Genomic DNA, 144,179 nt, shown 5'->3' with positions numbered 1-144,179 from the left:
ATGAATGGCAATACATACATTTAACTTAAGCTCCTGGAGTGTGTCAGTTATTTGTTTCGGAGAAGGATTGATATGGGAGGCTCGGTCAACCTTCCGTGTCGCACCAGCTGATGAAGGAGGGTCTCTTCAACGATCACCAAAGATAGGAAATAAGGGTGTAACAGCCAACCTATGGTATTGATATGCGAGGCTATCATATACAGCACCAAATAATTAACCAATGTTGGTTGGAAAGCATTCTGACTGGCTCCTTGTCGAAATGGTTTCCACCAGCTCGGGTTCGGGGAGTCCGACAGACTGATTACGATGTATCCAAACACCGTTCGGTCAGACTCCCATTGACTTCAATGGGAGCCTGTGTTCCGACCGACTGCACAAGCTCCCATGACAGAAAGTGGTGATTCCCGAAAACCTTGCACCCTGTTGCGGGCCCCCCTTGTTGCCTGCCACACTGTGCATGGTTGGGAAGAGGGGACCCATGGGCATACCCAGGGGCCTTATCCAGAGGCTTCCGGGTGAAGGAGGGGCCTGCGAAGGGCCCCCAAAGTTAGATTCGCCAGCTGAGCTGTGTTGGACAGACTGACTCAGAAAGGCTGTCTGAATCTGATATCGCAATCGCTCAGTCGAAACGCAGTCTGTTGAGATGTACGAGTTGGCTTCGACTGACTCGGAGTCTTCAAATGTCATTCTTATGCAAGTCGGAACCGAGTCAGACAGTCCAAACGGTTTCCAACCATCGTAATCGGTTGGTCGAAATGTTCCCTAGTCGGTTGGAAAAAAAGCTTCTGACACGAATTTCTACGACCTGAATGCCGTTCGGAGCCTTTCTGAGCGACATCATAATCGGCCCCTTAGTCTTTTCTCGCTTTCTATCTATTTTCACATTCAAAAACAAACTGACCACTTTGCATGTCATTATATATATATATATATATTCACTTAAAAAACCATAGGTTTCACACATGTTATAGTTAGGTGGACATTTCACTCGTAAAAAACCAATGAAATTCCCCCGTTATGGTTAGTTGAGATAACTATAACTCACGCGCCCGCAATCCTCTGCTCATGACGTCGCATATTACATCACTCATGACATGGTCAGTGGCATCACTCATGACATCACTGATGACATCATCCTTGTGATAGAGTGGCGGTCGCGTGAGTTATAGATATCTCAACTAACTATAACGGGGGAATTTCATTGGTTTTTTACGAGTGAAATGTCCAACTAACTATAACATGTGTGAAACCTATGGTTTTTTAAGTGAATTTGCAAGGTTTTTTAAATGCTAATTCCTAACTATAACGTGTGTGAAACCTATGGTTTTTTAAGTGAATTTGTACGGTTTTTTAAATGCTAAGTTATGTATGTATTATCATATATATTTTTTTAAAGGTTTTTCACCGTGCACCCCACGATTTAAAAAAAATAAATGTTTTTTTCACCCTTCGGGGTCCTTTAGGGACCCCCTGACAAAGGCAAGGGGGTCAGGAACTCTCTACCCTGCCCCCTTTTCACGTTCGCCGCCTCTCTTTTTCACTGTCGCACCCAAAACAAACAAAATGGCGGACGACACTTCCTGATTTCGACCGATTCGAACGTTGACTGACATGTAACCACCAATCAGAATTACGCTCACGCACGTTAGGGTGCGCGCACGGTGCGCGCACGGTGCGCGGCTATAGATATTTATGTACTTTTAACTGCAATTTTCTCAGGAAATACTGAAAAGATTGACTCCATATATGCAGAAGGCACATGCCTGACCTGAGGACTACCTCTTTGCCAAATTTCAAGTAATTCTGTTCAGCCGTTCGGGTTGTACCTTCGACTAAAGGTCCTATGGGAAAATGCATGGGGAAAACGTGTTTTGGGACCCCCTTTTTTTTCAGCCCCCGCTTGACGAATCACCCCGAGACTTTCAGGGTAGGAGCTGAGCAGAGCGCCCCATTAGTTTTGAAAATTTCGTGAGGATTCGTCAACCAGCGCCAAAGTTATTCAAAATAGAATTTTCAGATTTCCTATGGAAACATTGTCCTAACTATAACTATCTACTGGCGACCACCAGTAGATAATATATATATATATATATATATTCACAGAAAAAGCCATAGGTTTCAGGGGTGTTATAGTTAGCTGCCCATTTCACTCGTACAAAACCATATAAATTCATCCGTTATAGTTAGTTCTGCTAACTATATCTCGCGCGCCCGCAATGCACTGCTGATGATGTCACATATTGCATCATTCATGACATGGTCAGTGACATCACTGATGCCATCACTGATGCCATCTTAAATGACATCACTGATGACATCATCCAGTGAATGTAGTTTAGTTTGACATTTAAATATGTATTATATATATATACCAATCTGTATTGAATATTGAGTGGATATATAACTGTCTGGATGGAGGATTTAGTAGCTGTCTGACTGTCTGTTTACACCCTTATGCATCAAGCCAAAATCCAGTCGGTAAAATACCGATTCCTTATTAGCTCCCGGTATTAAGTAAAAAATACCCAATCCCAATGCATCAACCCAAAAGCAGAAATCGGTATTTAAGGAATCCTTAAATAGCGATTCTTTAAATAGGGATTCCTTAAATACCGATTCCTTAAATAGCTCTTGCATTTAAGGAATCCCAAAGTGAGATTCCTTAAATGCAATGCATCAAAGTTAAAAAATTAGCGATTTCGCTAATAAGGGGAGCAAATTACCATGAAGATGAACTGCATGGTAATTTGCAAAAACTTTGAAAAATGCACTTTTGTGCATTTTTCAAAGTGTCATGTTGCGCACACACATGCCCTTAGAGCATGTGTGTGTGCAACATATGTGCACATATCATTTTCAGGGGTGCAACAGGGTGTCCTTTTGACACCCTGGCACCCTTGAAAGTGCTCCAGCTATTAGCGATTCGGTAATACCGAATCGCTAATACAGAATGGCTTTACATTCATTCCTATGGGCCTCCAAGCCCATAGGAATGAATGGGTAGGTATTCCTTATTACCGATTCGGTATTACCGATTCGGTAATAAGGAATGTTAAGGAATCGCTATTTGAATAGCGATTCCTACATGCATAGCCTTTTGCTATTCCTTATTAGCGATTCCTTATTTTTCGCTAATAAGGAATCGCAAATGCTAATGTTGATGCATATGCCCCAATGCCTTTTATTTTTTTACTTTGTTGAAGATGTACAACTAAAACATATATTCACTCACCAACACACAAATAAATACACTCAGTCACCCAAACAACTGTTTCAACATGCACTCTTAAACCAATACACCTAGTCAATCAACCATTCACACATCTATGCATAGAGTTACACACACCCCATCCAACCACACACAAATGCAGTGTCCCATACAAATACTCACCCAACTAATCAATAACTAATATACACACTCATGTAGTTAGTGACCAACTGATGCAGCATGTTATACAACAACAGAGACAGTGATGCACACATTAGCATAGTTTAGTTACTAATCCATGTATTAAGTGAGACACTTTTAATTACTCACTATTGTATGTGAGAGTTGGTGTATATAAATAAGTATGTGTAAGAGTCAGTGATTGTGAGAGTAACTATATGAATGAGTGTTTAATTGTAATGGTGATTTTTTAACATATTAACTATGAGTTACTATGTGTTTGAATAAATGAGGTGTTATTGGATAATTGTGTAAGTGAGTAAATGTAAGTGTGATTCATTTTTTTCATGAGTGAGTAGGATGACTGCATAACCGACTAAGATGACTGCTGATGTGTCAATGTCTATATATGTCTATAAGTGCATTTGATAGTGTTCTATTAATTAGTGACTGCATGTATAAATTATTCTGTTGTTGAATGGGTAGTTGTGTGTGTAGACTTAGGAATCAGTGAGTGGGTATGTAGTAACTGGTATTGGTGTGTCAATGGTTTCAAATATGGTACTCTGTATTTTACAGTGAGTGATGAAAGGTTATACTATTGTATGATGAGGTGTATCAGATTGTCACGTGGATTATGTCATCAGTGATGTCATCAGTGATGTCATTTGAGATGTCATCAGTGACGTCATCAGTGATGTCACTTACCATGTCATGAATGATGCAATATGTGACATTATCAGCAGTGCATTGCGGACACGCGAGTTATAGTTAGCAGAACTAACTATAACGGAGGAATTTATATGGTTCTGTACGAGTGAAATGGCCAGCTAACTATAACACCCCTGAAACCTATGGTTTTTTCTGTGAATTTCTAAGGTTTTTTAAATGCGAATTTCTAACTATAACGTCTCTGAAACCTATGGTTTTTTCAGTGAATTTCAAAGGTTTTTTAAATGCTAATTTTTAAGTGTGATAGTAGTTATACCTATTTTTTGTACTGATTTTCTACAGTTTTTTAAGTGTTCATTTATAAATATTTTATTCATTAAATAACATTATATATTTTTCTGAAAATTGCAAAAAAAACATTTTAAAAAATTCAAAGTGAAATATTGATAACATTTTTGTTTTCATTTTTTATTTTAATATATTTATAATATCTTCTTTAAAATAAATGTTTTTTCCCCAAAAAATTCGGAGTCGCGCACTCAAAGCCTACACATCATGGTGGGTGCGCGGATTCTAGCCGCTATTTTAGAAAAGTCGTGAAGGATCCGCGTATGGTGTGCGACGGCTGCGTGTTTTTCAGTTACATCATATACATTTAATATTACGTGATGTGCGCGATTGGTATGCGACCAATCCGCAACTCCTGCTCCCGCGCATTCGCGACACATGTGCATTACGGTACGAGATGCTTCCGCGGTTGCGGGTCCCGCGTGATGTCATATACGTGCTGGGGCGCGCTGGGTGCTCAACTCCCGCAAAAAAAATGTTATGTTCCAAAGTGATATGTATGTGTCTTTAATATACATATTAGGGCAAGAGATTATCTAAGATAGTCATAAAAATAACATATTTGTACTTATAATAAACTTATATTATTTTTAAATATATTTTCACAAAGTCGGGTGCGTGCATCGTGAGTGCAGAGAACCAGGTCAGCAGAGGTGCTGTAGAGCCAGAGAAACCAGGTCAGCAGAGCCGTTGTAGAGCCAGTGAACCAGGTCAGCAGAGCTGCTCTAGAGCCTAAGAAGCAGGTCAGCAGAGCTGCTCTAGAACCAGAGACCCAGGTCAGCAAAGCTGCTCTAGAGGCCGAGAACCAGGTCAGCAGAGCTGCTGTAGAGCCAGAGAACCAGGTCAGCAGAATGCTTTAGAGCCATAGAACCGGGTCAGCAGAGCTGCTTTAGAGACAGAGAACCAGGTCAGCAGAGCTGTTGTAGAGCCAGAGAACCAGGTCAGCAGAGCTGCTCTAGAGCCTAAGAACGAGGTCACCAAAGTTGCTCTAGAGCCAGAGAACCGGGTCAGCAGAGCTGCTGTAGAGCCAGAGAAACCAGGTCAGCAGAGCTGCTTTAGAGGGAGAGAACCAGGTCAGCAGAGCTGCTTTAGAGCTAGAGAACTAGGCCAGCAGAGCTGCTTTAGAGCCAGAGAACCAGGTCAGCAGAGCTGCTTTGGAGCCAAAGAACCAGGTCAGCGTAGCTGCTCTAGAGCCAAAGAACCCAACAAGTCAGCAGAGCTGCTTTAGAGCCACAGAACCAGGTCAGCAGAGCTGCTCTTAAGCCTAAGAACCAGGTCAGCAGAGATGCTCTAGAGCCAGAGAACCAGGTCAGCAGAGCTGCTGTAGAGCCAGAGAAAACAGGTCAGTAGAGCTGCTTTAGAGGGAGAGAACCAGGTCAGCAGAGCTGCTCCAGAGAGAGAGAACAGGTCAGCAGAGCTGCTCTAGAGCCAGAGAACCATGTCAGCAGAACTGCTTTAGACCCATAGAACCGGGTCAGCAGAGCTGCTTTAGAGCCAGAGAACCAGGTCAGCAGAGCTGTTGTAGAGCCAGAGAACCAGGTCAGCAGACCTGATGTAGAGCCAGAAAAACCAGGTCAGCAGAGCTGCTTTAGAGGGAGAGAACAAGGTCAGCAGAGCTGCTTTAGAGCCAGAGAACCAGGTCAGCAGAGCTGCTCTAGCTGACACTTACTGATTAACACTGACTGACTGACACTGACAGATTTACACTGACTGACACTGATTGACTGACACTGACACACACTGATTGACTGACACTGACTGACTGACAATGACTGACACTGATTGACTGACACTGACTGACTGACACAGACTGACACTGACTGACTGACTGACTGACTCTGACTGACACTGACTGACTACTCTCTACTACTCTACCACTCACTCTCTACTACTCTCTCTCTACTACTCTCTACTACTCACTCGCTACTACTCTCTACTACTCACTCTCTACTACTCTACTACTCTCTACTACTCACTTTCTACTACTCTCTACTACTCTCTACTACTCACTCTCTCCTACTCACTCTCTATTACTCTCTACTCTTCACTCTCTACTACTCACTCTCTACTACTCTCTACTACTCTCTCTCTACTACTCACTCTCTACTACTCACTCGCTACTACTCTCTACTACTCATTCTCTACTACTCAATCTCTACTACTCTCTACTACTCACTACTACTCTCTACTATTACTCTCTACCACTCACTCTCTACTACTCACTATCATATACTCTCTACTACTCACTCTACTTCTCTCTACTACTCTCTACCACTCACTCTCTACTACTCTACTACTCACTCTCTCCAACTCTCTACTACTCTCTCTACTACTCACATTCTACTACTCACTCTACTACTCACTCTCTACTACTCACTCTCTACTATTCACTCTCTACTACTCACTCTCTACTACTCACTCTCTACTACTCGCTCTCTACTACTCTCTACTACTCTCTCTCTACTACTCACTCTACTACTCTCTATTACTCACTCTCTACTACTCACTCTCTACTATTCACTCTCTACTACTCACTCTCTACTACTCGCTCTCTTCTAATCACTACTCTCTACTACTCTCTCTACTACTCACTCTCTACTACTCTCTACTACTCACTCTAATTCTCTCTATTACTCTTTACCACTCACTCTCTACTACTCTACTACTCTCTCTCTACTACTCACTCTCTACTACTCACTCTACTACTCTCTACTACTCACTAATACTCACTCTCTACTACTCACTCTCTACTACTCTCTACTACTCACTCTCTACTACTCGCTCTCTACTACTCTCCACTACTCACTCTCTACTACTCGCTTTCAACTATTCTCTACTACTCACTCTATTACTCACTCTCTACTACTCTCTACTACTCTCTCTACTTCTCACTCTCTACTACTCTCTCTACTACCAACTCCCTACTACTATCTACTACTCACTATCTACTACTCACTCTCTACTACTCTCTACTTCTCACTCTCTACTACTCACTCTCTACTACTCTACTACTCTCTACTACTCTCTCTACTACTCACTCTCTACTACTCTCTACTACTCACTCTAATACTCTCTATTACTCTTTACCACTCACTCTCTACTACTCTACTACTCTCTCTCTACTACTCACTCTCTACTACTCACTCTACTACTCTCTACTACTCACTCTCTAATACTCACTCTCTACTACTCACTCTCTACTACTCTCTACTAATCACTCTCTACTACTCGCTCTCTACTACTCGCTCTCTACTACTCTCCACTACTCACTCTCTACTACTCGCTCTCAACTATTCTCTACTACTCACTCTATTACTCACTCTCTACTACTCGCTACTACTCTCTCTACTTCTCACTCTCTACTACTCTCTCTACTACCAACTCTCTACTACTATCTACTACTCACTTTCTACTACACACTCTCTACTACTTGCTCTCTACTACTCGATCTCTACTACTCTCTACTACTCACTCTACTACTCTCTAATACTCTCTCTACTACTCACATTCTACTACTCACTCTACTACTCTCTAATACTCACTCTCTACTACTCACTCTCTACTATTCACTCTCTACTACTCACTCTCTACTACTCACTCTCTACTACTCGCTCTCTACTACTCTCTACTACTCTCTCTCTACTACTCACTCTACTTCTCTCTATTACTCACTCTCTACTACTCACTCTCTACTATTCACTCTCTACTACTCACTCTCTACTACTCGCTCTCTTCTACTCACTACTATTTGCTCTCTATTACTCTCTACTACTCACTCTCTACTACTCTCTACTACTCACTCTCTACTACTCACTCTCTACTACTCTACTACTCTCTACTACTCTCTCTACTACTCACTCTCTAGTACTCTCTAATACTCACCCTTATACTCTCTATTACTCTTTACCACTCACTCTCTACTACTCTACTACTCTCTCTCTACTACTCACTCTCTACTACTCACTCTACTACTCTCTACTACTCACTCTCTAATACTCACTCTCTACTACTCACTCTCTACTACTCACTCTCTACTACTCACTCTCTACTACTCGCTCTCTACTACTCGCTCTCTACTACTCTCCACTACTCACTCTCTACTACTCTCTACTACTCTCGCCACTTCTCACTCTCTACTACTCTCTCTACTACCAACTCTCTACTACTATCTACTACTCACTATCTACTACACACTCTCTACTACTTGCTCTCTACTACTCGATCTCTACTACTCTCTACTACTCACTCTACTACTCTCTAATACTCTCTCTACTACTCACTCTCTAATACTCCACTACTCTCTACTACTCACTCTCTACTACTTACTCTCTACTACTCTACTACTCTCCACTACTCTCTCTCTACTATTCACTCTCTACTACTCACTCTCTACTACTCTCTACTACTCACTCTCTACTACTCTCTCTCTACTACTCACTCTCTACTACTCACTCTCTACTACTCACTCTCTACTACTCTCTCTTCTACTACTCTCTACTAATCTCTACTACTCCCTCTATACTACTCACTCTACTACTCACTCTACTACTCACTCTCTACTACTCCCTCTCAACTACTCTCTACTACTCACTCTCTACTACTCTCTCTCTACTACTCTCTACTACTCACTGTACTACTCACTCTCTACTACTCTCTACTACTCTCTCTCTCTGCTACTCACTCTCTACTATTCACTCTCTCCTACTCTCTACTACTCACTCTCTACTACTCACTCTCAACTACTCTCTACTACTCACTCTCTACTACTCTCTCTCTACTACTCTCTACTACTCACTGTACTACTCACTCTCTACTACTCTCTACTACTCTCTCTCTCTGCTACTCACTCTCTACTATTCACTCTCTACTACTCTCTACTACTCACTCTACTACTCACTCTCTACTACTCTCTACTAACTCTCTACTACTCACTCTCTACTACTCACTCTACCACTCTCTACTACTCACTCTCTGCTACTCTCTCTACTACTCTCTACTACTCTCTACTACTCACTCTCTACTCTCTATTACTCACTCTCCACTCTATACCTTACTCTACCTCTCTCTCTATTACTCTCTACCTCTACTACTCTACCTCTACACCTCTACCTCTCTCTATCTCTCTCTACACGCACACATATGCACATATATATATATGCATATATATGCATATGCATTTATATATATGTCTGTGTATACATATATACATACATATATAAACATATATATAATCTGCATATCTATATCAATACAAATATAAATGCATGCATACATATACATATATGCATACATATGCATGTTATATACATGAAAGTTTGAAAAACAACAATACAAGCAAAGGTAAAAAGCCACCTAATTACAAACAGAATTGCTTTAACTTAAATGAGGGCGAGACCTATTGCATTTTCAATGCTTGTTTACTTGGTTCCATCAAGAAGGCATTCAGATGTATCACACATTTGCCATAAATTCTGAATGGTAGCACTTCTAGTTGCTCATTAGATCACTGTAGTAAAGCTACTGCTCACCAGGGATGTCTGCTGCTGGTATTCAAAGTGCATGTTTCAGTCTACATGTCAAGAATATTTTAATGAAATAGAAGAGGATTTGAGAAGTCACTCAAAATGTGCCCTAATTTATCTTTCTGCAGCACTAATCATACTTTCTATGGCAAAATGAACCCCCTCATTTTGTTCCTTTTTAAATTAAATGATTTTTAGAGTTACCACTTTATTCCAATCAAGATGGCTTCAGGTGTGCCATACGTTTGTCATAAGTAGGACTGTTAGCATTCTAGTTGTTCTTTAGAACACTCTGGGAAGCTGCAGTAGAACACAAAGGAATCAACTGACAGTCTCCGCCCTTGTTGGATGTACATGTTTTATTGAGAATGGCAGACTTCATTCTCACATGACTGAGAAAGATAATGTGAATTTACAGAAAATATGCTCTCAGGTTAGCTTATAGATCACCTTCCAAACCTCTGTGGGAAAAGCACCAGAATTCCTAAAATGAGTATGATACCATCAACAAATGATTTATATGTAACTAAAGTCTTAAAACCTTCTATTAACTGCAATGCTTTTTAACAAGGTGCTATCATGTATATTGGTCCCAAGATGGCTGCCAACGCTTCTTGGATGAAGTGCTGACAGCCAATCAGACCTCACGATGAGATGTGTGGTTAGGCTCCGCCCAGATATATATGTGATTTTGATTTTCTCAGGATCTACTGAACAGATTGACACCATGTAAGCAAAAGACACAAGTCTGAACTGAGGACTACCTCTTTGCCAAATTTGGTGTAATTCCATTCAGCAGTTCGGACTGTAGCTGCGGCTAAATGTCCCATGGGAAATTGCATGGGGAAAACACATTTTGGGACCCCCCTTTTTTCTCGGCCCCCGCTACACGAATCATCCCGAGAGTTTCAGGATAGGGGCGGACCGGAGCTGGCCAAAAGTTTTGAAAATTTCGCGAAGATTGGTCAATTGGCGCCAAAGTTATTGGGAATAGAATGTTGCGGATTTCCTATGGAAAATAGGTCCTAACTATAACTACCTACTGGCGACCGCCAGTAGGTCATATATATATATATATATATATATATATATATATATATATATGACCCACTCACGCGCCCAGCCTATTTAGGAATGCCATTTATGCAAAAATCTGAGCGCGTGTAGGAAGGGATTCGGGATGGAGTACATCCATTGCTGATCGTGCTGGTGTAATGAGACTTTGTTAAGATCATTGAAACAATATAATAAATCTGCGAGTGATACCAACTCACCTGGCTGTCTCTAACAAAGGATTCCACACCAACATCAGTGCCACTGCCACGAAGGTAATAACTTTTAAGTTTAAAATTCGAAAATAACGAGGACTTCTAGATCGTATTTTCTGAGACATTTGGCAGTGCACTATGGGATTTGTATTTTAACATGCAGCCATGTGACCCAAGAACTTTCTAAAAGCATGCACAAGCGCACCTGGCGAGTTAATTATTCAACCTTACACCTGTGAGCAAGGCCAGTGAGGCTGAAACGTTAGGTAACAGGAAGGATGTCGTACTGCTGACACTGAATAAAAGCATCATTGCCAGTAATGGGCCTCATCTCTTTTTCACACTTGCTGGTATTTGGATGGACTGCTCCGTGTCCATCATTTAATGAGGCCGCCCTGAAGGGTCGGGGGCTCTGGAACAGGAGAATGCTTTGTTTGGATTTTATGGAGGAGCATGACCCACTCACGCACCCAGCCTATTTAGGAATGCCATTTATGCAAAAATCTGAGCGCGTGTTGGAAGGAATTCGGGATGGAGTACATCCACTGCTGATCGTGCTGGTGTAATGAGACTTTGTTCAGATCATTGAAAAAATATAATAAATCTGCGAGTGATACCAACTCACCTGGCTTGTTCAGATCATTGAAAAAATATAATAAATCTGCGAGTGATACCAACTCACCTGGCTGTCTCTAACAAAGGATTCCACACCAACATCAGTGCCACTGCCACGAAGGTAATAACTTTTAAGTTTAAAATTCGAAAATAACGAGGACTTCTAGATCGTATTTTCTGAGACACTTGGCAGTGCACTATGGGATTTGTATTTTAACATGCAGCTATGTGACCCAAGAACTTTCTAAAAGCATGCACAAGCGCACCTGGCGAGTTAATTATTCAACCTTCCACCTGTGACCAAGGCCAGTGAGGCTGAAACGTTAGGTAACAGGAAGGATGTCGTGCTGCTGACACTGAATAAAAGCGTAATTGCCAGTAATGGGCCTCATCTCTTTTTCACACTTGCTGGTGTTTGGATGGACTGCTCCGTGTCCACCATTTAATGAGGCCGCCCTGAAGGGTCAGGGGCTCCGGAACAGGAGAATGCTTTGTTTGGATTTTATGGAGGAGCATGACCCACTCACGTGCCCAGCCTATTTAGGAATGCCATTTATGCAAAAATCTGAGCGCGTGTTGGAAGGGATTCGGGATGGAGTACATCCATTGCTGATCGTGATGGTGTAATGAGACTTTGTTCAGATCATTGAAAAAACATTATAAATCTGCGAGTGATACCAACTCACCTGGCTGTCTCTAACAAAGGATTCCACACCAACATCAGTGCCACTGCCACGAAGGTAATAACTTTTAAGTTTAAAATTTGAAAATAACGAGGACTTCCAGATCGTATTTTCTGAGACATTTGGCAGTGCACTATGGGATTTGTATTTTAACATGCAGCCATGTGACCCAAGAACTTTCTAAAAGCATGCACAAGCGCACCTGGTGAGTTAATTATTTAACCTTCCACCTGTGAGCTAAGCCAGTGAGGCTGAAACGTTAGGTAACAGGAAGGATGTTGTGCTGCCGACACTGAATAAAAGCGACATTGCCAGTAATGGGCCTCATCTCTTTTTCACACTTGCTGGTGTTTGGATGGACTGCTCCGTATATATATATATATATATATATATATATATATATTAATTATCTACTGGCGGTCGCCAGTAGATAGTTATAGTTAGGACCGGGTTTCCATAGGAAATCTGAAAATTCTATTTTGAATAACTTTGGCGCCGGTTGACGAATCCTCGCGAAATTTTCAAAACTAATGGGGCTCTCCGCTCAGCTCCTACTCTGAAAGTCTCGGAGTGATTCGTCAAGCAGGGGCTGAGAAAAAAGGGGGGTCCCAAAAAGCGTTTTCCCCATGCATTTTCCAATAGGACCTTTAGTCGAAGGTACAGCCCGAACGGCTGAACAGAATTACTTGAAATTTGGCAAAGAGGTAGTCCTCAGGTCAGGCATGTGCCTTTTGCATATATGGTGTCAATCTGTTCAGTAGTTCCTGAGAAAATTGCAGTTAAAAGTACATAAATATTTATAAGCGCGCACCGTGTGCGCACCGTGCGCGCACCATAACGTGCGCGAGCGTAATTCCGATTGGTGGTTACATGTCAGTCAACATTCGAATCGGTCGAAATCAGGAAGTGTTGGCCGCCATTTTATGTGTTTTGTGTGTGACAGTGAAAAAGAAAGGTGGAGAATGTGAAAAGGGGGCAGGGTAGAGAGTTCCTGACCCCCTAGCCTTTGTCAGGGGGTCCCTGAAGGACCCCGAAGGGTGAAATAAACATTTTATTTTTTTTCACAAAAAAACGCGGGGTGCACGCGGTGAAAAACCTTAAAAAAAAAAAAAACATTTTAAACAAGCCTTTCCATATTACAGGATACAGTCAATCTATAACTATATACATAGGTAGGTTATTGTAAAATAAATATATAAAAAATATAATAATACATACATAATTTAGCATTTAAAAAACCTTACAAATTCACTTAAAAAACCATAGGTTTCACACACGTTATAGTTAGGAATTAGCATTTAAAAAACCTTGCAAATTCACTTAAAAAACCATAGGTTTCACACATGTTATAGTTAGCTGGACATTTCACTCGTAAAAAACCATTGAAATTCCCCCGTTCTAGTTAGTTCAGATAACTATAACTCGCGCGACCGCCACTCTATCACAAGGATGATGTCATCAGTGATGTCATGAGTGATGCCACTGACCATGTCATGAGTGATGTAATATGTGACGTCATGAGCAGTGGATTGCGGGCGCGCGAATTATAGTTATCTGAACTAACTATAACGGGGGAATTTCAATGGTTTTTTACGAGTGAAATGTCCAGCTAACTATAACATGTGTGAAACCTATGGTTTAAGATTTGTACATTCTATACCCCCCCCTCTTTCCCCTCCCCCTCCCCTCCCCTCCCCCCCGTTCCTCTCCCCCTTTTTAGGTCATTTCCTCTCCTCTTCCATTAACAACATGTACTAGGATTATTATTTTTTGCGATAACATGTAATTCATATATGAAATGTGAGTATGTTGAGTATTGCAAACATCAAGGGATTTGATTGTGATTTTTTAATCTCTCTTTTTTCTTTTAATTTTGTTTCAGGAGGAAAGGAAGGGGCCCCAACACCGGCACTCACTCTTCACGGGCATCCTACCCTTTTCCCCTCATCTTCACTTTTCACTGGTAGTACTGTGAGATTGGGCATATGAGAACTGTGGACCACCACCTACCTTTTTTCCAACACGGTCAGCCTGTATATCTGGTCATTACAGTCTTTCTATTCTCTTTTTATCATTTTGCAATGTGTATTGAGAGTGGTCAACTCCCTGGATGGTGACAAGAGGAGGTTATGCAATATAGGGGCACTTGCCCGGTTATCTAATAAGGCTCTGAGCACACATGAAGAGTTTATGCCATGTCGATCTTAATTGATGTTCAGATCGTTTTCTTTTGGGCATTTATGTCTCCATTGGTATCGCACTAGACACAGCTACTTTTAAACATATAGATCAGGACATTTGTCCAATGCAAATTACCTTCATGAACAATTTCTGTGTGTATTTACATTTGCAGATGTGATAATGCTACCGTGATTTATGTCTCACTTGATGTTATGGTACACTATGGTGGCATTTACACCACTACTAGAAGATTAGGATGGCACTTTTTTCTACCAGTTCTGCAGCAAAGCATTAGCAATGCATGTGTTACATAACAATGTTAATACAGGTTTAGACCTTTTCAAGATGTCCGCCACAGCTACTCGGCACATTTTTTGGTTGTCCTATGTTCATTTTCATAGCCCATCAGTACTTAGTAAGCCAGCAGTATGAGCACCATTATTCACGTGATCAAGACTCTTGTAGTTGAAAAGCGTTGTGAATAAACACCCCTTTGCCGCATCATCTGCATTGTGGAATCTTTTGGTACTGAGAGCGTAAGTTATTGGACATTTACTGAATATTGGAATTCCGGCGCGCTCCGCCGGCGTGTGCGCCAACTCCCACGGGTCCGTGAGCAATCAGAAGATCAGAAGGAGCATCCTGGAAGTCTCTCTCTCTCTCTCTCTCTCTATATATATATATATATATATATATATATATATATATATATATATATATATATATAATATATTGAAGAAAACAAACGTTAAAGTAGTGTTATAACTAGGTGTGGAAAAAATATCTGCTTTGCTGAAAAAAAAATTAAATCACTGAAAAAACCAAAGGTCGAAGTAACTTTAGGTGAATATCAGACACAACATAAAAATTTTTACCTAAAAAACCACAGAAATTCACCAGTTGTAGTTAAAGGATCTAACTATAACTTGCGCCCCAATTATGCACTGCTTATGACCTCACATATTACATCACTCATGACTTTTCTATGACGCCATTCATGCGATCAATGATGACATCTCAAATTACATTGTTGATGGTCTCACTGATAATATCATCCAATGAGCGCATTAGTTTGTTTTAAACTTTACATAGTGACATGTAGCTACCATGTTTTATTTTTCAACCTAATTTGTACCGCCTGTGTCCAGCTAATGGGTGTACGTTTTTACAAAATGCATGTTCTCCTAATGCATCATAGGTGTGTAAAGATATTAAACATGTTATAAATCTTTGTATTGAAGAGAAGCTCTGTGTGCAGATGACAGTTGATGACTTGTGTTCCACATATGTTTTTGGGTTCTGCAGATAAAGCTTCCTAGAAGGCAAAGATTCTCTGTAGTAGATAGTCGTCAAAGCATGACAATTACCACATAACATAGAAGACTGTGTGCACCAAATACTAACCTATGTGCCAGTGCTTCTTTTGCTTGAGAAGATGGGCTGTCTGTAAAGTTTTCACCACAGTATGAAGGCTTCAGGTTGTATGATCTTTAGCACCTTCAGACCTTGGACATTTTACACTAACAGTGTCTTTTTTGACAAATGTTGCATAGAGTGTACACTATGCTTGGTAGATAATAGAAATAGTCTATGGTGTATTCCTCTTATGACCAAGGAAGTTTCAATCATATATGTAGTGTATTCATGCATATATATGAAGATCTGAAAGTGAATTAATAGTGAAGATGACGCAGTGTGCATAAAGTGGTTCAACAGCCAACAAACATTAAAACATAAATATACTGTGTAATCCCCTAGGTTGTATGTAAATATATTTTATTTGTTTATTTTGAGAGTTTTATATAGCACTAGCTAGACCCGGAGGTATCAGAGCACTTTACATAAGAAAACAGTGTGTTACCACTTACAGAAAAATTCACATTAATTACAGAAAAATCACAAATTCAATACAGGAGTTATTGGCAGGATGAGTGTCAGGATTCAAAAAGAACAGGGGGAGCTGGGAGTCCATTGGAAGGAGACAGCGGCGGAGAGAAAGGCGAGACATATGTCCAAAGTACGGCTGGGTAGGTGACGGCCAAAGCGGTGTGCCAGGGCCAATCTCCCCAATAGCTGTGGGTGCACTCCACCGGGAATCGGCCATGCGGTTGTGTACAGTGAGTACAGGAATTGCATGAAAGCGATCATTTAGTTTACATTTTGGTTCAAGAAGACAACATCACAAGTAAAACATGGTAATACATTTGAAATGGAGCCTTTATGGTCAATGAAATTTTGCCGTTCTCAGCGGGAAGCACATCTAAACGACAGTGTACGCTCTTTTCTCCCTGGCGCCACCCCCCTATTCAGTCCCCTTGAAATTTGTGCTAGCTATCCCACACTTTTTCCCACTTCTTTGGGCAGCTCCTGCTTTGGAAGACCACTTGCTCCCCCCTCTGGAACCAGTCTAAATCAGACTCCCAGTATTCTATTCGTGGGGGAGTCGCTGTGACCCAGGCTCGCGTAATATTGTGTTTACAAACCTCGCTGCAACCAACAGCCAGATCCACTGATATTTTGGCAAGGGCACCTCCCCTGTTAAAGTCAAAATTAGCCATTTGCTGTCAAGGAGAACCTTCAGGGTCAACACCTGAGATATTGTCTGAGCCCCTTCTCTCCAATCGATTTGTATGTTTAGGCATTCCCACAGAATTTGGAAGAATGTGCCTTTCTGTCCACAACCTTGCAGGTTGAGTGCAGAGTGCAGAGTCCCTCCTACCTACCTTCTAAAGTAGGATTCTGGAGTAGTATGATCTGTGTAGAATTCTCAGTTGCAATAGTCTACAATGGGTGTGAATCGCTATCTCTCGTGGGCTTTGAAGGGCCTCTATGCAGTTGTCATCATCCAGATCTTGCAAGTCTCATACCCAGACTTCTCTCACTGTCACCATAGTGTCAGGGGAATTATGAATCAGCTTTTTGTAGACTATAGAGATGGCCTTATCAGTTATAGGGTCCGTGAGTAGGAGGTCCGTAAGTGGCGTCGCCTTCTAAAGTTGTTCCCCCTCCATTATATGCCTTCAAAGGGCGTGCCAAGCTGTAGCTATCTATACCGCTCAGACTCTTGGTGCAGGACCTCAAATTTTACTAGTGCTTGCCCCCTACAGACATCTTCCAGGCATTCTCTGCTAATAATATCCCACTTTGAAAAGCCTTTCAGGTTACCCACCTCTTGTACTAAGTCGCTGTTCCATAGTGGGGTTTGATTAGTGAGCTTACCTCCCCATCCCAAGTAGTTAGTGGCTTACCTCCATACTCTGACCACTGTCTGAATATGCATCTGCAAGTCTTGTTACATCTGTCATCTATAAAGAATTGCCACATAGCCTCTGCTATCCATGGCCTCTCTATCAACCCAGTAAACCAGTGTGCCATGATCAGCAAACACCCAGTTGTTGACTGCCACCAGTTGTGCGTCCCAGTAATATTTAAGTATGCCGGGGAAAGCCAGCCCCCGTCATATGCTCCTCTCTGGAGCTTGCACAGTGCAATGTGCAAGCTACTTCCATTCCATAACAATAGAAGGGCTTTATGATCGATATTCCATAAGAGCTCTGGGGATCCTATAGGGTGTATTTTGAAGTACATAGAGGAGGTATGGTAGGGTCATCATTTTATACTGTGAAGCTCTGCCCATTAATGATAGTAGCAGTGTAATCCAATGGTCTACATTGCTATGGAGTCTATCAAGATGTTGGAACAGATGTCTACACAGGAATTCATCATCATCACGAGTAACATTGATTTCATGATACTGGAAACCATCCAGCGCCAACAGCACCTTACAGTAGGGGGGGAACCTTGGAGCAGCTCCTATCATGGGTAAGAATAGGGACTTTGTCCAATTAATGCTATAACCGGAGTGGTTCCCAAAGGTGTCGAAGATTTGCAATATTCTAGCAAAAGAAAGTGTTGGCTGAGTAATATAGAGCAATACATCGTTCCATATAAGGGATGTGTTCTTCCCCTACCCGTCGCCACACGCTCCCTGTATTAGTGGTCTTCACAGACCCAAGCTGTGAGCGGCTCAAGCACCAGTGCAAATATCATTGCTGACAGGGGACACACTTGCCTTGTGCCGTTCTACTGGGCAAAGGCCAGGGATATCGCGCCACTGACCTTCACCCTCGCAAGTGGGCCCTGATGTAAGAGTTTAAGCCATCCACAAACTTTTGGCCCAATGCCCATCCTAGTCAGAGTTGGAAAGATGTAGTTCCACCCAATGCTCTAAAAATGCCATTTTTTAATCTAAGGCCATGAGCGCCACCTGCTCAGCTCATGGTAGCCTGGTCATATGTAGCACTCTGTAAAGCTGCAAGTTAAGGCATGTGCTTCCATGCAGCTTGAAGCCTGATTGATCACGGTGAATCACAAAGTCAATGACCCTGCGCAACCTAGTTACCAGGGCCTTTGCCAGCATCTTCGCTGCCACAAGAGCTAAATACAATTGAACAGAGGAGGAGAGTGTGGAGCCCCACTCCCAGAGCCTTAATAGCCCCCGGGGATCCCATCCCATGGGGCCAAATATTATGAAAAAGGGGAGGGGACAGTACACTCTCCCTTCCCAGACCTTTTCAGGCCCCAGGGTCCCCATCCCCTGTTGTCAAATACAAAAATAAAGATGAGGATGCTGGGTTGCCCCCTCCCTGAGCCTCATCAGGCTCCGGGGACCCCATTCACTAGGGCCAAACCAAATAACTACTTTACCTTCTCGGAGCATCTTTCCTCAAGACTTTTTCTAAGTCTGAATGTAAGCGCTGACTGGACTCAATCCATTTCTTGCATCTGAACTGCACTCCATCATGGTCGGCCATATTTTTCGACTTTGACCCGGTCTCGTGAGACTAGATGTTCGCGGCTGGTACTATGATCTTGTCGGGAATAGGTTTAGCTAAAAACTTGAAACATTCATAACTCTGGTTCCACTGATTGGATTTTTGTTATTTTAATGTCAAATAATTCATTAAACTTTACTCTATTCTTCTAAATTGGTTATGGATTTTTCTTGAGCCATGCTTTCATGTTTCTGTTTGTGTGCTGCATAAATGCTTTACACATTGCCTCTAAGTTAAGCTAGACTGCTTTTTGTGCCCAGCTACCCAGGGTTAAGCACAGGCTAATCTAGTGACTTTTGTGGTTCACCCTAAAAGTAATTGTGGCTGTTGCTTGACCAGGGCTCAGACCCCATTCAACCAACAACCCAATTTCTAGCACACTGGAAATTGTGGCATCCCTAGCATGTACGATTGCCAACGCCCTTGACTTTCATGGAAACATTTCACAGCATATGTGGGATATTTTAAATGTTGGTACAATTGTAATGGCAGTTCCACCATGCTTACATCTCAAGCAGTTGCACTGTTTATTTTTAAAAACCCATGACAAGCCTACACAAAAAGAATAAAATGTTCCTGTTGATAGATCTCATTTACTAAATAAAATACCAAGCTGAGGTTTATTTAATTCCACTTCACTTGAACTTTAATTACTTTAACATAGAGATGTTTCTCTCAAATTGTTATAAGTTTATTTGTCGGAGGACTATTTAAATTCTTGCATTCCTAAAACAATCATTAGAAATTCTTACTTCTAATTTACATTTCAGCATTCCCTGGTTTCAATAGCCTTTCTCTACTGCAGAAAAAAGGAGTTCCTGCACCACAAGTGAATTGTCAATCATGCAGTTGACTTCATTGTGCAAAACACACTAATTCCAATCAATTATTCTTCTGAGTTTTTTTGGCGTACTTGTTTCTCCACGATTAATCAGCGAACGGATCATGTTATAAATGGCACACTATCTTAAAATTGAAAAGGTATCTCTTTGACTGGGCTTCATGACTTGTATGTTGGTTATCTTTGTTACTTTTTGCCATTTCCTTTTTTGTTACAGCTCTTGACAAAGAGGTAGATTTCAGTTCCTTAACAATAATTTCTGCAGATATGTAATGGAAATGCCAGCCATATCCATCTGGCATGAGTGCTTTAATGACCAGTGATCATAGGTTTGATACTGTCATGGGTGTTGTGGATTTATTGACTATAATTGGCCATTTCATGTTGACAGCAGGGTTTCCTTCTGCATGCCATATCAAGTGAGTTGATTTACAGCACATGGTGTGAATAATAGATTACATCTGGGATCATTTCTGATTACATTTACTTCTTTTGAACAGACCTTTACTTTGCACTAAGCATTGGCATGGAAGTAAAACTGGCCATAACCCGCAGACCAACAGATAAATGGCAAGAACCAACCTATAACTGTACCAATATATCAAGGCCCTGGTTTAATATTCTTTCACGTAATGCAGAAAGGGAACTTGCTGCACTGGACCGATTGAAAGGGAGAAAGTTGGTGCACTTTATAGCAGCCTAGCACCAACACAGGGACCTTTGCCCCACAGTGCATGGGTGCCTGCGTTGTTGTGGGCAGGGTTGCTTTGTGCAGGAAGAGCAACCTTTCTCCACAAAAACAATCCTTAGAGGTGAATTCCTCATTGTATGTGTGCAAAGTGGAAGTAACAAAGAGAAATAACGATATTTCTCCTCAATATGTCTGTCTTGGGGAGGTGCAACATTTTGGCCCACACTAGGGAGCCGATTCACAGAACTAATCTTAGATAAAATCCTAAACTTACTACTTGAGGTATTCACAGAAGGTATTTAGTAGTAGTAAAGTTAGGACTCCTAACATTACTACTATTAAACTGAGATAAAATCCTAAACTTACTACTTTTGGTATTCACAGAAGGCATTTAGTAGTAGTAAAGTTAGGACTCCTAATTTTACTGCTACTAAATGCCTTTTGTGAATACCTTAAGTCGTAATGTTATGGTGCATGCTGAGGGGAAAATATGCATTTCGTTGAGTCATATAGCCAAGGAAAGGGCTTTTTCATCCCCCTTGCTTTACACATTAAAAAAAAACTATGTTGATTTTTCATAGGTCCCTTCTCCATGTCCAAATCGGTCTGACATGGGCCTCCCTGTCACATTATGAGTACAAGTTTTCCATTTCTCATTAGTTAAGCCAGAGCTTCAGGGAACACTGCTGTGGATTCTCCCATGTAAGTGGAATTGGAGTTTGAATAGTAAAAACCAACCACCCAAATATATGTACTTTCTTAAATGTATGTTGGATTGGGTTTAGATAGTAACTCTGACAACCCTCATCCAAAATATAATAATTTTTCCCAATGTAAGTGGTATTGGATTTTGAATGGTAAATCTAATATATGCAATTTCCAAATATATGCACTTTCCACAATATAAGTGATTGCTGAGTTAGAATACGAAATCCGACCCTAAAAAAATATATGCACTATCCCCAATATAAGCTGGATATGAGTTAAAATAATACAACTGGCACCCTCCAAAACATATGCATCTTCCACAATGTAAGTGGGATTGCAATGTAATTTTATGTGGATTTGTAGAGCCTTGCTTGTCACCCATGTGGGCATCCAGAAGCTGATTGGAATTAGAATTGTTAATATGGTGCCCAGAAATATATACCCTCCCAGCATTTAAAAAAGCAAAAAGAACAGATGATGAATGGAATGCTGAACAAATCAAACATTCACCTCCAGTGACAGATCTGGATTTAATGAATCACTTTTTTGCTCACCATGCCACCCCAGTTTGGACCCAGCAATATGCAAAGCAGTCTTGACCCTGCTCCCCATAGGAACAGTCCAGCCCGAACTGCCGGGCCAGGTCCACCCCAGACCGGAAAGAAGCATCCCGGGACCGGTTTTGGGGTATCACTCCTCATCAGCCAGGCTAGCTTGAATCCAGTGGCACAGTGAGCACGGGACCCACATCTTGGCATACCCTTCCCCCTTAGGGTGACAAGAGCAAAAAGAACAGATAATGTACGAAATGATAAATGAATCAAACATTCACCCTAAGACACAGATCTGGGTTTAATCCACCATATTTTTGCCCACCACAAAACCCCAGTTTGCACCCAGCCATATGCAAATCATTCTTGACCCTGCTCCCCATCCTCTGCTTCATGTGGGCACATTGCCAAAAGAGACGCCAGGAGTTGAGTTCCCTGGAGCCAGGTGGCAGAACCCAGAAGGTGGAAGGGGGCAGAGTAATGCCAGGGTTAGCCCGCACTTGAATTCATGATACCTCGTCAGTCATTGTTTTTGCATTATATAAAAAAGAAGGCTGAGTTTGGATCACTACCAACTGTAAGCTACCTTATTTGCTAGTCTTTGCTGAGGAATACATTTACTAAAACTGTTTCTTAGCTATATATTATTTGGCAGTAAGCTATTGCGCATATTGGTGATTTTCCATTGAATCAATTCAGGGATACTTTATTTGCCAAAATTCTGGAACCATTATCCTTTCAAAAATTATAATGATAAATTTTCCTGCTATTTGAAGGACATACATGACACGTATTTTGCATGTCCCCCGACCTATATCCGTAGATATCCTTTTTTTCAAGGCCCTGAGCAGTGGGGTTGTCCTAGACATGCCTGCCCATCATTGCCTGTCCTTGCACCATACCTTTTCCCCTTTCCATGAAAGCACCTCTCTACACTTAGTGCAACAGGGCTGCACATGACACAGAAATAGAAGTCACAGTGGTAATGCATGTGGACTTTCTTATATTACAGACCTCCTGATTTTGGACTTTCCATCTGTGGGTTTTTTAGGCTCCATTTGGTTTTTGTTGCCAGTGGATTTTCAAAGCTCATGTGACTTCTTTGCAAGTGTACTCCGTGTCATATTTCACTGCGCATGGTGAATAGTTTTCTATATAAATTATACCCATCAATAGAGCCAGTATACTTATGAGCTGCTCTTTAATAGCATCTGTTACCATGCATGCTAAAACCATGCATGGCTTAACAACACAATACCACAACTGTGTCTCTGCCACGAGTTCCATTATTACGTAAGTCATCACAATTTCTTGCTTTAAGGAAGTGCTGAACTTTGGAATAGTTTAAATTACTAGCCCAACTATAGTCGATGTATTAGTAGGGAAGGTGTTGGACTTAAAATCCAACACCAGTCCAACACCACATTCCCTAAAGCAAGTCAATGGAAATTGTGGTAACGTTGCAGTCATGGTACTGAGGGCCATATTGTCAAGGAGCTATCGCCGGGTTATCGGCACCTTAATGCAGCCAAATTTGCGATAAACTCAACAACCCATTCAGAAACAAGTACAAACAGCCCATATCACCAGTTTTCCGGCAATAGCAGCCGCAAAAAACATCGCCAAGGATGACACCGGCAACTATCGCTAATGAGATGCAGAGTAGGTGTTCCCGAGCAAAAAGCTGCGACAACACCACACCTCAACATTCTCAACGACCAGCCTGATCTGCGATTAGAACACAAAACATGCGATAAGGCGCGTTAGCACCAGGAAACTAACACCTGCTCCGATCCACAGTTTGAGGAATTATACCTGCTATGCAAGGTCTAATCTCTCTATTGGTAATAGGAAACGTACACCTCACTCACTCTTGTAGGGGTTTGACATAAAGCTCCTTAGAAAATGCATCCTTTTTTCCCAACCCCTAATCCTGAGATGTGACCATCTGGATTAATGAATGACTGTAGGAAGGTAGGATCTAACTGCATGATTGCCCCCACTTTTTGCCTGGTGTTTTGCTGGTTTTTGACTAGTCTGACTGGGATCCTGCTAATCAGGACCCCAATCTATCTGCTTTCTCCCTAACATTTATGTGATGTACCTAGGTACACCCCAGATTGGATACTGGGGTACCCTTGTCAGTCCCTAGTATATGGTACCTATGTACCCAGGGCATAGGTACCCCAGAGGCCTCCCATGAGCTGAAGAATGTATTTTGCCACCCATGAGAGGCCAAGCAAAATGGAACTACAGGCCTGCCATTGCAGCCTGTGTAAGATGGTGCATGCACCACTTACTTTAGATAAAGGTTTACTATATCTACAGGTCACTACACTGTCACCCCTCTAGCAGGCCTTGACAATCCTGAAGGCAGAGTGCTGGGTTTTACGTGAGAGAGTGCCCCTACATGTGCAGAGCCCCCCCCTGCAGCCTTCTGAGACCATTCTCCCGGGTTGTCTGAGACGCAGCCAGACATATAGGTAGAGGTGCATTATATGCTCACATAAAATGCTATCTCGAAACCGGCTGCAACAAAACATGTCATGTTTGGTATCAAACACCTTGGAATGATTCCTCCACACCAGTAACCAGTGTGATAGGTATGATTCCTCCCTTCTGAAGTGAGCCTCATGGGGTCCCTGGTCTTCCTGGTACCAGCCTTCTTGACCCAGGCAGCACAAAATGGTTGCTGCCGACCAGAGACACATTTCTGCCCTCCTGCTGCTGAGCCAAGCTCAAGCAGGGGAAGGCAGCACAATAGGCATCCTATCACAAGGAGGTGTGACCACCTCCCAGACAGGATTTAGTGTATTGGGGCTGGTTGGGTGCACTTCCAAAGTGACTGAAAGTCTGCACAAGGGGAACATTTGGTGTCCCTGTGCATAGTCCAGTTCAAACCAGTCCTGGGAGCCGTTGGCTCCTGGTGTGGCGCAAAACTGGACAATGGACATGGGAGTAACCTCCCCACTGTCCTGACCCTCCCCTGGGAGGGTCCCCTGAATCTGTCCAACCCTCTTCCCAGGGTGCAAAAGGGATTACCTGGCTGTAGGTCCCTAGATTCGAAGTGGACAAGATTCTGATCAAGAAATCACTGACCTTCGACCCCCTAGACACTCTGGACTTTGCTGGACTTCGACTGCGCCCAAATTAATCTCGCTCTCTGTCCAAAGCATTGTCTGTGCCCGTGCACCATACAGGGTCTGTGCAGGACCTGTGGAGCATCAAGGACAACTGAAGATATCTCCCTTGGGCAACTGACAGGTCTGCTGATCCTGAGCTCCTGCAGACTCCGTAGGTTCCAGCAACACAGGAGGTGGTGTCCTATGTTCCTTGAGGTTGAGCTGCCCTCTCACCAAGTCTGAGGCCAGTATACCTCGTGGGGACCGCATAACCTGAGCCTCTGTGAACCGCGTACTTTTGCAAGTGCATATGCTTGTTGGCATTGCCCAACTAAGTGCATTGGGCTATCAATAGCCCCAACCTCTGCGCATATTTTGTACAAAGGGCTTTGGCCTTCTTGCACTCTGTGCCCTGTAAGCTGTCACTTTGTGAAACTGCTAGAGGTCTCCTCGCGACCCCTGTGCCTTCGGCCTGTGGGTCCATTTGAGGGACAACACTGCTTTTCTCGGGCTCCTCTGGTTACTCTAGGCCCGCCCTTGCTGCAGTGATTCTCCTGGTCCTTGCTGGGCCAGACTTTACCCTTACTCGACCTTCTTGGTGGTTTGCCATTGCCAAGGCTTGTTGGTGCTCCTGCTGGACACCGAACCCTCAGCACTCAACATCCTTCGCGGGGCAGCACGTATCCAGCTCCTGGTCATCCTCGACGTCTCCTGGTCCCTGCAGCTGTAGAGACAAGGTCTCCATCATCACACCTGAAGCACCCAACACTGTCCGCTCTGCTTTCAGGTACTCTTTGACAAGAATCCACCTTTGGATTCCAACGAACACTTTCCCTCTTTCCCGCTGTGGCATTTCCTTGAAGTCCTCCATTGAGATCAGCAGTGGTTTCTGACAACACTTCAGCCCTATGCACCCGGCTTCCCTGGGATAGGTAACTCTGGTATTACGGTATCCATGGGTGGGGTGGCTCTCAAACCTCCTATTATCCAAAGGTTTTCTTCGTAATCCACTGGGAAGGGTCCTTAAACTTTAGAAACTGCAACTGCGACTCTTCCATAGAATTGAACGTAGCACGCGGTCGTGTTCTCACACTGCACCTGTCCTCCGTGCGTGCCCTCCTTACTCACCTTGGGTGGTTCCTTGGGGTCCCAGCGATTCTACAACCCCTAGACACTGTCTTGACTCGAGTTGTGGTTCCTATACCACTATTTTAGTATATGGGTTGGTCTCCCCTGGGAGCCCACTGTGTATTAGTGCTACTTACGATTGTTTCTGTGCTACAGTATTGTGTGCTTTGTGTTTATCTGCATGTAGCAGATACTGTGAGGTATTTAAGGTGCGTTATAATAATAAATACATATTTTTATAATTACTGCGTGGTTCTCCTTTCATTTAACCAATACAATAAGGTTGCTTTCTGGTAAAACAAGCTGCTTAACATTCCTTAAAGACTAAGCCTGAAGGCTGCTCTCCACAGCTACCACTTGGATAGCTTTCTAAGGTTATCATTGACCTCTCTACCATAAGGGTTGTTTGGACTGGTGCAAGGTGCCCACTTTAAATAGTGGACATTATATACCAGGCCAACTTCTCACAATGACCATCTGGATTAATGAGATGTGGATTCTGAGTGATAAACAGATAAATCCATTATGCATTAGAATCTTTAATGGAGAATGAGGATTTCAGACTAATTAACTCCCCTACATAGAGGAGGTATTTCGGTGCACAGGGCAAGCGGAGGGCCTATAATCGTGTTAATTCAGAGATCATATATGGGCCCATATGTACTAGTGCATTTTCCCATAGACACAGAAAGGGGGAAAAAAAACTTTCGTACATCAGCGCCATGGTGCTTCTTTTCCTGACATGACACCCTCATGTTGCTGGTAATATTGGGGCTTACTAATATGCTTCTCAACAATATTTATTGAATTAACTTCAGGTATCGTTTCTTCTTAGTGAAATATAAGTTTGTGTTTTTCTAGTTAAAGCATTTATTGAAGCTTTTCACCAACTGAAGTGTCCTCTGTTAAAACAAAAACCTGACAAATACAATTTGCAGTAAAAAACTAAATGCTAATGTTCACATTTGTTGGCTTAAGGTAGCTGGAAACGCTCACCAACGCCTGCGTGTTATATGGGAAAAGGCATGTTCCATTTGTGTATTTGTGCAGCAGACATGTTTGTCTTATTAGAGGTTTCTCTCAAGAATAAACACAATTCTGGGCTTAACTGTCCCTAACTGATCTTGAATGCTCTTTCGACATTGTTTAAGTGTTACGTTTCCAAATGAGTTGAGTTGGTAAATGAATCCAAATGTGAATGAAAGTCATTGATGTCCCCAAATCATATTATACCTCACTTTCAACAGGAGGACACTGTAGCTAGTGAACAGCATTGCCGGCAATAAGAAGTAATATGTGAGCTAGGTCTGGAGTAAAAACTTTGTTTCAGCTGGTATATTGTCATTGCCAGCATTTGGCATTATGGCAGTTATGCAAAATGCCTTCGATTATGCCAATTTGCCATATCGCATAATTGAGGTTAAATCTGGTAGAAATCCGTTTGAAATTTAAGTTTATGAAGAACAGCAAAACAGCAATACAATAAATATTATGAGTCATATTAACAAAATATAGAAAACAGAGTAGTGAGCATAAAGTACAATACTTGAAGGAAATGTTGCTAAAAATATATATGAATGAAATAAACTATCCATGCTACACTGTACAAAATGAGTATAGATACGGAATATGAGGAGGAAGAAAACAGTACGTAAATGCATTTTATAAATTAGTAATTACAAAAAACTGTAGACATGATGAAAAGAAGAAAACATAAACATCATACAAATGAGTTTATGAAAACATACACATCGTCTAATAGTATAATAAAGGCAAATGTGTGAAATTCAATGTGGCTTCTTTACATCATCTGATGCAGTAATAATTCTATTAACAAGTGAGGCGGAATGTGATAAATGCGTAGTTAGTTGGTGCCATTAGATATCCCTCTTAATAGCTAGAGATATAGCAGAGACATTATTTGTATCTGTTGTATGATGAAAGCAAATGGCGCTCCACCAGGACCTCAAAGTAACATTCTAAGTTTGTTTCTAATTTGAAGTTATTAAGTGAAAAGCAACAGCCTACAATAAATTTATCAACTGGTAATTTGGATTAGCATGAGGCCACTGAGGTGCCAAACTACCTAAAAAATAATAATTAAGGAAAAAGGAATAGCGATGTTAAAAAATGTATCCATTTGAGTCCAAACAAGTTTCCAAAATTGATGAATTGGAGGGCAATCAAATAACGTGCTTTAAATCGGCACTTGAGCATGAACAGGACCAACAAGCAGAGGTTACACTTGGAAAAAATTATTTTAGGATCACAAAGGTAAATAAAAGACAATGGCAGACAAAGTAAAGGGTCTGCGTGGTGTTTGCAGCCCTCGTAGTTTTGTGAAACTTAAACCTTAACTTATCCCATAATGCAGTAGGCCAACAATCCAGTAAATCTTATTCCTAAATTGGCTCATCCTTTGACTTAGCTCTATCTGGGGTCATTTAGAATGAAGGATGTAGATGGCAATGTGGAAATATATTGATTAAGGGGGGTGCATAAAGTTCATACTGTGTTCTGGAAGCAGATGGCAAAGAGAATTTTGTTTGAAGATAAGAGAAGGACACAGTTGACCGTCAGTAAGAAGTTGCAATATCCAACACATACCTTTTGCTAGTCAAGTCTCCCACTATATATAAAGGAGTAAGCTGGTGGTAGTAGAGGTATCAGAAGTTTACAGGAGTGTGAAATAAATGGAGAGCATGACAGGGAAATGTTTGTTGTGAAGGCCAGAATTTCCTTAAAATCAAAAGGGGTGATAAGAGATTTCTCTAACTGTAGCCATAAAGGAGGGTGCTGAAGAGGTCGGAGGAGAGCCATCGGGCAGCTTGCTTCAAAGAGAAAATGGAATGGTATTTTTTAAAATCCGGAAATTTATGGCCTTCGCAGTGTTTATCTTTCTTTAACAAGGATAAAGCTATTCTAGGAGACACATTTTTTCAGAGAAAATCTATTTTCTTAAAATAATAACCAGGGACGCAAATAGGAATCATAGCAATAACATATAATACCAAGGGATTAAGCATCATTCTAATAGAGTCAATTCTGCTCCACAAGAAAAGAAAGAGTGGGTGCCATCGAGCGATATTATCATTTAGCGTTTTGGTAATGTGATCAAAATTAAATTTGAAAGTTTCCTTAATCATCTGAGAAAACCACAAGCCCAAATTGTTTATTTATCTAGAAGTAATGAATAGTTAAAACACTGTCTACCTGCGTGTGGTGTAAAGGATGTAAGGTCAAGGTCTCTGTATACTGGAGCATGGTCAGATATCAAAATTGATCCTACACCCAACTGCAGGACATGTTAGGCCAGAGATTTACTAAAAAAAAGATAGTCTATGTGGGATTGTGAGTGGTGTGGGATGAACATATAGTATATTCCCAGAGATCCAGGTGGCATAGCCTACAAATATCAACTATTGGCTTATGCTGGATAGTGAATTGATTTGTGAATGCATTTTAGCGTGGATGAACTGAATCATTGAATTTCTATCTAGTATAGGATCAGACGCTTGGTTAACAACAGTGACATGAAACTTTTTTGTGGCAAAGAATCAATACGCCATTCTCCTTTCCCAAAGCAAACATATTACCTACCCAGCATCTTTTTTAACTTGCCAACCTCTAATTCAGAAAGGTGTGATTCTTGAAGTAGTGCAACATGAGCTTTTAGTTTAGCCTGATGGGATAACACCCTCTGCCATTTAATATGGTTACCTAACCCTTTAATATTCCAAATGATATGTCTACTGTAGCAAGATTAACAAAGGAATTAACAAAATATTGGAGAGAATAAAAGATTTATTTAAGGAGAAAAGGAAAAAAGAGTGATGGAAAGGGAAAGAGGAATAGAGTAAGGACAGAATTAAAGCATGGAAAGAAACATCAGTAAGAAAGTATTGAAACAGAAGACACAAAAACAGTGCTAGTGATACAAATGACAACTGAAAAACATACCTACAAACACAAAATGAAAGGGAGAGTTGCAACACCGGAGGAAGATGGCTGCAACACTCGAACCCCACAGGAATGAGTTGAATGAATTTCTCCCAGGTCTAGCATAAATGCAATGCATACACATGCTGGTATGGCATGAATATGAAACATTCAATTATTGTAAGAAAATATCTAGATTAAATGCTGGTGCCACCTTCCATGCTACAATATTCCGTCAATTTGTTATCTGCTCATTTCACATTTAGCCTAGAATTTGGTTTCGACGAATCATAGAGCCATATGACAATATGGCAATTAGACAGACTTTCAGAACTGCTGAGGTGGCATAGTGGGTAAAAGAATAATGGGTTGAAATGCAACCCGAATGATTGCCAGTGGTTAGACCATTTGCAAGCATTTCTCTCATCCCCTTTTCTGTGTTTGATGTACCGCCTTAAGTGGCAGGGGCATGCCCAGACTTATGTCCTATGCTCACTGTGTCTCTGGAACCAAGCTACAGCCAACTGAATAGCCTCAATCAGGGAAAAACTGGTATTGGATTGCTTGTCTTCTGATTCTGATTAAGGGAGGACCTGACCTGGAAGTTCAGCCTGGACTCTTCCTATTGGAGCAAGGGCTTTACTGATTTGGATTTGGCTGGATCCAAACTGAGGTTGCATGATGGGCAAAAGAATGATGGTTTAGAATGCTACCCGACTGATCAGATTTATTGCAAGCACTCCTCCCATCACCTTTTGTGTGCTTGATATCTGAATGATGATACAGATAAACAATGGTCCGACCTGAAAAAGCAACAAGAGGCATAGGAGCACTGAATATATCAAAATATCTTCTACCACTATATGGAAAAGAAAAAAAAAGCCTCGTAAATTGAATCCATAGTTACGAGGTTAGGGCAGCAGACAAGATTTCAGATTAAGACACGTTATTGCATTTCTGAAAGTTTAGTTACATATAAGTCAGTCTCAAACAACATTCTTATTTACACATTATATCCAAAACTCGTAGCTCCACAAATGGATAAAGGGATAACGATGAGTGCTCAGAGAAGGGGCTCGTGTGGATAAGGAAAAGGAGAAGAAAAAAAGGGGGGTCCTTTAGACCTTTTCATAAATTATATTATTGTACATGGAAGCCTGTCCGTTACACAATTTCTAATAACATATATAGCATCTAGAAGTGGTACAATTGTTAAGTTACTATTGCCACTCTGCACAGATATCCAAACGATCCAGGCTTAATGAAAGAGCATCAACTTTTCGATCTGACACCTGGGGAGGGAAAGGGGCCACTGAATGCCTCAAACGTGGGTCTTCATCAGGCCTAGGAAGGTGAAGGAGTGACCTGGATGCCAAAGTCATCCAACTGAGAAAATAGACCTGGATAATTCCATGAAGCAGAAGGGCCTAAAGGCTCCACTCTGATGGGAGAACAATCTCCACTTTAATATATGGTCATAACAGTGACCACAATGGCCTTCAACAAGGCCGACTCCGTTATCGCACCCCATCCCCGGGACATCATCAACTGCTCCTTCAACACCGCCACCTTCCCGGAAAGCTGGAAGCATGCCGAACTCAGCGCCCTCTTGAAGAAACCTTCAGCAGACCCCACCGACCTCAAGAACTACCGCCCCATCTCGCTCCTCCCGTTTCCTACCAAAGTCATCGAGAAGACCGTCAACAGACAGCTTGCCGCCTTCCTCGAGACGAACGGATCCCTCGACCACTCACAGTCCGGATTCCGAGCCAACCACAGCACCGAGACCGCCCTCATCGCAGCCACTGACGACATCCGAACCCTGCTCGACAACGGGGAAACAGCGGCCCTCATCCTCCTGGACCTCTCCGCAGCATTCGATACTGTCTGCCACCGCACCCTAGTACAACGCCTCAGCAACGTCGGTATCCAAGAGAAGGCACTGGAGTGGATCATCTCGTTCCTCGCCGGAAGAACCCAGAGGGTCCGCCTCCCCCGTTCAGATCCGAGGCCACCGAAGTCATCTGCGGCGTACCACAAGGATCATCACTCAGCCCCACCCTCTTCAACGTCTACATGAGCCCCCTCACAGCCATCGCACGCCAACACAACCTCAACATCATCTCCTACGCCGACGACACCCAGCTAATCCTCTCCCTCGCCAACGACCCTGCCACCGCCAGAACCAACCTACACGAAGGGATGAAAGAAGTAGCCGAGTGGATGAAGAACAGCTGCCTGAAACTGAACTCAGACAAGACGGAAGTCCTCATCCTTGGATCATCACCCTCTGCCTGGGACGACTCCTGGTGGCCCCCGGCCCTAGGCAGTGCACCCAAACCAACGGACCATGCACGCAACCTGGGCTTCATCCTGGACTCCTCCCTCTCGATGACCAGACAAGTCAACGCCGTCTCATCATCGTGTTTCAACATCCTACGCATGCTCCGAAACCCCACCGAAACCAGGAAGACGGTCACCCAAGCACTCATCGCCAGCCGACTGGACTACGGTAACACCCTCTATACCGGTAACACAGCCAAACTACAGAAAAGACTCCAACGCATCCAGAACGCCTCCGCACAACTCATCCTGGACATCCCCCGACACAGCCACATCTCCGGACACCTGAGAGACCTGCACTGGCTCCCCGTCAGCCAGAGAATCACGTTCCATCTCCTCACCCACGCACACAAGGCCCTTCACGACCTGGGCCCCAGGTACCTCAACAACCACCAGACCTTCTACACTCCCACCCGCCAACTGCGATCGACCAGTCACGCCCTCGCCGCGGTTCCACGCATTCGAAGAGCCACAATGGGAGGAAGATCCTTCTCCTACCTGGCAGCCAAGACTTGGAACTCCCTCCCCATCCACCTCCGTCGTACCCAAGACCACCTCTCCTTCAGGAAGCAACTCAAGACCTGGCTGTTCGAGCAGTAGCGGACCCACCCCCCCCAAGCGCCTTGAGACCCTCCGGGTGAGTAGCGTGCTCTACAAATTTCTTGATTGATTGTTTGATTGACCACAATGGGGAGAACACAAGCCTTCAAATTCAGCTTAGCTGTGTGGTCCATCCTCGTTTCCACTCAACTGGCCATGGCTAGGAAAAGATCCACAATTGGAGTTTGGGGCACACAAAATGAAGTTAATCACGCAGGCCCTGCAGCCACTACAGCTTAGGCATTCTCTCTCAAACAAAGTCCTGAATTAGCCATTGAGGAATTCATGTTGAAGCTCTCAGATCTCATAGTCTTGTTTAAGTGTTTTCAAATCAAAGTGCTGAATAGTATTTTAATAATTGGATGATTGTGTCCATTATTTATGAAACTCCAAAGTGATCCATAGTCTCATGAGCTGCTCATGCATGATGAATAAGTCAGATGCAGCACCAGGGACAGTGGTTCTCCACTGGAAAGCAATATATATTATACTTTAAATAAATGCTGGATGATAATGTGTGAAATAGATTTCTGTTCCAGGCGTCATATGTTTCGTACAAACATGGAGCAGCAGGCCATTGCATCAATGCCAAACTGTCCACATGAAATATGCATTTGCATTGCAATTGTTAGAAGTACATACATACTTGCTAACATATGGGGACAGATAGAAAAGGTGCAACAAAAACAAATTGGTCCCATTTAACTTCTATATTAGTGGAGGTACTTTTAAAGTGGGAGTAGACTAAATTACAATATTTTTGGCTTAACAAAATCATGGCATGTATGCCTGTACCAAGGGTACTGGTGTGCATATGGTATGCTATAGAGCTCTGCCTCTTCTGGCTCATATTCTCATGTATGGGGCAACCATGACATCAAGGGCCGACAGTAACCTATTGAGATGTCACATGTAGACAATGGAAATGTGCATAAGAGTCTGTTGACTTTTAAGTTTGTAAAAAAACATATTCAGAATTTGAGTTTTTAATTAATCCTGGGGGTAGTTCGCATAGCAGCGCTACGCGTAGCTACGCGAAGTGCACTGTGAGATACGCGTAGCACTACATGAACTGCGTAGTACGCTGTTCGCGATGATTGCACAGTGCCGGATGCTTGTCCGCACTGTGCAATCATTGCAAACGGCATCTTGCACAGTGCAAGCAGTCGTTTTCTGCCGCTCGAGTAGATTCTGGTAGTTTCTCATCACAAGCGGTCGCGAGCATACGCAACCACTCGCAATGAGAAACCTGACCTCCCCGTGCCGGGAGGTTTATTTTCAGCGCTCGCGATCAGCAACTTGATGTTGCCGATTGATTAAAAAGTCTCGCCGGGATGTCATTTTGCTCCCTCACGGTCGCCAACTTGACGTTGAGGACCACGAGCGAGCAAAAAATGGCAACTACGCTACGCTATGCGATTTTGCACTGTGCTACGTGCAATTCGCATAGTGCGAAGTAGCACAAACTACGCAAACTTCACAAGCGTAGCGTAGTTGTCCGCCCAGGGTTATTTTTAATTGGGGGAAGTGTCTAAGAAGCCTGCACTGATAACCCTGCTGTGAGGTCAGTCAGTAGAGACAGGGGGAGAGCATGATCATGAAATGAAAACCGTGACTTTGAAGAACAAGAAAAAATGTCCGATGAAAAAGTGAAGTTTCAAATCTTGAATGCATACAATTTGAACAATGTCATGTCTGGCACCTTTAATATGTGGTAGCTTTTTGAATAGTGAAACTATAGCGCCACTATCGTCTTGTCATGCACTGGTGCTTGAAAAGATTTAGTAATGTGTTATATGCATATGCTGAGCCTAGTCATGGCAATGCTGCCCACATGAGGTCCAGTCAGGATCCCATTTGGTCATTTTAGGTGTACATTATTTAAGTTCAACTCTGCTACTCTATGCCAGCTGATCATTTCATGTTCACATCAATGGCTTATTGAATACTACTTACTCCAGGCTTCATTGAGCTAATCATGCATGTGTATTTAATCCACAGTGCTTAGCCTGGTGGACTGCAAGGTAAGATACAAATGTACAGACAGTGAACTCGAAATATTGATTGCTAAATTATTTTTCAATGAGCTACAGCTATTCGGGTCATACACACATCCATACCCATTTCGGTTAAACATGCCATTTTGACGAAAACATTCAATAGTATCAATGCCATGGCAGTGGCAAAATGAAGTTGTGAGAAATTGAAATATAGTATGACGTCAAAAGCTATAGTAAAGAAAAAAATTACAGATGTAAACATAGCAGAGGAACTGAAGGTAGCCACCTGATAGAACTGGAGGGGACTCCAATTCAGGAGACAATCCTTACAACCTTGGATGTGGGATCAATAGAACAAATTGGTGGTGTGGGCTTGCTTAAGGAATGTGGAAATATGTTCCATTCTCACAGTGGCCACAAAGTACACTATGTATGCACAAACCTTGTTATGTGAATTGTGACTCATGTGTCCATCCATTTTCTCTGCTGATTTGTTGAAGCAGTGCCCCAACAAAATATTAATGAAAAAATAAAATGAGAGACAAATATTGTTAAGTATATTTATAGTAAATCACTGATAGCTATATATAATGTTGGTTTTATTACAAATAAATGTTGTCAAGTTGTGTTCTAAATATTATTTCTGTAATGTATTATTTTTAGTGTAATGTATATTAAAAGATTGTGGTGTACTCTTTAAATATAAAACTATGGTATTGTCCTTAATGTCTTTATGTTGAGAGTAGGAATAGTACACTGTACCCCTATCGACAGTCCAACAGTTTCCTCAATGTGGTTAGGATTAGAGTGGAATTAGCAAATCTGAATACCCCCACAAACTCCAAACTTTTCCCAATGTGCTTAAGCTTGGGGTTAGAATAGTAAATTATATCCAAATTCCAGTACTGTCTCCAATATAATTAGGTTTTTAATGGGAATAATACATCTGAACCCATCAAAATCCAATTGTATCCCGATGTGCTTCACTTTGGATTTGCAATAGTAAATCGGAACACCCCAATGTTCAACAAGTTAGGAATGGGACTAGTAAATCTGATCCCATTGAAGTCCAATACTTTCCCCAAAGGGGTTACCTTTGGAGTTAAAAAAGTAGATCTGAACCCCCTCTTCCAAAGTCTAACATTTGCCTCAATATTGTTACACGTGGAGTGGGAATTGTAAGTCTGAATCCATCTATGACAACACTTTCCCAAAGGGGTTAAATTTGCAGTGGGAATGGTAAATGTGAAGCCCTCAACGTCACTTTCCCCAGTTTGATTACATTTGGAATATGAATAGTAAATCTGAACCCACACCCCCTACTTCCAACATTTTTCACAGTGTTGAGAACTGAGTAAAAATAGAAAATATGAACACATTAAAAAAGGTCGCCCAATGTGTGTAAATATGCAGTGTTTCATACATTTTTAAACTTCTGTTTTACTATATATAATTTTTTACTGTACATTATTTTTTCAACTAGGGGTCGGCTAACTCATGCAATTTTCTGTAGTGTAATTTCATGACGTTATAGCAAAGTTATGTGGAATTATGAAAGAAGCATAAGCCAGCATTTTGCACAATTTTCTTATCGCAAAATGCACCCTTGCGGGCAAAACGGACCCAAGGATGCATTTTGATTATAAGAAAATTGTGTTAAATGCAATAGATCACAAACAGCTGCAGTCAGCAGCTGCTCACATGTGCTAAGTTCATTGTACCTGTGCTCCTGCGGTAGAATTTATCGTGCAAAATTATTCATGATTAGGTGAACCAGTTTGTTTGATTTTGTAGTCTTCCTGCAGCTTGTGAAGGAATTTCCTGTTTTGCTCTCCAAGTCAAGACTATTTTTAACTATTTTATAAGAGTTTAGTGGTAGGGGGAGGTATTTATACTAAAGCTAGAATTTTTAATTTGATGTTGTTCTAGTGTATTTATATTCTGTGTAGTATGTGTTAGTTAATGCATGGTATGATATCAGGCCTTATTGATAAATCCATTGGTAGATTGCTAGCAGGTGTTAAAAAGATAGATTCAGTCAAAAACACATGTTTAGGACCTACATTGTGTTTGTGAATGGGTTCCAAGATTACAAAATGCAAATTCCAACCTGTTCAAATAATAACAATAAACCTTCTTTAAAACAAAGTTTTCTTCCCTTCTTGCTGCATAAAATTAATGCCCCATGTGTGGAATGAAATGTGACTGAATTTACAAAGAAGGGTGTGAATAATTGTTCATACTATGATAGAACTGATGGATGTGTGAATGTGATGACAGGTGAGAGAACTTTTAAAAGTGGGTGTGAATAACAGTTTACAGAACTGTCTGACAGTGGATAGTAGTACATGTTGATATACAGGTTCAAAACGTATGGTTAAGTATTTTCTTGCGCTATGCACACAATTTATGTCTGAAACATTGTGCCACTAAGTCTCTCTAAACTTAGTTCTCAGGATGTTGCTGTTTCTCATTATCATCCTCACTTTGAGGTGTCTCATCTAACTCTAACATGGGCGTTTTTTATTCAGTTAAAATGCTGTTGAAGATGCAATGCTTTACCATGATAGAGAGCACTTTCTGAATGTCATAAATGATGTCTCGAGAGATGGGTGGAAAGTGAAAAATGTCTTTTCAGTAAACTAAATGTTCTCTAGATTTTGTTGTGAGTTTTGGTGTGTGCAACCTTCTAGTTCTCATCAGCCTTGGTATGAAGGATGAAGAATTGAAGTTTTAACTAGGGCCAGGAGGTGGAGGTTATCTCCACATGAATGAAGAATAATGCAAGTGGCCCGCTTTAGGTGTAAAAATGTCTTACAGTTATTTTTGTAAATTTGATAATGGAAGTTCCTGGCCAACAACCACAGTATAACTGGCATAGCAGTGTATGTTGAGCAGATCAGCACCACATGTCCTCTGAAAGGTCATCTTTCAATTCATGAATGTGTCTTCCCTGCCTCATTTAAATATTATGATTCATACATAAGGAAAATACTCGCATTCAGTAATGGTTGAAAAAGATACCCTAGCTGAGAAATTTATTTTTACAGAAATCATCTCCAATTCGGTTTATGGAAACGGGATGAATTTCACAGCACACGTCTTTGCATCTAACTCTTGTTTAAGTATCCTTGGGAAGGTAAGCTGGGAGATTCAAGCAGCCAAAGCAACACTACACTGTTTATCTAGCTCATACTGGGCTTTGAGCGAGGAATCAATAACAGCAGAAACATGGCAATCCACGAGCTGACAACTCAGGAGGTTTTATTGTTCAATAAACACTTCTTTGACACTTCGATCATTAGGAATGGGTTTCCTTTATATATTTTTTCTGTATTTGTGTAGTGCTAAAACCACCTTAGATAAACAGCAAGTTGGAACTGGATGGGATAGAGCAAGACTTCTTCAAACTTCTCCAAACTTCTCTCATGTGTTTCATGTCTTTCTTGAGACAACACATGCATTGGGTCTCCTTTCAGTCTCCTGACCAGTTGATTCTGGAGACTATATATGATGTTCAAGAACAATTTCATTCCTTTGTGCTCTGTGCCTTTGTTTCAATGACTAAAAAAGAACCCCACAGTAGGTGCTGGTGTTAATGAAGGGTAATTAGAGGCAATTGCCATGGTGATATGCACAAAGAATTGTTAGATACAGTGAAAGAAATACATTTTAATTCAATGGATGCAATGATTAAAAAAACGAATTTTGTTCCCAAAAAGGTGATCACACTGTAAACACACATCGTAAAGATGTCAAGGAAAGCGTCCAATGTATCTTCCTAATTTGGCACTGGGGTAACTATGTACACTGGTTTTGTATCCCCTTTGATGTGTTGATTCCACAGTTATGCTGTCTGCAATGCTCATATGCCACATTTTACTAGTGGTTAGTGTCAAATTAAGAAGATACTTTTGATGCTTCCTTTGCGGTCTGTTTTGAGCTACAAAGTTCTGATGGATGGGAATTGTAAATAATGCTTTTTATTAAACATTAAATACTAGAAGGGCTCTGAGTGATTCCCTCCAACATGTAGGAAACTTCTCTGTCCTGACTCAAATAACACAAATCTTTCAAGAAAATGATATCTTAAAACCACTGGCATAGCGCAACCATTAACTTTTTGTTTTAAATATATTATTATTTTCATATATCTAAACATGTATATGTATATCTCTTTTCATATTTCTCTTTTCAATGGCTGTCCAAAAAACATAAAGACCAATACAATACAACACATTAACATATACATATTGAAAATTTAAAATCTCCTAGTGATCACATATACAAACATGAGACCATGGAATCACATATAATCAAAATGTCCAAAACCTTTTTTCTTCAGTGTATCCTTATATCTTCATTACATATTCTAAGGAGAGCTCACATAGGACATAGCGTAATGTCATCGATGTTCTGACCCTGTGTTCAAGTGTTCATCATGTCGGGTCTTCCTCAGGACTAAAACAGACCAAAGGGCAGCTTTAAATGCATTCAAAGAAAGACACATGTGTTGTGTCCAGAATGGTATCCATTAGTTATGTACCATGACATCTCAGACCCCACCCTTCTTTAATTGTGGACCTCTTGGCCCAATCGTGGCTTCATTTGTTTCCGATTTAACATATGAACAGCAGCAGCACTTGTCTTACCTGCTGTCCTCCTGCGGTTTGAACAATGTCTGCCTCCACTACCTGGTGACCCCTTTTTTATTCAGGAAGATTAATTTTGGTGCTTCCCTTGTTAGCAGCCTACGTGGTACCAGTTTGGCAAGCTGTTTTACGGCCATGATGGCGACACCTGACACCACACCACTACTCAAGCAGCCTCCTTTTAGGAGATACTTAAAATGCACGTATTGTATGGAGAAATCCTAAATGACTCCATGACATATGCCGAGGCTTCCTATACCCAAATTCTGAATCATCCTTAGGACCTCTTGGCCCCTATACACCTGCGTTCACATTCTCCTTGTCCTGATGTGGACTTTTTAACCAACCATGATGTTGAATACAGCCAGACTCTAGTATCATTACCCTGGGTGCTTTTATTTTCTTGTAGGACTCCCTCATTTTTGATTTGGCTCTCCTTTTTGTTCTTTCAAGCCCTGAATCAGCTGCTCTTATTTTTATATATACAGTTTTCTCACTTTTTTACACCATTCAATCACCCTTTTGAGTGTGAAATTCAGGTTTTAATCCATTGCATCCAGTGAAAGAAAGAATCTGCCCATTTTTCTTGCACTATGCATATTAAATATTTTTGCATATTTTGGCTAAATATATACAGAATTCATTGTATTACTGGCTGTGGATTGATTATCCAGGTACTTGCTAAAGAATTACAAGATGAGTCGACTGTGAATCACTGTTCTGTTATTGCCGCAATTGTCCAAAGTATCTTGATGGCATTTTGGGCAGCCCTCCTGAAATTGTGGTGCTTTCAGTTAGAGGAGCAAGCTGATCTCTCAGCCCTGTAAAGTCACTGCTGGGGGGGAGGGGGCGGTGGCTAATATGGGTTATCGGGCACTTCCTGAGCAGAATCAAAGCAGCACGTCAGGCCAGATAGTACCCCTGAGCATGCAGCCTTCTATTGGCATTTTAGTGTGGCTGGCTGGCTGGCCAATTTAGCCACGGATCATTGTTTGTTAGGTCTTAGAAGAGGAAATAGCAATAGAATGTTTGAGGTGTTCAAGTTGAAAGTACATCACAATTCTTTTTTTCCAAGACAGCACACCAACTGAAAATGCGTATGGGTTAAACGGGGAGTTCTAAAATCTCTTCCCATAAGGTTTAATGAGAAACATGGACACAATAACCATAAACCAAGGCCTACTATTGAGATGCTATGACATATTTTGCAGTCATTCCCACTTACCGGTCATGCCAGTTGTTGGTCTTGGCCCTTTCTGTACAGTCAGCCCCAGACATTTTGCCTTCCTCTTCCTAGTTTTTGCTTAAATTCATTTCTGTTGGACTCTGTGCACTTTACCACTGCAAACCACTGCTAAAGTGATTCTGCTCTCTCCTTAAAGCAAGTTATATTGGCTTATACACAATTGGCATATTTAATTTACTTGTACGTCCCTAGTAAAGTGGAACTACCTGTGGCCAGGGCCTGTACATTAAATGCTACTAGTGGGCCACCTACTTAAGTAACACTTTAAACATGTCTCAGGCATGCCATTGCAGAGCCTGTGTGTGTAGTTTTAAACTGCTATGTAGACCTGGCAAAAACCCAACTTTTTCCAAGCCCAAATCTTCTTTTTTAATACATATAAATCATCACTAGGGTGGACTCTGGACAGCCCAGAGGGCAGGGTGCAGTGTATTTAAAACGTAGCGCCTGTAATTTAAGTTTAGTTTTTCCTGGGGCAAGACCACTGACTCATTGTCAGTAAAATTGCTCTCTCTCCCTCTGTTAAAGATTGCAGGAATTGCTGTTAGCACGAGCTAAAAGCCATTTTGTTCCTGGCAACCATTTTAGTTAGCCATGTGCTTTCTCCCTCTTCCAGAGCCTTGCACATGCTCAGAAAGGCCTAGCTGTTAGAATGCACCTGCTGCTAGTATAGAACAGTCAGGCTATTCTTACTGATGTAAGCAGTTTAGTCTCCCCTCCCACTTTGCTGAGCAAGCAAATTTTGTATACCCATATTAGTCAATAAGCAAGCTTGTATGTGCCAGGACCTCCCCTTGGTTTTATGCTGACTATGTAACCTATGCATATATAAGGCTCCTGTTCTCTGTACTCCATAGAATGCCTCCTACAGTGGCCTGGGGGTACTGTGTGACGCAATCTCCCTCATGTGAGGTTAATAAATATGTTTTCTTGATATTACAGCTTCCGTGCCAATCTCTTCTTTGTTGGTTTAAAGGATCAGGTGTATCAGTGAACCCCTTAGAAGGTTTGTATTTCTTCACCTCGAGGTCCACCATGAAGTGAGGCCTTCCCCGAGCCCCTGCTCTCTAGAGTGTTGGTGTTCGAGGCCATCCTCCACCTGCAGGTCTCACCTGCGCCGTATCCCTGGTGGTCCAGTGGAACTCTGTCTCCATTCTCTCGCTGTGCTTTTTCTCTCCTTTTCACTCCTTTTTTTCCCTCACTTCTATCTCCCCCCTTCACTCTCCTTCTGGGTCTTTCCTCCATTTTCTGTCATTATCCCCTCATTTCAAGCGCCCCCTTAACTCTCCTTCTCTGTATTTCCTCCGTTTTTAACTCTTTTTTCCCCATCTCAATCTCCCCCTTTCACTCTCCTTCTGTGTCCTCTGTGTCTTTCCTCCACTTTTTCTTGCAGTTTTCCCGCCTTATTTGCACTTTTCTCTCTCTTTTTGCCTTTCTCCTTTTGCCTTTTTCAGCCTGTTTTTCACCGCAGCTGCTGCCCCCGCAGCCCCTACCCCTCAGCACGACCAGTACGACCGGCCCAATCCAGCTCCCCTCCCTGCCTCCCAGCTGTCCAGCCCTTCCCGACCCCTACTTAATGGCGGCCGCTGCGGGGACAGGCGAGCAAGACCACTGACTCATTGTCAGTGAAATTGCTCTCCCTCCCTCGCAGCTCCACCATTAAGTGAGGCCTTCCCCCGAGCCCCTGCACTCTCGAGTGTTGGTGTTCGAGGCCCTCCTCCACCCGCAGGTTTCACCTGCGCCTCATCCCTGGTGGTTCAGTGGACCTCTGTGTCCATTCTCTTGCTCCGCTTTTTCTATCCTTTTTCACTCATTTTTTCCCCTCACTTTTATCTCCCCCCTTCATTCTCCTTCTGGGTCTTTCCTCCATTTTCTGTCATTTCCCCTCATCTCAATCTCCCCCTTTCACTCTCCTTCTGTGTCCTCTGTGTCTTTCCTCCACTCTTTCTCGCACTTTACTGCCTTATTTGCACTTTTCTCTCTCTTTTTGCCTTTCTCCTTTTGCCTATACCTTCCCATGTTGAATTTTATGCTCACACTTCGCACTGTGATAATTATTGTAACATTATTTTCGTGTGCTGAGGATTTTCTTTTACCTTAGTACTCATAAACCCTGCCAACTTTGGCCTCTGTTTACATGCAGATGTCCTTTCAGGTGAGTCGAGAGGGCGAAAGGGAGGAGGCTTACAGTGACAAATTCCGGGGCCTGATCATCTGGACACCTGGGGTTTCTGGGTAGCGGCCCAGGAGAAAGAGAAAAGGAGTGAAATCCATGGATAGCATTAAAGAGATGGCTCAGAGGAGGCAGCTCTATGCATAATTTAATTTTTATGTTTATAAATGAGACAGCTCCCCCCCTTTCTCACATAGATACCCTGAAGGCCATCAATACCATTAGTGCAGGAGGTGCACTAGCACAGGGACAATGGTGTGAGGGCCAATGCACCCCAATAATTGATTGGTACTACCACAAGGGGGTGGGAAACCATTTTCCTTGTTAGCATTGAGGGCCAAATTACAAGCAAGTGGGGCTGTTTTCCACTTTTCTTCTAAACAAGTGTTGTAATGGAAGAATGGTCCGTATTCAGGATGGTATGTTCATGTAGTTTATTAGGTAACCAATAAATGAAGTAAGGTACAATGAACGAAACCCCAACAGGAGCAGCCTGCTTGCTGCTCAGCCCTACTCTCAACTGACATTCATGCACGCATACAGCACTCTATGACATCATACACTCATGCTAACATTCTACACCATACACTGGCTGAGCAGCAAGCTGGAAGCAGACACCACACTTCTCCCCCCTTTAATAAAACACCAAAAATGCAAATGCAAAGAATAAGCATAATAGCGACATTAAAGGGAAGAAGCAAACAGTCTGAATGTCAATAAAGGAAAGTAACTAAAAGAGAACATATTGCAAATATTATGATAGAGGAATCTGCCATAAAACAATGGAATTAATAAGCAGACTAACGCTGAGAAGATAAACACTAAATAAGGAAGCAAAAAGGGAATGCAAACCTCGACAAGGAATAACAGGAATAATCCACATAACACACACCCATCTTCCCCCTTTAATAGAACGACAAAGAAAACATGAATAGGAAGCGCAAAAGAAGAGGAAAAGTAGGAAATATCAACAAGCTAAAAAGAACTAACAAATACGGAAGGACAACAAAACCGTAGCAATAGAAATGAAACACACATAACAAAAGGAATTGAAGCTCCAAATCACCACCTAACATACTAGTTGGCCATACCCGAATGAAGATGGCAAGAAGAAACAGCAAAAGAAAACAGACAGTGCAAGCCAAAGACAAGAAAAACACACTCAAATGAATAAGAGATGTGTAAGGAAAACTCATTTGGAATTAGAAAATACACATGAGAATAGTAAAATAGTAAAGCGTTACAATGTAAAATCAACGTACAGGTACCATGTAAGATGAAAATACAGAGTGACATAGATCCAAAGAACAAGAATATGTAGATAAGATACCAGAATTAACAAACATAAGCTATTACAACACAATTACATAACCAACATATGCCCTAAAGAAAGGCACAGTAAGGCAAAGCAACGAAAAGTAATGTAACCACTAATGTATGAAGAAACATTGTGAATGACAATCACGAAAGATAAGGAACATGAAAAATAAGGTAACTTCTTGGATAACCTAGTAAGTGACCTGTCGAATCACGAAACAGGAGTCACGAAGGATAAGGCACATGTAAGATAAAGTAACACCTTAGATAACATAGTAAGTGACCTGACGAGTCACGAAACATGGCAAGGTAACATACCATAAATGATAGCAGTGTTGGTGACCTGGCAAGTCACGTAACATAGAAATGTAACATATTATGATACCAAAAACTGGTGACCTGACAAGTCACGTAACATAAGAGCAAAATCACTCTTAGATCACAATAAGAAATTCCCTATGGAATTTTTTAAACCTATAAACGTTGCAATAAAACCGGTGATAAAACACTCTAAATTCTCCCTAAGAATTGAGAAGTATACAGCCAGAAGGCATTAAAACAAAAACGCTAAACCCAGGAAATACTGGTCCAAAGAATGACTGTAAAGTAAGGATATACCGCCATTAAGTTATTAAACAGATGCTCTAAACCCTGCAAATACTGGCCCTCTCAAGTACTGTAACATAATGTAAAATAAATATTAACAATATGTGACACTAAATGTCAGCGTAAAAATGCGAGAACACAAGGAAATGCATGTTGGCAAAATTGTTCATAAGAGAAATGATAATCATTTTAAACTTTAAACTACGTTCCAATAAAATAATGAGATAAAACAAATAAAGTGGTCACCGTAGTCATTGTAGAGTGGAGCTGCTGCATTATACGGAATGGAGCAGTACCATGCGTCGTGTAAAGAACAACGGATTTAGAAGGAAATGCCCACACATGAAGTACACTGCAATTAACATGCTAAAACATGGACTTTTCATTTTCCAAAAAGGCGCAGTGGTGCTAGATGACCGCTAGATGGAACTGCTACGTGGCCAATGAAACTACAATGCTCTGCCCACGATGCCATGCGATGGAAAAAAAAAATATGTTTTCCTTTCATTCCTTCTTCTTCTCTTTGGGTCCAACCCACTGGAAAGAAAGTACATCAAAATGCCGATTACCAGCTGGAAACACCTCATCATTGTCATCCAGCAAGGAATGGGTAGTGCTTGATGTGGAGGTGAAGACGAGTGACGAGTTTGCCAATTGCTTGAAATAAAAACGTGGTTGGCAATGGTTGGCAGCACAATTGAAGGTACAAGGAGCTCCGGTGGTGCCAGGCAAGATGGAGGCACGCAGCGCGACGGCGCGCCGGGTGGCTCCAGGCACGTCGATGCATGCTGGAACATAGAGGAAGGAATGCAGCTCTGATTCGAATGCAGGAGATGTCACGAGAAAACGGGGGCAGCAGAAATGACGGTGAGAGCGCGAGAGGCTGTTTGTGCGCTCGAGCAGAATTTGAAAAATATGACTGAAGCGGCTCAACTGCCATTGTAGAGTGCACAACCAGAGCAAAGTATAATATTAATTGTAAAATGGCTCGTAGATCTCTTCCTTTCACTTCTGCCATAGGAATCAGAAGTAAAACACAAATTAAGTTACAGGCGGCAGTAAATTAGGAAGTGGAGATGAACGTAGCAAAATATTTAAGTGAAACACTCGTACACTGGTTACAGCAGGCAGCCAAAAAGCGCAATGAAGGTAGTAAGAGAAACAGAACCTTCTCCACAAACGCAGCAGTCTCTAATGATGAAAACACAGTGGGAAGGCATCGCACTACGGAACGCAAAAAACTGGGGACAACTATGCAGCAAAGCACAACAAGTAGAAAGCACAGTAGTACTTGACGCTCTTCCTCACACCAAAGGTGATAGTATTTCAAAGCAGATTACAGCAGGCAGGCAGTAAACCGGTACGCTCGAACTGTAGGCAGATGCCGCATAAATAGGAACAGTAGAGTTATAAGCAGAAGGGGCGTGGCTTGGACGCCGGCTGAGATGGCCGCTTAGATCCGGAGCTCCGTCGTACCGGGGCGAATCTACATGCTTACGGAGGTTTTTTCTACTCCGCTACCGACTTCCATGGCAGTATTCGGAGTCGGAGTGTGAGGCGCATCTGGTGAGGTCTGGGAGCACATTTATTTTTTGAAGAATGCTTCATTTTCGGCGTATTTTCTAATCGCCTCAGCGCGTCCGCCATTTTGTTTCTCTCGCGACGCTCTCAAGATGCCAGCGCGCTTGAGGGAAACACTTCTGCTGCTGCTCCTTGCTTTCTCCCTGAGTCCTCTCCATCTGCGCTGATGTTCCTGAGAAGTTAATAATCTGTTTTTTGGACACTGCGATAGATTTGACTGTGTGGATTCTTTTGCTGTGGCGCTTATGTAAATCTCCTGAGGCACCACAGAGCTTACTTTACCTGTCAAGCGAACCTCCAACGGAGCCATGCTTGCTATTGGGCAATGTTGTTGTGACACCACCTTGGAATGAGTTACTACTGGTAAATATGATAGGGGAACATGTCATTAGACACCATACGATGCCTTTCCTGGTATCAGCTCCTTTGGAGCCCCTTGTTTTTTACTGAAGCACTGGGAGTCCTTATGGATTTGGTTGGAGATCAGTAAGAGCCTCATAGTATTACCACTATTTTGTATGTCATCGAGGCGCAGTGCAGTTAGACCGGTGTGGAGGGTACCAGCTACATCACCTGTCGATTAAGACGGCCACCTGGTCCCTGTGCTCCATTCTGCCCAGGTGCACAGGTGTTTTTGTCCAGTTTCACACTTTCTACACGCTCAGGTCTCTATGGGCAAGCTACGTAACCCAAAGTTCGTCTTTGTACCATCGAAGACCTCTTCTATGCCCTCATCCTCTTCTTCCCCAACAGCAGAACAATCTTCATCCTCAGATCAAATGGCGACAGCGGCTTCCAATCGCTCCTCTCCGCCACAATCAGCCTCAAATAAGCCGTCTCCTTCTGTTACATCGTCTAAGCGCTTGAAACAAGACTCTCCTCCTCCTGATAAGCCGCCGTCTCCTATCTCTATGGAGCTACTGCTGGAGGAAATTCGCGCTCTACATCCATTTGTGGAGGAGACCAATACAAAGATGCAGCTTTTTGAGGCGAAATGGGCGACTATGGACAGCCGGGTATCCTCCATGGAACAGCAGGTTACGGATATTCACACTAACTCTCAACGTATTTCCTCACTGGAAAAGTCTGTCCTCGCACTTCAACAACATACCGAGGACTTGGAAAATAGAAATCGGAGGAATAACCTACGTATTTATGGTCTGCCGGAATCTTTGGAAGGAGATGACCCTGTTGCGTTTTTCTCCTCTTTTCTTTTGAAACTTTTGGACATCCCTACTACTACTTCTCTAAGTATCCAAAGAGCCCACAGACTTGGCCCTCGTTCCTCATCTTCAACTAAGCCACGAGGTGTCATCATTCTATTTTTGAAGTTCACTGGCCTCCTTCTGGTCCTTTCTGCAGCTCGTTCCAAGCGCCAGGTCTCTTGGATGGGCCAGAGGGTGTTCTTCTCTCAGGATGTCTCTAATGTCACTGCCGCAAGAAGGAAAGAATTTTTGAATCTTCGGCCTCCTCTTCGTTCTCTTGGTGCTAGATATGGTTTATTCCATCCCTGTCTCTTCAAGGTGACCCATCAAAATCAGACCTGGACCTTTCATGATCCTGCCGAACTCAAAAATGTTATTCATATCCAAACTAATGCTGGCATGGATACCTCCAATTCTGCTAATGGTTGATTATTTTCTTTTTTTTTTCTCTTTCCCCCTTTTCTTGCAGGTCTTCCGGTTAATGTTCTTGTATTGGCATCCGTTTGTCCCTCTTGTCGTTGTTCTTCATTAGTTGCTGAAATGTATTCTTTCTTGCATGTATTTTTTGCTTTTATATTGATGCTTTTAGTATAATTGTTTGCATTATCTTCTTTCTTATCTAGACTGGCTACTGTACTTCCCTCCATCCCATGTGGTTCGTTTTGTTCGTTTCCCGCCCTGGTGCGGCTGGCTCTCCTGGTTTTGGGTGGTCATTCATGTCAAATCCTTCCATAACCCCATCATCTTCCTTTTCTCCCCCTCAGGTATGTTTCGTTCAGTCGTCCTTTTTGGATATGTACTGTCTTTTCTCGTATTTCTTTTTTCCTGCCCTTCCTCTTCTTCCCTTTCTCTTTTGCTTCCCTTATTATCTATTTCTACTTTTTCTCTACTTGTACTATTACTGTATCTTTTTTCCTATTCCCTTTTAAATGTACCTTTTGCTTTTCTTTTTTTTCATCCTTTCCTCTCGCGCATTTATTGGCACGTCTTTCTTAATTCTTGTTGTTATGGCTTGTTTTCTGTGTTCATGATTTTACTGTTTTTGCCTTCAAAGTTATTTCATGGAATGTAAAAGGTTTTATTAACCCGATTAAGAGACAGAGAATCCTTTCCCACCTAGCTTCTTATAACCCAGATTTAGTCCTTTTACAGGAAACCCATCTTACTGAGGCGGAATCGCTTAAGTTGAAGAGAGGCTGGGTGGGTACGGTTTTGTTCTCTCCCTCTTCTAATAAAAAAAATGGTGTTGCTATTTTATGTCACAAAAAACTAAAATGTAAGGTTGTTTCCCAAGAGACTGACACTGAAGGTCGATGGGTATTAGTTAAGTTATTAATCAATTCTGTATCTTTAACTGTTCTTAATGTTTATGGCCCTACTCACCCTGACTGTAATTTTTGGCCTTTAATTACCTCGAAATGTTTTCAGCATAGAGATACCATGTTTATTTTAGGAGATGATTGTAATCAGATTGTTGATCCGTTTCTTGATCGCAAATCTTCTGTCCGTTTTACTCCTCACAAATCACACAAACAATTTCTCGACACCATTTCACAGTCACATCTCATTGACTCATGGAGACTTTCACACCCTGCTACTCTTGATTACTCCTTTTTCTCACCCCCTCATGCCTCTCTCTCCCGCCTTGATTATATCTTTCTTTCTCAACCCCTTTCTCAAAACCTCTTATCCTCTTCTATCGAACCCATAGTTATTTCTGACCATGCCCCTATAGTCACGACCCTCGATCTTCTTCCTGCACCTCCTAAGTCCTCTCGCTGGCGATTTAATAATTCTCTTCTTACGGACCCTCTTTTCTCTTCTTCTTTTCTCTCCTTTGCTAAGGAATTCTTCTTACTTAACTCTGACCCCTCTTTGGCTCCTCATGTTATTTGGGACTCTTTTAAAGCAACCGCACGTGGTTTTGTTATTGATTTTGTTTCTAAAAAAAAGAAGCACTTTCTTAATAAACGGAAAGGCTTGTTGGCTCATATTAAATCTTTGGAGCATAAATTCTATACTTCCTCTAACAATTCTGTTTTGCCAGATCTTATACGTGCTAAACTTGATTTTAATAAAACCACTACTGATAATGCCTCTTCAGTTTTGCTTCGGAGTAGTGCTCGTTACTATGGGGGTCGCAATAAGTCGGGTAAGCTTTTAGCTAACTATCTTAAAACTCGTAAGGAGCGCACCTCTATAGACTCCATTTACTCTTCAGATGGCCTACTTCTTCATAAAGAACAGGACATTCTTACCCAATTCCAACTTTTCTATCAGTCTCTCTATACCCCTGAATCTCCTCCTTCCGCTTCACTTCTTCAATCCTATTTTGAAAGGCTCCCTGCCCCCTCCACCCCTCACCTTAATTTTCCCGATCTTGAGCATGACCTTTCTATTACTGAACTTGATAGTGCCTTAAGGACTCTTACTAAGGGTAAAGCACCGGGTCCTGACGGCTTCTCTGTGGAATTTTACATGCATTTCTCTGACCTTTTGCTCCCTAAACTTCTATCTCTTTTTCAATCTTTCTTTCTTTCCGGTTCTGCGGCTGGCACTTTTCATGAAGCTACAATTTGCCTTATCCCCAAGGAAGGTCGTGACCCTCAATTCTGTAAAAACTACCGTCCGATATCTTTAGTCAACGTGGACTATAAATTATTTGCCAAACTCCTTGCTCTACGATTGGACCCTCTTATGCCCCACCTTATTGGTAAGGAGCAATGCGGTTTCGTTAAGGGTAGACTCACTTCGGACAATTCTCATCTTTTCCTCAATGTTTTAAATAAAGTCACATCTCTTCCCATCCCTCTTGCTGCTATTTCTGTTGATGCTGAGAAAGCGTTTGATAAAGTGGATTGGTCCTTTCTATTTGCTGCTTTGCGATGGCATGGTTTTGGTTCTAAATTTATCTCCCTTCTCTCTTTACTTTATTCGGCCCCCAAAGCATCAGTTCTAGTCAACGGTCATGTATCCTCATATTTTCCTCTCCAGCGTGGTGTCCGTCAGGGTTGTCCTTTATCTCCACTTCTTTTTGTTCTCGCCCTTGAACCATTTCTGACGTCTATTCGAAACAATGCATCTATTTCCGGTTTTCTGTATGGCAAAACACATTTGAAACTTTCTGCGTATGCCGATGACATTCTTTTATTTATTTCTGCCCCTGAGCAATCTGTTCCGGCTCTATTAATTGAGTTTGATTCCTTCTCGCAGGTCTCTGGATATAAGATTAACTCTGACAAAACTGAGATTCTTCCTCTTACAAAATTCTCTTTCCCCCATCAGTTCTCCTCCACTGGCTTTGCATGGAATTCCTCTAAAATTAAATATCTCGGTATATGGTTCTCTAACTCTATCTCCTCATCCATTCAATTGAATATGTCTATAGCTCTTTCCCGTATTGATAAATTATTATCCTCTTGGAATCCTCTTTATCTTTCGTGGTGGGGTCGGCTTGATTCGATCAAGATGATGATATCCCCTATCCTCATATACATTCTTTCCATGCTTCCCGTACACATTCCGGATATTCACTTTAAACGCATTGACTCCTGTCTTTCTAAATTTCTATGGAAGAATAAAAAGTCTAGGGTAGCTTTATCCATTCTTCGAAAACCGAAATCGAATGGTGGAGTCAATTTCCCAGATTTTCGTCTCTATCATAAGGCTTTCTCTTTACGCCAGGCCTCTAGATGGCTTGTCTCACAACCTTCTCCTTTTGATCCTCTTTGGCTTGTTATTGAACGCTTGCTACTCTCCCCGTTTTCTCTCCTTGAAACCACACATTTCTCTGCCAAGAGTTTGTCTACTTCTCTTCCTTTATTCAGGTATACCTCCTCCCTTCTAAATTCTTTGGTCCGTTCTACCCCTATTACTCGTGAATCCTTTTTAGAATCCCCTATATGGTATAATTCGCTCATCCTCCTAAACAATAGACCTATTTATTGGTCTTCTTGGAGAACAAAGGGTCTCATATGGGTTAAACAGCTCTTTGATGGGTTTCTTCCATGCTCATTTCCTAGGTTCCGTCTCTTATTTCACTGCCCTCAATCTTTCTTGCATAAGTTCACTATTCTTATGACTCTTATTCTTGACGTTTATTATTCCCTACCTTCGCCGTCATCTACCATCTCCCAACCTCCTCTCCTTCAAATTTTGCTCACCCTTCCCAAAGCCTCTCTTATTTATACATTTTTCTCGTCCCCTTCTCCGAACCGCTCTAAATCTAAATTGGAATGTGCTTGGGAGTTAGATCTAGGATGTGACTGGTCGGTTGCTCTTTGGGATAAGATTTGGTCCAGATCTTTAAAAACTTCCCGCTCTGCCTCCCTGACTCAATCTTTGTTTTTTCTATACCACAGGTTATATCTTTCCCCAGTTTCTATTTCTCGTTTTTCCCTTACTCATGACACTAATTGTTGGACATGTGGATCCTCTGATGCTGATCTCCTTCACCTTTTCTTTCTCTGCCCTCCTGTTGTTAAGCTATGGTGTGAGGTCTGGTCTTATGTTTCTCGCCTATTCTCCATCTCTATTCCCTACTCTATTCCTCTTCTTTTCTTAGGCAGCCTTTCTGATTCTTTAGATATCCCTTCAGACTGTTCTGGTCTATTAGACCTTATGCTTGCTCTGGCATTTCAACACATAGCTTTTAACTGGAAATCTCTCAATAACCTACCCATAAACTGCTGGTGGAACTCTCTTTGTCACCACCATAGGCTTGATGTGCATTTTGCTGCCTCCTCCACTCCCTCCCTTAATAGAGATTTGTTTTGGTTACCCCTCACAACATACCTTGGTCGCATGGCTTCAATGCGCACTTTACATTTATCCTCTGAGAATTTCAAACCTCCATGAGTGATTTTTTGCTCTGTCCTCCTTCTCATATCTCTTATATTGCTTATCTCTTCCCACACGCATCTGATAATCCATTTCTGATTTTCTTATCTGTTTGTTCTATTTGCCATATTTGCTTCCTACCTCTCTTATAATGTCTCCTTTTCTTCCTTTCCTATGTTCTCTTTCTTCCCCCTTCTTTTTCTTTTTCTTCTTTCATTCCCTCCCGTCTTCCCTATAAAATCTTAAAAAATGCTTTATGGTCTATCTATCAAATGATTTTTGGTCTATCTACTAGATAGTATTGGCCTATTGTACCTTTAACTCAGCATTGTTTAATCTCATTTGTATTGGTCGATGTCTCTTTGTTTGGCTTTTTCATAATTCTCTCAATAAAGCATTTCAAACTGAAAAAGAGTTATAAGCAGAATGAGCAGATAGACAGACACACTTGATTCATCAGAGCAATCACAAGGTGGCAGAATGGTGCTCCAAGGCAGAAGTAAAGGCAGTAGTTACAGGTTCCAAGAGCGTAAATAAGAGAAACACTCTCACGCAGGTTACATTAATCAGATACCAAGCGGATTGAAGCAGAGACTGGCACGTAGGTATTAAGGGCGACCGGTGGGAGGTCACTGTTGGGGTTCGTAAGATGATGCCAGTAAGCTTTAAAGTTCATATGTAGTTGCAAGATCATACCTTGGAGTTGCTTCGTTTTTCAAAATTCAGAAGTCCTTAAGGAAACACATGTAGGTTCTTCAGATCGTCGCCAGTGTTGTAATGGAAGAATGGTCCATATTCAGGATGGTATGTTCATGTTGTTTATTAGGTAACCAATACATGAAGTAAGGTACAATGAACGAAACCCCAACAGGAGCAGCCTGCTTGCTGCTCAGCCCTACTCTCAACTGACATTCATGAACGCATACAGCACTCTATGACATCATACACTCATGCTAACATTCTACACCATACACTGGCTGAGCAGCAAGCTGGAAGCAGACACCACACAAAGGGCTTGCTTTGGGTCTCACGCCTAGAAATAATGGGCAGTAGAATGAGCATAAAAGTAGCCGTCAGTGGTGCTGCAGGTGCAGTAGCACCAGGACCGAGGTGTGTGACGGTCCAACTAAACCCCTAATATGTCTATTTTACTCATTCCTTTCTTGCATTAGGGCTCAGTGCACCCTTGCTGTGCCAGTGTTGTTTTGGGCATCAGACCAATAGCCTAAGAGAGGAGATAATTGGAGCAGCGGAGTCACCTTAGCATTAGGCTTCAGGGAAACGGCAAAAGGGAGGATGGGAGGAGGACTTTAAAAAGTGTCAGAGGAGACTTCCCGCTTTGCAAGAGAAGGTCTCATTAATGAAGCAAGTACAGTGGCACTGGGGACCAGCAGTGCGAAGGGCCCGCTGCATCACACGTAAGACTGTCTTATTTTACAACGAGACATGGGGAGAGCATTAGGGATGAGGTGGGCCACACTTGGGTGCTCGTTTTTGATGAAAGCAACAGACAATCTGTTTCAAGGATGGATTGATGGGCAGATGTGGTGGGGAAGTGAGGAAAGAGGCAGAGGGGATAGCCCACTATTCAGGGCCGCAGCTTTCATTAGTGCAGAAGGTGCAGTTGCATTGGGACCCAAGAGCATGAGGAACTCAAATAATTGGAGGAGTGATTTTTTCTAGTTCAGTTTTTTATGTGTTTGCTCTTTTATATGCCTTGCATTTAGTGTTGAGTATGAGCTACTGAAAAAATGCCTCATATTCTGTCTCAGCCCAACCCCCTGCACTCAGCCCACTCCCACTACCCACAAGACTTTCCTCAACGTTTTTGAGGGGGGTCTGACTTCCCAAATTTTTTTTTTTGGGGGGGTGGGGAGGCACAGAGCAAAAAAGTTTGAAAAGCTTTGCCCTAGATACAATTATCTATAGAAAATTGTGTCATCCAGATAATTAATTACGATCATGAAAAAGGGATTGTAATACATAGTCATTCTTTTTAAGCATTAAAACATTTTGAGATACTACATATGAAAGCCGTCAAGTGCTGATTACCTAGTCATGGAAACGTGTGCAGAGCATTAGTTCCAGTGTTATTTCATTTACTGTAAAAGTCAGATACTAAGACAATGTGTTCCTGGTTCGTAGCTGCCGAGCAGCTGACACAATGAACACTGGCTGGATTTTATGAGGCTACCACAGCTGCGTGATCCCAGCGCTAAACTAGACGTGCTCGCGTTTTCTCTAGTTATATATATAATAGGCCTGCCATTGTGTAAAGCATCCATGAAAATAGATGGCTTGTGTGGAGCAACTATGTCTAGCTGTCAATTTCACCCATATTTAATAAAGTTTAAGAATGCCCAGAAACTGTAAAATTCAGACTTGTATAACAGGAGTCTGTTTGTAAATTACGGGAATATACACAAGCAGGTGGTCTAACTTCCTGGCAAAAACGTGTTTAATATGCCTCGGATGTCGAGGCAGTTAAGCCACGTATTTTAAGAACTAAGCAAACCTGGCGGTGTTCCGTAGCAGACATGCAGGTGTCATTGTTTAACGTTTCAGTCCCAGTATTATCGATTTGCGGGTGATTAATAGGATGTTTTGGTCTTTAAAACATGTAGTTACCTGCTGATCTACATAAACGAGATTCTTGTTTCTACCGACTGCAGCTTGACGCACAGGATGCATTAAGCAGCTCATTCCATTCGGTATGACGTAATTTGAGCTAACCGGAAGTAACGCTTATGTTTTTTGGTTTCTAAACAGTTCATACACTAAGGTTTAAAATAATTGTCATCAACGGAAAAGACACAACGTCTCCTTAACCCTGTAGAGAAACATACCTGTTAGGTTCCCAATAAGACTTTAAAACAAAATGTATTCTATGTGACAACGTATATTGTGCTCAATAATTATTTGGAACAATTTACATTAGCATTTTGACATTATGGGAGCAGCCTAAAGAGTTATAACAATGTCCTGCTTCAATAGCTATGGCAGTGGCCAGGTCTTTAATTTTACAAAATTGGAAGTCTTATAAGATACCATTGATTCAGCAATGGCAAGAAAAGATGGTTAAGACATATGTATGGGAGGAAGCATATGCTAAGCGGGTAGGGTCTCTTAGAAGATTTGTAGCAACCTGGTCAGGGTTTTTCAATAATGCATTTTAACATGCTCATAGTCATCTATACCCTCAATGTGTCATGAAAGTAGATTATTAGCTATGTGGCATTTGATCATCTGCACTTTACATCAAAGTATAAATAACTTGCTCCTATCGATATATTGTCTGACCTTGTACAGTGAGCACTTTATTTCTATAGCATTAGCACTTTATTGATGTATTTATGAACAGAGGGGTTTATTGATTCTATGTTGAGATGCTTCTTAAGCCAGCGATATTTCGGGTAGTTCAATTTTAGCACTGTATTGATATACTATTAGTACTTTTTTTTATTGATTTTTCGATCTATTAAGGATAGCACCTTAGTCCGATTGCACTAGCACTTTATTATAATAATTATGTTATCTCTTGATGCACTTTTACCACTTTACTGCCATCACACTAATGTTTCTACTTATGTATGCAGGAATTGATTGTTTTATTGATCTAAACTGTATTATGCAATTGAGTTGTGTTTCTTTTTTTCCTTACAATCCACTAAATACAAAATAAAATAAAATAAAAATGCCCACAGACCACTGTTTTCACAAATAACATCAGCCAGAAATGTCCAATAAAGACTTGCGATAAAAGTGGGGGATGTGGAGAGGCAAAGTGTTTCCCCAACCCACCTGGAACATCATAGGCCCATCTGATGAGCATCAGGTGTCCGACTGAGCACAGAGCATAGACCACAGGCAGAATAGCCACAAGTGGCACAACAGGGCTCCACTACTTGGCTGTTTCGTCAACCCCTAGTCGTAAATCTGTGACATAAAACAGTGAAATGTGTCAGAAACATAAAATGGAGAGCTGAAATAACAAAGTACTCAACCACAGAGAAATACCCAATAGGTAAAACAAAATCCGTCCATCTCAGACAGCAGTATCATCTCGATGTGCAGAGCTGGGACCATATGGTACAAAGCGCTGCATTCATATGAAAGTCAGGGAGCACTGACTGTTCTTTCAATGGGGTGCATTGGTGTTGTAGAGGTCTTGTACGGTCCCTTCTGCAATACCAGATATGTAGGCAATTTGAAAGTGCACCCGCCTTCAAAGGGGACGGTTCATTGATCTGCGCAGGTCCGTAATTGCAGCATCCCAAAGCCTGCTTCAAAAATAAAACAAGAGATATGAAAAACAGGGGCTAGCCTTATAAGCTACCTCGAACCTGGAGCAGAAGGTGCTGTTGGCGGTACGCTAGAAGCACAATGCGAGTTGATGCACACACCAGAATGAGGGGATGTAAACATGATGCAAGGGGGCCTCCGTTGCATGCAGGATTATTTTTGAGCAGGAAGGGGCACGTTTGTGAACGAAAACAATCCCTTCTGCGGCGTATTCTACTTTCTATGTGTGCTGCAAAATGCAGCCCACATTGAAAGAGGAAGTAACAAGGTGAAATAAAGATATTTCTCCTCGTTGCGCCTCACTTGGGAAGGCATAGCATTTTGACACATTCCCAAGTTTACAAGTTCTGGTAAATCTGGGAAGGCATCTAAATCCATGGGAATTTGCATGGGAACACTCATGCAACGCCCATGAAATGCATTCCCAGGTCAGAGTAATGGAACACAGCGATTTGCACTGTGTTGCGTTACTCCAAGTTCATGAAGCTACTCACAATCACGCAAAGTGGCCTAGCTCGGCTACATAAATCTCATTTTTGAGTTGCGTTGCACATGCACCATGTTGTGTGAAGCAAGTGCGATGCAACTGGCCTCATAAATATGGCCCTGTGGGTCCACAACAACCAGCAGCGGCCCGTGCAGGTAAGAGCAGTGGGCGGTGGGGCCGGATGGGGGGATTTCGACATACTATGACGACAGAAAATTAATGAATACCTTTAATTTTCCCTCATCATCGTCCGTCGAAATCCCCCCTTACCCGGGCCCCACCGCTTCACCGCTCTTACCTGCATGGACCGCAGCTGACAACAACCCATGGTACACTTATATGCAGGTCGCAGTGCTGTGCTGGATACATTACCTCTTCCTTGTGCCATCTTCACTAAAAAACAAACATTTACAATGCAATAGGTCTCGCATTTTCAAAACTTTGACCTATTGGTATTGTAAATGACAATATCTTTTATTATTGCAGTTTTTTTTAACAAAAATAAGAGGCATTGTCATTTACAATGGCAATAGCTCAAAATCTTGCAAATGCGAGACCTATGCATTGCAAATGCTTGTTCTCCTTTTGTCACGGATTTCTCCATTTTCTCTTCCTCCTCCTTTCCGCCTTTCACTGTGTTACAATGGTTCAAAGTTTGCTGATAAAAAAACATAAGTCCTGGTGGCTAGAATATGGGTGCTGATGTCTGCCATCTGTAAATACCAGCATAAATGTAGCGCTGCTTCCTGTATAAGAAACTGCACGGTTCTAAAAGTTGTTTGTGGAGGAGTATGCGGCACAGTGCTGTTATATTCTTAGAGTAAAGGTTGCGTTCTAGTTTTTTATTTTTTATAAAGTTTTATAAAAAATGTACAAGTTTTATCATTATATTATGAGCTGGCTGGTAAAAGAATACGCCCATTCAACATCACTCTGTAGCTCACTCGACTCTGCAACGTGGCCTCAGGCCTGCAGCTGAGGGTAAGAACACCTGAGAGGGTGGCATGGCGGCCCACACCACTGGCTCTGGTGATCTTTTGAATGGAATGGTGCCATCTTGGGAAAGAGCCTAAAGCGGTTTTCACCCTACAGGAATAGCAGGGTTTTGTATAGTGCGTGCCCAGCACAAGCATCATTTAATCATGAGTAGGCTGTACAAGATGCCAACCCAGCCCCCACCGCGGAGCATAAGAACATTTTGAATACAAAAGAATGCATTGCTGCAGTGTACATATTGGGCAGGCCCTATATACCTGCAGCGTACATGGTGCGAATAGTTTGCAAGTCCTACCTTAACTCGTGTATTTCTGCTTTAAGGTTACAGTAATGTAAGCCCCAAAGTGAACTTTCATTGTAACAAAGTGTCTCATCTGTGTTTATTCTAACAGTGAGCTTGACATCATGCATTTCTGCACCAGTGTCAGAGCTGTGACACTTTATAGTGCCCACTGTTTGGAGCCAGGCACCATTACCTCAAAATATTCAGAGCACTTGTCAGAAATGCATCACCGGACTCCCCTGGGGCGCCTGCTCTGTAAGAGCGTGTGTAAATAAGAAACACGTTCACTAAACACATGTATGTAAAACGCTTCAATACATTAGGGCTGAGTTAGCACTATATACAATTGCAAAATACCAAAATGACACTTAGAACCGTGAACTGATGCTGAGTTAAGATATTTATTTTCCCCAAGGGTGAGGGCAAAAACGAAGACCCCAATCGGCACCCTTCGCAGCACCTGCTTGGACCCAGCCCACTTAAAGCCCTAAGTGAAGTGGAGTGCTCATAATGTTTGAACATGGCGGAGGCATACGCAATAAATGAAGGGCGTAGCTTAAAAGATTTACACAAAAAATCAGTGTTCAGCATAGTGTGCAGCCCAACTGGCATTTTGCTACTCCTGTCAGTGCATCCAGATATATAACACAAGTCAGATTACACCTACAAGAAGCCATGACTATTGGCTTTGTCAATGGTTGTTGCCTGCACAAAATAAGTAACAAACAACTATGGCTTTGTAGTACAAATATTAAAAATGGTTTAGTTCTTGGGGGCAAAGTTGTGGCATAAGGCAAAAGTTGATGACTTTGGAGCTTGCGGGAAGCAGGTTCGAGTCATAGCGCTGGCTCACCAATCTGTGATTGTGGACAAGCTTGTGATTCCTGTGCCGTTGTCTTTGTGTAATGTAACTAGTGCCTATGTAAGACGCTTCAATACATTAGGGTTGATTTGCGCTATACACAATTGCAAAAACCCAATAGGACACTTAGAACTGTGAACTGCTGCTAAGTTAAGACATTTTTTTCCCCCGAGGGTAAGGGCAAAAACGGAGACCCCGATCGGCACCCGTCGCAGCACCTGCTTGGACCCAGCCTACTTAAAGCCCTAAGAGAAGTGTAGTACTCATAAAATTTGAACATGGCGAAGGCATAGGCAATAAATGAAGGGCGTAGCTTAAAAGACTTACGCTAAAATTCAGTGTTCAGCATAATGTGCCGCCCAACTGGCATTTTGCTTCTCCTGTCAGTGCATCCAGATATATAACACAAGTCAGATTACACCTACAAGAAGCCATGACTCTTGGCTTTGTCAATGGTTGTTGCCTGCACAAAATAAGTAACAAACAACTATGGCTTTGTTGTACAAATATTAAAAATGGTTTAGTTCTTGGGGCAAAGTTGTAGCATAAGGCAAAAGTTGCAGACTTTGGAGCTTGCGGGAAGCAGGTTCGAGTCACAGCGCTGGCTCACCAATCTGTGATTGTGGACAAGCTTGTGATCCCCGTGCCGTTGTCTTTGTGTAATGTAACTAATGCCTATGTAAAACGCTTCAATACATTAGGGCTGAGTTTGCGCTATGTAGAATTGGAAAAAACAAAATAACACTTTGAAACGTGAACTGCTGGTAAGTTGAGATATTTTTTTCCCCCCGAATGTGAGGGCAAAAACAGAGACCCCGATCGGCACCCGTCGCACAGAGGCATACGCTATAAATAAATTAGGAGAAAAGCAGGGCGAATAATCCACAGAGGAGAGTCTCCAGTTACAGACGCGAGGTGTGATCTCCAAAATAATTAAACAAACGCCGTTGAGAAACAGATGACACAATGCACGCAATTAAAACAAGTGCGAGCGGAGCGGACGAAAACTGTAGTTAGGCGCCGCTGCTTCGGGACTACACAGAAGTTACCATAGGCACACAGCCAACAGAAAGCAAGATAAGAACAACAATGCCACAGGTAAACCAATCTCAAGCGGAAACACAAATTACACAGAGTTTCAGCCAACATACAGATTACTTTATGACTCGCTGAGACAGCGCATTCAGCGCATGCGCTGCCAAGGCGAGACCTAATGACTATCCTTTCATTTTTAAGTGCCTTTACCATACATTTTTGTAAACCACCTAAATGATTGCTTTTTTGTAGGCAGTTCCGCATGCCCTTACCTGTCAATTATGAGACTATGTATTATTACATTTTTGTTGATAGTAGATGGTTGTTCTAATCCAGACATCGAGGGGCATATTTATTGACAATTCACGTAGCACAGCACAGTAAGCCACCTTGCTGCGCTGCATGATAGGGAAAGAGCAGGATGCTCCACACTTCACATTGTACATTGCATTCCTGTCTTTTACCTGCGCTGGCACACAATATGCTGCCTAGCGCCAAAGCAGGCACCCATGCACCATGGGGCCAAGATGCCCGCATTGTAAGCAGGATTGTTTTGGGGAAGGAAGGGCCATCTTCCTGCACAACAACAATCCTAACATCCATTTTCCTCTTTCTACGTGTTCTGTATAATGCAGCACACATAGAAAGAGTAAACAATGAGGAGAAATAAACGTAGAATGAGGAAACAGTGAAGAGAAATAAAGATATTTCTCCTTGTTGCGCCTCTGATGGGGAGGCGTATAATTCTGATGCATTCTCAGGTCTACCACTTTTGGTAAACCTGGATATTCATCGGAATACATGGGTGGTTGCATGGGAATGGAGCAGCGTAATTTTGATTCCACCCCAAGATACAGTAGGGGTGCATTATAATCCTGTCTAGTTAGCACTCTAATATATCCTGTGTTATTAATATTACTAAGAAAATTATGGGCTCTTGCATATATAAAGAACTTCACATGAAAACTAATGTGATTTACAATTTGCTTGCCAATAAATGTGACTAATAGAGACTTTCGCAGTACTTATATATTAATATTTTACAATAAATGTGCTCCATCTGAACATAATGTAATGATGTGTTTATGCTGATACATTTTTAGAGTTTATAAAATGTAGTAAGAAAAATTAGTTACACTAATGTGTTGTGATATGATTTGTTAACATCTTTATATTTTGCAAATGTATTTATCTATTCAGAACCTGCATTGTTATGTGTTTAGTAATGTGCAGATATATGTAACCCTTTGCACTATTAAGCCAACATGATTTTAAGGCCTCAAGTATAGTTTTAGTACAAGCTTCCATTTTCAGTCTAACATTTGGTTTGTGTTTACCTTGAATGCAGAATGTGTTTGCTTTAATATTTTTATTTCCACTGCAGAGGCAGATAAAGCCTTGTTAGTTACAAAAGTAGGGTTTTGTTTTAGTGAGATAACAAGGTAGGAGAAACGCCGTAACGAGCAATGAGGTGAGTTCTCATGGAGAAGGAGAAGAACGGTCAAGGATGAACGAAGTAGCAATTTATCAATGTGGGAAAGGTGGTGCCAATAGTCAATTTGTGCCTGGATCATGGAAAGGTACTGGAGATTATCACGTGGTTACCTTGAATGCAGAGTAATATCTTATACTGTAACTTAGTGAGGGACAGAGAGTCCTCCTAGAACTTCATGGAATACAGACCTCATCTTCTGCTTGTGTGGCTTCATGCTATATGACTCTTGGTTGGAGTTTCTTCTGCTGAGGACTCTGTCATATGACACCTTTCTACCATTCGTTCTATTAAATGTGTGTTAGTTTAGGGTTGTCCCTTTTAAGTTAGTGTAGGGAAAGATAGCATGCTCATGCTTACTTTCGATGATCAATTAGTATTTATTTTATTTATTTTCCCTGATTACTTGCATCGTCTTAATCAAATTAGTTGTATACTTGTTGTTATATAGGGTGAATCTCTTCACAAGATTCGATTCATTCTATATGTCTGTACTGTTATACTAAAATTGATTTATATCAATCTGTTTTTGAATCCATAATTAAAACTTACTGAACCAAAAATGTCAGATGTCCAGGAGTTATTGTGTAACCAAATTGGCTATACTGTAATGAGATTCAATTGTGATTGTTTTCTCCATGTTATTTCTCAAACAGCTAAAAAGACCATCTGTTGACTAGAAATGTTTAAGTGGGCCCAAGTTCTCTTGGGAAAACACACACGCTCCACTCATGTAATGCCCTCACCACACAGTTGAACACAAGGCAGCGACTTGCACTGCCTTTGCGTTGTTCTAGATGTACCAAGCCACGCAGGCTGGCCTGCGTGGTTTGATGAATGTCATCGTAGGCTTTGTACGTACTGCGTCGCCTTGCATGGCACAGGGTGACGCAAAACCTAAAATAAATAAATATGCCCCCTGCTAGTCTTCTGAACTCTTTCAAGTCCTTCCAGTCCATAAGCAGTATTGCCTGATACTGTTGGAAAATAGGAATCATATCTAGCCCTTTTCTACTCATCTCCAAACGTACGTAAATTACTGCCATGCAGTGGGACCCTTCAACTTTTATGCATAATCTGATGACCCTACTGATAAAAAAACATTTATTTTCATCCCTCTAGAGACCTGTCTGATGCTCTTAAACTCATTTCCTCTGACGACGACCCATTAAATAACTATGGGTTGAAATGCCATTAACTCAACAGGAAATTAGAGCAGCCTTCTTTCTATTTAGCTGAGGCAAGTTCATTCATAAGCAGCAGTTATTTACGTCCTACATTCGTTTGTTGCCTCGATATGTATGTATGCTTTTTTATAATGTACTTTCACTTGTACCATGTGAGCACTTGAACACTCAAGCACTTCCTAGATACGATCTCTAAAAATATATATATATAGTTTAATCACAAGTTACCTGAACTGTTTGAAATGTTCTCTTTAAAAAAAGTTTGGTTTCAACTTCTTTGCAGCAAGAATAACATAATGCACATAAATATGCAACAGTGAACCTTTGTTCTTTAACTGCAGTACGATACTCTGCAGAGTTCAGAACAGTGCCTTCTTGCCAGGGCATTGGTGATGTACACAGTGTTCTGACCTGCTGTGTAGCTGGTGGACGAGCACATCTCCATTTCCACAAGGAAGTCCACAGATGCATTATTTGAAAGATAGACTGGATAAACAGATACATAGAAATCTGGTAATGTCTTTTTTCCTTTATTTTGTCATCAAATCAGAAGCTATTACATGGAACATCCCACTTAATGGAATCACTCAGCTCACCACACTAGTAAAGTCCAAGTTAGATACATTCGGATTATAATTTCTAAATTCCTAATAAAAGGGAGTTATCACAATAATCACGTAAATAAATGGGTTGAGATTAGGCAACAGTGGGCCCAGAATCAAAGTTTTCTAATTTCAGGGATTAGTAGAATTAATTACAATAAAGGCATGTAGACAGTTACATCTGAAAAAATAAAACTTCCTAAATTAAAAGGAAAAGGTTGTATAGGAGAAGCTGGTCTTAGCCATCCAGTCTTTAAGAAATATTATTGGGTCGTCTGCCTACCTGATATCCACACCCAATAGGCTCCTTATTGAGGGAACTGTGCCCGGTTTAGTTTCTTTAAAACAAAAAAAAAATATTTTTCGGAATTTTTAGTTCGAGACAACAGTAATTGAAACATCGGCAAATAATGGTAGATATATCAATGTACAGGAAAACAACAATCTCAATAATCAGCAGAGAAAAATAAAATCACAGTAGTTTAGTCTCATATAATAGTACAAGATTGGGAAACACATGGTGCATCTGTAGAGCAGTCTGCTATTATATAGTTTTTACTCCCTAAATGAGGGTGATGGGTCAGGTCAATACTTTACCCAAATTAATGCCAGTAAAGAATATTCATTCTACAACAATGATCAAGGGCGCACAAACTCAAACATGCCTGCACAATCTGAAAAGTTAGAAAAAACTAAGGACCTGGAAACTGGAGTGCAGCCTTAGGAACCCAATGGCATAATCTATATGACAGCATGAAAAGAAGAATAAAGATGGAAAGGCGCCAGGGGCATCTATGTGAGTCTGTATGTAGGAGAACGGTCTCTACTCCATCCCTCCTGGGATTGCATAGTGATAAGGTCCCACCCCGTGTGCGACTGGCAGAGAGATCCAAGTGCAGGTACTCCCAGGGGTGGCTCATCAGTAGCCTATCAGCAGCATTTAAAGGCCCAGAGGTACAGGGGATCATGGCCATGATCAATAAGGGCATCCACCTTTTCTTGTAGCTTTAGCACAAATGCGTCCCATAGAGTGGCAGCACCCTCCTCCCCCTGGGTACTCGATGCATGTCAGCCTCGGCAGTCATCCACCTAAGCACAACCTGGAGCAAGCAGTCTATCGAAGGTGGCTGTGCCACCTTCCATGAAATGACTATTAGTTGTTTGAAGAATGCCATAGCCAGGCTGGCAAATGTTTGATAATATTTAGTGTGTTTGGTGATTCTCAATACAGAGGGCAGGGGGTCGGGCGGGAGTTGCACATCAATCACTTCCGACACACGTTCCATTATCTGCACCCATCTCTGTGCTAACGGGGCATTGCCACTCCATGTGGAGGAAGAGCGCATCATGATGGCCACATCGGGGACACACTGAAGCCAACCCCGGAAACATCACATGTAGCCAGTGCAGTGTGAGGTAAGTATGAGGTAAATAATTTAACTGGGTGAACTTCAGAGGAGCATGCAAGACACCCGTTTTACCTGTTTGAGTGCCATCTTCCACTTCTTGGCGGTCAGTGCCACCACCAGTCAAGCGTCCAAGCGAGACTTGCAGAGCATTGCCAGATCTTCAGCTTGTATGGCAGCATTTAGGGCCATTATAACCTTATGGCCTAGTCTGTGTGGCGGTATAAACTGCAACCCGTGGTGGAGAGTTGGGCCTCTTGCCCCACCGCCCAGTTTTTTCTGATCACTAGCATAAGAGCAGTGTAAGCCAGGAATTGGCCAGTTCTTAGATCATATACCTCCTGCTGCCCTGAAAGAAGCACAGGTCCCCATTGCTGTACAAGTCTCCCAAGCAGAACTCCTCTTCTTCCCGCCAGGGTACCGGGTCATGGACCTCCAGCACAGCCCTCATCCGAGGAATGCTAAAGAGTGTTAATTGTGGGCATGGGGTGGCACAACACATCACAGGTGTATATATCTCTTAAAACACAGTTTTGCAATAAGTGCCAGTCTACTCATTCCTAGGGGTGGGTCACCAGGCGATAGCAGACATTCCAGAAGTCCCAACCTATCCAGTTCCTCTCTGACTGATCTACCCTCGCCCATATCGTCCCCCACCAGCCAGCCGTGGACCATTGCAGCTAAGCAGCTGAGTAGAAAAGTTTGGGGTCGGGTGCACCCAAGCTGACTTATATTAGCGGTCACTGGAATGTTCAAATTGATACTCGCTTATGGGCTCCACGCATACCAAATCCGATATTAATCTCCCTAGGTCCACAAAGAAGGCACTGGTGGGGATAACAGGCAGTGCCATGAAAAATAGAGGAGCCTCAGGAGTATCAACATTTTTGCTATGGATGCTGAACCCATAGGTGAGAGGGGCAGGCGCATCCAGACACCCACTGATTGTCACAGCAATGTCAGGGCTCATCCATGGTTCCCATCAAGGAGTTCCCTGTCAGAGTGGTAGACATTCACCCGCAGACAGCAAAACATCTCGAATTGGCATCGGAGACAATCAAGCACGAGTTCCTCCATGTCCGCACATTCCATCCTCCTTAGGGGAAAGATACAGGACTTCCCCAGTTGATTCAAAGACCCACCATGTCTCCGAAAAGATCTAAAAGAGCAAAAAAAGCAGGCAGCTCCTGTCTAGAGATCCTCAGGTATACCAGGACATTGTCTGCATAAAACAAGACTACATATCAGTTGGGCCCCACCTCCATGCCACAGTCAGGGCCTCTCATCCATAGCAGGTCAGCCCAAGGCTCCATAGCCAGCGCAAAGTGTACTGGAGAAAGGGAAGATCCCTGTTGCGTCCCCCAGCCCATGTCAAATTTGTGAGATATTTGACGGCATGTCCGTATTCTGGTGCTCGGGCCACCCGGGTCACCATATTCCACCTCTCAGCCTTCCATACCAAATGAAGAGTCGGAGAGACAGTGGAGAATATATACCAATAGCTGTTTATTCATATACACTCAGAGCGGAGCCCCGTCTGCACAGTCTCTAGGAGTGGTACAGAGGGAACTAAAGATCAGCAAGCATAGCGATACATTACATACATTTCATGATTGGTTAAAACGCCCACAGTGGAATTTTCCAGGCATATGTAGCTGGACAGTGGAATACAAAGAAAAGGTTTCTGTTCTCGTACGTTCGCATCTCAGCACAGTCCAAGGCCGTTACACCCTGAGCCGTGATCAAACTACCAGACAGGTGGGAGAGGGCCTTTATCTAATGGGAAAGCTATGTGCTGGCATTAACAGTTCTTTATTTGCAGAAACAAAACTCAGTGAAGGGCCTTTCACAGAAACAGACAAGATTAGCTTCGATCACCACACAAAATGGAGTCTAAACAGAAAATGGTGCTGCAAATGCTAACTTAGACAGGGCACTTTTGTAAGCATTTACACGCCCAATCTAACAGAACTCAGGACCCATACTTAAGGCCCCAAGGACCAGCAGCAAATATGACCACCCAAGGGTGTTAAAAGCTTTTTCAAAGTTCAGTGAGACATCTACTGGGAGATCAATGGACCCCACCACCACATCCATGATGTGGCATACCTACGGGTGTTATAGGAGGTAGCCATCTGTTATGGCATTATGCATAATCTACGCAAAATCTTTCAATGGCTCTCCATCGAATCTAGGAACCCCTTGTCCAGGGACTAATCATAAGTAGTATTGACTATGGAAATGCCCTGTTGGCCTCCATAAATGAGGAGCTCTATTCCAAGTTTCAAGTCTTGCAAAATACCGCTGCTAGATTAGTATTAAACCTCCCATCGAGAGCCCCATCAGTTCCTAGTCTGAAGACTCTTCATTGGCTTCCTATCAGGAAGCGAATCCGCTTTAAAATCCTCTGTTATTTTGCTAAAAAACTAAGCTGGTATCAGCCGAGCAGGACGCTTAGGGCAAGTACTAAATGTCTCCTTACCCCTCCCAAATCCGTACCACCAGGAATGGAGGTAGATCTTTCTCCTTCCTTGCACCTGCTTTCTGGAATAAGCTTCCATCACATCTCCTCTCCATCGATGACCATAAGCTAATCCGCAGGGAATTAAAAACCTGTTTATTTGACCATCTATAATGCCCGAATATCTGACAACCAGTCTATATGAAGTTTACACTAGCGACATGAGACCTCAGGGTAATATGCGCGCTTAATAAATCCCTCTGACTTGACTTGACTAGCTCTACGGCGGATGAATCCACACTGATCCGGGTGGACAAGCATCTGGAAAATCGGGAGCAAGCAATTAGCCAACACTTTGTTTAGGAGTTTATAATCAATGTTTAACATTTACAAAGGGCAATAAGAGCTGACTGCTAGAGGGTCCCTGCCAGATTTGGGCAGCACCACTATAAGGGCCTCACATAGGGAGTCGGGTAACTGGCCCTGTTGACGTGCCTCTTGATACATCGTGAGCAATTTGGATGCAAGGTCGTCCTGAACAAAGCATAATACTCTATTAGTAACCTGTCAGTTCCCGGGACTTTACTGCGGATCATCTGCTGTATTGGCACCTGTATTTTGACTATCTGAAAGGGTTACTCACGTTTCTGCAGCTTTAAAGTGTGAAGGTGGGGAATGGCAGCTCTAGCGATTTAATTTCTTAGGCAGTCCAAGGAAGGGTTGGGGTGAATATAACGTCTCATAATACTGGGCGTATGTCTGCCTGGGTGTTCAATATTTCCCCTGTTGGAGTGCAAATCTCACCAATGATAGTCCTAGGTACCGTGGAGCACAACCGTCATGCCAACTTGCAGCCCAATTAGTCCCCAATGACATGTTGTTGAGCCAGGGTCACCCTATGATCAATCTATTTTAAACAGCGTACTTCTTTCTTATGTTGACAACCAGAGCCCGCAGTCGTGCATGAGTGTCAGCCACCATCACAGTCACCAGTACAGTGATGCACAGGCATGCCTTTAGTGCCAGCATGCTGCAAAGCAGGTACGCCCGTTCCCCCCAGGATGTCCTAATGCAGTGTCCCCTTATGACCACCTTCATGGCATCCCATTCAAAGCCCTTGGACCCTGTGGAGCCCTCATTCTCCTAAAAGTAATGGAACAGGTGAGTACCAAAAGTATCTCTAAATACGTCATCAGGGAGGGCCTCTGTCCACAAGCGTCAACTCGGTATCGGTGCCCTGTCCTCCATCCAGCGAAAGGTCATCTTAAGAGGGCTATGGTCCATGCCCGGTTTAGTTCTCTCACAGATGTAATATATCTCAGGCCACATATGGCCTTATAAATACATTTCATGGTCAAAATTGAACTTGTAATATGAGAAGAGGAATTGGACCAAAAAGGAATAAACCGATGAGCTTTTGACGACACTGCTTTCATTGAGGAACTCTGCAAGAAAACCATATTTTTTATTTATGACTTTTGTGTGTGAAATCGCAAATTTAATTTCATGCTACATCAAGAATGTGCCCTAATGTGGACACTGATGTCCATGATGTAAGGACCCAGAATCACACCATGCACACATTTTATTTATGCTCGTAATTAACAACAATCTGGTCACATTAGCTGGACACCAGCTATCATCACAAATGAATGAATAACATTTCATCCACTCTTGGTACTGTTTGGGGTTGTAAATTATTCCAAAGTGCCAATATATAAAATATCCAAATTATCTCAAGTACAGCTACATTAGTGGCTCATCTTTTAGTTGCTAAACAGTGGGAAAATTCAGAATCCCCTCAGTTTAATAAATTGCTGAAAAAACTTTATGAATGTATATGTTGGGAAAAATGTAAGTACAAAAGGAAAAATGCAAAATCTAGGAAAAATATATGACGAGTGATACCAGACTAGTACTGAATGGTGAGTAAGACATTCAAGGTTCTTATATCTGTTTGTCTTTTACACCTGTTTTGTAACAAGCTGAACTTCTAATATAACATTCTTGCCTCATTCCAATTAACACGAATAGTGGTAAAGTTCCTGTAATTCATGGTGTTCTCTTGGCTCGTTAACATCAAAGAAAATTAGTATGTACTAATGTGTCCAGGATCACCTAAATATGTGCATGCCAATTTAGTTATAAATTGAACTCTCTAGGTTAAGCTACGATACCTTGTGGGTAAAAGCTGAGGTAATCTCATGACAACATATCTCCAAATCGTTTCAATATTGGCGGTAGTAAAGATAGTAATAAGATAAAGAACTAAACAATGCTAAAAACAAAAGACAATCATGTAATGTGCCTAACGATGCCTAAGGCCCAGAACCTTAAGATTTACAGATATGAAAATATTTCTGGCTATTTCACTGCCGAAGTACACCAATGCATTCTTTTGTATGATTATTTCGCTACATGCTGATGGTTTTATTAACACTTCCCCCCTTTTCCTGCATAACTGTTTGTTTTATTTCGTTACAGCTCTTCTGTGTTGCTGAGAAAGAGCAGATTACACCTTTTCTTTTAGAGGTTGAGGATATTGAGGAAATATGAATTTTATGATCAGTTATGTCCCCTATCTTAGACCCCAACGGCTCCATGTACATGCTACAAGTACATGTATGTTCCCTCCACTTCAAGCTATGAAGACGCAAATACAATTGTGTCCAACGTCAACATGTCCTCTTTCAGACCCGCCATGAATGGGTCAGATATTCCGTTCCTAAGTATGCCTTGCCACCGTCTTCATATGGTATACTTTTCACGTTTTACAGCTCTGGCAAGGTAGGCCCTGAATTCTGCCATCGAGCTTTTTCTTGCTTCTGCCTCTGAAATGCTCCAGCCTGGACCTGCATCTGTATCCATGAACTTTGTCCTACTCCCTGCGCGGCTAACGGTGCTTGACGCGGCCTGTTGCCTGCCAAAAACTGTATTTCACCTTCAAGTTATCTGCTCCGCTCCTCATCCAATGCATTCCTGTCTAGTAGTTTAGGTAAACATCCTTCCAGCTACCGAGCAAAGGGCCCGGCCTCACTGTCTTCATGCAAGTAATTCATAGCCCCTGTTACCATGGAAGATTCCTGCCCCCTCGCATCTCATGTAGACACTTAGACGCTTGTACATGCACTAACAGTCAGTATAGAATAGATTCCGTCCGAGAGACCTTTCCTTTTGGATAAAACAGTTCCTTAAACAAAGATATTAGATACGATTTGGGATTAGGATGACCTGACCCCCCAGACTTCTGTCTCCACATGTAGAGCTAAATGTCAATTCCCTTTTCACCCTCTAGTTGCACGTCAATCACACGTCATGCGGCTGCGCGCGCATCTCTGCCAAATATTTCTGCTGACACTGCAGGATTCTCTTATGGATCCACCCACTTGTGACATCATTTTAAATGACGTTTCTAGTATACGCCTATTATAACGCCTATTTCATTACGTATGTGTATTCTTATCTGTATTATCAGCTGTTACGCCTCCTGCATCTGTCTTAATGTAATGCATTTCATATATATATCATTACTTGTCAATAATGTATTGCCTATCCCTTCCTGAACCTTCGTGGTGATGGAATACGATTGCCTGGTTCGAACCATAATTCCTTTGTAAGGAATAAAAGTCCTTTTCAGAACCTCTAATACCACGGATTCTGCCTCTTATTTTTACTGAGTTATTCTTACTAGACTTTACCGCATAAAAAATAGTACAGGTAATTTAAATATTTACCACATAAATTGGCGCCCGAACAGGGACACTTTCCCATCTCACGCGCCGGAGGTGCGTTGCAGGCCCGGTCTCCTGCCACAGCTGGACGGACAACTACGCGTACCCGCAGGATTTCCTGTATCTCCCTCCGGCCAAGCGGGGGTGACTGAGGCTGCGATCAACACCCAGACGAGGCGGTGAGAAGTGCGAAGTATCCCGACCAGAGCCTAGCTGAGAGAGCAAGATCCGAGGTATACAGAGGCCCACCAGGTTCCGAAGTTCCGAGTCGAGTCGAGTCCAGTCCGGTCCAGTCCAGTTCAGTTCCGAGGCCTTCCGTTCCGTGCTACCCGGTGAGTACCGTTGCTGGGGAGGCATTTAGACGTGCACATTAGTTTGTGCCGGTCAAGACGGGTTTGGGTACACAGATCCGGTCTGCACTGTTTCAGCAGTGTATCTGTACTGTTTAGCAGTATATCTAGTATGTCTTGTATATAATCCAGTATTATCTAGTATTAGTATTATGTCAGTAACTAGTTTTCTTCTAATTATCATTGTTCGTTAAATGTTAAATGTTAAATGTTTTAATATGTTTAAAAATTGTGGTATGAATGAGTGTTCATTATTGTGTTTATTGTATTAATTGTGTTCAAGTCCAGTTTGAGTAAGAATCAAGTAGCAAGATTTAAAGATGCCGTTCTTTTCAAAATTAAGACAGATCAAAACTAGAAAAGGAGTACTCGAAGAAGCTGTTCCCATTCCACCTAGGGACACTCCAGGGTACTTTATGTACCATAAACATGGCCTAGATGCCGTATTATATCTTGATTTATGGGTGGACTACACTAAGGATCTAGCAGAAAGTCAGAGGTGGCCCGCAGCTGGGACATGGGATGCAGATTGCATCATGAGAGTAGAAGAAGAATTATGGAAAAAGAAAGCCAGACAGTCACAGAAAGATGCCATTGAGTTATGGCGTAAAGAATCGCATAGACGCACAGAGAAAGAGCTCAGAAAAGAAGAGAAAAGTAGGGAGAACTCAAATAAAGCCCGAGAAAATATATTAATTGAGGAAGGTATCCGAGTAAAAACAGAACAAGTAGACAGACAACGAAACACTCTTATGAATGGTATGTATCCTCTTTTGGCCGAAGGTTTACCTAAGGCCACCCCGGAAATACCGAAAGATCTGCCACCCCCATTACTCCCGATTAAAGCACATCCCAAGACCGCAAAAGATATTTTCCTTTCTTCCTATTTAGACGATGTAGCTCCCGAATATGTTAATGTTCCACCACACACGCCACCTGTCGATGGTGCTCAACCCCGAGATCATCTGCCCCCACCTCCGCAACAACAAACTCCTCCGCACATTCCAATAGGTCCATCTGTTTCTACCGCTTTTCCTACATCTACCGTCTCTACCTTACATTCAACGAATCCTTTCGCGCCTAGCACCTCAGAAGGTGCAACAGGCGGTGCAACAGCGATTCTTTCCACGCCACCGCAAGGAAATAAATTGTCCTTCAGAGATTTAGCATATCAACATACACCTCAAACAGCAAGATCCGATAGGTTTAAGGAACATCTTGCGGATTGTAGATATGATCCAGTGCCCGGTAAAAATGACAGAATGCTGCTGTCATCACTACGTATACGACGAGCGTCCACATATTTAATGACACTACCAGGAATGGTTGCTCACCTGGACAATATATATCACTTTGTCCAATCAGGGCAAGGCCCTGAAAGTATTGACAAGGCCATGGAATACCAGAAAGTAGATATACAGAAACTACTGTTAAGCTTCCTCATAAACTGCTTGATCAGAAGCAGAGATAGGCCTGAGGTAGATCAGGATGAAATGCAAGTGCTTACCAGATGGGGTCAGAATATATCAGAAGGGAAACATGATAAACAGAAGTGTATAGTAGCTATGTGCCGAAAGATCAGAAAAGAAATAGAACGAATACATGAAAACAGAGTAGAAGCAGATAAAGCTGAATCAGAGGGAGAGGAGGAGGACGAATAAGAAATGCCCACGGGACAATTAGACACGATAGCTTATGTAGGTAGGGGAAGATCTTGTAGTCATTACTATTACGACGAAACCCAGACAGGACTTGACAGATATTCCATTATCAGATCCAGACCTGACATTGTATGTAGATGGTTCATGCATGAGAACAAGTACAGGAGAGTTAGTGGCCGCTTATGCAGTCACAACAGACACTGAAGTTATTGAAACGAATTGTATCGATACCTTGTCAGCTCAAGCAGCAGAGCTCATCGCTCTGACACAAGCCTGTATTCAAGCCAAAAATAAGAAAGTCAACATATACACAGATTCACGTTATGCATTCGGAGTCGTCCATGACTTCGGCGTGCTTTGGCGAGAGAGAGGTTATTTAACTTCTCACGGTGCCCACATCCAACACGGACCCCTCATTCAAGCTTTATTAGACGCAATTCATCTACCTACTGCAATATCTATTATGAAATGCAAAGCCCATACAAAAGTTACCGATATCATTTCTCAGGGTAACGACCTAGCTGACAGAACAGCTAAACAGACTGCTCAGAATCAGACTCATACAACTGACACGACAAAGACAATAGTTCCGACACCAACACACTGCATGACAGTTAAGGATCCCGCCCTTGATGTCATTGACATACAGACACATGCTACACCAGAAGAAATAAAGAGATGGACTGAATTAGGAGGGATCCAAACGGATCAAGAATGGATGACGAAGGGAAAATCTATATGGTTTCTTCCCGACTCCATGGTTCAAGTCATCATTAACACAATACATAGTCCAGCGCACCTAGGAGAGAAAGCTATGCTAGACAGTATTCAACACATTTGGTTCAATAAACACTTGCGAGCAGCAGCTAAACAGAAAGTACGTACCTGCATGATTTGTTGTCAGTTCAATCCCGGTAAGAGCATTCCTGTAGAGCAAGGTGGATTTCAACCTCCCGATCACCCTTTTGAAGTCCTCCAGATGGATTATATCCAGATGGAACGATGTCGAGGATTCAAATACGTTCTCGTAGTTGTATGCGCTCTTTCCCAGTGGACAGAGGCGTATCCCGTCTCAGATTACACTGCCCCGACTACTGCCAAACAGTTAGTTCGAGAATTCTTCCCACGGTATGGTTTACCCCGTGTCGTGTACTCAGATAACGGCCAGCCATTCTCATCCGAGCTAATGAAACACGTTTCACTTCTGTTAGGCTATCAATGGAAATTCCACTGTGTCCGACATCCCGAGGCAGCAGGTCTTGTGGAGCGGCATAATCAAACTCTGAAAATTAGACTGTCCAAAGTATGTAGAGAAAAAGGTGTCGACTGGATAGTAGCTTTACCAGTTGCGCTCTTTTACATGAGAATGGTAGCACACTCTCGAACAGGGCTATCCCCGTATGAGGTGATCTTCGGTAGACCACCAAATATGTGGGGGACGCCTATACCTCGTAAAATCACTGATGTTGATTGTAATATGCTGACAGATTACCTGGCTTCCTTGATGTCTGCACTACAATCTTGTCGTTCACAGGTAGCTGCAGCTTTTCCCGATAACACTGAGGTGAAGCCCCATGACGTGGTTCCGGGCGACCTTGTGCTTGTGAGGAACTTCGACAGGAGGAGCCCGCTGGAACCTCGTTGGCAGTCGCCCAAGCTCGTTTTACTGACCACAAGGACAGCCGTGAAGATTGAGGGACGCAAAGGGTGGTTGCACTCGAGCCATATAAAAAAATTTCATGGATTACCGTCAGACTTGAACTTTCAGCCCTGCATTCCCTCACAGACTGACTCAAAACTTCCCCTGGTTGAAAAGACTGAGAGCGAGAATTATAAACTGAAACTAAGGTCTAGCAAGTCAGACAATTTGATTGTTTAAGTCCTCTCCAAGGTGAATCGGTTGAATTTGTCTCTGACATGTATCCTCTAGACCGAAATAGAGAGAGAAATAGACAGAAACAGCTCAAGAAACATGCGTACTGTAAATCACTTCGTAGTCACTGTATAGTGACATTATTAATTATGTTTTTCCTAAGTCTTCTGATCATCGCTGAAAGTATACTATTACACATGTATTACCCTATTTCCAAGCGTGCTTTCAATGCTACTGCCGAACATTCTTTTAGCGAATTACCTCCGCATGAGTTGTCCTATAGATTTGCGCTGCGCAACAACACATTCATTAGTATGTTACATCATTCCCATCAGACCAGCAATGCTACAAATTGTTGGATATGTGGCCGACTCCCTCCCTATCAGAACTACAAGGGAGTTCTGCCTCTCTTTCCATATCCATTCACACACAATGGCTCCTGTGGAGCATGGTTTAGTTTGATTAATTCCCTAGATTCAAATTCAGTAGTTTATCAAGACAACTGGGTATGGGGAAACCTGAACCTAGTTTTACTTAAAGTCTGCTACCCTAACAAGGAGGGACTTCCCAAAAGAACAGGAACTGATCTAGAAAATGAAGTATATGGATTAGGTAACTTTACACTTAACCTCATGATTCTGAATGTTGAATCCGAAGCTGTACCAATCTTGCCCGCTATGTCAGTATTTCCAGTTAAAGGTGAATTATGTGTAAGAAAGAATGGTTCAATGCACATGGGCCATAGTAAATGTACCACTGTAATCGAATTCAGTGATCAAGGCAAGTCTACATTTAGAGCTTCTCGTCATTCCTACTTCATATGTGGCCAGACCGCATATATACGTTTACCTCTAGATTGGGATGGTACCTGTTACATTGCATTCCTTCTGCCACCTGTTTTCCTAGCCCCTCCTGATTACCATAGGAATACCCATTTAGTACACAATAGACAGCAGAGAGATCTCCCGATTGTCGACTACACTGAAACAGCATGGGAGCAATACACAGATTTCAATAAAGGTTTCTTTCCCTACATAGGTACAGTCACTAATAGTAAGCTGATACGTAGATTAACTAGAACCCTTGAAGCAGTAGTGAATGAAACTACTTCCGCCTTAGGCAACTTAACAGAGGAGCAGTCTGCGATGCGAACTGTTGTTCTTCAAAATCGTCTTGTCCTTGACGTCATCCTGGCCGATAGGGGCGGAGCTTGTAGGGTCATCGGATCAAGTTGCTGTGTTTTCATACCAGAAAACGCGCCGTCAGTATATAAAGCCATAACTCGCCTTCATAAGATTGTAAGCCAGATACACCAGAATCCAGGCACCTGGACTTGGTCCGGTTGGTTCTGGAGCGTGTTGTCAGCCTGGGGATGGAGGATCCTATCCTTCCTAGGTATTAGCTTTCTCATACTATTCAGTTGCTGCTTGTGTCTACAATGTGGGCCAGCAATTTGTGGTCTGTGTGCCACATCGTGTATCCCGCCTTCAAATTTTCATTCAAGATCCCGGAAGAAGAAAGAAGAACAAATGATGCTATATGAACAGATTGATGGATTGATGAAGATGGATATTTCATGAAGGGTCCGTAGGGGACAAGGAGGGAATGAGGAAATATGAATTTTATGATCAGTTATGTCCCCTATCTTAGACCCCAACGGCTCCATGTACATGCTACAAGTACATGTATGTTCCCTCCACTTCAAGCTATGAAGACGCAAATACAATTGTGTCCAACGTCAACATGTCCTCTTTCAGACCCGCCATGAATGGGTCAGATATTCCGTTCCTAAGTATGGCTTGCCACCGTCTTCATATGGTATACTTTTCACGTTTTCCAGCTCTGGCAAGGTAGGCCCTGAATTCTGCCATCGAGCTTTTTCTTGCTTCTGCCTCTGAAATGCTCCAGCCTGGACCTGCATCTGTATCCATGAACTTTGTCCTACTCCCTGCGCGGCTAACGGTGCTTGACGCGGCCTGTTGCCTGCCAAAAACTGTATTTCACCTTCAAGTTATCTGCTCCGCTCCTCATCCAATGCATTCCTGTCTAGTAGTTTAGGTAAACATCCTTCCAGCTACCGAGCAAAGGGCCCGGCCTCACTGTCTTCATGCAAGTAATTCATAGCCCCTGTTACCATGGAAGATTCCTGCCCCCTCGCATCTCATGTAGACACTTAGACGCTTGTACATGCACTAACAGTCAGTATAGAATAGATTCCGTCCGAGAGACCTTTCCTTTTGGATAAAACAGTTCCTTAAACAAAGATATTAGATACGATTTGGGATTAGGATGACCTGACCCCCCAGACTTCTGTCTCCACATGTAGAGCTAAATGTCAATTCCCTTTTCACCCTCTAGTTGCACGTCAATCACACGTCATGCGGCTGCGCGCGCATCTCTGCCAAATATTTCTGCTGACACTGCAGGATTCTCTTATGGATCCACCCACTTGTGACATCATTTTAAATGACGTTTCTAGTATACGCCTATTATAACGCCTATTTCATTACGTATGTGTATTCTTATCTGTATTATCAGCTGTTACGCCTCCTGCATCTGTCTTAATGTAATGCATTTCATATATATATCATTACTTGTCAATAATGTATTGCCTATCCCTTCCTGAACCTTCGTGGTGATGGAATACGATTGCCTGGTTCGAACCATAATTCCTTTGTAAGGAATAAAAGTCCTTTTCAGAACCTCTAATACCACGGATTCTGCCTCTTATTTTTACTGAGTTATTCTTACTAGACTTTACCGCATAAAAAATAGTACAGGTAATTTAAATATTTACCACATAAAATGGCATAATGGCCGGAGCTGCCTACTTTCAAACTGAGGAACCAGGTTCCAGTCTTGACATTGGCTCAACATCCTGTGATTCTGGTCAAATCACTTAATATCGCTGTGCCTGCCAAAAATAAATGTGTTCCTGTGTAATACAACTAGTGCTCATGTAAAGCGCCACAAAACCTTTGGCTTGAGCTTGTGCTATTTAAAAACAGCCCCAAAAAAACAGATATGAATGTGGGCTCCACGGGCTTTGGGCTGTATTTTCTACATGGGGTTCCACTCTGCCACCACTTTTTTTAGGTCGAGCCTAGGCAGCACAGGTGCTGTCTCTTCGAGACATGCTGTAATCATTATGTGGGCTTATAGCCCACCCACTGCCTTTTTCTTTGTTACTTTGAATGTCCTTTAAAGAGGCTTGCTTGTTAATGGGTAATCTTTCCTCTTAGTCCGCCTTGTGCTAATTTGTTTCCTCCCACAGAGCAGCGCCTAACTACTCGTATGTGTCCACTTTGGTGATTATCTTTTCCTGTCTAGGACTAGTTTTTTCTTTATTTCCTGTCCTTCTCTAGGCGGAACCTAGATAGTATTAAGCTATCTCACCATGCCCCAGCGATGGTCTGCCATCCCAGTGCTCCACTCAGCACTTGGCTCTGATTGCTATTAAGTGTTTGTCGAAGTATTATTTGTGTAGCTATGCACGGTATATATTCATTCCTATTTTGCAATACTTTTTTTTTACATAACCATCAAGATACACAGAAAATGGGAATCCTTTTGTTTGTTTCTGTGTTGAAACTTCAGTCATCTTTTAATTTCCACTCATCCTTACTCCTGTCCTTGCCTTACAACCTGTACAAGCTTTCAGACCATGTGGCTGGGTTGGGTAAGAGCCTATTTTTTCCTTGCATGTGCAAGATGGCCGATATCCAGACGAGGGCTCTGTGTGGCTCAAGAAACAGTGGTGTGTAATTAAATGTGAATTCCTTTTTAATGTGAGAAGTTGCTGGGGACCACTGTGGGGGTCAAGAGGGTTGCCATATGCTTTCTTGGTGTTCTTTGAAATTCTCTGGATTTATAATCACATTCCTGTCTGCTTTATTATCAAAAGAAAAACTCCATCTGTACAAGAACCAACTTTCGTGCAATAACCACACTCTACGTTGTTGTATGAGCGTAAAAGGCCATTTATTAGGACACGTTTGCTAACATTCTATTAAACTTTATTAACATCATCAATATTTAAACTTTATGCATCTTGACATAAACCCAGACAATACATTCTCCTGGCACCATTCGCACTCACCTGCTTTCCATTTCCCAGATAGTCCACATCCTTTCTTTCATTTCACCCCCTTTCGCTCACTGATCTTGTTTTATATACCCAGTCATTCCTTCACTTGCCCTACAAACAGCCTCCCTTGAAGACCCTTCCCTTGGTTGACGCATCGCATGCACCTCCTTCTGTCACCCGTGCTCGCCTTTCTCCCCCTCTGAAGGGTGGATCTGCCTGCATGTGACTTACCACTCCCCAAAATAGTGCCTACACTTTGCAACCTGTCCTAAGCTGGCAACGCTTAGAAAATCAACCTCCACAAATAGCTTCCTACAATCTGTAGGGTGGGTGGGAGGAAGGACCTGAAACAATTAAACCCTGCTCTGTTGGTGCAGATGTTACTCCCCCAATGCCTATATAGCACCCTCAAACCCGCCCCTTCCCCTTAATCTACCCTATCCTCACCCTGTCCTGTGGCACCACAAGAAGCACCCCGGAGGAAGACTGGTCTGCGATACACAGTTTCCCCAGGGACGACATTCGGCCGCACATAAAGTGGGTAATATCTAACCCCAGGTGGAGAACTCCGTTCCGCCAGTTGAGTTTACGAAGCTATGCCTATTCGCGCTCCTCACTGGGTTTGTGTGGATGAGCACGAGGAGGCAGGAGAGGCCACGGCAATGAGGAGGTAGCCCAGAGACGCCACAGCAGGTAAGTGCCTTTTTTCTTCTTATAATTAAATTAGGGAGGGTGGAGGGGAGCGGAGCAGAGTTACACTGAGCTTTTTTCCAACTCAGTGGAACTCCCCGTAGTGGCACTCCACCAACTCCGCCCTGGCTTAGTAATATCTATCAATGTTCTCGCGCCTTCTCTGGGCAATGGAGTAGCAAGGCAAGTCACAGCAAACGCTCTCACCATGATCCTTGCTGCAACATGCATGACTGACCCACTTTATTCCAAAAGACAGGGGGTGAAATCTAGCAGTGGTGACGAACACACTATGAACAGAGCCCTCCATCCTCTTGCTCCTTTTTTCATCACACTGAGATGCAATTGTTCATCATATATAGTGGTGCTGTGAAACTTTCTGTTTGTAGCTGAGGGGGCCAATGTTACTGTTCTAACTCCCCCTCATCCTTGTCCTATACAAGATATAAACAAATGTTGCAAGTGCCTCGCAAGTCAGGTCGCCTCTGCCCATAGGTGACAGATAACTCCCTCTCCTCTCATATGGGTACTACAATGTAGAAATTGGAGTGATTCATCTTGGGAACTGTTCACACTGTGAAGTACTCTGACAGGTTGTTCTCCATTCTGAGGGAGAAATATGGCACAAAGACAGTCTTCTACCAGGGACATATAGAAAACCAGTGTTTGTCTTTCTGCAGTATGGAAGGGTGACTTTAGAAATGAGGAAGAACCTATTTTTTTAGCCTTATACTTGGGTTCAGTTCCCATTCCTTTGTATTTGACGAGACGTTCATTCTGAAAACTGTGGTGATAGACCCTTTTTGCTTGGCATAAGATAAACAAATTTGGATTCTGCCCTGATCCCAGTTTCCTCAGTCACTTTTATCTGGTGGAGTTTGAACATGCATGGCTCTTTCACTAATTGTCTGCTGTCTTTTGTTTTTATCAGGTTACCTTGGTGTCATTTTCCTAGCATGGTTTTCGTCAGCCACTTGTTATTTGCCTTGTTGCTGGACTCGTTCTTAAACCATGGGTAGTTATACAATGTGTGCACTATGTTTTATTTAATACTTTTTTAATTCATTGACCCTTTTTGATCTCTATTTCTTTTCCACATTTTTTCTTAAAGAAGAAAATAAACAATCCCAAGTTCTTGCTTGTTTTCCTGTAGTCTCCCTGAGAGGGAAAGTGTCTGAGGCCGTAGCAGTTCATGAACTGAGTCTTTGACCCCATATGCAACCGTGGGCTAAGTTACATCCCAGTTTAGTCACCGCACATTAGTTTAGCAACCGCACATTTTGGGAAGAGTCTCAAGTTGGGAGACTGCAACACCCTAGAAGGGGTTTCATGCCATTGAAAGACTGCTGACAAAATAAAGCCACGTCTGGAGAATACAACTGCACATCAGTATGTAATTCCAAAGCTAATGTGTGAAGATTCCATAGTTTTGAATTCTTTAAAACAAACTGAAAAGTTGTGTGACAGACAAGGCTGTCTGCAGTGTTTTTGTTGGTAATTGTATTATATTCAAATTGTATAACTTTTACTTCCCCAACAAGATGTTGACGTACTTTATTATGTCCTTCTGGCGCCCTAGGAATGGTGAACTCCAGCATTGTCTCATTGATGCCAATGCCTCAGTTTAGATGGTTGTGAAATTGCTCTTCAATCCCTGGTGGCACAGCACCCAGGATAATGTGCTGCATGGCTAAACACATGTAAGGTCCCAAAGGCGTGACCTATTGGCTATGTCAATTCTTATTTGTTTGTTGCCTGCATCTGCTGCATTGTTTGTGTGCATGGTGCATTGCAGACATCTGTTCACATCAGGAACATGGCACAATAGCCTAATACCATCAGGAACGCAAAATCAGTATAGCTCTGAAAACCAGATGCAGCCTAAAACCAAATGATGCATAATCCTGCATAATCTTCAGAGAGAAGTACTCTGAATCTAAAGAGTGTGAACTGGTCAGAACAGGAAAATACCATTCCTCTAGATTTTCTTCCTTCATGTGCATGGTCACTTGATTTGCATTTTTCTAATCTGATATTTGCAATTTGATGTGCAATATTAGAAGTGCATCTCGTTGAGTATGAATTTGTTCTTCCCACTGATATGAGATACAGAGCCCTCTCAGCCCAAAATGGGATGCATTGCCTGGAAGCACCGACACTGAGTTTGTCTGGGATTGTTCTTGCAATGTCTGCTCCAACAACTGTCATTCCCTTTACACTAGTGAGTACTACATCAGGAGTGCTGTGATATTTCTTACTGTTAGGAATGGGATGAATAGGTGACTGTCAGAAATGGGGTTACCGGTTGGCAGAATATGCACCCTGTACAAGCAGGGACCCCGATTCTAGTCAGGGTAAGGTAGATACACACTAAAATATAACCTGTGCTCACCCTCTGGTAGTTCGGCACTGAGGAGTCAGTCTTATCTAAAGAGGCAATGTGTAAATTATATGTGCAACACACACAGACAGTAACACAACAAAAACACCAAACAAATACTCCACACAGGGTTAGACAAATAGACAACAGTTTTATGAGTAAATCAAGATCACAATGACAACAAACAATAAGTAGAACTGGAATTATGAATTTTTAAAGATTCAATCAAATTATAGTGCTGAGAGTCATAAAGCACTAACCAGGAAGATCTGAAGGACTGGGTTATTCTAAGACCCAGCGGTGCCAGGGGACAACACCTGAAACCTTCGTGGGTTACCTGTTCTGGCGTACAAAACACAGAGACACGGGACACTTCCAGCGATGTCAAAGATCAGCGTTTATTTACTGCAGGGATACAGAAATCACAAGAAGTACACAACGTGTAGGTTCTCGGAGACTGCTTCAAATTGCAAAAGTGGATCGCTGCTTTTATACACGTTTTTGCCATTGCACAGCATGGCAAACAAAGGTTACAACTCAGTTCCCACAATAAACTTCAAAAGAGTTGTGTTCATGTTTCAGGAGGCCGGAACATAATTACAGCAGCATTGCCGGTTCCCAACTGTAAAAACATATCATCCCCACAGTTAAACACATTCCATTCTGACCGTAAACACATTAAGAGAAGGGACGAAAACAGATGCAAAGAAAGAACAAGGATGCACGACAGATTAGAAAAGAGTGTTGGGAGTAATAACGGAAACTTGATAACAGGATCAAAGACCTCGTGTCCAATGCATGCATGACTGAAACAATAGACTAGCACGGCAAGATGAGCCTCGAGCGGGGCCATCTGCCTTCGCCGTGTCATTTCCCCCATCATAAAAGTCACCCTCAAAGAAACACGTGTCCCTCGTGTAAGCTTGGGAGTCCCAGGGTCACAGAGCGGACAAAGTCCGTTCGCTGGCTACTTGAGGGAAAGAAACAAAATGGATGCCGCATCTAAAATGGAACCCGAGGGTTCGGATGGACAAACCCAAAAATGAGACGAACCATACGTGGTTGCGTAGCGAAACTGCGTACACCCACTAAACTCGTCATTTGCGGTTCGTAGACACCAAACTCATCCATATTCGACACCACTCAAAAAGTGTTGTTCCGTCTCGCACGGAACCTCAGACGCTCCTTTTGCCATCATGTAGGCAAGCACTAGTCAAGATCGGAATCGATTTCAATATTCATCAGATCGTTCAGCTGCTGCTGGAACATCATTCTATCCATCAACGTCTCCTTGGTAACAGATGGCCGTCTTATACACGTTGTAGCACAAAGACCACATAAGGCAGAACCACACTGTACACAAAGACAACATGTGAATAGAAATGTTACAACAACCCCTACGAGCATCAGAATCTTCCAACCCCAAGTTGACATCAAACCCCAAAACCATCCTAGAAGTGTCCAATTACCTTCGTCCACGTGTATGGACTCGGAAATCTTGTGCAACTTTGAGATGGCTTGGTAGACAGTTGGAGCATTGTCAGGAATGAAAATGCAACAACTCAAATGGATAACTTTACACACACCACCTCTATCTGCAAGAACAACATCTAGAACCATCCGGTTCTGCAACGTCATGAGTCTATCCGCCTGAAGTTCAGCTGTTAAATTACCAAGAGCACTCGCAGTAATATTAGCAGTCGACTCGACTACACGGGTCAACTGTCTTAGGTTCCTACTATTAACCATAGGTCCCCAAAACGGCAAGAAACCCTTAAAGAAATCTCCTGCTTCTTGACCAGCAGTATCCTCTTTGCTAATAACGCCTCTCACAACTCTAGTCTTGTGATAGTCTGAGGCAACTGTAAAAGTCGGTGGTAAAAGATTCGCAATATAACAGGTACCCGAAAAATCACGGGGTAACCATGTATATGCGCGTTCATAACATACGAAATAAGTGTCCTTAGCAGTCAGAAAAACAGGGGAAGAGAGCATCGGTAGGACATACGTGTCAGTACAAGCACTGTTCCCAAGTTGTGCTCTCGGATTTCGACCCAAACCTTTCAAGCAGAAATTACCGAGGTGTGGTACAATCCATATTGGGGACGAACTCTTGAGCTGTCTATCACCCACTGACGTACTATACTCGGCCTCACTCAGATCCTTATAGGCTTGCACCTCTTCATCTGTGATAAGCGATGCATCAAAAACATCTCTATCTAAATCCGCAATCGCTTTCACCAAAGGCTTGTGGTACGGACCAGGACCAAAGTTGACAGAGCGTGGCTCTCGACTGGGGTAGGAATCTAGTGCACTACGAAACATAGTTTGGAATGCTCGAGCTGAACCCTGGGAGCTGTAAGGAAGGACCAGATACGGAATACCCCTATCCATGGTATGTGGCATTAACCCACACACCCAACAGTTGGTAGTATTCATCACCAACTGATGCTGATGTAGGAGTTGAACGAAGGAGTTATTCATGAATTCCGCACATCTAACCTGTTCGTGTTGAGGCAAGGGATGAAAAGAATGTGGGGAAACAGTGGTGATGGAGCTTAGTTTAGGAGAAAGAGTAGGTGAAACAGAAGGTAATAACAACTGTATTCCAAAATACACTCCGCCCACCAATAACATAGACACAGTCAGAAACAGTAGGAATACCTGAAACAGGAAACATTTTGTTCGTACAATCTTATGCAATTCTGATCTCTGCGCCGACATCCTTTCTACTTCCAACAGCTTAGAGAATGCCATCCTCTACAAACCGTCCGTGACGTACTTGACGCACTTCGTTCTGAGTAGCGATTATCAAGTCCCAGGAGTTCCCAGGAATCGACAAAAGTAACCGACCTAGTGTCAGAAACCTGCTAAACAGAAAGGAGTACCCGCACGGCCCTACGGTAACCCGGATGGTAGGGTTTTCTCAAAACGTTCAGTTTTAATACAAATCTCTTAGCAGTGAAAAGCACATAAAAATTCAAAAAGAAAGGATGTAATTGTCCATAATGTTCATAGCACCAGAAAAGGGAAAAAAAAAAATATTATAAAACTAATTTTTATTAGTCTTTGCTACGTGAACGAAGAAAGTATCGACTTCTTCCAGGTCGAGTCTGCTCTACAAACAATTGTTCAGCTGGCGCAACAGTGTTCGATGAAGTGGACGACGATTCAGACCTTGGGTTCTCTGCTACTGATGACTCCACAAGTGTGTTTGGAAGCGACAAATCGTCTCCTACAGGTTGAGCTTCACTAAACGGCACAAAGCTTAAAGGGGTCTCAGTTTCCGTTGCCGCAATCCCAGTTCTCACCCAACCGTCTGTTGGTGAGGGGATCGGTACCTTTTTCGTGTGGTCGGCGTGAACCCAGTTCTTCCTGCCTTCCAATCGAACCGCAGTCCTCGTTGTTAACAAGACTTGAAAGGGTCCCACGAATCTTGGCTCCAAGTTACGTTTTCGACCAAAATTTCTGGTAACGACCCAATCGCCTGGCCGGAGCTGATGTCCAGGACCCTCTGTCTGCGCCGGTAGAGCTTCAAAGACCTGTTGGTGAATTAACCTCAGTTTAGTGGTCAAATCATGAAGATAATCAATTAGCATTGGATACTCAAGACTATCAAAGGCCTTAGGTCTCGGGACTCCCCAAATGTTCGCAGGGCGGCCGAACACAATCTCATATGGGCTAAGCCCTACTCGAGAGTGTACAGTCGCTCTGGTTGATAGGAGAGCCAGAGGCAAGGCATCAGGCCATGATAGACCAGTCGTAGCTTGTATCTTTGCAAGTTTCTGCTTCAGGGTACCATTGTACCCTTCAACTAAACCCGCTGCCTGAGGATGATTAGCGCTATGGAATTTCTGATGAATTCCAAGGCCCTTACACACACTCTGCATCACACTTCCCACAAACTCACTTCCATTATCCGACCACACAATCCGTGGCATTCCATACCGAGGAAAGTATTCCTTCAGCAGAATTTTCGCTGTGGACAGGGCAGTGTTATCCTTAAGAGGATAGGCCTCGATCCATCTGGAGAACGCACAAACCACAACTAAAACATACTTCAGGTTATTGCATCTCTCCATATGGATAAAGTCCAGTTGGATAACCTCAAAGGGACAAACAGGGGGAGCAAAATGACCAGGTGGAGTGGGGGTGCCCTTGCCAGGATTATGCATCAGACATACCATGCAATTCTTAACCACTCTCTCAGCACACTTAGTAATACCCTCATTCTTCCATACAGGGGACAAGAACTTACATATACCTTTTGCACTAATATGTGACAACCCATGAGCCATCGTCACGACAGCTAATACGTACGCATCTGGTAACATCCACCTCTGACGTTCCGTCAAGTCAACCCAACATCCATGCATATCCAACGTTCCCGTACTTTCTTTCCACTTGGTCTTTTCAGCTTCAGTGGCCTCATTCTGAATTGCCTTCACACTTTCAACAGTGTCTTCACACATACCAGTTTCCGTCGGCCATCTCGCTGAACTTGTCACATACATTCGGGTTGTAAGATTCTTAGCCGTTTCCTTAGCAATCTCATCCGCAAATGCATTACCACAACCAACATCATCCGTCACTTTCCGATGTGCACTACATTTAACAATCGCCACCTGTTTAGGCAATGTAAGTGCATCCAAAAGATCATTCACGAGGTGCCCGTGTTGGATCTTCGTACCATGCGATGTCATAAATCCTCTTTCTCTCCACAGTCTTCCAAAACTGTGCGCAACGCCGAATGCGTACTGACTGTCGGTAAACACATTCACTCGCTTTCCCTTAGACAAAACACATGCCCTTGTCAATGCAATCAACTCTGCCGCTTGTGCTGAATTCTGATTCAATCTCGCAGTTTCCACAACCGTGCTCAACGTCACTACAGCATACGCAGTCGTCACATCGCCATTCGGCAATTTAAAACAAGAACCATCAACATACAAAGTACCATCGGGATCTGTCAATGGAGTGTTTTTCAGGTCCACACGACCCTTTGTTTCTTCCTCAGTTCGTAGATAACAATCATGTGGTGGTACATCATCTGATTCCATATTAGTCGGCAACAATGTCGCCGGATTCAGTACATTACAACGCTTGATCTGTATATGACTTGCCAAAAGGGTCAGCTCATACCCAGACAACCTTGCACTCGTCAGATGTTGAGTTTTTGTACGATTCAAGAGAGTGTCAACTGCATGCGGAACCATCACTATGAGCATATTATCCATGACAAGACCCGCGGATTGTCGAATAGACGCCGCATCTGCCGCCGTCGCCCTCAAGCAACTCGGCAACGCTCTAGCTACCGGGTCTAAGGTCGAGGAAAAATATGCACACGGGCGCTGCTTGCCACCAAATTGTTGTGTTAAAACACTCAACGCACAACCTTCTCTCTCGTGAACGTATAGTGTAAATGGCTTACTGTAATCAGGAGTACCTAACACAGGAGCCGAACACAGCGCATCACGCAGTTCAGAAAAACTTTTCTGACATTCATCCGTCCATGGCAAAGGAGTCGAAACGTCCTTGCACGTGAGAGCTATCAATGGCTTCGCTAACAGTGAAAAATTTGGAATCCACTGTCTGCAGTATGACGTGATACCCAGAAAGGCACGCACATCTCTCTGAGTTGTCGGCACAGTCATTCGAGCAATTGCTGCGATTCTTTCAGGGGTCAACCTTCTTCCCGCCTTTGACAATAAGTGACCTAGGTAGGTTACTTCTTGACAACAATATTGCAATTTAGAAGGTGACACTTTTTGATGTAAGTCACATAGATGCTGTAACAGTGACACAGTAGCAGTCTTGCAAATTTGTTCAGTGTCTGCAGCTACCAACAGATCGTCAACGTACTGAATCAAGGCCGCACCAGTGGGCAGCACAAATGCATCAAGTTGACTCTTAAGAGCTTGGCTGTAGATCGATGGGCTCTCACAGTAGCCCTGAGGTGCACGTTTGAACCGGAAGCTACGACCACCTAATGAGAAACCGAACAAATCTCGACTTTCCTCAGCAATCGGAATGCTAAAGAACGCATTCTTCAGATCGATTACCGAGAACCATGATGCAGAGGCTGGAATCAGAGTCAGTAAAGCTGTAATGTCGGGCACCACAGGAAACTGTGGGACAACAATTTTATTTACCTCCCTTAAGTCAATAACTAGACGGTACACAGGAGGCTTGGAGGGATCAGTTCGCTTCAAAATAGGCAACACAGGACTATTACACACGTTACCTCGTGTTTCTTCAATAACATCTTTATCGATCAAATCGTAAATGATCGCTAATAGTGCCCGTTCACCATCAAGGGAGATACGATACTGGGGTATGCGCGGTAATCGCGCGTTGAATTTCAATTGAACAACATAAGATGGTATATCCAGCAGGCCCACATCATTGGGACCTGTCGCCCACAAAGAAACCGGAAGAGAACTCAATTCCGGTGGGAGCTTATCGATCGACAGATACATAGGGGAGATCACTCTCTGACCCAATGTAAGCTCCACTCCCGTAGGAGAGCAGTACAAAGTCGCATGTAACCGTTTCAACAAGTCCAAGCCCAAAAGATTCTCACCACAACCAGTAGTCAAAATCAAAGGAGCTTCTAACTCATGGGCCCCAATCGTAAGGGGCAAGGGGCTAGAAACTGGATTGCTAACGGGGGCGCCAGAGAATCCAACGGAAACATTCGTTAAGCCAGACAAAGGCGCGCCAGGGAGTTTTGAATGCATGATGGAACTTTTCGCTGCACCAGTGTCCAACAGAAAAGGCTCAACGACGCCCAATGTGGCAACTGCGACATAAGGCCCTCTCTGATCAACCGGAACTGATACTTCTCCCTTCCTCTGTCTATGGCTGTCCTAGTAGATACCGTCCATATCAACATCATGCTCGACATAATAGTCATCCACATGATACTGTGCAGATCTACTAGACGAGAGATCGCGTCGATCAAAACAATTCCGCGAGTCTGAGGAAGTGGCAAGACGCTCGGCCTGATTCTGAGTAACACCGCGACCTCTACCACGTGAGGCTTGTTGAGGACACTACGACCTCCTCGAGCCGAAACACCATTGTTCCTGTCACGTAAAACTGGACAATTAAACTTCAAATGGCCCTCACCCCGACAATATGCACATTGATTATACCCCAACACAAAACGGGGTGCGGAAGAGTCATTACGCACCTGCGATCTAGAAAACTGCGATTGTGATCGATTTGGCTGTTGTAATTCGAGCGCGGAGGATACGCTTGCTGCAATAAGACCTTAGTTTTAAGATCCTTCGTTTTCTTATCTGCGCGTTCGCTTTCTTCCTTCTCTCTGTTTTCGTAGTATTGGGCCGTGGCCAATATCTGAGCAGTGGTAGAAACAGCCCATGAACTCTCAGAATTCTTCAACTTGTTGCTGAGTTCGGGCAACAAGTTCGATACAAATTTATCAACGAACAACCGCTGACCACCTTCCGAACTCATGTCCTGACCACTATGATCAACAAACGCCTCCTCAAATCTCGTAAAGAAGTCGGAGACACTCTCATCCCTCTTTTGCTTGCACGCGGACAACTTGTCCCAATTAACGCGTATTGCTGGCATAAGTGTTTTCATAAGAGTAATTATCCTCTGGGGCAAATCCACAATAACCTGTTCGAGTTTAGCCCCACCAACTTGCTGGGCGTCTGCCGCTGCAAGGGCAGCCCAGTCACCGCCTAACTCAGCCGCGTGATTCTCATGACGAATTTTCGCCCAAATCGGCTGAGGCACTACATTGCCAAACAACATGTCAATATCGGCAAGATTCATAACAGTAGCATCCACTAGTTGGGACAACTCCTTATAATAACCTGCAGGATTTTTATGGGGATCGGGCAAAGTTTGCTTCACCTGCAAAACTTCTGATCGCTTCCAAGGGAGGTGTATCCAAACTCTCTGGAAACGTCCTGGGACAGCAGGATTAGCATTAGGATCACCTGGCATCCACACTGGGAGAACTTCCCGCATAGGATACTGACCAGGTTTTGCCATCCACTCTTCAGTCTCGTCTTTAAACAATGCTCGAGGTTGCACTGTACATCGAAAGGATAACAGGCGTTCTAGAGCACCTCGAACCTTATCACCTACAATCACACCAGTTGTAAATTGATGCTGGAGCTCAGAAACCTCAGACGGTACATTATCGACCACATCATCATCCCACTCTTCCCTCAATGATTTACACATTTCCTCAAACACGAATCGTTGTGTGGGCGCATTAAACTGGGAAAATGTTTCAAACACTATACGCGAAGTGTACTTAACAGGATTGCGAATCCATTTACGCGCCATTTTTACCAACGACTCACGTTCTGACTGCGCCTCTGGGCGACATCAGAAAGAGTCGATCTAAGTATTGGCCCAAAAAGCGGAGAATAAAGAGTAGCGACAGCATTTAGGAGACGGCTATGAACAGAAGGAGAAGAAGAAGGAGGTACAGGAGCAGCAACAGTAGGAGTGGAGACAGTAGAAGTGGACGCGGCACCAGGAGTAGCGGGAACGACAGGCTGAGGAGGGACTGGTAAAGGGGCAGTAGGAAGAAAAGCCGGTAAAGGAGGATGAACACTTTGCGGCACAAGAGGATTCGGGAGAGCGGGAGGAACGACGGGCTGACCAGCAGCCGCCAAAACAGCAGGTTGAGGAATAGGAAGAATCATAGGACCCACGGTATCTGGAGCATAAGGAGGTGGTGATTTCAACAAATAAGACAATAGCGAATCTTCTATCACTTCCTCTCCCGTCTTATCAGCATTAGACGGTAACACCGGATAACACTTATCCACCGCCATATGATGAAGTCGAGCACTAACTTCCTGCTCTTTCTCATCTTTGTCTCGCTGATACTGTTCTGCATTTCGCATCACCGTAATGACACCTTCTCTCTTATTTCTCTTACTCTGTTTGATTTCTTTCTGCTTGGCCTCTTTGCGCCATAACCGGAAGGAATCAAACATGGCTGGCCTAGCCTTCTTTTTAAACAGTTTAGCTTCAAGATTATCTAAGACGGCAGTTTCGAAACTACCATGTGATGGCCAACTAAGAACGCCATCATTTTTAGTGTAGCGAACACAATGTTCATTATATACGATAGGACCCACGCCGTGGCGGCTATAGAGCTCATAAATTGGAGTTCCAACCGGAGGTATCGGGCATGAATCCTCCAGCCGGGAATCCGTTCTGCAACATTTAAGGAAACCAAACAAAGTACTACGGCCAGGCATCGTGCACACTAACCGAGTTTACAAACTTCAAGGGCTATCGAATTATGATGTCCTCGCACAAAAAATGCAAGACCCTCGGTTTTTGGCAATTGCAATCGTCAAATAAAACCCAACAACTAAGAACCACAAATGCAATGGAACCATGCAAACAACAAAGGAACACTGGGAGCGACCCACAAATACTTAACTGAAAGAGCAATGGTGTCACCAGGAAGGCCCGTCTATCGTCTCGCCGTACAAAGGACTACGCCAGGCGCCAAAACAGGTCGACAGTCAGGGCATCAGTCCGTCGCAGCCGTCAGGAGGCGGGGATCTTCGCGGGAAAAGACTTCGGGCCACTTATTTCGACAACTGGATCGATGAAGCGGGGTGCACCTTCCCTCGGAGATTTCACACGAAGTTCCTCACGATCGTCGGGCTTTGGACCGGTACCGCTGATGTCGCCCCACGTTGGGCGCCAACTGAAGGACTGGGTTATTCTAAGACCCAGCGGTGCCAGGGGACAACACCTGAAACCTTCGTGGGTTACCTGTTCTGGCGTACAAAACACAGAGACACGGGACACTTCCAGCGACGTCAAAGATCAGTGTTTATTTACTGCAGGGATACAGAAATCACAAGAAGTACACAACGTGTAGGTTCTCGGAGACTGCTTCAAATTGCAAAAGTGGATCGCTCCTTTTATACACGTTTTTGCCATTGCACAGCATGGCAAACAAAGGTTACAACTCAGTTCCCACAATAAACTTCAAAAGAGTTGTGTTCATGTTTCAGGAGGCCGGAACATAATTACAGCAGCATTGCCGGTTCCCAACTGTAAAAACATATCATCCCCACAGTTAAACACATTCCATTCTGACCGTAAACACATTAAGAGAAGGGACAAAAACAGATGCAAAGAAAGAACAAGGATGCACGACAGATTAGAAAAGAGTGTTGGGAGTAATAACGGAAACTTGATAACAGGATCAAAGACCTCGTGTCCAATGCATGCATGACTGAAACAATAGACTAGCACGGCAAGATGAGCCTCGAGCGGGGCCATCTGCCTTCGCCGTGTCATTTCCCCCATCATAAAAGTCACCCTCAAAGAAACACGTGTCCCTCGTGTAAGCTTGGGAGTCCCAGGGTCACAGAGCGGACAAAGTCCGTTCGCTGGCTACTTGAGGGCAAGAAACAAAATGGATGCCGCATCTAAAATGGAACCCGAGGGTTCGGATGGACAAACCCAAAAATGAGACGAACCATACGTGGTTGCGTAGCGAAACTGCGTACACCCACTAAACTCGTCATTTGCGGTTCGTAGACACCAAACTCATCCATATTCGACACCACTCAAAAAGTGTTGTTCCGTCTCGCTCGGAACCTCAGATCTGGTCATGCTAGACTGGGGTAAACCCAGAGTTCAGGCCAACCCCAATTGAGGGAAGGCCTGTTGAAAAAGTGCCTTCGATGGAAAAAGTGTTGACGTCGAAGATTCGATGCGAAGAGCAGAGAAGGCAATGCGTTGTCCTTAATGCAATGGATGCAGGTGTTGCATCGGTTTTGATCCGCGCGGTCGATGACGGCTTCAACGACGAACCCCTTTATGATGCAGGCAATGCGTAATTGTCGAGCCGCACCATCCATAGAAGCAATGTCATCGAACAATAGCCATGATTCGTCCTCAAAGGGTGATTGGATCGGTTCCAAGTGGCACAAACTCATTGATACGTCTTTTTTGATGGATTAGCACAGCAGAAATTTCCTTTGAAGGGCCCAGGACTGGATTGGCACCACTAGCAGAGCAGGACTCACAGATGGCAAAGTCCAGGTACTGCTGAAGGGTTGAAGGAGGTCTTTGATGGCCCTAAGATTTCAGAACTGGGGCATGCTGGCAAGCCTTTGGAGTCATGCTGTATTCAAGTGAAATGTGTCTAGTCATTGTCCTCAGCAGGGCAGAGATCAGCTAGCAGCAGGGCAGCACATCAAAGCAGGAAAACAGTTCTTCCAGGGCAGCAGTCAAGCAGAGTGACAATCCTTGCAGCCCACCAGTCTTTACCACTGGCAGAATTCTGTACAGGTCCAGTAGTGTACTGCCTTGGGAGGGTCAGAGCCCCAATACTTATACCCAGTTGTGCTTTTGAAGTTGGGGTGACTTCAAAGAAGGGTCTTTGAAGTGCACACAGGCCCATTCTTCCCATCCTTGGCTCCAGACTGCCAGTAGGGGATAATGAGCCCTTTATGTGGGAAACAGAACACTGCCTAGTCAGGTGTAAGTGTCAGTTTCCCCCTCTCTTCCTACCCAGGAGGAGCTATCAGAACACAGATTAATGCAGAGGAGTTCTCTGTCACACCTCCCCTTCCTGTGTTTGTGGCTGTCTAGAGGGAATGCATTAAGTATAGCTGTCACCCACCACAGACGTGTATTGGAGACAAGATTCAGGCACACAGACCAGTAAGAGCAGAGAAATGCCTTCTTTCTTAAAGTGGCATTTAAAAAATAGTAGTGTTAAATCGTATTCTACCATTAAAGAGATTTTCTCATTACCATGCCAAGTATATAAACCATGATGCAGCTACTCCTTTCTGATCAGGAAGTACAGATTAAAGGGGTATTAATTAATTCATACTTTCTAAAAGTTGCATTTCTAAAATAGTAGTGTTCAATTAAATTCTACCATTAAAGAGGTTTTCTCATTACCATGCCAAATATATAACACATGACGCAGCTCTCCTTTCTCCTTCCTGATCAGGAATTACAGCTTAAAAGGGTATTAAGGAATTCCCAATGATATCCTATGAGAGGAGTAGGCCTCAGAGTAGTGAAAAATAAATGTAGCTATTTGTCACTGACAGGACATGCACAATTTAAAAGTACATGTCCTAACTTTTACGGACACAGCACCCTGCCTTTAGGGCTACCTAGGGCCTACCTTAGGGGTGACCTATTGTAAGAGAAGGGGAGTTTCAGGCTTGGCAAATAGTTTTTAATTCCAAGATTAGTTGGCAGTAAACTGCACACACAGGCCCTGCCGTGGCAGGCCTGAGACAGGTTTGAAAGGCTGCTTCAATGTGTGACACAATCAGTGCTGCACACCCACTAGTTGCATGAATGAAACAGGCCCTGGGTATTTGGTATACCAGTATACAAGAGACTTGCAAGTAAACAAAATATGCGAATTCTTTATAAACCAATGTTACCATGTTTAGGGGAGAATCCCATGCACTTTAGCACTGGTCAGCAGTGGTAAAGTGCTCAGAGTCCAAAGGCCAACGAAAAGAATCAGCAAAAAGAGGAAGTAAGGAGGCAAAACACATAAACATCATCAATAAAAATGACTGATTTATTTCTGCAAATAATTAACAAGAAAGCAGCAACAGTATATGACAAACTGAATTGGCAAACAAGCATGAAGTCGATCTTTCATAAAGCATCCCATTGCAGTTTCAGGGTACATTTGGATGATGAATCTATTAAGAGAATGCGTTCTTCAGGAATGTGATTACACATTATTGAATTAGTGAAGCATGTTTGCAGATGGAGTGAGTTTGAGAAATTAGGAAATAATTGGGCAGAGAAACATGAGAAGAAAAAGAGTCAGGCAGAGGCAGCTGATGTTAAGTGAAAGCCATCTCCGGGTCCTCTGGATGATGCAAAAGCTTTGGAAACCCATTGAGAGAAATACCAGCTGGAAGGTGTGTTCATGTGCCTTGGAAAAGAGGAGACCTTGCATCATTTACAATTTTCCAAAGCTGAGAGAAAGTCATATGCAATGGTATGCACTGGTTGTAAGTTTTGTTAAGATTTCATACGTGTTGTAGATTGCTTTAGATACATACTTTGACATTGTCGTCCCAAATGATTTGCGTGCTGAATTGTGCTCAGTTTAAGACCAGAGAGAGCAGATACAGCAGAAGTTGCTTTGTTGGCAAAGTCATTAGATGAGGTTGTGAAGTAATGTAGTGATGAACAAGAGAAGAAGCAAAGAAAAATGTAAGATACATTCATGCTAGTCCATTTTCTTGCGGAAAATGGACACAAAGTATCCTGACAAGTATTGGACATATCATTGAGAAGGGAACGAGAAAAGTGACACAAGAGCAAGTGGAGGAAAATGGGTCCTCCTACAATGCAGAAAGAAGTCAGAAGGTTTCCTGGGATGGTTAGCTACTGTAGACAGTGGATGGCAAACTTTTCGCTGGTAGCTAAAACCTTTGTTAAACCTGCAATTAAGAGATGTGCCTGATCCACTTTATTGAGACAACGAATGCATGAAAGCTTTCCTAGAGCTGAGAGAAAGTCTCTGTCATGCCCTGGCACTAGGAATGCCAGATCATTCAAAGAAATGTATTTTGTTTTGCAGTGAGAAGGAGGGCTGTGCTTTCTCAGTGCTTACACAGATGAGCGGTGAGGCTAGATAGCCCATAGCATACTTTTCAATTACCCATGAGCCCGTCGCCAAAGGGCTGCCTGGTTGTTTGAATTCGGTAGCTGTGTTGAGACTCAGTCTCATGAGGTGTGACATCATAGCTATTGTGCATCTTGGTGCCCCTTCCTGAAATTGTTGAAAATTCTGATGATTTTGAACATGACTGTCTAGATGCAACGGAGTTATGAACCAAGCCAAGGCCTGACATAAAAGATGACCCTTTAATAAGACCTGGTTATGTGCTGTTTGTGGATGGCTCGTGAGCAAATGAGAGCAGTTTCTGCTGTATACACAATTGAAGACATTGTTGAAGCTTCCTGGCTTCGAGGTATAACCTCAGGACATGTTGTAAAATTGATTGCCCTTACCAGCACCTGAAGTCTAACAGTCCACATGAGAGTGACTATATTCACAGATAGACCGTAGGGCTTTGGTGTTTTCCATGACTTTGGACAGTTATGGTCACAAAGAAGTTTCTGCTTCACTGATAAGAAATGGTGAACATGTAAACAGATTATTGGATGCGTTACAACTCCCCACTGAAATTGCTGTTGTTAAATGTGCAGCACACATGAGTGGCAATGGTTATGTCACAGTCTGCAATAGATATGCTGATGAGGTGGCACAATATTTTGCCATAGAGGCATAGTGGACTGCACACTTATTGGAACATTCACGGATGAATCACAGGAAGATGTTGTCTTTTCAATGTTGATGTCTATAGCTGACACATGGGAAGAACTCAAAAGCCTGCAGGAATGTCACTGAGACAGAACAGCAGGGTTGGAATAAGGATTAGAGCAGCAAGTGGGAAAACGCAAATGACATTTGGATTTCAACAGATAAAAGGCCAGTGTTACCAGACAGTTTGTTATCTCCCATGAAATGACACTTCCATAGTCACACACATCTAGGTAAGGTTAGGTCAGTGAGAATTGGTTTCACTCAGATTCAGTATGCTTGTAGAAAATCTATGTCACCGCAGAGTCACATGTGATAGATGAATGTAGGAAAATGATCACCAGTTACCTTAAGTCACATAGGGAGATCAGGTGGTCCATTCAACAGAATGCAGATGGATTTTATTGCGATGGCTGAGATATGTTCTGGTTATAGTGTGTTTTTTCTCCCGATGGGTGGAAGCCTACCAAACAAGGAAAAATGACAATCTCACTGTAACTAAACTGCTGTTGAGAAAAATTGGTACAGTGGTACGGAATGCCGGTTTCTCTGGAGTCAGATCGAGAAACTCATTTTAATAATGAGATCATTAGGATGATGTGTGCAGCATTACATGTGGAGTAGATTTTGTATTGCAGCTATTGACCAGAAGTATCTGGGATAGTAGAGCAGCCGAATGGAACCATAACATCTTAATTGACAAAAGTCTGTGTATCTACTATACTGAAATTGCCAGATGCTTTGCCTTTGGTGCTGATGAGCATTCAAAGTACCCTCGACAGGAAGACAGTTTATCTTCTCAGAAGATTTTGATGGGAAGAGCATGGTTGATCGCAAATATGCTTGTGAACAGAACAGATGACATGGTACTCGATTACTGCAAAGAATTGGCTGATGTAGTGTGTTTTGTTTCTCAACAGGTTGAAGCTGTCGCTGCAAATCCTCATCAAGAGCAGTACCATGATTTGAACCCAGAGGACTGGGTACTCATTAAGAAGCCTGTGAGAAAGTCCTGTCTGATGCCTAGGTAGAAAGGCCCCTGCCAGGTGATCTTAGTCACAACATTGCTGTTAATTGTGCTGAAGTGCCAAACCAGGTACCTGCTTCCCAGAGAACAAGAGATCCATATGAAAAAATAGGGCTCTATGAGCCTGAACCGAAAACACTGGGGTCTGCACTACCACAAGCTGAGGAGATTGTCTACGTACCACAAGTGGCACAACCATAAGGAAAAAGGGGTGAAGAACCACAGACAGGTGAAGATATCCAGTTCCTGAATGTCACACAGAGTGGCTTTGGAGCTCTTGGAGTAGTAGGAAGCGCAAACAGTCCAGCAAAAGTGACAGTCAAGATACTTCTAGAGCAACAAGAAGACCCAGGAGAAGGAACAAGCTCTATATCAAGATTAGAAAGAACTTCCAATGCTGAATGGCTAAGAATCTTTGATCGAAAGAAGTTGAAATCAAATGTGTCAATTGGATCAATACCACCTACAATCACTTGAAGAAAGTTGAGTGGTTAAGGGACACAGAAAATGATCAGGTACCAAGGAGGTCCAAAATATTAAGAGTACCTAGCCAAAGATATTAGGCAACTGAATGGACCTACTACATGAGACAAGTGCTAAAATGTCCCAATATGAGATTTGAGTGACTGGAACAGAGAATTGTCTGAACACCCAAGTAAAACCAGTGTGACAAACCCTTTGAATGAACTGTAAAAATAGACTGAAATAAAGACTGATACGTTTCTAAGAAGATTTAAGAAGATTACCTAGGCTCAAGGATGCAGTAGAAGAGTAGGGATAACATTTTAGAAGAACAAGGAGTAGGAATAAGGAAAACTATACAAAAGTTGTTGTACATAAAGCTGCAAGAAACTGATTGAATTCCAGTGAAAACGAAGACAAAAAAGATTGTGCAATAAAACTCGGCTTGGGCGGTGAACTTTGCTCCGTTCGCGGAGTTTGCAGAGTTTTCTGCACTCCGCAGAGCTTGCGGAATGTAGAAAATTCTGCTTCTCGATGTGCGGCGGAGTTTTTTCCCCACTCGTGATCACAAACGGTAAGTTCACGATCACGAACGGTAAGTTCACGAGCACGAGCTGCCGCTCAGGTAGAGTTTCTACCCGAGCTGCAGGAATACCAGCGCAAACTGTAGTTCGCACTGCACTCTGCCACACGCAAAGCTTTGCAGAGTTTCTTTGTAACTTCGCGGAGTTCTGTATAGCAAAACTATGTGAACTACGCCCAGGCCTAATAAAACAAAGATACTAACTTGCTCCTACATCCATAGTTTAAGAGATCTGAATTCAAATAAACCTGAGCATTATTACTAGAGCTAGATGCAAGATTATTACCGGGATTACAATCTTAGCAGTAGTATTAGTAGCCAAAGCATTATTCCTATTATTATTGGTTATACATTTTACACCTGACAAAGAGAATCCTTTATTTTCATGAACTAATATGACACTTTTACACAATGTAGATGAGTTGGCAGCCTCATTTGCAGATTACTTAAAAGAACATTATTCTACTAATGTTTATTCTAGATTATCTACTGATTTCGTTCCTTCCTTTGCCTCTTTTTCCCCTTTGGCTTTATCCTTTTTGGGTTTCTCTGGTTTTTCTGGATTCTCAATTTTCTCATTTGTAATTGGAGGATATAATCTAGTTTCCTCCACTATTACCTTTCTCCATTTCTGCTGGCTTTCATCCCATACAACATCTGCAAACATGTTCAAAGCGTGCTTTGTTCTTCCATGGTATATCTCTCTTTTTCTATCTTGAGCTATTTTCTCCCAATCACTTAAGGTTTCAAATTGTGTAGGTCTAGGACAGGGCTCTTCCTAAGGGATGCCGGTGGGGCACCAGGCTCTGGCCAAAAGAAGCTGATAGCAGTGCTTTGATTTCAGCAGAAGAAAATGAGCAGCAGGAAGCTGCTCTGTAATGGGCCATTACTAGCATCTTTTGACGTTTATATCCTGGCTGAGACAAGGTGTCAAAAGGAAAGGGACTCCATATATTATTAATAACCTCCATTTCTAATAATCACACTGTGGATACTTTTACCTGTTAGCAAGGCCTGCCTGACCAGAATAGTATGTTTGGCAATCATGTATTCAAAAAAAATTTACTTATGATTTTCAAATATATAACATCATGCCCGGTGGAGGCAGACGCAGCTTCACATAGGACTGCTTACATTACAAGGTGATTTATCAGTGTTATCATTTACAATCAGGTTCATCTAAAATGAAATATGCAGTGGTGACATAATAACCCACCAGCCCATGTGAAGTGCTCAGAACATCTTAGCACATATACACTTATACAATGCTACTCCCTTTAATGGGTTGGTCTATCACCCTGTACAACTACAGTCGTACATAATATATATCCATCCGGCCTATCTTCCCTAGGGTGGTAATGCATACATCTGTTTAGCTAGTCACACTTACCTTCACTAGAGATGTGTCAGTCTCTGATTCTCCCACTTGCTGCCCACCATAAATACCCTGTATGGCCTCCATATTTCCTTTTGGTAGGTGTCTGATTGGGTGCTGCAATAGATCTCTATGTCATTCCTCAAGCGCCGGTAGTGGGCCCTGACTCCACCGCAATGCAACTCTCCGTCTTGCCAGCAGTAATCCTATGGTTACCAGGAGCCTCACGCTACAATGTATTTCCTTATCGTATTCTAGCAGCGTCAAGGGAGGAGTCTAATGTTGTCTGAGTTATGGCCTCTAAGTCTTGAACGACAGATAGTCAAAAAGCGCCAAAAAGCCCCAACTTCCATACAGTATCAGGCCATGTGTGTGAAGCCAGCCTCCATCGCCCGCAACACTGACAGGAGGGCACATCACACAAACCATAGCAAAATAACCTGGCTAGGGGTGTAATATACTCTGTTGATGTATTTGAAATGAATCAGTCGATGTCTGCTATTCAAAGAAACAGTTTTATCACAGAGCAGCAGTACTGCCACTGATTATCGCTTACAGTCACCGCTAGATCATTCTGCCATGCGATTTGAGCCCTGGAAATTCCTTGCTTGTGAGCTTTCTGTACATGCGCATAGAGTTTAGACACCAGGTGGCTGGGAGAGGGTGCCTGGATTAAAGATCCAAAGGTAGGCATTTACGGAGGTTCTAGTATGTCCTCACTTAGGCAGTCTCGGAGGGCATGCCGGGCTCTTTGAAAGTGGTACTGCTGAATGTCCATGGGGTTCTCAGATCTCTGTCTCACCTCTTCCCAGGTTAGCCTAGTGCCATTTGCAAATAAGTTCCCCATAACAGTAAACCCCAGGGCCGTTAAGGCCAACTGCACACTTCTCTCCCTCTCCATGGGGAATCATGTGCACCAACTTATTAGAGTATTTGATGAATATAAAAGGGAACCCGCCTGGTTCTCGAGCAGTCTCTGCCAGGAGTTTACCGTTGTGTTCACCAGATCAATGACTCTATGGTTGCGGGATGAAATGAAATGAAATGAAATGAAAAATTATATTTATATAGCGCGTAACTACCCGGAGGCCTCGTCGCGCTTCAGCAATTACTATGACGAGCTCCAAGGTACATTAGCACGCTTTCGCAAACAAATGGGTTTTTAGGACTTTCCTGAATGCCATCCTATTGTTGATCTGTCTAATACTCACAGGAAGGGAATTCCATAGTTTGGCGGCAGAGTGTGAGAAAGAGCGACCGCCCCAACGGGCTTTGATAACCTTTGTTGGAGTTGCTAAGTGCAGTGAGCCGGAACGAAGGGCTCTGGAAGGGACGTAAGGCACTACAAAGGGGAACAAGATGGCAGGGCCTGTTCGATGAAAAGATTTGTGCACTATGCACATCGCCTTAAACTGAGCTCTGGCAGTCATTGGGAGCCAATTAAGCTCCTTAAGGGCTTTCTTAGCTGATTGCCAACGAGGAATATTAAACAATAGCCGGGCGGCACAGTTTTGGGTGACTTGGAGCCTTTTGGTCACCGCTACAGGGGCGCCCAAATATAAGGCGTTCCCGTAATCCAGGCGAGAGAGAATCAGGGCCTGAACCATGACTCTCCTCGCCTGGAAAGGGAGCAAAGGAAGGACCTTGCGGAGCATTTTCATTAACCCAGCACAAGTTGAGGCAGTCTTGGTGGCTTGGACCGAGAAATCAAGCGCCCTGTCAAGCCAGATTCCAAGGCTCTTTATCTGGGGCTTAGGGAGGGGAGGAGTGCCAAGGCATGTAGGCCAAATAGAGGCCAAAGTGTTCGGTAAGGAATTACCTAATAACATGATCTCCGTCTTCTCCCCGTTAAGTTTAAGACAAGACGCATGCATCCACTCAGCAACAGCCTCTAGACACAGACCCAGGGTGTTAGATGACCCCTCCGAGTGGTCCAAAGAGACCACCAGTTGGGTGTCGTCTGCGTAGGTGACGATACGCACACCAAAGGGCTGAACTATATTTGCTAGAGGTTGCATATAAACATTAAAAAGAGTGGGGCTAAGGGACGAACCCTGCGGAACCCCACAACTGAGTGGTTGCTTGGCCGAGATCGTCTCACCCTCGAACACCTGAAAAAAAAACGCTCATCCAGGAAGGAAGTCAGCCATTCCAGGGGCGCGCCCGACACACCCATGCCTTTCAAACGATGTAATAGGATGGCATGGTTGACAGTGTCGAACGCGGCACTGAGGTCGAGTAGTATGATGGCTGCTTTTCCTCCCTGGTCCAGCACCGCTCTAGTCTCTTCTGTTACTGCTATAAGGGCAGTTTCAGTTCCATGCTGAGGGCGGAAACCCGTCTGAGAGACACATAGTAGGCTATTAGATTCTAAATAGTCCACTAAGATGTTATTAATGTGTCTCTCAAGAAGTTTGCTTATCCAAGGAAGTAGGGAGATAGGGCGAAAGTTGGCCAAATTGTTCTGATCTAAGGTGGGTTTTTTCAGAAGTGCCCTAACCATCGCACACTTCCATTGGACTGGGACAGAATTCGAAGCAATGGAAGCATTGAGGACATCCAGGATGGCAGGACGGATGACGTCGATACTTTGATAAGAGTCTGAGGAGGTGCTGGGTCGTTAGGGGAACCCGAGGTGACTTTAGGGATTATTCCATCCAAAAGGAGGAGTCTAGAAGGGGGAATTTGTCCAACAGGCAAGAAGTCATCGTGTCGGGGTCCATTGTGGTGGTAGGCTCCAAGTTCCCACCAGCTATGGAGAAAGAGGAATAGATAGTTGAAATCTTCTGGGAGAAGAAAATTGCTAAGTTATTGCAACGGGTTTTTGCGCCGTCAAGTGACTGACGCTCAGGGGGAGGGGGAGTGATTAAGGATTTAGCAATTTTAAAAATTTCCTTAGGAGAATTGGCAGCTAAACGAATTTTTGATTCATAAAACTGAGCTTGGGCAGATTTAATTTCACTTTTGTAGAGCTTTATAGCAGCTCGGTACTCCACTTTTTTAGATTGAGAATATTCTTGTCTCCAGGCTCTCTCTAGTTTGCGACAGAGTTGTTTCCTAGACCTGAGAGCAGGCGAGTACCAGGGAGCAACTTTGGGTCTATTTATTAGATGCAAAGATTCCTTTGGAAGGACTAGATCGAGGGTGCTGGAGATCCAATTGTCAAAATTGACAGTGGCTGTGTCGGGGTTAGTCACCTCCGGGGCTGGCTGATCAATGAGAGCTAGTTTCCATTTAGCAAGTGGAAGTGAAGCCCATTTTCTTCCCCAGCGCTTATTGTGGGAGTGTGACATAGAAAAGCTGCCGGTAGACCAAGAAAAAGGTACCAAAAAGTGATCGGTCCAGGGTAGTGGTATAGGTGTCTCCACGGTTAGGCTCTCTAGATTACTGTAAATGTGATCTAGAAGATGGCCCCTGATATGCGTCGGTTGAAAGCCTTTCTGTAGCAGGTCCATAGCCTGCAGATTAGATCGAAGGCTATTGGCATCTACGTCAAGTGGGACATCCAAATGCAGGTTCAGGTCTCCTAGCAGAGTAAAATTTGCTGAAGACAACACTAAGTCGGCAACTGTGTCCGTTATATTGGTGATAAAATTGCTGAGGGCGCCAGGTGGTCGATAGACTAACATACCAGAAAAAGTGTTTAAGGGGGAGAATTCAAGAGTAAAGTGTAAAGTCTCACAGGCTGGCGTAGAGGATGGGGTGACACGACATCTGAAATTGTCCCTGTAAATAATGGCCAGTCCTCCCCCTCTACCTGTCTTACGATCCAAACGTTTACAGGTATAGCCTTGGGGGGTGGCCCATACAATTGTAGGATCGATATCTAGCTGAAGCCACGTCTCCGTTAAAAAAAGGGCATCAGGTTTAAGATCTTCTATCAACATAGCTAGTTCAATATGATGTTTTGGCAGGGATCGGCAATTATATGATGCCCCATATAGTAGCTGCGGCAAGGATAGTAATTCTGCAGCGTCCCGTTCTAGCCACAGATGTGGTAATTCTGTTGGGACATGTACCAGAAATGAGCATGAGCGCTTTGGGCTACCCCTTATTTATTTATATATTTATTTATTTATTTATTTGAAGAGTTTTATATAGTGCTGGCTAGACCCAGAGGTACCAGAGTGCTTTACATGAGGATCAGTGAGTTACAAGTTACATAGTTACATAGCTCAGTTTAGACATAGGAGAAAAAAACATGAGATTACACAATAATATGAGTTATTAGTGCATACACACATCTCATGGGGAGTGATAGGTCGAGAGGGAATGGTAAAACAGGGGTAAGGAATGCAGGTAGGAAACACAACGGGGAGACGAGGAAAACAATGTCCGATGTCCGGCTGGGTAGGTGACGGCGGAGGTGTGAACCAGAGCCAAACTCCTTTATAGCTGCATCGGACAGCTCCACCGGGCATCAGCGGTAAGTAGAGAAAGTTATGGTTTCCGCCCAGAGAGCATCATCATAGTTCCATTGAGCGTATTGCTCATGGTGTTACAGGGAGGCACCATCCACCTCCCTGTAACATGTTTCTAGGTCCAGGGCATTTAAACCTCCCCTGGGGTATGGCATGGTGATTTTGTCCCAGCCCACTCTCGGCTGTTTGCCAGAATGGGCTAGTCAAATCAGTAGTGTACGGAGATGTTGAAAGAACGATTTGGGTAAGAGTATTGGAATGTTTGTAAATAAAAATAGAAGTTGGGCAGGACCACCATCTTTAATACAACTATGCGTCCCGTGACTGACAGTAGTAATCTGATTCAGCGCTGTACGTCCTTCATCAGTTTCTGTGTGGCTTTACCATAATTCTCCGAAATCCAAAGGTCAGGGTTAATGTGCATCTGGATGCCTAGGTATTGGTTCGGATCCGATGACCAGCGGAGAGGGAACTCCAGTGGCACCGGCTCCATGGCAGAAGTGAGCCGGAATATGGTGGACTTGCTTGAATTGTCCAGCATCCCTGACTGGACTCCAAATTTAACCACTTCATTTAACACTGACGTGAGGTTAAGCTCTGGATCTCTGATGTACAAAAGTGCATCATCTGCATAGGCAAATAGTATCAATTTGTAACCCAGGAATCTTAGATCCCTAGGCGCATCGTATTCCCATAAGCTGCATGCCAGGGGTTCTGTGACATACAGCAGAGGGGACATTGGGGATCCCTGTCTCGCGCTCTCCCTATTTTAACAGGGTTTAAAGTCACAGTGTTGATTCTTAGTTGCGCAGTAGGCATAGTGTACAGCACCTTCACCAATTTGGTAAATGCCTCCCCAATGCCCACACGCGTGATGCCCAGGGACAAAGCCAGTTTTTTCTGCGCCAGTCAATTTCAGAAGCAGTGGTGCCAAACAGTTGACTAAAATTTTGATATATATATTTAAATATCCCTTCTTGACTTGACATCCAAATTGATGGGCAGAGTTATGCTGGATGGATTGGAAATGCAGGGCAAATGAGAATAACACCTTAACCGAACTCCAGTATGGATGTAGAAAGGGTAGTGGAACGGTTGAGCAGTGCATTAACCTCGAGCTGCTAATAGGGAAGTACACCATCGCCAAAGAAGGACAACTTCACCTTTGTTTTGTTGACCTCACCAGCGCATTTGATTTAGTCAATTATCCCAGGCTATGACAAACGCCTGGAAGAGATGGGTGCCCCACATAATATAATTGTCTATTTATCACAAATATATGCGCACTTAATTTCAAGGATACGTCATGGCCCAAAAAGGGAATTCACCCTCATTTTAGAGTCACCCATGGGATTAGACAAGGCTGTGTCCTTGCACCCCTTTTATTCTCGCTATATATGAATGACGTTGATTTCTTACGGCAGAATTTAAAAACTGATGCCCCAATTGTTGGTAAACGCGTAACTCCAATACTCTTATATGAAGATGATGCAGTCCTAATATCCAGGACTGCTAATGGCCTTCAATGCTTGATAGATAATTTCACACACTTCATGACTGGAACGGATTTAAAATTAAATCTGAGTCAGACCCTAGTCATGACCTGTGAGAGAAGTAAAGCCAAGAGTAGAAATCACCATGTGGAGGGGGTTCATATCGAAAGGACGACATCATTCACATATTTGGGATTACTTTTTAATGGGAATGGCTCCTGGAGTACACACATTGATCTATGTAAGCTAAAGTTTATACGATCAAGTGAGGCCATCTTTAGATTCTCTAATAAAATAGGTAATAAGCCTGTATGAGAAAATCTCACGTTATTTAGAAGCAAATGTATTACAGGTGCGTGCTATGGAGGAGCGTTATAGGGAAGGGCGAATATTTTGTTGCTTCAAACCCTCGAAAATAAATTTTTAAGAAGGGTGTTAGCAGTTCCAAATACAACTGCTTCATATATTGCCCATAAGGAGACAGGTGTACCCTACATCAGCGATTTTATTTGCATGGCTGCCCTTACACTTTCAATAGAATCTGGACTAAAGATGAGACACAATTTACTAAAGATATAATAATGGATTGCCTTACACTTGACCATTGTAGAAAAATACCTTGGCTACAGAATATTTATAGTCTTTTAATTGAGTGCAATGTGGCAACTGATTTTTATGATCCCAAATCTATCCAGGCATATAATAAAGGGGAGTTAAGAATGAGACTAATAAACTCCAGGGATTCCATAAGAAATGCTGAATTTAGCACAATATCGAGTGGTAGATCATTTTGTGAAGGTCCACTCTCATTGGGTGTCCAGCCGTACCTTGTTTTTACAAGAAATGTGCAACACTCCCTTTATTTAACAAGGTTAAGGATGGGCACCCTGCACTACCAGATTGCATTCCCTAGCATGGGCAAGTGGAGTCCTAACCAACCTAACTGCCAATGTGATGGAAAATCCCCTCCGACTACACGAAATTTCATATTCTTTTACAATTTCTACCGGGATATCAGGAAATCAATTTTACGACCCCTAGTCATTGAAAATAGATTGTATACTTTTAAAACAGAGTTTTATCATATTTGTAATTTGGAAAATGTAAAATCATGTAATGCAGTAATTCTTTTTATCCAAATGGCAATCAAGATAAGAAAGGATCTTTTACATTTGGAAATATTAAGATATGAAATTAAATAGATCTTTACCTCTGTTGATTAGACTACTGTATTCACATCACTCTAATATATCTGCTGAGTGATGGAGATAGTATATTAACTATAAGTAGTATTTCACGATTCAATGTACTAAGAACTGTATGTATGTATTATATTTTCTTTATGTCTTTGTGAGCTTATGTCTATATATCCACTGTCTCTTCAGGCTGAGAAATGATCATGCATTGAATACATTTTAAATGTCTTTCTAGAAACTGTTTGTGGAGAAGCGCTTGGTATTGGAAACTCCAGTATGGAACACTAGTATGTATCAAATCATTTTTAATTCAGTTTTATTATGGAGAACTGTTTTTGTGGTTATATATCATATACTGTATAAAGCTTGATTTGATTTGACATATATTTTAGTGTCTACGTTCAGTAGGGAGAGAGACCTATAGATGTGCAATCAGCTGCAAGCTTGCTGGGTTTCAAAATCCTTACCAGTAGTGCTTTTAGCATTGTGGGGGGAATGCATTCATCAGAAGCCATCTCTTCGAAAAGCAAGATCAAAAGCAGAATCAGAAATTCTTGGTACTCTTTATAAAAGGTAATTGTGAGGCCATCTGTGCCGGGCGCATTTCCCCAGGACATGGCCCAAAGTGCGGCCCGAATCTCACCAGGGTGTAAAGGAGCCATAAGATGCTCCCTGTGCTCATTAGTAAGACGTTGCATGTTGATGTGTTCTAGGTAGTCTGACGCTGCCTCGTCCTCTAAGGTAGCCCACAAACCATATAGATCGGCCTAGTATCTAACAAAGCGGTCCAGTATCTGTTGGGTTGTGTCAAGCTTCCGCCCCCCCTCATCCTGTATGTCAGTGAATGTGTTCTCATCACTACAGGGTTGAAGCAGACAGGCGAATGTGGCCCCATGCCTGTCTCCGTCTCCATATGCCCTGGCTACTGCGTATTTACCTAAGTTTTGACCTTCTGCAATGCAGTATCTCATCTAGGAGATAGTTCTCTGCTGTCTCCAGGTGTTGTTTCTCTAGCTCTACTATTTCTCTTTTGAGTGTGGCCAACCGATTGCGTAGAGACCTGAGAACCCTGGCATACTTACAAATCGCAATGCCACAGATACAGGCCTTAAATGATTCCCATACTGTTGCAAATGTATCTGCAAAGGCTTTATTATCTGTGAAGAGGTCAGTGATTGCCTGCGCTACTTCAACATGGAATACCGGATCTAGAAGGGAGTATGGGGGAAGCACAAGGTAAATGGTGCAGTGCACGATGCCCCTATCTACAGATGCAAAATAACCAGCAAGTGATCTGAGTACGTTCGCGGCAATGGTCTGCACTCTCTCACCCGGGGGACCAGTTCTCGTGATAACAGCCAATAATCCATGTGGGTGTGCATGTCATGCTCCAAGGACTAATGCGTGAACCCCCCAGCTGTGGGAGATCTATGGCACCATGCATCCAGGAGACCTTCCCAGTGCATTATTTCAGTAATCGCGCAGGCTGCCACCACAGGCCACCGCCACAGGCAGCATAGACATGCCCCGAGATCTGTCCAATTTTAATATGCAATTGAAATCTTTTACCCATATCCTGGGTATGTCTCCAAGTGTAAGGAGCTGCTCATTGAGCTAGCTGTAAAAGTAAGGGTCATCGAAATTCAGACCATAGATCCCTACCAACAGAATCACCAGATCCACTTTAGTGCACACTACGACCACCTACCTATTGGCCAGCTGAATCAACCAACACCTCCTGCAATTTTACATTAGACCCTCTGCATGCCCATGCAAAACTCCCCTGGTATGTGATGTAAAACCATTCACAACACATTCGCCCTGCATGCTGTGTTGTGTGAGGACCCCACTGCCTGGGACCAGATGTGTTTCCTATAATATTGCCACATCCACTCCATGCCTCTGCAGATAGGCTACAGACTTTTACATTTTCCTGAGGTCGCTTAGTCCCCTAACATGTTAGCATGCGTAGCATCGGGGATCCGCTGAGCCCGACGCTGCATGATGCCAATCACCCATGTTCAATGATGTTCTTCAATCTATCATTGTCATTTAGCTGCCTGCACTTGAGCCATAGTTTTGTGCATAGTCACGCAGCTGACATGTGTATGACATTCTCCCTCCACCCTTGCTGTGTAAATCCCCAACTGACATAGCAAAACTCTCCCACTCCCTCTTTCTCCCAACTTTTCCTGATAGTGGATAGTAACAAAACCGTTTGGTGCACACCAGTGGGCAGATGTTTCCAATCACATTGCTTAGTATCTTCATCTTGCATGCCGCTTACCACCATAGCTTGTGGATATGCTTATTCGTAACCAATAATTGGTGTGTATCCTTCCCTGCTCCCAGAGGCCTAGGACTCTGTGCTTAACCAGTGTCTAATCCCAAATGCACCTGCTCAACTATTTATTATAAAATACAGCCATATTAAGCACACCAAGTCGACCCATAACCTTGTTCAATTCTACAAGACATACAGCAAACCTGGAGGGAGGGGATACCCCTGTGATTGCCAGCAGGAGGGTGACTCCACCTTCGAATCTCATCTTTGTGTGGGATCGCAGACGAAGAATTCTTTTTACAAAATATTTGAGGTCTCTGATTCTTGTGAGGGCTCCGCCTCTTCTCTGTCAAGCCGGGGTGAAGATTGCGGCACTCACCCAGGTTAAGGAATTGCATGACTTGCTTTGGGTAATTGAATGTGGTTGTCCTGCCATCTATCGTGACATGCAGTTGAGTTGAATATAGTATGTTATAGTCAATTTGGAGGTCCCTCAGCCTCATCTTGGCTTGCGTAAAGAGACAACACACCTCTTGCACCTGTTGGGCGAAGTCCAGGTATAATGCAATTTCAGAGCCCTCGTACCACAATCATGTATTTGATTGCATTTTTAAAATGGTAACAGAACTTAACTGCAATGTTTAAATAAGCCTAGACATATTTAAACATTGTCAGTTTAATAAAATATATGTCAAACATTTAGATGGGGGTCGATTTTTTTTTTTAACAGGGGCAAGGCATTACAAAGTTTGTTGTCCACTGGTCTAGGAGGTGGCATCATATCACAAAGTGCTTCTCTCAATATGTCAATAATTCTAAGCTTGAATGTCCCCCATCTTGGAAAACTCAATGCACTCTCTTTCTCAGTGATCTTGCCTCATTGACAAAGTCATACACGTGTGTAATCCTTCCTCAATCATCATGTCGTAAGAAGGCTTACACTTAGAAGGTGCCTCTTCACTTTCCCGAACAGCAATAGTCACATCATCTCATTAAATTCTTGATTGCTTTAAAAAATTTAATGATTTCAAATTTAATTCAATAAATGGCAAAATGCAAAATATAATTCTTCAGTGTTTTGATTCTTTTTTGTACATGTCAGACTTCAGAAAACCCTTCTCCCAAACTCAGCAGGACTCCGTAAGTTAACCAACCATTAGCAGATCAATTCTTCACACAGCTCAACCAGTCTATCTGCGGCGTTTCACACCAACCTACTTATGGAAATGTAACTATGCAATGTAATACATTATTGTATTCTATGAAAAGGTCAAACTCTAACGTTTTTTATTAGGTCATGTCCAGTAGAGCATTTTTGTATCATTGAAAGTCTTGCATCTTTCATTACTGACATTCCTGACCTTAGGTCAAAGAAAAGAAAAAGGGGAAAAATGCAATCAAAATAATCAAAATAATCTCTAACTTAATTTATGCAGCTTTGAAAGCCTAGTTCTCTCACTTGCCTTTTATATGTGGCATTTTATTTTGAGACCTGGACTTTATTTCTACATGTTAATTGCATTACTTTTATTTATTAAAAACCCTCTAGCAACCTCCTCCATCTGATGGTTTCTAACCATCAGAAAACATTCACAGATCAACTCATAATTCTCTCTCATCTTCAGTTGAGGTTTTTCTTTTTCATTTTATTTTTTCCCTCTTCTTTAATTTTTTGTATTCTTTGTTAATGAGATCAATAAGTTCTAAATGTTCCTGTCTCTGTTCTTTTTCTATTGCAATACTATTTTGATAGCCTTATATACTTCTATTGAAACAACCAACTATAATTAATACAGGTACTAATATAGCATTGAGGGTTCCTCCTTCTATTGTTGCAATCCAATTGCCTATCGCAGAAACTCAGTTTGTAAAGCTTTTTTACTATACTAGTGGTTTCTAATGGTTATCGGTCAAGTTTGATGTCTGAAATGTACTTTGCGTATTATTTGATTTTCTTACTCTCATCACTTATGTAAAGGCAACCATGTTCTTAATTTAAAAGTTTACGGACTCCACCTCTTCTTGCAAGCACAATGTCTAAATCATATCTATTTTATAAAACCATTGATCTAACTGCCACTAATTCTGTATTTGTAGCTAGCAAAGCTCTAGCTGTACTTGTTGCAAGCTTATCCACTACTGTTGACAGTTTTATAATCTTCTCATCATTCAATATCACTCCCACAGCTGGAATAATAGCACCAAAATATCTCCCACCAATTGTGTTCCTTCATTTATGCTTCTAGTATGTCTGTGTGTAGTTGGATGTATTTGCAAAATGATTGTGTTGGCAGGCAGTCACCACTATTTCTGTTTCTTGTATTTTGGTTGGTTGTTGCTCATGGCCTGGGTATTGAGTTAGGGAGGGAAAGGGCAGACCCAAGTCAGATTAGGGGAAAATGGACATGTATGGATGGTGAAGGCCTGAGGTTATCAACAGTTCCATATTTTCCTTGTGCTTTTGTGAATTTTGTCCAGGTTTGTAATAATAATGTGGTGTTTTTTTTACCTTTTGGGCAATAGTCTACTGTAGACTTTAGCTGCATTTTAATAACTTTTTTCCTCTCCACACTGCTTGTGTTAGATATATTTTTAATTGTGATGGCCTTGTATTCAAAGCAAATTTAGGTTATATTTGTGTGCATATGCCTGTTGGTGACTAGGGTCAAGGTTGATCTAAGAGTCCAGGTCCATGTAGCCAGACATTTTGCTTATTTCTACCCCCGGTGCAAGCCCACCATTTTGCATGTGTTTGTTTTTGTGAGATGTTTGATTCCTTGTTTTTTTCAACATTTAACAGTATTCTGCAGGGGTAATTGTTGCCTTGTGCTCTTTGGGGCATTCCAAGGTTTATGTCAATCATTTCTCACTATTTCCATTTTGCTGTGAAAATATTATATTTATATTTTTTATCTCGGTTGAACTTTCTTTTACATTATGGTTGGTGCTTTTTAATGGTGTACGGATAGGCTCAGTGACATTTTGGGTTTGCCTGCAATCCTGCATGTGTTTGTTGGTGGAGAGGGAGCAAAGACCTCCACTGAGAGTAGGGCACCAATGTTCTCTTTGTTTCCCATGCCTCCTTGTTTGAGGGCCACGTGGCACCCTCTATACTGTGGAGTCTGTGTGTGTGTGTGTGTGTATATAGACCATTTTGTCTTTGTTCCCCATATCTCCCTCTTTGCTGGCCAAGTGGAGTGAGACCACCATTTTTGGGTCAGTGAGTTTTTCTGATTATTAATCATTTGATTTCACTTTTAAAACTATTATCTAGGAGCAATGATTTTAGAAACCCATGTTTTATTTGTTCATTTTGTTCTCCTAATTCACTTTTCCTGATATATTTATTTGAGCTTGCGTCTGATTGTAGCAGTCTGTAGTGCGCAGTTTTTGCCTAATTCCATAGAGGCCCCATACATTTATATTAATGTATATAATTTTTTTAAATATGATAAAGTGGATAGGATTTAGATGGGCACAAACCATGTGTGTCCAGAAACTAGAACAACACCTATAACATCATCTGGTGCTCAAAGGGAGCAGAAGAGGCCACCATACACTTCGAATGAATGTACTATGCTTAAGCCAAAATATAAACAACCTCCTGAGCAACCAAAACAGTCTAGAAAGTCCATGTATACAAAGGTCATTTATTTTCAATCTTCTTAATCTTCGATCAATTCTTACAGGACATGTAGCCAGCTTGGGAGGTTGTTTATATTTTTAAATGTTTGCCTGCCCTAACCCTGCATCCTTTAAGGGTACTATGGGCACCAGAGGGATGCCAACTATTTGTTTTTATTCATTTTATTGATTTTTATAAGATTGTTTTGATGATGATAGTGATTGTGACATGTATTGTATTGACAATTATTGCCAAGTCTCAATGTCTTCCTTCCTATGTTTTGTTGCCTGCAGAAGAGGAAACTGGCTGAGATGGAGAGAAGTTTGTGGTTTTCCTGACACCTGAGTAAAGCGACCGCTCTGTTAAGTGACTCTGTTTTTGCTGCTGACCCATGTAGGAAGTTAAGAAGGTGCACAAAAGAAGGCAGTTCCTGATAAGAAAGTGGCCAGTGTTGAGAATTTGGATCCCACAACTGGGATCAAACCCTCATCCTTTTTCTGGTCCCATGCAGTGTTATTGCTGTACCCTTCTCTCTGCAGTAAGAGGTGAGGTGGAGGATCAACCTTGAATCAACAACAGTACCACCACCACCACAATCAATGCAGATGTCTTTGATGGCTGCAGGGAGTGCTTTAATAGCTGAGTGCAGTAAATCTGAAATACATTTTCCCATCTGAAAAATGAATCTTCTTCACAGGAATCTCAGCAGCAGCCATAGTCTGCTTCTCCTGAGCTTTCAGAGGTAGGAGTAGAGCAGGAACTTGAGCTTGCTGCTGAGCAAGATATTGTTCACTGTGCTTCCATTGGATGCATCCCCTCACGATCTCCTGTAAGGAAAAGAAAACACACTTTCCCATCTTCTCCAAGCCCCTCTTCTAATGATCTTAACATGGATTGAACACCAAATGAGACCCACCATGATAGACAAGTGAAAAGCCCCCCCCCCGAAGGCCCTGGTGAGGATGGTGAACCAGTGATTATTATGTGGATAATGGCACAGAGGAAGTGCAGATTACCTCTATTCAACCTGCTCTGTGTCGTACAGTACCACTAACAACACCTGCTTCCACCTTATCAAGAATCCAAAACCCTGCATCAAGCACCACCACCCCTACCACTGTCACAGCTCAATGTAGAGAAAGGCAAGCACAGCCACCTAGCTCTACCTCATTAAGTTCTTCACAAAAGCTGTCCTCCTAGGGTTTTCACTTAGGTTATATGATTGAGGAGCACATCACAAAATGCATCTTTTGCCATAAACCAGTGTGGTGTGGTAAGCCAGGTAGACATTGTGGTGCCAAGCGCCAACCAAGATAGATAGCTGCTGGTGAGAGATGAGAAGCTGAATTGAGGATGTAGTGGTGAGAAAGAAGAACTTGTCATCATGTGAAGGAGCCCTATGACTGTTGTTCAGAGTGTACAGCTATCACTGTCAGCAACCCCAGTATAGAACAAGGAAAAGAGTGATAGAGTCGCCCAAAGCATCAAAGCAGCTTACCTGCTTGCTGTAGGCCATTGTGGAGGTATACTCACAAAGAAAACATTCACAACAATCAACTATCAAGTTTATTTCAGCGGGGAGTTGCTGTAGCACGAAACCCATGAAAATGTTCATTTATACAATGAAAAGATGGCCAAAATGTTAGTAAGTTACATCCTGTCTTTTTCTTTGGTGGAGGGAAAGGAGTTTCCTGGATTTGTGGAGACCCTCTATCCTAAATTGAAGATTCCAAGTCCTACCTATTTCTCTATTGTTACCGTGCCAGCGCTGCACCACTAAGTGCTGCAATTAGTTGGTGAAGCAATGAAGGAGAGCTTTGTTCAGACCATCCAACTTATGACAGACATGTAGACCTATTATCAAGTAGCAGACTATTTGCATCACTGCACAATGGGTCTCTTTCAAGGGGGTTAGGCAAAGCTAGTCACTGGTCTCACTGTTGTGGATGCTTTTTGAGGCAGTTGGATGCATGCAACAGTTGGAGAGATCACACAAAGCTTCCAATATCGTGGAAGAATTTAATAACAAAGTTTACAAATGGTTTCAACCCAGAGCTGTCTGCAATGGATATACTGGGAGTGAAAGTGACACATGGGAATTGAAACATGCTGTTCAATCCACCATTACCAATGAAATCTCAAGACAACACAAGGGATTGGCACAACTTGACTAAAATCAAAAGATATGATCTTTTGAAATTATACCGTTAACTTTTCCAGAAACTGTGAAAATATCATTAATCGGATTAGTACTACAGCTAGAATACCAAATTGATTTTGGGAGCATTGTAAGTATTGGATTATAGGGCTAACATTAGCAGTAGGTATTTGCCCTCACTTTGAGTAATTATCAGTGAGAGTAGGAAATACCTCTTAAAACCACCTTTATTATTTCTCCAGATTCATAATTAATCCAAAGAATACATCATCTTCCTCCATACCTTTGACACAGTTAAAACGTGCCATATCTCATTATTATTTAATGTTGTGCTCTATTTTTATTTTATTGTAGAGACACTGGGTGCACTGCTCCTTAAGTAAAAAGTTGCATGAATTGCTTTGTGTCATAGATATCTTTGACCTAGCCCCCCCTGTCAACTCTAAATTGGCCTAGGATTCATCACCTTTTACTCTTCAAATGTATTCAATGATCTTGGCACACCCATATGGTGCTGCTGCAGTTCAATGGGAGATCTAAAGACACTATGTGAATTACTAAGCGTGATAATCCCATCTCCTTTGACCATACTGTTGTGTTTTTTTGTATAAATAATTATTTTCTTCTGTTCAGTTTGGTATTTAAATTGTTTGTGTTAATCACATCATATTAATAATTTTAACATTTGTTTTTCATTTTCATGTTTTGTCTTATTTTCACTTATTTCCTCTGAATTTTCCTTTCTCTTATCTAATGTTCCTTACTGGTATGTAGTTTTTCTTTATATTATTGCTGTGCATTATCAACAGCATTTGTGAAATATACATGATATGGCCCTGATGAAGCGACATGTTGTTGTGAAACATGTGTTGGCCTATGAAGAACCTTGTGAATCAAGTATGATAAAACTTACTTTACGTTGAAGTTAGTGTGTGGATGATGGAGAATTGCCTGCAATTGAACTCAGGCAAGACTGAGGAACTGCTTTTAGGATCTAACATCTCCTTCTACACATTAAAAATGCTCAGGAAAATCTTCCCATTTATACCTCACAAACTCCAAAAAACAGTTGTCTCTACTCCTATCCTTTCTGAATTAGACTACTGTAATGCCCTCTGTCAGTCTACAGAAAGGTCTTCTTTGCAAGCTATAGGTTCTTCAGAACTCGGCAGCCTGAATCTTGCTAGGATTTACCAGGCACCAGCCTGCCAAACAAGCTCTATCTTCCTTCACAGGTTCCCCACAAAGAAATGGATTGATTTTAAAGCCTTATGTATTGCCTTTAGGGCCTTACACAATCCCAGACCAGAATACTTAAAGCATTGATTCCCCTAGTCTGCTCCACCAAGAAATCGGGTTGAGGCCCCCAGATTCAGGCTCCCTAAATATGGTGGCAAAAGCTTTGCTGCCACAACATCCAAACTATGGAACATACTTCTCATTTTAATAATTTGCTCAGAACAGCTTCCATTCAGGAGGGCCCTTAAGACCGAGCTTTTTACTCTGTAGCTTTTATCAATATTAGGCCCAAGACCTATCTGTCTTTCTCCTTTTCAAGCCATAGCCTTTCAGGTTTAGTGCCTAGACACCTCTGGGCATTAGTCTGTTCTTTATAAATATATATCAAATCAAAATCAAATCACTAACACATACACCAACACATCTAGATATGCACTCAGACACATTAAAAAATTAGCTTTTTATGACTGGATGTTTTTAAATTATTTTCTAAGAAAAAGTGAACAAGGTAGTAAAAAGGGTAAGGATGGGGAAATGCAAAAAAGCAACTGGCTTCACTCTTCAACAAACATTATGTAGTCTTTGGATGCAACCCCCTCCCAAAAGATTAACAAGGATGTTTCTTCACTGTATCTATGAATGCACGCACACTAGACATTTATACAGTGACAAGCATGTGGCATTGCATACAGTGAATGATCATGTCATTCAATTTCTCACAGGGAGTTGGCATTGTAAGGAATGCAGCTGCAGACGTTGACTGTCCTGTTACACGTGCTTTCTCTCACTTCATCTGGTTGTAGACCTTCTCATGAATTGTTTTTAGGTGGTTCCACATAGAACTTGTCCCATGCGAATACTTCTTTGCAGTGCTTCTGGATAGCTGCTTGCCACAAATTGTGTACTTGGCATATTCTGCTGATACCTTCCTTTTGCCAGAAGGTATAGTAAAGTACTTCCACATTTTACTTTTTGTTCTGCGAGGTGGTGTGTCTTCTTCTTCATCCTCAAGAGGTTGTGGATCCTCATCTTGGACGGACGATGTAGCTTCAGTGATTGTCTAAAAGCACAGCACTGCTGGTTCTCATTCCTCCTTCTAGAGGCTTTACTGGAGAAGTAACTGCTTTTAGGTGTGGTTTTCCATGTGGAAGGGTGGGGTCCTAATGTATCCAATCAGAAGGCAATGTTTGGGTGGGTTTTTGCTTCACAAATCTGGGCCGTAAACTTTCAGATTCGTTAACTGTTAAAATAGATCAATCTTTTTAAAAACAGATATAGAGTGATTTATATATATATTTGTCAATATGTTCACACTGATGTTATTAACAACAATGGAGTGGTCTACACATGAGTAGTAATTTCTAAACTTTTCATCAAATCCACGGATTACAACTTGCGGATTCATTCCAATCACGTAATCATGAGTAAAAATCATAGAATAGAATATATTTTCGGACGAACGGAGGTACAAAAATAAAAAATTGTATAGTTACATAAAAAACAAATCTTCTTTACATTAAGTACATATGTGATTTTTGTATTTTAAAAATAGAAAAGGTTAACTTGAAAAAAAGAACACAGTATAAAAAAAGTTTTTAAAAATGTCATACATTTAAGACCTGATTACGAGTTTTGTGGTGTGGGAGCATGCCACCATGCTAGAGCCCTGCTCCCACTATGCCAAAATTGATTGCTCACCATATTAGGAGTTTTCTCCTGGCCTGTTTGGCGGTGCTTTGACAGTCCCAGGCAGTATGCCTTAGAAAGGCACCGCAATGAGAGCTCCAAAGTCTATTTCTGCACGGCATGGACTGGTGCAGTCCATGCCATGAAGAAACTGGAGTGCATGTACACAGGGTTGGCACACCATGTGCCCTCCTGCATGTACCCCATGGCCCTGAGGCAGCAGGGAGCCCTGTATGGCCCCTTTAGTTTCCTCACTGCCACCGTTTTCATGGGGGGCTCACCACCATGAAAACTGTGAAAGCTCATAATATGCTTGGCAGTTCAGGTTACAGGGACGTTATAGTTAGGAAATAGAATAAAAGTACCTTAGAAATTCACTGAAAAAATTTAAAGGATACAGAGGCATTATGGTTAGGCTCAGATTTCACTCATACAAAACCATTAAAATTCAGAATTTATAGTTACCTGAGGCTAACTGTAACTTACACCCCGTAATGCACTGCTTATAAGCTTATATATTACATCACTCATGACATGGTCAGTGACATCACTAATGACATCACTGATGACATCTCAAATGATATCACTGATGACATAATCCACAGAACCACTCACATACACACTCAATTCCCTATTACATCACTCATGACATGGTCAGTGACATCACTAATGACATCACTGATGACATCTCAAATGATATCACTGATGTCATCATCCACAGAACCACTCACATACACACTCAATTCCCTATACAGTCTCTTCACACATCCACAGAATCATTCACATACCTATTCACAGATTCATACACATTGCCACACAGCCATTCACTTGCCCATGCAATCACTCACATACCCACTCACTCACCCATGCAGCCACTCACAAAATCTTTACTCACTCATACAGGTACTCAAGCAACCACTTACTCACCCATACAACAAGTTACACAGCCATACTATCACCCATACAGCTATTCACACACCAACTAAATCAATCATACAATCACTCAGATAGCCAGTCACTTACCCATACAGCATATCCACAGACTCATTGGCATACTCTCACAAACCCTTACATATCCATTCTAACATCCCTTTAAACACTCAGATGACTACTCACTCACTCGTACTGCCTCTCACCCTCCAATACAGCCTCTTACACACCCACTCAGTTAACCAAATGCCTACTCAAACAGCCACTCAATCACCCATACAGTCACTCACATACCACTCATCTACCCAAGCACTCACTCTTACAGCTACTCACACACCCACATATTTACCCATACTGCCACTCACATACCCATTCATACAGCTATACAGCCACTCACACACCTACCCATACACTGATACAGTCAGTCAGTCAGTCACAAAGCCACTTAGATGACATCTGTTAGAAACAGTATCGCTCATTAGTAGTACAGAGAGAATAGTAATTTAACTTAAGGTGTTGCTTAGTATATATCTTTAAAACAATGACAAAACTTCTACATGCATTCATTTGAGATGTCATAAGTGATGTGTACTGGCAGGGCTAAAAAAGCATTTTTTTCAGTTGCGGTGTGAGTCGCATTGTATTCGCGACTTCCACCGAAAATGAAAAGAAAAATTAAACCTGTGCGGGTTCCTGCACTTTGTTTAAATTTAGGCCCCGGGAGGGCCAGGTCCCGGGGATAATTGAAAATAATGATGGGCCCGAGTGGGCCCCCCCACAGCCCTGAAGACCACCACTTACCTGAGGCTAATTATTGAAGAAGTGGGAGGCCCTATGGCCTCCCCACAGCCATGGGGACCGCCACCTCCCTGGGGCTAATATAATGGGAGATCTCGAGGACCCTGCTGCCCAGGGGACCACCACCTCCCTGGGACAGGGCCTAGTCTAGGAACGAGGGGGGCCATGCAGCCCCTCTCCTGGAACCCTACATGGCCATGGGTAACGCCACGTCCCAAGGCCGGCTCCAGCAATGCCCCGGGGTGCCCACCCCTGGGACATTGCAGTTCATTGTGGCATGACGGGAGCACCACTCCCGCCATTGCCAGAGCAAACAAGTGCTCTGCTTTGAGCAAGCAAGATCATCTTGGTCTCGCTTGCGCAAAGTGGAGCACTTTGCTTTTTACACACAGGGAGCTGCATGTTATCAGCTCCATCTGTTTAAAAAGCAGTGCCGGCTGCTGCAGGAGGCGGGGTGCAGACCCGGTCTGCAGGGGCCTTCAGACTACCCTACGGTTCCCAATGTTGAAAATGAGGGTGCCCTGAGCACACAAAAGATGGCTCCTCCAGGGCACACATCAGCACCAGAGGGAGGCCGCGCGGCCCCCCTTCCATTGGTTTAAATAAAAAATCTATATATTAAAAGGACAGGCCCAGGGGGCCTGGGAGGGGGGCTCCATGGCCCCCTCCCTTGAAATAAAAGTAAGAACATAAAATCTCCAGCTAGTTTCCAGAGGCCACGCCCTCTTCACGACAACTCTGCAAACATATCTCCTGGCACAGTGGTGGTTGGGGGATGAAGTGCCCTATAATGTTGAGGGCCCACAGGGTCCAGGAACCCCCATTGTTACTGCCAGTAACACACGGAGAGTGGGATAGCTGAGAGGACTTGAGGCCACGCCCCTTTCTTCACCACTCTGCAAATGTGCCTCCTGGCATGCTGCTGGTTGGGGAATAAATTCCACTGTACTTCTCAGGGCTTCAGGACTAAAGTGGACTTCTTCCCTCAACCATTAGTGCACCAGGAAGCGTGTTTGCAAAGTGGTGGAAAAAGGGGACATAACCTCTGATGACCTCTCAGCAATCCAGGTGGGTGGTTCTTATTGGAGGTAACAGGAGGGCTAGTTGGCCCTTAAGGATCCTGAGTATCCAAGGGGACTTCATTCTCTACTAGTAGTGTACCAGGAGGTGCATTTGCAGAGTGGTGTAGAAAGGGTATGTGGCCTCTGATAACCTCTCAGCAATCCTGCTGTGTGGAACTTACTGGAGGTAACCTGTTATCTCCAAGAAGTCCCACACAGCGGAACTGCTATGAGGTCTTCAGAGGCCACGCTCCTTTCTCCACCACTCTGAAAACGTGGCTCTATGTGCACTACTGGTTGGGAGCTGAAGTCTACTTTACTCTTGAGGGACCTTGGGGGCCAAGAAGCCCTCTTGGTACCACCTGTAAGTCCTACGCAGCTCCTGAGAGCTGGTCAGATGCCCAGCCCCTTTCTAAAGCTCATTACTAGTTAATTTTTTTTTAGAAATTTACTGAAAAAAAACAAAGTTTTTCAGGGATGTTATTATTAAAAATTAATATTTAAACAACCTTAGAAATTCACAGGAAAAAACAAAGGTTACAGGGACGTTGTAGTTGGGAATTAGCATTTTAAAAAACCTTAGAAATGCAATGAAAAAAACAACTGTTAAAGGGATGTTATAGTTAAGCTCAGGTGTCACTCGTACAAAACCAGAGAAATTCAGCCATTATAGTTAGTGAGCTAACTATAACTTGTGCTCCGCAAATGAACTGCTTATGACCTTACATACCATATCACTCATGACATCGTCAGTGACATCATTGAGGACATCGCTAATAACATCTCAAATAACATCACTGATGACATCAGCCACAGAATCTCTGATGTACACATGCACATCCCCATATAATTATTCATACACCCACTCAAACTACTACACTACCATTCTCAACCCTATTCGCACACACACATACCTGTACTTACACAGCCAATCACTGATTCATAGACCAACACACACATTCACTCACTTACCCATACAGCCCCTCACACATCCACTCACTCACTAATACAGCCACTAACATATCCACTCATATACTCATACAGCCACTAATAATGTCAGTCACTGAAAGAGCCACTCACACACCTTCTTATTCACCCATACAGTCAATCACACAGCCACTTACTCACCCATACTGTTACAAACATGCCTACACTAAATATATCAACACATACCCACTCACCTATACAGTCACTGACACAAGCACACACTCACCCATACTGCCACTCTCACATGCACTCACTCACCCATACAGTCACTCACATACCTCATCACTCACCTATACTGTCTTTAACATACTCAGTTATTCACCCATTTACCAATGACACATGCAGTCACTCACCAACGCAGCCATACACACACTCATTCACCCATACAACTCCTTACACACACACTCAGTGGCCCACAAAACCACTAATTCACCCACTCACTCATCTATGCAGGTAGTCACACTCCCCCTCACTCACCCAAACAGACACTCAGACACCCATACAGGTACTCAGACAAGCAATCAATCATCCATACAGCCACTCACATACCCACTCACCAATGCAGACAGCCACTGAGATACCAACAGACAGACTGATACAGACATTTATAAAAGCTAGTCACTCCCCCATACATTCAGTGAGACACCTAATCACTCGCTTATATGGTCAGTCACACCACCAATGACTCACCCATACAAGCACTCATGCACCAACCTATTCACCAATACTCCTTTTTACAATATTCAACATTTTTAAAAACACCCTCAGTCACTGGATGATTTAATCAATGATGTCATGAGTGATGTCATCAGTGATGTCACTGACCTTGCCAGGAGTGATGTAATATGTGAGGTCATAAGCAGTGCGTTACAGGGGTTTGAGTTATAGTTAGCTTACTAACTATAACCGCTGAATTTTTCTGGTTTTGTACAAATGACACCTGAACCTAACTATAACATCCCTGTAACCTCTGTTTTTTTCATTGAAAAAAACAATTTTATATATATATATATGTATATAAAGGAGACAGTGATTAAAGAATTGGGACAGTGGGAAAAGGGATGGTTTGTTAAGCAAACATGAATATAATTTCTTAAAAAATGATTTTCCTGTGACTCTGACTTTATAGTTCATCCCAAAAATACACAAAAAGGTAACACCAATACCAGGTTGCCCAATAATATCAGCCCAGTGAATTCTCCTTGAACCTCTATCTAAGTATGTGGACCATTTTCTCCATGACCATGTGGAAAACCTTCCATCTTTTATTAAAAATACAGGACACTTTTTATCCAAACTTAATACTATCCAATGGGAAGAAGACTATGTACTTGTTGTAATGGATATTTGTACCCTTTATACCAGTATCCATCATGCGGACGGACTCAGAGCAGTAAAATACTTTTTAGAGAAACGTAATATCAAGTACCGCCAACACAATGAAATGATTTTGAAAATGATAGAATTGTATTTACAGAACAACTATTTTATGTTTAATAAGGAAGTTTTCCAGCAACTTCGTGGTGTTGCGATGGGGGCATGTTTCTCCCCCAGCTATGCATGCTGACATGTGGGTTGGTGAGAGGAACATGTCCTCAGGGGCACCCATGGAGAACTGTTTGACTCCCATGTGGTGGAATTCTGGTGTTTTATTGATGAGGTATGCATGATTTGGAAAGGATCTACTGAATCTGCCAATGAATTTATGAAAACCATTAATGATAACGATCTCAATTTACAATGTAGTGCAGATATCAGTTAACATAATGTCCAATTTCTTGATGTTGAGATCTATATAGACAACAATGTAGTACAGACCAAATTACACAGAAAATCTACAGCAGGCAACGCGATACTACATGCGAGTAGCTCCCACCCAGATTATTTAATCAGAAGTATTCCGTATGGGGAATTTTCAAGAATGCAGAGAATTTGTAGCTTCGATAAAGATCTTGTTGAATGCCACACTCAAGCACAAATTAGATTTGCAGCCCGAGGATATTGTCCAAAAATGTTAGAACAGGCTAAAAGAAGGACTAACAGCTACACTAGACAGCAATATTTGGATACTACCTTTAAGGAGAGAAGAAAATAATTTGTTGGTGGCAATATTGATACTCACTCAGGAGAAGATCAAATAAGAGTGATAACTACATTTAGTAGTGAGGAGAGAAAAGTCAGGGGCATTATCAACAAACATTGGCCCATACTCAAAACTGACATAACTTTATCTCCGATTTTACCAGACCACCCTCTTATCACCCTCAGACGGGCACCCTCCATGAGGGATGCCCTGGTTAAATCTAGTCCTGAGGTGGTAAATTCCACTAACTGGTTATCAAAGAAAACAGGCTTTCACAAATGCATTACATGTCGGGCTTGCAAATTTGGCATTAATACAACAGAATATAGCAGCGTGTTTGACCCTGTTCCAATCAAAATCAAAGGACGGTTCACATGTCGCACAGAATTTCGGTATATGTACCTGAGTGTACCTGCAAATTAAAATATATTGGTAGTACCAAGTTACAGGTATTCAACCGCATCTTGCAACATTTACTAGCGATAGTGAATTCAGACCAAAGTTATCCAGTAGCTTGTCATTTTAAACTAGCACATGAAAACAAGTTAAATGATTTGAGCTATTTTGTCATTGAGTCAGTGCCTACAAATTTGAGAGGGGGGAACAGGGAAAGACAACTGAGACAATTGGAATCAAAATATATTTTACTTCTTGATACTAGGATCCCCAACGGTTTGAATACGCGAGAGGACCTCCATAATTTTTTGTAAATAGGTAACAACTTTATTCCATTTTGGCTGCTATATGTAATATTTTCTGCATTCTATTTAATGAAAACGGATTGGTTTTTAAACAGTTTTTTTAGAGCTACTCCTATGGACTAGTTTGGGTCTCGTTTTTACCATAATTTTAAAACTTTGTTTTGGATTGAGGTGACTTTGAGTACTCTTGCTGGGTTTTTTTTAGGGGTTGTGTTTTAGACTGTTTTTAAACATTCTCCTTGGATTTCAACTTAGTGACTTTGACACATTTGATGCATTATCTACTATTTAATCTGCTAAACTTCATTCATGTGTATGATCTGCATGAATTAACTTACGTGTTATAACAATATGTAGTTATATGTGAGGTTCTCTTCAAATGATTCATCCATTCACTATATATGTATATTGATATGAAATTTTTGACATTTATTGCACTGGCACTTTACAAATTTTATCGCTTTTTAGGAAAAGAAATCGGCCATATGCCTTTTTTCCACATTTGTTTTATCATTTTATCCATCATTAGATATGACGTTAATATCTGTCACGCATGGATAATTTTGCACTTTGTCTTAATTAACTTTATGCACTTGCACTTTCTCTTGACATTTGTGGTCTCTTTTATAAGTGTTTATTAGAATTGAGCAGTATTTCTAATATGACCTATGGAGCAGAGCAATAACCATTTGGTTTTATATATTTTTGCTAATATGTCTATATTTGTCAAAGGGTTGTATTTAAACTATTTATAGTATTTATTTCAAACATTGATTGGGAACTTTGAGACGATATATCTTACATCGTGGTAGTATGTTGTCTAGCTCTACTAAAGCGCCATGCTGACTGACTATATATATATATATATATATATATATATATATATATATATATATATATATATATATATTCACTGAAAAAACCATAGGTTTCACACATGTTATAGTTAGCGGAAATTTTAATCATAAAAAACCATTGAAATTCCCCCGTTATAGTTAGTGCAGGCAACTATAACTCACGCAACCGCAATCCTCTGCTGATGACATATGTGTCTTTATGAAAAAAAAATATTTGTAATATATGTATAGCTAAAATTTAATGAAAGAAGACATGGGCAAATAAGTGTCTAAATACAGTATTAGCATCAGCAGAGGATTGCGGTTGCGTGAGTTATAGTTGCCTGCACTAACTATAACGGGGGAATTTCAATGGTTTTTTATGATTAAAATTTCCGCTAACTATAACATGTGTGAAACCTATGGTTTTTTCAGTGAATTTGCAAGGTTTTTTAAATGCTAATTCCTAACTATAACGTGTGTGAAACCTATGGTTTTTTCAGTGAATTTGTACGTTTTTTTAAATGCTAAGTTACTTTACGCCATTCGTGGCGTGCGCGCCCAGTTAACGCAGTTCGTTCCGTGCGCGCACGGTGACCTTCGCGCACCGTTCGCGCACAGTGAGCACGCGGTGCGCTTCGCGAACCGCGCGCCAACTTTACGCAGTTAGTGCCGTGCACGCACGGTGGTCACGCACCGTGCGCACATGGAGGACATATTATGCGCTTCGTTGTGAAAGGTAATCATTTATATTTTCATTTGTAATAAATATTTGCCATGCACAAAAGGTGCCCTTCGGACACCTTTTGCACACGGAGTGGGGATAGTGTGGATAGTTTTTTTTTTTTTATTAATTTTTACCGTACGCGTACGGTAAGCGTAATCGGCGATTTTTCAAAAAAAAATAATTTAATTTTTGGCCTTGGGGGTTCTTTGGGGACACCATCATCAATGCTAGGTGGTTAGGAACTGAATACATTGCCCCTTTAGATGTTTTTTGCCTTTGTTTTTGCTGCCTCACTCAGAGTGCGAGAGAGAAAATGGCAGCCGCCGCTTCCTGGTTTCGACCGATTCGAATGTTTACTTAGATCTAACAGCCAATCAGAATCGCGCTCGCGCACGGCACCGTACGCGTACGGTAAGCTTACCGTAAGCGTACGGTAAGCGCACCGTAAGCTGACTCAGATATATATATTGATTTAAATGCTATTTTCTCAGGATCTACTGAACAGATTTACACCAAACCTACAAAAGGCACTTCCTTGACCTGAGGACTACCTCTCTGCCAAATTTCAAGTAACTCTGTTCAGCCGTTCGGGCTGTAGCTGTGTCTAAAGGTCCTATGGAAAAATGCATGGGAAAAACGCGTTTTGGGACCCCCCTTTTTTCTCAGCCCCCGCTTGACGAATCCCCCCCGAGACTTTCAAGGTAGGAGCGGAGCGTAGCGCCCCACCTATTTTGAAAATTTCGCGAGGATTCGTCGACCGGCGCCAAAGTTATTCCAAATAGAATGTTGCGGATTTCCTATGGAAACAGGGTCCTAACTATAACTATCTACTGGCGACCGCCAGTAGATAATATATATATATATATATATATATTCACTGAAAAAACCATAGGTTTCACACATGTTATAGTTAGCTGGACATTTTACTGATAAAAAACCAATGAAATTCCCCCGTTATAGTTACTGTAGGCAACTATAACTCACGCGACCGTAATCCTCTGCTGATGCTAATACTGTATTTAGACACTTATTTGCCCATGTCTTCTTCCATTAAATTTTAGCTATACATATATTACAAATATTTTTTTTTCATAAAGACACATATGTCATCAGCAGAGGATTACGGTCGCGTGAGTTATAGTTGCCTACAGTAACTATAACAGGGGAATTTCATTGGTTTTTTATCAGTAAAATGTCCAGCTAACTATAACATGTGTGAAACCTATGGTTTTTTCAGTGAATTTGCAAGGTTTTTTCAATGCTAATTCCTAACTATAACGTGTGTGAAACCTATGGTTTTTTCAGTGAATTTGTACGTTCTTTTAAATGCTAAGTTACTTTACGCCATTTGTGGCGTGCGCGCCCACTTAACGCAGTTCGTTCCGTGCGCGCACGGTGCGCTTCGCGCACCGTGCGCGCACAGTGAGCAAGCGGTGCGCTTCGCGCACTGCGTGCCCACGTTACGCTAGATGGGCCATGAACGCACGATGCGCTTCGCGCACCGTGCGCACATGGAGGACATATGATGAGCATCGTTGTGACAGGTAAAATATATGTTTTGTTTTGCTGTAAAAAGCGATGCACAAATGGTGCCCTTCGGGCACCATTTGCACCCGGGGTGGGGAGAATGTGGATATTTTTTTTATTTTTTATTATTTATTACCGTACGCGTACGGTAAGCGTACTCGGTGAAATTTTCGAAAAAATTAAAATTGCCTTTTTTCACTTGGGGGATCGTTGGGGACTCCCTCGACATGGCTAGGTGCTTGGGAGCTGTCTAAACAGCCCCTTTACATGTTTTTGCACTTTGTTTTTCAACCCCCTGTCAGAGTGCGAGAGAGAAAATGGCGGCCGCCGCTTCCTGGTTTCGATCGATTCGAATGTTTACTAAGATCTAACGGCCAATCAGAATCGCGCTCGCGCACGTCACCGTACGCGTACGGTAAGCGCCCCGTAAGCGCACCGTAGCTGGCTCAGATATATATATTGATTTAAAGGCTATTTTCTCAGAATCTACTGAACAGATTTACACCAAACCTACAAAAGCCACTTCCTTGACCTGAGGACTACCTCTCTTCCAAATTTCATTAAATTCTGTTCAGCCGTTCGGGCTGTAGCTCTGTCTAAAGGTCCTATGGAAAAATGCATGGGAAAAACGCGTTTTGGGACCCCCCTTTTATCTCAGCCCCCGCTTGACGAATCCCCCCGAGACTTTCAGGGTAGGAGCGGAGCTCAACGCCCCACCTATTTTGAACATTTTGCGAGGATTCGTCGACCGGCGCCAAAGTTATTCAAAATAGAATGTTGCGGATTTCCTATGGTAAGAGGGTCCTAACTATAACTATCTACTGGCGACCGCCAGTAGATAATATCTATATCTATATATATATATATATATATATATATATATATATATATATACACTCTCTCTCTCCCTCTATATATATATATATATATATATATATATATACATATATATAAAGGTGTGTGTTTGAGTGTGTGTTTATATCTATACAATTTTAAAGTAGTTTTCTTGAAAAATAATTACTGATGGACATGTTTAAACTGTATATTAGTTAGCACCCAGTGTCAGACACTGTTTAAGATATCTGCATATATAAGTTTTACACTTTTGCAACAACATGCAGTCTTCGCAACTACCGACAACATCATGAATACTGATGTCATCGTGTAAATGGGAAACTCAATTTAGAGGTGGTTTTCTTCGAAAATGACCACAGACAATAAAGTTTAAATAGTGTCTTAGTGATCAGCTACTGCCAAACATTGTTTAAGATATCTCTTTAAATGTGTTTTAGACTTTAAAGAAAACATGCGGTCTTCTGGCTTTACCACAAAACCAGAAAATACTTATTGCAATAATTTGGGGCAACATCGCAGTGAATTTGTGACAATGTAGAGGTGAATCAGCAGCAATGGATTTTTTTTTAAAACACAGTTAACAATGCATTAAAGAAAGGACGGGTAGTGACACAGAGAATTAAAAGTTAAATGGGTTATTATGTTGGTTGTATTTCCACAATGACAGAATTGTAACTATTTTCCAAGTACAAAGTAAAGTAGATGAGAACACAGTTTAAAAAAAACTGAAGACTATTCTTAACAAATTAAAATTTAAATCACATAGTCATGTTCATTTTACATAAATTAAACCCACTCACAGACCTATTCAGAGAGTTAACTACCTACTCCCAAACCTCCACAGGCACTCATACGGCTACTCCCAGACTGACTCAGACACTCACACACCCACTCTCAGACCCAGTCAAAGACTGATGTACCCACCCATATATCTACTTACAGACTCACACACCCACTTGAAGACCCACTCAGAGACTTATGCATCCACTCACACTCACTGAGAGACATGCACTCACTCATAGACCCACTCAGATATTCATACACCCAGTCACAGTCAAAAACATATGCACCCAGTTAAACACTCATTTAGACTCATGAACCCACTGACATGCCCACTCAGAGACTGATGCAGTCACAGACAGACCCACTGAGAAACGTATACACTCACTCACAAACCCACTCAGACACTCATGCACCCACTTAGATACCTATTCAATCAGTCACAGACTCACTCTGTCACTCACCCATTCCCATACCCAGTAAGACATTTATACAGCCACTCCCAGGCCCACTGAGACACTCACTCACTCACACACCCACTGAGACACTCACATACCCATTCTGAAAGGTTACAGTTTACACTAAAATAAAAAAACTTAGAAATTCACTTAAAAAACCAAAGGTTACAGGGACGTTATAGTTAGGAAATAGAATTAAAAAATCTTAGAATTTCACTGAAAAAAACAAAGGTTATAGGGACATTATCCCATATAAAATCAGTGAAATTCAGCAGTTATATTTACCTGAACTAACTATAACTTACGCCCCTGCAATGCATTGCTGATGATCTCACCTATTACATCACTCATGACATGGTCAGTGACCATGTGTATAACTTCACTAAAAAAAGCAAAGATTAAAGTAGTATTAAAGTTAGGTTTGATAAAAGTTTCTTTTTTTTTTTTTTAAACCTTAGAAATTCACTGACAAAACCAAATGTTGAAGTAACATTATAGTTAGGTCAATATGGCAGTGACAACATTAACATTTTAAATTATAAAAAAAAATAGAAATTCACTGATTATAGTTATTAGAGCTAACTATAACTTGCGCCACTGCCATGCACTGCTTCTGACCTCACATATTCCATCACTCATGCCATGTTCAATGACATAACTTATAATATCAGCAAAGAAATCTCATATGATAGCCTTTCCAACACAATGCTCTGTTTTGCCTAATTTGTGCATGGAGAATTTCAGGGTGATCAGTCAACCGAGCCTGAGAAAAAAGGAAGGTCCCAAAATGCAAACTCCCCATGCATTTTCTATAGAATTTTGTCAGAATTACACTAAATTTGGCAGGAACCTGGGTTCTTGGTTCGCAGATTGTGCTTTTAGTGAGTGGTGTAAATCTGTTCAGTAGTTTTTGAGGAATTAAGGCTTAAATATATTTGTTTATATTGATTGTTGGGACCAAGTAACTCCTGCGAGAGTCTTGTTGGAGTGCCAATTAAAAAATTAAGCATTCTGATTGCCTCAGTGAGCTTTTTTCTCATGGGCCATCTCGCTTAAGAGGGAGCAAGACTCCCATGGGAGCAAGTGCTCTGATTGACTGCCAGTTTCATTAAAAAAAAAAATTGGCAGCCATTACAGAGTTTGGAAATTTAGTCATCTTAGATTTTGTGTGAGTATGGAGTAATGATTGTGCAAATACAAAGGTTAGTTTGCAGCATCTTCCATAAAATGTTTCGGATTGCAGTGGAAATAGTATATTTCAATTCTTTAGTGTCCAAACGTTCCTCAAATTGTGTTAGATTTAAGTGGGAATAGTACATGTCACCCTTTTAGTGTCCAACACCTTCCCCAAATTTCCATAGATTGGAGTGGAAAGAGTAAATGTCACCCCTTTAATGTCCAATACCTTCCTCACATTGGTGTAGAATGGAGTGGGAATAGTAAATGTTGTCCCTTTAGTGCCCAACACCTACCTAAAATGTGTATAGATTGCAGTGGGAATAATAAATGTTTCCCCTTTAGTGCCCAACACATTCCCTACATTGTTTTAGACTGGAGTTGGAATAGTAAATGTTACCCCTTTAGTATCAAAAACCTTTCTCAAATTGCTACAGATTGGAGTGGGAATAGTAAATGTCATCCCTTTAGTGTCCAATACTTTCCAGAAATGTATGTAGGTTGGAGTTTGAATAATAAATGTCACCCTTTTTGTGTTCAACACCTTCCTAAAATGGTATAGATTGAATTGGGATTAGTAAATGTCAACTATTTAGTGTCCAACACCTTCACTAAGTTAGTATAGATTGTACTGGGAATAATAAATTTCACCCCTTTAGTGTCCAACACCTTCCTCAAATTAGTATAGATTGTAATGTGAATAGTAAATGTCACCCCTTTAGTGTCCAACACCTACCCCAGATTGGTATAGATTGGAGTGGGAATAGAAATTGTCCCCCCTTTAATGTCCTACACCTTTCTCAAATTGGTACAGATCAAAGTGGGAATAGTAAATGTTATCCCTTTAGGGTCCAAAACTTTCCTCAGATTTGTATTGGTTGAACTGGTAATAGCAAATGTCACCCATCTGGTGTCCAACACCTTCCACAAATTGGTATAGATTGGAGTAAGATTGGGGTAGATTGGGGTAGGATTATTAAATGTCACCCCTTTAGTGGCTTGTTCAAAGTCTATATTATTTTTTGTGGGTATTTGTTTTATATTTAATGTGGTTTAAGAGTTCGCAGTATATGCTGTTTTGTTTATTTGGTAGGAGGGCAGACATAAAAAGGTTATTTGTGTTTTGATATTCACCATATATGGTGCACATCTGAATGAATGGTTTGGGACACATTCTGAAGGTCCCAGCCATCAGACAGGTTTGACAATAGCTTAGTTTTAGTAAGTTATTCCCTTTAGAGAATATTAGGATCAGTTTATTTTTGTATAGATTGTCATATAAAAGAAAGGTTCTTCATTATGTGTCATTGTTAAATGTTCAGGTATTTCTATGTCTCGGTATCCATGTAGGGGTTAGGAGGAGTAACTCTGGTGGCTTTTTTAGTTTGTGCAATTAAACATTTTTAATTGGGTGTATGTGGTAGTTGTCATGTGATGTTCTCTGGGACTCTTTTAGGATTTTGGTTCCAGGACCCTCATTTACTTACATTTCTATCATATTTGTGGGGTGGTTGTGTTCTCTTACATGAATTACAACATTATCTTTTGTAGTGACCCTCCCACAGCATGTATATGAATAATGTTTAGTACATTTTCAATTCACATTTTCTGTCAATGCACTTTCTTAGTTGTAGGTGTAACCTATGGGACTTGTGGCCTTGTGAGTTTTGTGGTTCCATGAACGGCTGTATCGGTGGTGGCAGTCTGAGTATGGAGAGCTCAGCAGTACAACTGCCGTATTACGAGTTGGGTGGATTGGCTTTAGGAAGACCTCTGAGACTGCCAACTGACCGCCTGGTTCACAATCAGGGAAAGGCATCCGCCATAGGGCGGTTCGGGAGAGCTGCGCTGCGGTGCGTATTATGAGTTGCCTTATCCATGAGCTGACAGCGGCAGACCTGCTTTAAGGTGGTGGTGATGAAGGATTTGGGGTGGGTACTCACCCCTTTCTTCTTCCAGACAGAGTCCGATGTGGATCCCTGTCTCCAGGTCCTCCATTCATGCAGAATCTTCACCCCGAGGATTACAACCCTATGTGCAGGAATATGTAGGTGAATCTTTCTTCGTACCATATAACCATTGCCAGGACTCCCCACATATGGGCTGAATCCTGGCAATAGGTATATGATATTTTCCACATATATCATACATATGTGTGCATCCGACACATATGCAGTTGAAATGCACACACAGACATGGATATGTTTGGAAAAAGTACTCACCACCACCGCAAGATCCACACTACCAGCTCCGTGGTCAACTCATAATACGGCGGTCTTTGGACTGCCAGCACCTTGGGCTGCTAGCGGATGTGGACGTGGCTCTATGGCTATCGGACCGCCAAACCCGAAATAAGGCCCATAGTAATTGCTTTCCTTTCTGGGATGTTATATACTTGGCTTGCTGTGTCACTGTATCTGAAGGTAGTGTAATAGTATAAATAAATAAAATATTTTAATGTTTATATCTTTGTTATTTACATATATATAAGATACATGTGCTTCTATTTATTATGCTTATGTGGATGCTCTTTTTAGATGTTTCACACTATTTTGCAGCTTTTCTGTTGAAGTGTTATAAGGTGGAGCAGGTGTTTCCTTTTCTGTTGTAAGGAAAAATAGCATCAGTTTCATTTTTAAATGTTAATTTGTTGGTAATTTGTAGAATTTAAGGTTGTTAGGTTTATTTTTGCTTGCTACTGGGGAGAGTTAATATTTTCGTAATACATATTGGGTACTTACTTTCTTAAATCTATTTGTAGGTTTACGGTAGTTTTTTTTTCTGGCAGGTCATCACTTTTTGAAGTTGTACTGTTTTCTTTTAGGAATTACATGTAAAGAAATAGAAGTTGGAGAGTGGTTTTGTTAATTATTTGCTGGTTTACATATTAAGTTAAGTTAAATGTCCCCAAGAATTATAGTTTAATAAATCTCCTTGATATAGGAGAAAAAGTCTTCGCTAAAGTAATCTTAGGAATTCTAAAGGACTGGGCAGAGGTAAATCGAATTGTACCCCCAGAACAGGGGGGGTTCAAAGAGGGTCATTCAACTGTCGATGACTGCTTTGCACTCTGGTCCTTTGCGCAGAAGTCTATTGAGCAGAGGGGAAGTTTGTTCTGCTGCTTCGTGGACTTCCGCACAGCATTTGATCTAGTAGACCGGGAGCAGCTGTGGGAGACCCTGGCTGGATATAACATACCAAGGGATTTGCTAGGGCTGATCCAAGCACTTCACTCCTACAATTGGGCCCAGATAATTTTAAATGGAGATGGGAGCTTGTCTCAGAAAATTCAGATTAGCAATGGGTTGAGGGCGGCAGGGGTGCGTATTGGCCCCCATGGTATTTTCCCTGTTTATTGCAAACTTGCCATCAATCCTGGGCATTGTGAGTGGGGCAAGCCCAAAACAAGATGGGAAACACATCTCTTGTTTACTTTACGCGGACAATCAATTAATTATGGATCAAATGGAGATAGGCCTTCAAAGAAAACTAAACAGGTTTAATGAATACTGTAATAGTAAAAAACTGGTGGTCAATATGGACTAAGATTTTATGTTTTGGGCAAAAGAGAATCAGGTTTACTTGGGTCCTGGGCACCGGAGAGTTGGAAAATGTTGCTGAATATAGGTACCTAGGGATGTGGTTTGAGAGGAGATTGCGGTGGCATATCCATTGCGATGCACTAAAACGGAGGCCCCTGGCATCGGTCAGGGGACTAAAATGATTAAATTGTGCATATGGTGATATGTCCGATACACCAGTCCTAAAAGCGTACTCAGCAATGATACCACCCCAATTTTTGTATGGCGCAGAAGTGCTTTATCTGAATGGTAATAACGGATGGGACTCTGAGGAGGGAAATAACCTGAAAAGTCTATTTTCTTTGCCCAAATCGTCTATGATTCAGGCGATAAGATTAGAATTGGGAATAACCTCATGGGGTATAACAGTGTGTATGGCCCTATCGCGTTTTTGGCAGCGCCTGGGTATGGAGGAAGATAATAAAATTTCACAATGGTCCAGAAATGAAGTTCAAAGAGTGAGTTAATGTGGGCAAAAAGGACACAAGCTATTATTACTAAAGTGTGCTACACTATGAAGATTACACTGTGCCCCAAGACTCTCCAAATTAAGTTCGACAAAATGGAACTCAGGGCCCTGGTTAAAGAAATTTCTCGTGCTCAGGACCAAGATTACCTTTTGAGGAAAAAATCTGTACATTTCATGGTGCTAGCATGGCAAAATGAACAAAATTACCCCTATATTGATAGGCTGCCTAGTTGCTGGTTTGGAAGAGAACTGCTAAGGGTAAGGATTGGGGTTAACCCATATTATGTGAATGATGGGGTAAAAAGATGTATGATTGATAGTATGGGAACATGTACGTGCAATTTGGGAACAACATGCGATATCCCACATCTATTACTGGACTGTCGGAAATTTTTAGATATACGGAAAGAGTTTGTATGTCCAATTTTTAAGAATTATGATATTATAAATAGGGCCCAAGCAGTAAACCTCTTAACAAAAATAAGTACTTTAGACATAGCATGTGCCTTGGGGAAGTATATTCAAAAAGTTAAAGAATCCCTCAATAGCATTCTGAATTGATTTGCTTATTTATAGTTCTGTGTGGCATATGGGACACGAAATGTCGAAAGGTATGCTGAGCGCATTTTATGAAGTTTTATGAGGATAAATAATGAATTGTGATTTTAGTGGATTTTATTGATGTTTTATTGATCCGGTTTTAAAACGTTTGGGGACCAATGGTCTAAATAAACTTGTACTTGACTTGACTTGACATATTCAGTTTATTTACTAGTTAGTAATCGCTGTCATATACTCTCTTTCTACCATGGTCCCCCGACATAACAGTTAGGCCAGTCGACATCCTGACTGGGGAAAAGCCTAATGCTATTAATGCTTTAAACATTCATAATAGACAGTCTGTGATTATTGCTGGTCTCTCTATGGAGGATGTAGACCAGGAGTCGAGCCCCCCTGCAACGTGACTGCTACTTCAAGTGGTAGTTGATCCCCACCATTTTCCTCAAAATCCTGCTGGGGTTGCTCAGGAGGTTTTTTTCTCTTTTGGAGGTATCAGATCCCAGCTCTGAAGCAGAGTCAGAGTGTGAAATTGATAAGGCCCCTCTAACTCATCTGTTTTATTCAACAAAGTCATGGAGTGAAACAATGGAAAAATTGGATATCAACAATCCGGGTGAAGTGATGCAGGGCACCTCTCATGAAGTGACAATTCAACTATCTGAAAAACACGGGACCCACATTTGTTCTTATTATGAGAAAAATAAAAAGGTTGTAGTTGGACTGCAGATATCGAGATTAAAAACACAAGCAGAGGTTCACAAAATATCCAAACAATTGTCCTCGATTAGTGAGCGCCTGGTGAAAGTGGAGGAAACAACTCATGAGCTCGGGCAAGCTGTGATTGCTCCCAGAATATGCACGGACGATCAGCAGAAGTAGTCTTTGTCCTAGTTGATAAGCTGGAGGACATGGGAAATAGGATGCAATGTAACAATCCTCGTATGATAGGGATCAAGAAAAGGGCAGTGGGTGGCGATCCTATGGAGTTTATAGTAAGATTCCTCCAAAAATCTCCCACTTATCTCCAGGACTTGGAGAGTGACTGTTAAATCCAGTGTGCTCTTTACTTGCCCATCAATAGACCTAAAGCTGAGCATGTGAAGGATAAACCTATGGCCTTCTTAGTTTATATTGAGAACTTTATTTTCCGTCAACTACTCTCTACAAGGCTGCTTCATCAGAAACCTACTAAGGATACCATACATGGTTTTTCAGATCAGACGTTTCCCATCATACTATTGAGCATTGTTGGCACTTTAAGCAGATGATTCCTAAGTTCTAAAAAATGAGGGCACAAGTCTACCTACAGGAACCAGTATGTCTCAAAATCATCAATAAATCTCACACATATATTGTGCACAATTGCAGAACAGGTTAAGAAATGGCTGGATAAATAGACTGGAAGTGGCTTATCTGAGAATGGTTAGCATGTTAAATCCGATAATTAATTAGATATTTATGCTCTGTTTACATTTCTTGGTTTTCTTCATCTCTATAATAATGTACCACATCTGTGGCTACTAGACTGTTGATTCATGGACGTTTGTATGTATCTGCTTTTTTTTATTTTTGCAGGGACCAAGCTGGGTGAAGGCTTATGGGCAATTTATTATGAGAGGGCAGAGTGGGGGTAATACCCATGGACAGTGGTGGACTGGATTGGGCTTAGCTTGGGGAAAGACATAAAGAAGACCTACCATCAGAATGACATGGTTATATAGCATTCTAGTGGCACTGTAGTAAGCTTGGGTCATTAAGGTTAGTGTTGGTGGTATAAGAGGCATGGGTAGTATAAGGATAACTAGTAGAAATGTTAATGGTCTTAGAGATGACTCAGGTCACTAAAGAAGACATTTGTTATCATTGCTCAGAGATAGTATACCTCCAAGAGATACATTTATCTTTCAAAGAGGCTCAAAATTGTTGTGGTAGAAGTTACTATCCTGGGGGCGTGGCTTCGGAGCCGTTGGTGATGGCCGCTGCTTTCGGGAGCTCCGCGGCAGCGTAGACAGCGGAGAGTTTCCAGGCTTCTTTTCCTCTGTATTGGGACGCAGAAATCGGCATGTCCTCCGTCGGAATACCTCAGCTATCGGTGTGAGGATCAGTGGAGAGTTTTCATGCCGTTAAGGTGATTTTATATCGGAAAATGCGGTCAGTCAGAACAGTGGCCGCCATTTTGTTTTCTGTGACGATATTTTCCTGATGCATTCGTTACCTTTTTATCAGTGCCATTCGCTACAGGATTTCTACTATAACATATGAACAAAGGTTTTTCTTCATTTGCGGTGTAATTTCCTGGTCTTCTTTGTGACAATTATTGGAGTACCTCCTGCAGAATCTTTTTTCTTTTTTTTTTTTTTTTTTTTCTTTTTCTTTTCATCATCGCTCTGTTGCGGATTTCCTCTAACTTTGACCAGTATTGCTATCCGAATCATCTTTCCTTGTGACTGTATCTTCCATCACCAAAAGAGACTTTGTCTTCCTTCTCTTCATGGCAATGCCGCGTGGTGCTCGTAGTGGTGCTCGTGCTGGGGCTCACCAAGCTATCTCCCCGCCACTGGCTGATAACAACCCTTTTAATGTCCTACGAGATAATATGGATGAAGCTCCCCCGGAATCCTCTGACCCTAAAACCTCCTCCTCGGCGGATACTCGCCCCAAGCAACTCTCCAAACTACCAGCAGCTTCGCCCTCTGGCAAACGGGTAAAAATTAACCCTCCTTCTCCTACTAATCCACCCTCTTCAGTCTCTATGGAGCTTCTCCTTGATGAAATTCGTGCTCTGAAGCCTTATATGGAGGAAACTAATTCGCGCCTACAAAGTCTTGAAGACAATTGGTCTCACACCGTCCAGAGAGTTGTGGCCCTTGAACAAAGAGTTGACGCGTCTGAGGATACCATACATCAAGTACCCATTTTACATACAGAAATTGATCGTCTTAAACAGCAAGTCGAACAATTGGAAAACCGCAACAGGCGCAACAACCTGCGTATTTATGGTCTGGTTGAAGGCCTTGAAGGTTCTAATCCAATTTCATTTTTCCAGTCATTTTTACCTTCTCTTCTTGGTCTTCCCGAATCTCCTCCTTTGAACATTCAACGCGCTCGTCGTTTGGGCCGGATGTCTGCCTCTTCCTCCTCCTCAGCGAGACCTAGAGGTACTATCTTATATTTTCTGGAATATACGGACCTGCTCAAGGTACTCCAAGCTGCCAAACAAAAAGGAAAGATTTCTTGGCATGGCTCCAACCTATTTTTTACTCAGGACTATGCCAAAGTGACTGCAGACCGTCGGAAAAAGTTCCTGGAAATGAGACCTGCTCTTCGAAGTCTCAATGCTAGATATGGCCTTTTTCATCCATGCCTTTTTAAAGTGACATATAACAACAAGACTGTTTCTTATGAAGACCCGGCTGTTCTCCAACAATTTTTGAATACTTGTCGTCATGAGTCTATGGATGTTTCCAGATTGTAACTGTTTTGTTTTCCTCATGTAGAATGTTTGCTGTTTTACTGTATATGGTTCTGTTGTTCCGCATTGTTAACTTTTGTATTTTGTCTTTTTCCCTTTAGTTTTGGAAATTTGGTCCCCTGTATGTTATCCTCTTCAATTTTCCTGGATGACGTCCTCCCTGTCGTTGTTGCCCTGTGGTTTCCCGCTCGGCGTTCCATTTCCCTGATGTGGTTCCAACACCCTCATTCTTTCTTGTTTTCCTCTGGTATGTTTTTTGCAATTGTGTTCTTACGTTTATGGAATTGGTTGTTTTTGCTTTGTTGTTCTCTTCTCTTTATTCTATTCTCTTCTTTTGCTCCTTACTTCTTCTTTCGCTACCGTTATTTCATTCTCTTTCCTTTTATTCTTACCTCCTGCTCTTTTCTTTCTCTTTCTCTCTTTCTCTTTATCCATTTACTTCAATCTGTTTTTTACCTCTTTTTTTCACCTGTTGATTCCTATTTCATTCTCGTTTTCTCTCTGTACTCTTTGATTTTCTTTCCTTTTCAATGCAATGTGTTTATGGCGGTTCCTTGGTTGTATTTATTAAATTATGTATCTGCTTTTCTTTCTTGTACTTGATATTATTTCTTCTCCTTGCAATGCTTTGTTTTTCCCTTTCTTACTAATGTAAGGATTACTATCCAGTTTTTCTCTACTTATGCTTTTCTGTTTTCCTTTTATTTACATTTTCTTCCTTATCTGTGAATGTCTTTGAATATTTTATCCTGGAATGTTAAAGGTCTTGGGTCACCTATTAAACGCCAAAGAGTTTTGTCTCATGTAGCAAACTTAAAAGGGGATATTGTTTTATTACAAGAAATTCATGTTAAAGATACTGAAATTCCTAAGTTGCGTCGTAATTGGGTTGGTCATGTTTTTGCCTCTCCTGGGTCTGGGAAGCGCAATGGTGTCGCCATTCTATGCCATAAGAGGTTAGATGTTCAGCTTGTCAATCAAGATAATGATGCAGATGGTAGGTGGGTAGCAGTTTCTCTGTTGATTAATAAAATTCCTTTGACTATTATTAATATTTATGCTCCCACTGTTCCAGATAAAGTCTTTTGGCCCCATATTCTTTCCTTGCTCATGCAAGTCACTGATGATTATCTGATTTTGGGTGGTGACTGTAATATGGTTATAGACCCCTTTTTGGACAGAAGATCTGATTCTAGGTTCTCCCCCTCCCACATGCATTCTTTGTTTACCTCCACTATTTCCCAAAGAGCCCTTGTTGATTCCTGGAGGCTTTGCCACCCTACCCTTAGAGAATATACCTTTTACTCACCTCCTCACTCCTCCCAGTCCCGATTAGATTATATTTTCATTTCCAAAGCCCTCACTCAACTTATTACTCACTCAGACATAGGTTCTATCTTAATTTCTGATCACGCTCCAGTCTCCTTAAGTCTGGAATTACTTCCCCCCGTGAAAGGCACTAGGAGATGGAGGTTTAATAACTCTCTTTTATTGGATCCACAATTTACACCAGCTTTTATGGATTTTGCCTCTTCATTTTTTGAAGACAATGACTCGCCTCAGCTAACCCCTTCCCTTATTTGGGATGCATTTAAAGCCGCTTCTAGAGACTTCATTATTACATTTGTTGCCCGTAAGCGTCGTAAAGCCTCTCAATCTACTCATTTGCTTAACGCACAAATTAAACAATTAGAACACTCCTTTTACCTCTCTAAGAAACAATCTGACCTAGATAATCTTATTAAGGCTAAGCTCTCCTTTAATAAAATTTCTACTGACTCTGCCAATTTATTTTTACTTAAGTCTAGTGCTAAGTATTACACTGCTCAAAATAAAGCCGGTAATCTTTTAGCTAGATACCTCAAAGTCAAGAAGGAACGTACTAAAATTGAATCCATTGTTACCTCCTCTAATATTGTGGTTCATAAAGACGAGGATATTTTGGCTGAATTTACGGATTTTTACCAACGTTTATATACTCCGGAATCCTCTCCGGTCTTATCCGAAATTACTCGGTATTTATCTTCCATTGCCCCACCTCCCTCTTCAGAGGTTGATTTCTCCCCTTTAGAGGCTGACATTACGCACAAAGATATTCTGGAGGCTATTCAAGTTCTAAAGAGGGGTAAGGCCCCTGGCCCTGATGGGTTTACTATAGAATTTTATTCCCATTTCTCCTCCTTACTTCTTCCTAGAATTCACCAACTATTCTCATCCTTTATAACATCTCAAAAATCTGACGGTACCTTTCAGGAAGCCCTTATTTGTCTTCTCCCCAAAGATGGTAAAGATCACACTCTCTGTAAAAACTATAGGCCCATTTCTTTAATTAATTTAGATTACAACATTTTTGCTAAGATCCTTGCACTTCGTTTAGAAAAAATCCTTCCAAAATTAATCGCCAAAGAACAGTGTGGATTTATCAAAGGGCGTCACTTATCTGACAATACCCGTCTTTTCTTTAATGTCTTAAGTAAATCTCACTCTCATAAGACGTCATTGGCAGCTATTGCATTGGACGCTGAGAAAGCTTTTGATAGAGTCAACTGGCAATTTATTTTTTCTTCCCTTTCTTGGTTTGGTTTCGGCCCTAAGTTTCTCTCTTATGTCTCAATGCTCTATTCCTCTCCTAGGTCCTTTATTTTGGCCAACGGCCTTGTCTCTTCTTCCTTTCCTCTACTTCGTGGTGTTCGACAGGGTTGTCCGCTTTCTCCGCTCCTATTTATATTAGCATTAGAACCCTTTTTAACTAAGATTCATATGAACGCTGCTATTTCTGGTTTCCCTTATGGTTCTACACAGTTATAGATCTCTGCATACGCAGATGATATTTTGTTATTTCTCTCGAATCCTCATACGTCTCTCCCAGCATTTTTATCAGAGGTTTCGAACTATGCATCAGTGTCTGGCTATAAGCTTAATGTAGACAAGTGTGAAATCCTTCCTCTCAATAAATTCTGTTTTCATGCCGATTTCTTAACTTCTTCCTTTAACTGGAGCCCAAACAAAATCAAATATCTTGGTCTTTGGTTTACACCTTCTATTAAGGACACAGTGGCCTTGAATTTTAAAAATTTGCTAGTAGCTCTCACTGCCTCTACGAAACAATGGCATCCTTTGTTATTATCTTGGTGGGGTAGATTAGATTCTATTAAGATGATGTTGGTACCTTTAGTCTTATTTCTCTTGTCGAATCTTCCGGTTCACATTCCTAAGTTTTATTACAAGAATATTTATTCCGTATTATCTAAATTTTTATGGCAAAACAAAACTGCCAGAATGTCTTTTTCTAGACTTAAATCTCCTAAACATTTAGGTGGTGTCAAGTTTCCTGACTTTTCCTCATATCATACTTCCTTTTTTCTTACTCATTCTGCTTCTTTCATTTCTGACCATACTCCTGACCCCTCTTCTTGTCCTTTGTGGGTAGAGGTTGAGACTTCCTTTTTTCAGCCCTTTACGTTTGAGGAATTTGTTTCATTGTCACAAGTTCCAAAGAAATTTTCTCTTCCTATTCTTCAACATGTTTGCAAGACCTTTCAACCTATTATTTTGCATAACCTGGATGACCGTGCTCGTTTTTTACAGTCTCCTATTTGCTATAACTCTCTTATCAAGATTAAAAATAGATCTATTTTTTGGAATGATTGGCTATCTTTAGGTCTTAAATGGACTCATCAACTCTTTCATGATGGTTCTTTTATCTCCTTTTCTGTTCTTCAAGATCGTTTCTCTCTCCCCCTCTCTTCTTATCCCAAATATATTCTATTAAGAACGGCGGCTCAAGCTACTTTTGATGCTCTCACGGGTACACCCATTCAATATAATTCTTCTCTCATTTCCTTACCATTTTTCCATTCTTCTCCATCTGCGTCTCAAATTTACAAAAAATTGCGAGATTCATCTGCTCATCGAGTGAAATCTGCTGTGGAATGTGCTTGGGAATCAGATTTAGACGACTGTTTTCCGCTTACTACCTGGGATAACATTTGGATCAAGATAAGGAAATCGTCTAGAGCGGCAAATACAACTCAAACTCTATTTATTATATACAATAGACTTTTGATCACCCCACATAAACTACACCACATTGACCCTTCTATCCCGTCCATCTGTTGGTCCTGTTCGGCTTTAGTGGCTGATCTTAAACACATGTTGTTTACTTGCCCTGCTGTTCACCTTTTTTGGGGCAAGGTTTGGCAACAAATCAATTCCATTTTTTCCACCAGTTTCCCCTTTTCTCTTTCTCATATTTTTCTTGGGAGTCTCTCACAAATATGGTCCTCCTCCAACACTGATACCTCTATTGTTGATCTCCTTCTTGCTGTGGCGTTTC

This window comes from Triturus cristatus, chromosome 9 (assembly GCF_964204655.1).
Source record: "Triturus cristatus chromosome 9, aTriCri1.1, whole genome shotgun sequence".
Classification (NCBI taxonomy): Eukaryota; Metazoa; Chordata; class Amphibia; order Caudata; family Salamandridae; genus Triturus; species Triturus cristatus.
Note: the sequence above shows the minus strand (reverse complement) of the source record.